Source organism: Taudactylus pleione, unplaced genomic scaffold (assembly GCF_031769625.1).
Source record: "Taudactylus pleione unplaced genomic scaffold, aTauple2 ptg000214l, whole genome shotgun sequence".
Lineage (NCBI taxonomy): Eukaryota > Metazoa > Chordata > Amphibia > Anura > Myobatrachidae > Taudactylus > Taudactylus pleione.
The window spans coordinates 10,148,885-10,293,063 of NW_028284616.1; the positions used below are offsets into that span (position 1 = coordinate 10,148,885).

Sequence of the window (144,179 nt, forward strand, 5' to 3'; positions counted from 1 at the left end):
GTGTCTAGCTAGATCACCTGGTGTCATCCTGGCAAGAGTCTGCTGTGCTATTCGTGAAATCTTATAATCTAAACCAGGCATTCCCAACCACAGTCCTCAAGGCACACTAACAGTCCTGGTTTTAAGGATAGCCATACTTTAGCACAGGTGACTTAGGGCCTGATTCAGAGCCGTTCGCTATTTGCGGTCGTTCGTTCAAAAACAAGGGGTGGCTATTCAAATGATCCGTTCGCAACTTGCAGTCTGTTCACACCTCTAAGTCTGAACGAGCGTGCAAAACATACGCTCGTTTATTTGTTAAAAACGCCCCCTGGCCACTCGCACCATACGTCATGTCCGCTATTTATTAGATTAATCGAGTACATCGACCAGCGTATGAACTGCTCGCTATTCTTGTGGTTGGTTTTTTCAACCGCTATTTTGCGAGCAGTTCTGAGTTTAAAAAAACCAAGTGACGTGGTCAATGACGCTGCTGTATTAATTATGCACTCCCTTAAAACGCCCGTTTTGACCTTTAAGCACGCCTGCGTTCGAATTCCACTCCCCCGTTTACAAGCACCTTCCCCTGTTACCACCCACATACGCCTCATTCTGTCACTCAAAATAGCAGGCACTCGCTATATAGCGTACAAACGATTTTCGGCCGCACTGACTGGTTCGCGCATGCGTACTAAAAACCGTACGCATGCGCAGATGTGCGAACATCGCTCGGAACGAGCGTACGGCCGCTAGCGAGCGGCTCTGAATGAGGGCCTTAATCAGTACCTCAGTTATTTTGATTGAACAATCTGTGCTTAAGCATGGCTATCACTAAAACCAGGACAGTTAGTGTGCCTTGAGGACCATGGTTGGGAATCACTGATCTAAACAGTATAGTATATTTAAAGCTATTTAAATAGAATGTGCATGAAAAAAGAGGATATGGTGTGAGTTGGAGGAAGAAAATGTGTGAGAAATGTATTTTACCTTCTGTTTTCAGTGGTGTTTAGCCAAAAACAAGAAACATCATTTATACTTTGCTGATGCTCTCAATAGCTCAATTCCCTATTTACTGTAATGGGATGTAGTTATGAGACGGCGGCCGCGATGCCGCCAGTCTCAATACCGACAGGGGAATCCTGACAAGGGACTTAAGATAGGCATCAAAATACAGACGCCTATGTTAATCCTGACGCTGGAACGCCGAAGGACACCAGCCCGAATGCGGTAAGTCCGGGACGCCCTTAGCATTAGCTGCGGGTTTAGGTTTAGGGAGCGTAGCGGGGTTAGGGTTAGGTTTTGGGTGGGTTAGGCACCACTGGGGGTGATTAGGATTAGGCAGGGGGGAGGGTTCGGTTTAGGCATGAAGGGGGAGACAGGTTTAGGCAATAATGGGGAGGGTTAGGCTACAAAAAGGGAGGGTTAGGGGGGAAGGGGAGAAGGTAAGTATACTTACCTGACCCCTGTTGGGATACCAACCATCAGGATGGCACTGTCGGTATTCTGACAGGAGGCATCCCTACAGCCGGCATTACATACCGATTCCACTGCAACAACCCTGTCAGTTTAAGAACAGAGGGACCATATATTGCAGCATTAGATCTAAAAATTTTGCCATGATTTAACCATATTTAAATGCAAATACCATGGCAAAAGGATAATAAAGCTTCTACTTGCCCGGGAAGCCCTTGTTCTTGCTTCTATATAAGCATGATTAATTAAATGTACACATGCCAGTAAATAAAAAATACATCTAGATATAAGGATCTCTTCAGCACTTGTGTATCAAAGGCTTTAATAATCAGAATAAGTATATAATTGGTGAGTTCTTACATAAGAATTCACTGACTATAAAGTTATTTTGCATAGAAATGTAAATTTAAAATGTATTATATAAGAATAAATATACATGTGCTAGATAAGAAAATATATTATGGACCATGAAAGAGTCAAACTCAAGGCAAATGGTGATTTTGGAAGAAATGAGTGAAATCGTATGTTTGTTGGGGTTTTTGTTATAACATGGTAGGGGTGGAGTGAAGGGAAGGGCTGATAGACAAAGGCAATGGGCTGAAAATAGAGAGATCAAAAACAAAATGTACAAATTTGTAAATATTTGTTTATATGTGAATTTATGTGAATTTAGGCATAATATCCCTCAATTAATGCTGCCAACCCACTAACATGAACTGTAATAATCCTATCAACTCACCAGGTGGTGGCACTGTTCTACTTTTATAGTGTTGTTTTTTGTTTTTAATAACATGCGTTATATTATATATAAAACATAATGACATCACTGTAAGCGGCAGTGCAGTGTGTTATTCTTTTCTTATTCATAAAAAATCTTGTGACACTGTAAGTGGTAACGGAGTCTAATATTCAACTTTTCACTTCTTTCTGCAATCGTGAATAAATGATTAGTCTACACGCCGACTACAAGACCACGACAAAGTGCTAAATAACATGCGTTACATATATATATATATATATAAAACATAATGACATCACTGTAAGTGGAAACACAGTGTGTTATTCTTTTCTTATTCATAAAAAATCTTGACTTATTCATAAAAAAATCTTGTAACACTTGGTTATTCTTTTCTTATTCAGAAAAATTCTTGTGACACTAAGTGGTATCGCAGTGTGTTATTCTTATTCATAAATAATCTTGTGACAGTAAGTGGCAACGCAGTGTGTTATTCTTTTCTTATTCATAAAACATCTTGTGACACTCAGAGGCATTTACAATTGGGTGCAAGGTTTAGCAAGGAAAAAACCTTGCGCCCCTCACGCCCAATTTAGGAATACCGTGGGTATGCGTGCTCCCGATACCCGTGGTATTAAACTAAAAAACAGTGGTTGCAGGGTTTTCAGCTCTAAAAACCGTGTCTGCGCAATGTAAAAAAAAAAATTCTTCACCTACCTGGCCGGGGGTCTCCAGTGGTCTACGCAGCTTCCAGTGGCTTCCTCTGTCTCTTCTTACTGGAGAGGGTACTGCTGGGAGGCTCCAGGGGCTGGTGGGATGGTCAAGGGCTGCTGGGAGATGTAGTTCTCCCAGTGCCCATTCCGGGGGGGGGGCACACATACACCGGGGGTCACACACACTCACAAAGTCATTCATACACACTTGCAAGCACCACACACACTACATATTCACCCTGCTGCAGAAGAGCCGGCTCCCGGCTTCGACAGCACTTCGGGAGGTAAGTAATTAAGGACTAATTAAGCTAATTGGAAACTTCCAATTGCTTAATTAGTCCTAAGGGGGGAGTGCCGCTGGGGTGCCAGAGCAAGTCCCACAGATTTTTCCTAAAATTAACGATTTTAGGAAAAATCACTCTTGCTCTGGAGGTGCGAGAATAAAAACCTCCCGGCGTGCAAAAAAAAACAACAACACGTACCTAATTGAATTGCAAAAAACCCTCACCTGCAGGAAAAACCTCGCAAGTGAATATGCCTCTAAGTGGTAGCGCAGTGTGTTATTCTTTTCTTATTCATAAATAATCTTGTGACACTTAGGCCCGTATTCAATTTGGAGCAAAAAGTCCATTGCTGGACCTTTCGCTGTCTTCGCCACTTTTCTTCGCAAAAAAGTATTGTGCGCATGCCCGCGTATCCCCGTATTCAATTCTAAATCGGCAAAAACGTGACACAGCGAATCTCAAACAGGCAAAAAGTCCTGTCGTTTTTGAGGAAATCAGCCTGACATCCCCCTAAAGATGCTCTGACATGGGGGACCCCCGAATAGCCCTGCTAAAGGTATTTGGGGTTTTTAAAGGGTCTCAATAGGTGCTATTTTGAGTCATTGAGCAAGTGATTTTTGCAACTTTTTTGGGGGAAAATAAGTATTCCCATCAAATTTAGGGTACATGAAAATGGGTGCAAGCATAGGAGCTCATTCAGAGCCGCTCATGAGCGCTTGCAAGTGGCCCGATGTTACAGCACTGCGCATGCGCCATGTCCGGCGTGCGCGAGCCCCGCTGAGCGACTGAAGTTCATTCGCTACGGGGCTCACAACAAGATGTGGCGGCTGTCAATGGTGAGTGACAGCTCGCCCCATTTTGTGGGCGGGTAGGGGGGGTGGCTGGACAAATGCAGGCGTTCCCTTAGGAACACTTGGTGTTTGTTGGGAGGCCTTACTGACATCACTACTGATGTCAGTAGTGGACTTCCTGCTCTCTTAGAGCAGGGAGTCCACTCGGCCTTGCAGCAGCCTAGACTCTACCGCAGGATCTCGTCGCAAGGCCGATGGTCGCGATTATCACGGTGGGAGACCACCCACAGCTTTTGTGAGCGGCCGGAGAGAAAAAATCTTGACTTATCTGCATCACCAGTGGGTCTTTTGGGAAAGTTTATTTTTTTTCTCGGCAGATGCACTTGCTGGAGAAACTGAAGGAGAAGCCATAGCTGTATTACGTACCACTTGAGCTGACAATTTGCTTACGAACAGCTCTTTGCATCTCTTCAGATCTGTGGGCCTGATTCAGAGCCGGACGCTCTGACCAGAGCGCTCGCTCTGAATCAGGGCCCTCCTACCTGAAAATGGAGCGGCCTCTTGGACGCTTGCATATCTGTGGGTGACCACCCACAGCTTATGCGAGTGTCCATGATGATGGTCGCATCGGACTTGCGACGAGACCCTGCGGTAGGGTCTCACTGCCGCAAGCCCAGGAGTGATGTCAGTGGGGCCGGACCCAGACGGTAGGCATTCCCATGGGAACGCCTCCGTCTGGCAACCACACCCCCGGCACGCCCACTAAAGGGGGCGTGCTGTCAGCCACCATCGACAGTACGCCCCCTTTAGTGCGAGACCCATAACGAAGGCTTGGCCGTCGTTATTCGGGTCTCGCGCATGCACACAACGGGGCTCCCTCCGTTGTGCGCTTGCGCATTTGGGTACCATCGACCCGCTTGCGAGCGTCCTGCGCTTGCGAGCGGATCTGAATGAGACCCTGTGTCTGTTGGGAAAAACATAACGTATGACTTACACCTTAGATATTAAATCTTGCATTTGCTTTGTTCAGCTTGTCCCCATATCTGTGGACAATGGGTGCAATAGCACAATACAAGTGGACAATGGGTGCAATAGCACTTTGGAGGCCACTAATTAAGTTTTTTTTAATGTCCCTGTACAGGTTGGGAACTGCTTTTCTAGCAAAGTAGAATCTTGATGGGATTTGGTAGCAGGCACAGAGGACCTCAATTAATTATCTAAAACCCACTTAATTATTGGCGGATATTGGATGCACATCTAATACCAGCATAGATGTTATGGCATCAGAGATCTGCTATCAACTGGGTGACTGCTATCATACTTGCTCCCACTTGCAAAGGATTGTTTAACAGTCAATTGTTTTTTAAAGTACTACTAGTAGTCTTCCTGGTCCCCTTTTGGGATGAAAATCCACTCCCAGCAGCAGCAGGCATAGCGCTCAAGGATTCTTCTTGTGCAAGGACTGATGTGAATAAGTAAAATATTTTTTGTAAATGCCTCCCCTCCTTCCTCATAAATTTGCTTCAGAATCTAAAAATTTTATTATATTTACTACTAATCAAATCTTCCTTTCCCTGCCTTCAACTACATACATACTCCAACTCCTTCAGGCCTCTTGAATAATAAAAACATTTGTTTCCTGATGTGCCATGTTGGAAGTTGAACTGCCACTGCTGCTGCAATCTTTGACATGCGGTTGCTGAATGCCAAAAATGTCCAGAAATGTTTATGGCCATAGACAGCATCTCCTGCATGCTCCTTTAATTTTAAAAAAAATATTCTGAACCACCAAGTTGATTTTGCGGGCAAAACATGGGGCATATTGTTCACCCATGCTCTCCCCTCCTCCCTCATAAATTGCTTCGGAATCAAACAATTAATTTAAATATAATACTAATCAACCCTTTCTGTTCCTACCTTCAACTACATACATACTCCAACTCCCTCAGGCCTCTTGATTAATGAAAACATATGTTTCCTTATTTGCCATGTTGGAAGTTGAACTGCCACGTGTTTGTGCTGCCTACTGCTGCCACTTAGCTTAGTCAGCCAGCTAGCTTGGTGCAAATTTTGGGCCTCAACCAGATGAAAACAATATTGTGAGCTGTGAGGTGGTCAAACTTGACTGGAAACAAGTGGAAATTAATGTTATTGAGGTTAATAATACTGTAGGAGCAAAAAAAAACAAATTATGTTATTTTAGCTGTTTTTATACATTTTTGAAAAAGACAAAGTCACGATAAAACAATGACATAGTACATGAGGGTGTCATTCATTTTCAATAGAAAACAAAAAACAAAACCAAAGATCAAAGTTTAATGAAAAAAAATAGTGACATTTATAGCGATAGACTTTCTTACATTCCCACGATACTTATTTATAGCGAAAATTAGACGAAAATCCTTTTTATCGCTTTTTTTTTCCAAAAAAAATCTGTTGGTCCATAAGGCGATAAAAAAAATGAAAAGATGGCGATAAATACACAGTGTCTGATGGAAAGAAACTGGATTTTTCTGCATTTTTTGATACATCAGCCCAACGGTATGCAGTCGGGATGCCGACGGTCTAAATCCTGACTGTTGGCATTCCGACTGTCTAATCCCGGCAAGGGTCTAATGACAAGCGTCGAAATCCTGATGCCTGTCATTTTACCTATGCCGGGATCCCGACGCCTGGCATCCCGATCGAAGGTAAGCCGGGTGCGGACAGCTGCTGGGGGGAAAGGTTAGGTTAGGGGCTCCCGGGGGGGACTTAGGGATAGGTAGCCCCCAGGAGGGTTAGGCTTGGGCAAGGGGAGGTTAGGGTTAGGCACCCCCCCGGGTCCCATAGTACATCATGTAGACCATGCTAAATTTAATGTAGCTGCTGACCGTGTTCTGTCTCAGTGCTGTGTACAACTCTATGCAGTTATGTGCTAAAACAGGAAATCCTGGTTTCAGAGTCACAACAATAGCAGCTGCTGGGACCTTACTGTGAAACTGTGGAACCTGACTGTGCATAGCTGAAGAGCTCAACACAATCCCAATTGGCCTTAAAATATGAATGACATGATCCAAGGGGAGAAATGTATGAGCAGAAACAGGGTATCACCTCTGACCATTTTCACCTCTTACCTGGAAGCTTTGTCAAAGAGCCATAATCTTGGCTCCGACTCATCCACTGGCTCCCACTTCCCCAGCTGCACTCCTGCTTCCATTGCTTGCACCAATACTAACACATTGAATATCCTCACCCAATGATGTCAGAGAGCAGTGGTAAAGTATTATGCTCATACAGGGCTTTTTCTGAGCTGGACACTGCAGCTGCTTTTAACTAAGGCCACAGCATTGTACTCATGGTAATGCGACTATCTACCAAAGTAGGGCGCAATTTGTGCATCTGAAAAGTGCAAGCCTATTCCACAGTTCTAGCATCCGCAGATGCAATCATCATTAGTATCAGCACTTGCACCAGTCCCATGCTATGTGCAAGAGATCCATCAGAAACATGCTTCCCTTCCCTGTATGCACGAAGCAATACATACACGCCCATCAGGAACAGCGGCTCCATGCGTCTTGATACTCACCACCCAGAAACTCATACTTCACATTAGTTTCTGTTCCCAAAAATAGCGGAACACATGCACCTACTTGCAACTTTGGACACTATGCTTTTCAGTTCAGACCCATTTACAGTAATTTTATTTATTGCAAGGAATCAAGGCTTTCTATAGCAGATGTGTGGCCACAATGATGCAATCATGACACCATGCCCCCTGCACCACCCACCTGGCTGTGCCATGCCCCACGCACTACCCACCTAGCTGTCCTCTCAGTGAAAGTGGCAAGTATAATTTCAGTTGAGAGATATATTAAGTGAGAAAAACTTACAGGTGTCATGACTAGAATCTGGATTTGTTCTGTCACCTCTGTCTAACGGGACACCGGTCTACACCAGGGAACCCCGCAAGGACATTTGAAATATGCTCCTTAGAGACTCCACAAGTCAAAATAATCCAACGTGGTGAGAGAGTCAGCACCTCACCACCCCCATCCATGTGCTTGGTTTCATAGCCATCATCACTATCGGTGCACACTTGCAAAAGCTCTATCCTTGGTGCAAGAGATCCATTTAAAAAACATTGTCTATATGTATACACAGCTTTGCATATGCGCAATTCTGTCAACATGCTCTCAACTTGCCATTGCTAAACTTTGCCCATGTGCGAAGACCTGTTACCACAATGTACGCCTCTTGAGTCGCTAGTGCAGACACAACTCAGCTCTCTATGGCTCAGCTTCATCCATACTTGGGTATGCTTGACTCTGGAGTATACACAGCGCAAAAACACTCAAGATCCATTTGCGAAATTGACTTGTGTTCAACTTTGTATCAGCAAATTGTTAGGGGTAGGATTAGGATACTTTCCGGCAGGTGTCGATATTCTAACCCTGTCGGGATTCTCGCCGCCGGGATCCTGTACCCAACCACCTTTTACTACATGGTCCACTGCAGGTCTCAATTCTATTAGACAGTTCATCAGTAACCAGACTTTGAAGCCTTTAACTTTTCTATAAGCTTCTCAGAACTACCCAGTGGTGCGACCATTTCTCTTAGCAAACTTGTACAGTAGGTCCAACACTATGCAACCATTATCTCCAGGGTACTCTTCCCAATTGATCGTAACAATCCATTGTACAACCTATTATTACTCTATACTTTTCTAAACACACCGTTGCAATATGACACTTTCAAAACTGGAGGGAGCACTTTCCTTCCCTGATTATGCACTTATTATTGCGCACACTTTGTCAATTTGCTCCCAGTGGCATCATATGTTGAGCTCTTTCTTTACATACTTCATAGGGCGTACTTATCTCCTCATCATAGATATCTGGTTGGGTAGGTGGTGGATAACTCCTGTTCCAAGTGTGGAACTCCAAGTGCAGACCTGGTACATTGTGTCAGGGTTCAGCCTAGGATCGGCCTCTCTCACCTCCTTGCCGGCTTCCCCTGACTTCCTTGCGGTCAGACGTCTGGTGCAGTGATGGATGTGGGCTGAGTATTCTTCCTTAGGTGCTTTTTGCGAGCTTCCATGGTCGGCTGTGTGTGCTGGGGATCGGAGTTCCCATCATCGGCGCCGCCATGACTGTTCCTCTCATGTGACAGTACTCCTAACCTATGGTAGCAAGATTACAGTCAGCTGATGCTGTGCTCCAGTAATCTGCTACCCCTGGGTATAAATCTGCCTCCAGAACTCCAGGAAGACGCTGTTCAACTTCGTTATTCCAAGTGCCTGTGTTACTCCCACTGTTGCTTCTGCCTGCTCACAGTTTCTCAGTTTCCTGTATTAGCTTCCATGCTAAACCTTAATCTGAGACTTTAGCTTTCTCACTAGTACTTCAGTGTTTCATGTCCCTTCCCTGTGTCTTTGTATATGTGCTGCTAATTCTATTGCAGCTTTCCTGTGGCTATTACCCTGTATCAATGAAGTGTCAGATTACCTGCTGGTATTAATTAGCTCACAGCTGGTCCTCCCAGCACATGTCTGTGTCTATCTGCTCTGTGCCTTGTCAGTGCAAATCTGCACTTGCAGTTAGCACTCTCCCAGTGTATGCCTATCTTCTCTATATGTCTTGTTTGTGCAATCTGCACCTGCATATATAATTATTCCCAGTATTTTGCCCAGTACCAGCATTTCTAGCTCTCCCAGTATTTGGCCTTTGTCCAGTACCACATTTCTAGCATTCCCAATATATTCCTTGAGTCCACTCTACTCTTGTATGTGCAATCCCCAGTATATGTTTGTGCTTTCCTGCATATTTAGCAAACTCCAGTACCTGCCTGTGTCCACATCTCCCTGAGCTGCTGAGCTAGTCAGCTCCTGGATTTCTTAGTGATTCTCAGTACTTTCTCAGTAATCTCATGCAAGCCGGTGACCAGGATTTCTAATTGTGTTCCAGTGTATCTCCAGTGTTCTAGCAATAACTTAATATAGTTTCCGGTCTTCTGCCATTCCCAGGTACCTGTCCAGAGGGCCGCGACCTGCTCACTTGGTGCAGCGGAAAACCATATCCCAATTGGAGGGATCACTGGAGAAAACCACCAAGTGAGTTAGACTCCGCGCCTCTGGGCAGGTCTAGACAAACCTGGGTTCGGCTGCAAATAGGAGACCTAGCCTCAGTCACTCCGATAGTCACCTGAACCCCCCGGATCACCGTCCTCCACAGAGGATCACTTTCACCGGATTGTGACACATTGTTTCTGGGCATGTCCTATGATACAAAGCTTTTGGGCCCAGGTGTGGAGTTATGTTAATCGTCATTTAGTTACTTATCTAACTCTTTCACCTGAATGGGCCATTTTGGGGATATTGCCAGAGGGAATGCAGGAGATTAGAAGGGCAAGAAAATTGTTAGTGAGGGTATCTGCAGCAGGCAAGTAGTGTATTTTACAATGATAGATACAGGCTACTCCCCCTTCCTTTTCAATCTTTTTATAGAACCTCTTTCATGTCTTAAGGATGAATTGGTTGTAGGCCTCCATGCAAAAAGAGTGTTTCCATTCAGTGTTTCTTTGAGACATGGATGAGCTTCATCGACACCCTTCCCTTCATACTCCGAGAACAATTATGGTAGTGTTTTCGGGGTACACTATGGTATGCGTGCTCAGGATCCGCCAATTCACCTCACAACTTCTCAGCCCCCTAACACATGATATTTTTCCATGAGTGTTGACTGTTCTACTCTTACAATTCAGAATTGGTCTATTTGGGCTGTGGTTTCCCCCCTTCTTGTTTGTATTGATTTGGATCCAGGTCTATCTTGTTTTTTTTTTTTTTTTTTTATTCTTATTTCACTTCTTACTTAATGTCCGTTATATTATGTTGCATTCAATACCTACTATTGTCTTATATTTATATCATATGTCCATCTCGCCATTGTATTAATTGCTTGTCTTGTATATTCATGCTTCAATAAAGAAAATGTTTCTTTAAAGATAAAATGTTGTGAGTATGAACGTAGCTCTTGCCTACATGAGACCTGATTCAAGTTGCAGTGGTCAGCTGGCTCTTTGTGGCTGCGCCGCCAACATACATCTGCTGGAAGAACAGCCATAATCACTATCAGTACACATTTATCCTGGAGCATCGTTTTGTGTTGCATTTTACAAAGTAAACTGGTTCTGTGGCTTGCCAGCACAGCATGATCGCATTTTCTCATACTGCTGGTCCTGCAGTGGTTTTTATGCCACTAGTGCCAAGTATACCCTGCAACTTGAAGCTGCTGGAGATGTAGTTTTCCCAGCAGCCAATCACAGGCAAACTGTTCCAGGTTCTTCAGTTGAATTGTCAGAATGCTCCACATAAAAAAAAAGCCTTACCTCAAAATGTTTCTGGAAAAGAGGAGTGGGCTGCACTGCACACCCTAATTTTAAACATAATAAGAGGTGCTACCATGCTGAGACTTTTAACATGCAGTATAAATAAGGTTCTTAGCACGTTTGATAAAAAATGCATGCCCACCTACCAGTTATGGTGAACCTCATCAGATAGGTCCTTAACATGCCTAATATTGATTAGCCAAGTCCCCTCCCCTTTTCCTCTGTATTTATGTATATGAAGTACACTTGAAGGTAGCGACTACTTCTGTCTGGAATAGCACCCCTCCCACCAGCCCTTAGGTGATTTTAATTAGTAAAGGGCCTTGCATTGCTGTCTTCATATTAGAATGGGCAAATTATAGGTAAGTCCTGGATAAATTATATAATGTGGCAGTATTATTAATTATGTAATTTTTGCTACATGCAGCCCTTAGGATACAGCTGGCTAATGTCATCTTCAGATGGCGTTAGCTGCAGGGGTCAAAATTAAGAATGCTTTGCATTACGGAGTTTAGTAAATCTGTCAGCTTTGCAGCACACATAGAAAAATTTGGGGGCTGTGCCTATTGTCAGAAATGCAGGGACTGGGTGTTTTTGGGGGAATATAATGTAAATAGCTATATATATATATATATATATATATATATATATCCATCAAATAAAGTCCCCAGTTTAGGGGGTCTGTCTGCTCATTAAGGCTAATCTCTTGAACCACGGGATGGATTTTGATGGGGTTTTCACTATTCTATACAGCATTAGTCAAGGTATGTTTAGGTGTATGAATCATTCATCTGTGATTGTTATGAATCCCAAAGCCCACTCCATGTGAACCCCCTAGAACCTAGGCTAGTGAGGTCTTCCGCCACTAATAGCCACCCGTTGTTCCCTAAGACCTGTAAATGATCACTGGTACTTAGGTGGCCGCCTGGTCTTAATACTCGGGGTAGTAGTGGTTCACACGAATGTACTATGGGATCCGATGGTGAGAGGAGCAGTAGGAATTGATAGTCAGTGTTTAGGCTTGGGAGCCGATGATGCGGATGAGAGCTGGGAGCAGAAGTTTCTGTACAAGTGGTGTGGTTTTATGATGTGGCTTAGAAGCCGCTGATGTGGCAAGAGCTGGAAAGCTGGAAATCTGTACAAGTGGTGCAGCTTTGAGAGACAATAATGCGACTTTGGAACCAATGGTGCAGCAGAAGCCATTGGCAGAAATAAGTGCAGCAATGCTGTGGCTTAAGAGTCAGTTAATCGCTTTGGAACCGATGGTTTGGCAGAAGTCAGTAGCAGAGGTTGATGCAACAATGGTGCGCCTAAAGAGCCAATGATGTGGCTTTGAAGCCGATGGTGCGACAGAAGCTGGTAGCAGAGGTTGTTGCAGCAATGGTGCTACTTAAGAGCTGATGATGCGTCTTTGGAGCCAATGGTGCGGCAGAAGCCAATACAGAAGTTGGTATTGTGATGGTCTGGCTTTGGGAGCCGATGATGCGGCTTTGGAGCCTTTGATGCAGCAGATGCCGGTGCAGAAGTTGGTGTTGTAATGGTGGAGGATTGGGAGCCAGTGATGTGGCTTAGGAGCCGAAGGTATGGCAAGAGCCAGTGGCAGTAATTGGTATGATGCAATGGTGCGGCTTTGTGAGCCAACGATGCAGCTAGGGGGCTGATGGTGCAGCAGAAGCCAGTGGCAGAAATTGATGTAGCAATGGTCCAGCTTAAGAGCCGATGATGCAGCTTTGGAGCCAATGGTGCTGCAGAAGCCGGTTCACAGAAGTTGGTGTTGTGATAGTGTGGCTTTGAGAGCCGATGCAGAGGCTGAAGATCCGGAGACCAGACGGAAGTTGCTGGGGTGGTTGGGAAGCCGATGGAAAGGCTTGAAAGCTGGTGGCAGCATGGAGGCTCTTGGTGCAGCTCGGGAGCCGATGGAGAGGCGTGGGAGCCGGTGGCAAGGCAATTCAGCTGGAGAACCAGAATACGATACCATGAGGAGATACAGAATGCTGACCATGCAGCTGAGCCGAGAGAACCTACAGGAATGCTATAGTTGGTGAGGCAGCAAAAGGCTAGAGTGCACAAATAGACAAAGAGACCAATCACACCGTGTTGTAGCAAAACACATAACATCCTGCAGCGTCTGGATTGCCTAGCAACCAATGGCGTTGGAACAACTGCATCAGTAGGAAGTTAAATGCTAGCGGGAGACAAGTTGTGACCGCAACTTGTAACAGTACCCCCCCTTGACGCGGGGTTGAAGAACCCCCAGAACCCAGTTTATCAGGAAAATACCGGAAGAAAGGTCTCCTCAGTCAAGGAGCATGTCGAGCACCTTCAGAAACCCAGGAGCGCTCCTCCAGACCATAGCCCTTCCAGTGGACCAAGAAATGCAACCGACTCCTGGAAATCTTAGAGTCCAAGATCTTTTCAACCATAAATTTGCATTGACCGTGGACCACAACCGAAGCAAGCCTGGATGGAAACTTGGGCTTAAACTTGACTGAACTGGAGACTAGTTTGAACAAGGAACAGTGGAAGGTGTTGTTGATACGGAGAGACTTGGGTAATTGAACCTTGAAAGCTACCAGATTCACCTGGGAAATCATGCGAAATGGGCCAATGAACCTCAGACCCAACTTCTGAGTAGGCTGGAAAAGCTTAATATTCTTTGTGTAGAGCCAAACCAAATCACCCTTCTTAAACAAACACGATCTCCGATGTCTGTCAGCAGATTTTTTGGAGTGGAGAGAGACGTTCCGAAGGCTTTGATGAACCTTGCACCAAATACGATGGAGCTGAGAGACAGAAGGCGAGACTGGTGAACTGAAGTTGAAAGAATTTGCTCTGGGATGTTGGCCCGTGACACAGAAGAATGGAGACACTGAAGATGCTAAATGGCACGAGTTGTTAAAAGCAAACTCAACAAGCGGCAGATGGGACACCCAGTCGTTATGACACTTGGAGATGAAACAGCGTAAATATTGCTCCAGACACTGGTTAACATGCTCAGTTTGCCCATTAGATGGCAGATGGTATCCTGAAGAAAGGCTGAGGTCAATGCCCAAGAAAGCACAGAAGGGTTTCCAGAACAGGATGTAGTCATGTGAAGGCAGCTGTCGGTCACAATCCCAACAGCGGAATGCCGGCTAGATAGTTATGATAGGTGTCAAAATACCGGTGCCTATCATAATCCTGACACCGGAACACTGAGGATGACATCCCGAATAAAGGTAAGTCCGGGGCACCCTTAGCGTTAGCCACAGGGAGGGAGGGATAGGATTAGTGAGTCTAGCATGGTTAGGGTTAGGATTGGGGGGAGATTAGGGTTAGGCACCCCTAGGGGGGCGGGATAGGGTTAGGCACCCCCAGAGAGAGGTTATGGTTAGTTATCCTTTGGGAGGGTTAGGCTTAGGGAGCGGTAAGGGGGAGGGTAGGCACCCCCAGAGGTAGGTTAGTGTTAGGCACTAGGGGGGAGGTTAGGGTTAGGCACCACCAAGGAAGACCTATAAATGACTGGGCCGAACGGACACTGAAGAAGATAGAAAGAAATAACTTCCGAATGTAGAACTTCAACTGTCATACGGAGAGAAGGTATTTTGATTTTAATGTGCCCACCAGAAATCAATCCTCCATCTAATCTGCAGATAGGAACTTCCTGACCTAAAGGAATGGCGGGAACACCCAGTGAGTGGAATAAAAAGAAAATCCATAAAATTGCCAGCCGCCTTGCTATCCAGGAATGCTGAAGTGGCCAGAGTGCAGTTAGCGAGTTGGGTGGCCATGGGGACTAAAACCAAATTCTTGGAGGAAATAGGGGCAAGGCCTACATACAATTCCCCCTGCACATTTAGGCCTTGCATTTTACTGGCTATGTGGACAATTACTCACTGTATGTCCCTTATCACCACAATACATACAGAGGCCTAGGGTACTTCTCCTGCATCTCTCTTTGGGTGATAACTTAGATGCACCAATTTGCTCCTCCAGATCAGAAGATGGAGCCCAAAAGGGGGAGCACAGCGACCTTGTAGGAAGATTTTGTTCCCATCTACGTTCCCAGAGACGTCGATCAATCCTGATGGCCTTCTGCATGAGGGTATCCAAAGACTCAGCACGGGGATCTTGAATGACAATGTCCTTGATGGCCTCAGAGAGTCCAATCCGATGTTGGCTGCGTAAGGCCGGATCATTCCAACCAGTCAGTAGCCCATCTGTGGAATTCAGAGGAGTAGTCTTCCGCTGCCTTCTGACTCTGCTTGAAGGAATGCAATTTGGACTCGGCCAAGACAGATCTATCAGGGTCATCGTACAATAAGCCCATGGCCATTAAAAAGGCATAATGGACTGCAGCGTGGCATGGGTCGTGGGCAACCCAAAGTCCCAAGTTTGTGAATCCCTCTGAAGAAGGGAAATTACCAGTCCCACTCATTGCGATTCTGTCCCTGAGGAGCTTGCAACTTTCGCAGAAGTTAAGGAACTATCGGCAATCCCCAGAAAATCGATCCTGCAAATAAATTTTTGGCTCCCTGGGAGGAACCGGAATAGCAGGAGACCGGCCTTCTTCAACATGCAGGGAGAGTTCTTGGACCTTTTGAGTGAGGACTTGGATTTGTGCAGCAAGCACCTGGGCAGGATTCTGTGCCTGTTCCATGACTGCGCTCCAATCTAATGTGGGCCGACTATAATGTTATGAATCTCAAAGCTCACTCTGTGTGAACCCACTAGAACCCAGGCTGGCGAGGTCTTCCGCCACTAACAACCACCCATTGTTCCCATAGACCTATAAACAGTCACTGGTACTTAGGTTGCCACCTGGTCTTAATACTTGAGGTAGTAGCGGTTCACACGAATGTACTGTGGGATCCCATGGTGAGAGGAGCAGTAGGAATTGGTACAGTCAGTGTTTCGGCTTGGGAGCCACTGATGTGGCTGGTGAGCCGATGAAGCGACTTGGGAGTCGATGGTGCGGTTAAGAGCTGGGAGAAGTTTGTGTACAAGTGGTGCGGCTTTGAGAGCTGATTATGTGGCTTAGAAGCCGATGATGTGGCAAGTGTCGGAAGCAGGAATTGTATATGAGTGATGCAGCTTTATGAGCCGATAATGCGGCTTTGGAACCGATGGTGCAGCAGAAGTTGGTAGCAGAGGTTGGTGCAGCGATGGTGTGGCTTAAGAGCCGGTGATGTAGCTTTGGAACTGATGGTGCGGCAGAAGCAGGTAGCAGAGGTTGGTGCAGCGGATTTGGTATGAATTACCACCGGACTTAAGCCTGGCGGATTAAATACTGACACTGGAAGGCCAGCACTTGAAGATTCTGACAGAGGTGAGTAAGATCTGTAACCCTACCCTCTCCCCCTAACCCTCCCTTAGGGGTGACTAACCCTAACCAACCCCTTAGTGCCTAACCTGCCCCCAGGGGTGCCTAAACCTAACCCTTCCTCCCAGCAACCAAAGCCTAACCCTCCCAGGGGATGCCTATGCCTAAACCTAACCTCCCACTGGGGGTGCCTGAAGCTAACCCCCCCTTCCCCTAACCTGACCCTAACCCTCCCAGGGGTAGCTAACCCTAAGACCCCCCAGGAGTCCCTATACCTAACTCTCCCCCCTGCTGCTATCACCTCCCAATGCCCAGCTTACATACATTCGGTATGCTGGGCATTAGGAATTTGGCATGGGGCTAATGATAGGCGTCGGTATTTAGACACACATCATTAGTCCCATGCCAAGATTTCACTGTCGGGAAGCCAGCGGTCGGCATTTTGACCGCCGGCTTATTGACTACATCCCGATGCAGCAATGGTGCGGCTTAAGACCCTATGTTGCGGCTTTGGAGCCAATGGTGCAGCAGAAGCCGGTAGCAGAGGTTGGTGCAGCAATGGTGCGGCTTAAGAGCCGATGATACAGCTTTGGAGCCGATGGTGCAGCAGTAGCCAGTACAGAAGTTGGAGCTGTGAGGGTGTGGCTTTGGGAGCCGATGGTGCGGTAGAAGCTGGTACAGAAGTTGGTGTTGTAATGGTGCAGCTTTGGGAGCCGATGATGCAGCTTAGGAGCTGAAGGTGCGGCAAAAGCTGGTGGCAGTAATTGGTATGATACAACAGCATGGCTTTGAGAGCTGATGATGTGGCTAGGGTGCTGATGGTGTGGCAGAAGCCAGTGGCAGAAGTTGATGTAGCAATGGTGCGGCTTAAAAGACGATGGTGCTGCAGAAGCTGGTACAGAAGTTGGTGTTGTGATGGTGTGGCTTTGGGAGCCGATGATGCAGCTTAGGAGCTGAAGTTGCGACAAGAGCCGGTGGCAGTAATTAGTGTGACGGTGGTGAGGGTTTGACAGCCAATGCAGAGGCTGGAGAGCCGGAGACCACACGGAAGTTGCTGGTGCAGCTGGGAAGCCAATGGAAAGGCCCGAAAGCTGGTAGCAGCACGGAGGCTGCTGGTGCAGCTAGGGAGCCAACGGAGAGGCTTGGGAGTCGGTGGCAAGGCAATTCAGCTGGAGAACAAAAATACGATACCACGAGGAGATACAGAATGCTGACCATGCAGCTGAGACAAGAGAACCTACAGGAACGCTATAGTCGGCGAGGTGACAAAAGGCTAGCATGCACAAATAGGCGAAGGGACCAATCACTCCATGTTGTGGGGAACACATAACATCCTGCTGCATCTGGATTACCTAGCAACCGATGGCACTGGAACAACTGTGTCAGTAGGAGGTAAAATGCTAGCTGGAGACAAGTCGTGACCGCGACTTGTAACAGTCACTAAAGGGAGCTGAGTAGTGATGATTTTAGTGAAGCAAGTGATAGAAAATAATCTTGCACCAAGCTGCTGTAGAGGAGCTGGCCAGGGTGCTGAAACAGCAAGAGAGCATCTGAATCTCAGGTTTGGAATGAAGCAAGTCACAGAAAAAAAAATTGTGCTATGTGAGTGATTAATTGCTACTGCTGCGGCAGAATTGAGGGCTGTGCTCTGATTGGCTCTCTGAGACAGTGAGATCCAATCAGTGATAGGAATGTGCCCTGTTGTTTAATAGCAGCCTAGAGAGAGCAGGGAATCGGACTGAACAGGGTCACATCTGAGGCAAACAGAGTGAGATCAGCCTCCAACAAACCCAGGTGCCCTGATGCAGACACAGTAGCCAGGAAGGAGCCAGGGGAGGCAAGCTATAAGGAATTAAAAAAAACAAACACATTGGAACACAATCAAATGATTTCCATTCGATGGTGGCAAATATCTGACCACGACCATCAAGTGCTAAAAACACTACCATTGGAACAAAAACATTGACGATTAGTAACTATCGGATTCCGATATCCATCCCCACATTGAACCTGCAGATGAACTCCGGCCACCACTCCTCCATCGTGAAGTGCTCCCTCCCCAGCGTGATGTTCCTGCTCAGCCACACGCCCCTGGTGAACAGAAGGCACCTCCCATAGAAGTCAGCGCTGTTCTCGGACAGGGGCACCACGGCGAGGAAGCTCAACAGGGAGCCCAGGAAATACAGAGTACATTGTGCAAAGAGGACGTTGTTCATGTTCGGCAGCAGGGGAAGGGTGCACATGGAGGCTGTGAAAATATGCACAGGTGCCCAGCCCCCGGAAACATGCTGCTGATATTGCTTACGGTAGCTGCAATAAGAATCATCCATAATTCTCCTGCCCATCCCAATGGCCAGGCCCCAGGTAGCTGCAGGAGGGGGAAGGGGGTTGTGGTGATACTGGTAAGATGCAGGGGGACAGGAGTGAGAAGCTGTAGGTTGTGGTGAGATTCAGGTGGCAGCGGTGAGATACAGGGGACTCTAGTCACATGACGTATGTTGTTATGAGATGCAGGGGGCTGTGACAGCGAGATGAAATTGCTCCCGTGGGAAGCCGGGGCGGGTCACTAGTTAGTTGTTTTATAAACTGGCCACATAGCCTCAGAAAAAAAAAGAGCAAGAATATTATAGTAATGGTATGATTATACCAACATCGTCCACCAGATGGCAGCAAATCAGAGCTTTGTACAGAATGTTAATAAGGGAGCAATATAGATGCATGTAATGGTATTGTTATACCAGCATCTTCCACCAGATGGCAGCAAATCAGTGCTTTCTACAGACTTAATAAGGGAGCAACATAGATGCAAACAAGATGCGCATCACTTCCGGTGAAGAGGGGGTCACATTCCTGTTTTGACTGCTTTCCTCTCCCTCAGCACATGCCCTAGACAGGTGATCAGACACATCCTGGCACTGGCTGACACAAGCCAGCCACACCTACCTGAAGTATTTACACAGAAGTAGATACTCTCAATGAGTAGTCTGGGAGCTACAACTTTAGTGTTTCACCACCCATTTTATATTATCATTGATATTGTAATAAATGGATACACAGCTTCCTCGTGTACAGAAGCAAAATAAACAAGTTCTGAGGCTGTGCCTGTAAAATTATAAGTGTCAAATTTCACTTCTGAATTAGCACACCAATGGGTTAAAAAGATTTTCTCCCTTTTTGCTGTTCATGACACAAATCTATGTATTACTTACACCCTGTTCCCATCAGCCATATTAACAAGAGGTGGCAGCAAAATAGAACCGCCTGGCATTTTCTGCAGAATAATTTAGCAAATAGCACTCACTTTTAGTGTGCTTCTGTTCATATGTGCTCTTGAAATTTAGGTTCTTTTGGAGGCACTTCAGTTATTTACGATGTCTCTGAGGAATATTGTGGGGACACTCATTGTGACTGCAACTTATTTATCAATTGCTTCTTGTGTTTGTGGCCAACTCAGAATAGATGGCAAAACTTTTTATTGTCGGATTTTATGCTTACACACATCTCTTGATAAAGGTCCATGGAGTTCAGAACAGTAGCATCACGGTTGCAAATAATTCCCCTTCAGTAGATGTACCCTGACATCATCAGTTACTATCCAACATTATCGGTTACTATCCACGTGGACATAGAGTAGTAATAGTAACCTGTGGCGAGTGAAGCACGCAAGGGTACAAATTTCTTCTTTTGATGGCCTTTAAGGGCACTTCCATCCTCACTCCACGTCACTTCCAGGTACATCTACAGAAGGGGAACTATACACAACTGTAGCATCACTGAGGTTGGTGTCACCCAGTGCACAAATAGAGTCCCAAAAATGTGACGTGGTCTTACAAGGAAGGGACTTTGTGGCATGCACCCATTTTGTTCCAGAAGTTGCTGGGCTTCACCCACCCATCACAGTCCAGTGCCCATCTCCCGGTCATTGAGGAGGACCTAACATTGTGGTGTCGCCCCCTCGGATGGTGACACTCAGTGCACAACCCCCTAATGATGCCACTGGTTCAGAAGTAGCTTTATGATACCAAACTTCATAAATCAGAGCAGGTTACTAGTTAAGAAACCCTGCTTCCACAGCTCTAGAGATAAAAATAATTGCAAAGGGCACCCACAAAACCTGTGCTTCAAAGACATCAACCTGACACATTTCATCCAGTAGAAATGTGTCAGCTTCTTAACTTAGCATTGACTTTCTGGCAGAAAATGATGGGCTCAGCTAATTAATTGTTATAAAACAAGCCTTTTGCATAAACTAATTGAAGCCAGGTTACGTTATGCTGACTGCTATGTTCTGTAGCAGGATTTTTTTTTCTCTTGGATAAAATGGGTCAGGTTGATATCTGTGGCGCTCAGTCCACTAGAAGCTAAGGAACACTTTTAATGTAGCCCCTTTCCACAGGTATATGTAATGTGGGTGCTTGTGTTCAGTGCATCTACCACCTAAGCAGTGTATCACCAGGCTAGATTGACCTCTCCACATCTCTGAGCTCTGTGGATTACCATGTGGAAATTGATACTACACATGCAAATTTAGAAACTGGGTTGACAAAAGAAATGCATCAATAAAATTCACAGTTGGAATGGGTAACACAATATATTTCAAGTAGGTGCATTGTGTTATTGAACAGCTTCGACACTTAAAAGTTGCAAGACTATCCACCTTATGTGTTAACAGGGTACCACAGGAGATATCTCTTATATCTGCTGCGTTCCTTCTATTTTCGGTTACCATAGCAGTCCTCATAATTTTCTATGGGGACTGCAATACTCCTGAATGTATCAAGCTTGGTAAAGCTTAGCTTTCTTGCCTTCTGATACCGAACGCTTTAATTTCCTTCCCGATTCCTCACCGGGAAATTGTTACTTGTCCATGTGATGGCCACGCATGCTCAGTTGTCCTGCCGGGTCTGAGCCGTGTAATAAAGTGATCGCTTAAGCCTGTGTCCCTGCATGGGACTTTGAGACAGCCCTGATAAATAATGTCTTACTGCTGAGATTTGTGGCGATATGAAATGATAATTATCGAGGCTAATAAGTGGCCAGTAATAAATATGCCTCTCACTCTTGTCCTTTACACTATACTCCATAACAGCTTTCCTAATCCCCCAACATCAGGTTATCACCACAGTATTTATTTGTCCCTTGTCCTTTTAGTTTCAAAAAGGGATATTATAAAGATTACAAATACTTGGGCTGTACTGTTATGCTCAAGCTCCCTGGCTTCACAGTCTTACTCACTGAATGTGGGAAGTGTTATAGCTTACTAATATGGTAGTGAACAGAAGTAAATTGATGGAGATTTTGCCCTCCAACTCGCCTGCTTTGGAGGGTGTAAACTTAAACTGCCGGCCCCTCCCTTTCTGTCAGTGCTATTCAGTACCAGGTCTGGTCTCGTAGAGAAGGTGGGGCGGGGGGAGTTGGCTCCTGGCGAATGAACGAGCAGCCCCCTTAGGTGAATTCTAGAGCACATGAGTAATGATAATTAAAATTATGCAATCTTATAAATAAATGTTATTTTACTTATATTAGATTTGAGAACAAAGTAGTATTCCCATGTAAAAGTAATATACAAGAGAAAAATGTAATCTAAATGAACCCAAATATAACAATGATAAAGCAAAGCATCACAGCAAAGCTCTGTTTTGGGGGAGGGTTGTGTTGGTCCGAAGCTGGCCATACACCAGACCAACTTTCCTCCAACTATCCAACTAGTTGGCTGGTTGGAATAAAAATCTGGTAATGTATGAGAACAAATAACAATCAGTCATTGGCTCCCAAAAGCAGGAAAATAGATGGAAACGGTCCTTTAGACAAGTTAGTTAAATCTTTGATTTAACCAACTTGTCTGAACAACAGTTTCTGTCTGTTTTCTGGTGTTTTGGAGCAAATTGTTGATTGTTATTTGCTCCATACATGACCAGATTTTCATTCCAACCAGCCAACTAGTTGAAAGTTGGTCTGATGTATGGCCAGCTCTACACAAAGCATTATGTTAAAAAGAAAAAGGAAACTTAAAAATTGATGCTCTCCTTAAGGAGGCAGTCTTGTGCTATTGGTATAAGAATAACCGCTCACTCAACAAAAAAAAACAAACAAACAATTTTTTATGCCCCCATTGAACCAGCATAGAGCTTAAAAAACAGTGTATAAAAAAACATTCCTGTCTCGGTGTCATTAGGCCCCATATGCCTTCATGCTTACTCCCAGGTGATTTCCTTCTTGTCCTCTGCCCTGAAAGCGCAGACAGATGCAGGGGAGTTGAGATATAGGCAGTAGGCCACCCAGGAGAGAGCATAGATCAATCTGTAGGCCACCCGAATATGAAGCTATGGCAGATCATTTGTTTACGGAGCATGATATTTTTCTATGGTCACTCCCAGATGATTGAAGCATATACATTTTATTTAAAGAAATACACAGTGCACAAGGCATTCCATGAAATTAGTTTATTCAGATTTCTCTAATCATCTGACGGTTAGTGTACAAGCTGCAACACGGTGGCCAATTTTAAAAAAAACCAGACATTCATGTAAAAAGAATAACTTCATGTATGTGGTTAGTGTAAAAAACAGCTCTTTTGGCTAATGTAACCATCCCAACCCAAGTGACTAGTGTAAAGCAAAACCCTAATTATTTTGACTAATGTAAGGCAGGGCCCCAGCACTGTTCACTAATGTAGAAAGCAGACTCCCAAACCTGGTGACAAATGTAAGGCAGACCCTCAATCCTGGTGACTACCGTAAATCAGAGCCCCAAACCTTGTGTGAAAAGACAAACACCCAATCCTGATGGTTAGTGTGGAATGCAGACACCCAATCCTGAGGCAAATTAAAAGCAGACCCAGAATTCTAGGAAGCACTGTAAAGCAGAGCCCCAAACTTGGTTCCTCAGTGAAAAGCAGACTACAATCCTGATATCTAGTGTGGGAAGTACACCACTAATTCTGGTGGCAAGTTTACCAGACCATCAATAATGGTAGCTAATATGAAAAGCATACCAAATACTCTTGGCTAATGTAGGAAGCAGTCCCACAATTCTGGGGCAGATTTAAAGTAGGCCCTGAATCCTAGTGACTACTAACCTCCATTCTTTGTGACTAGGTATGAAAGGTGATCCCCAAAAACTGGTGACCAATCCTGGTGGAATATGTAAAGCAGACCTTCAATCCTGGTGACTAATGTAAGCAAACTTTCTACCCTCTTGGCTAGTGTGAAAAACAGACCCAATTATAATTCTGGTTACTGTAGAAAGCAGACCCCATTCCCATTGGTCATTATTGTAAAATAGACATCAATTCCGACAGCTAATGTTTGAAACAGACCTCCAATCCTGGTGGTTATTTTGAAGCAGATACTCAATCCTGACAGCTAGTGTGAAAAGCCAACCCCAACTTCTGGGTGCTAGCATAGAAAGAAGATTCACAATCCTGTTGGCTTTTGTGTAAATCAGCACACAATCTTTATAGCTAGCATGGAAAGCAGACAATTCTGGTGTCTAGTCTAGAGAGATGATTTCTAATCATATTGGCTACTATAAAACAGACTACTATCCCAAAGGGCTAGTGGAGACGTTAGACCAACCATCTTGGTGGTTACACTAGAAGTCAGTCCCTGATCTAGACAAGGGATTTGGGGTCAAATGCTCCCTACAGTTATTGTGTAAATGATGTGTGTTATTGTGTTGTTTTCAATTGTTTTGATCATTTGTTTAAATCCACTTTAGCAATATAAAAAAATGCCCTTCCCTTGGCAACTAAATTGTGGGGGAACCTTTTCCTTTTTAATAAAAATTTGCCAGATAGACCAATTTGGAAAAAGAACACAGCAGAGTGCTTTGTTGATCTAATCTCTTGTTGCTTCCTCACACGACCAGCACATTGAAAGGGTGTTGTGCAAGTGGCCTGAAGCAATTTGAAGATGTGGAAAGAGCTGAGGTTACTACAGTACTCTGCGGTGGCCTACTTGCATATTGGACCCTCTTCCTGATTACATCAGGGACACTTAACAGTACAGTGAGAGATGGTATAAAGGGAGAAATCCCCACAATGCAGGTAAGAGAATTGGGCAATTCCTTCCAGGATTTACATGCACATACAAATGCATTTAATTGGGCCTACAAGTAATAGCCTCACACAGGCAATCCAGAAAAAGTGAACAGTTGAAAATATTACTAAAAAATCAAATCTGATGTTTTCATAGCATTACTTTGGTTTAATGCAGGGCTAATGTTATGTACACTTTAAACAATGGCTGTGTGTATACAACTGTGGCTTGTGCATTCAGCATGGGGTATTAGTACTTAGTTGTCAAAGCAGCCTCGATTGCAAAAAATATGCTAAATCAGATAATTGCTTTGCAATTAGAACCCCCCTTTCTGTATGTCATTTTGTTTCCTTAATTTAGATCACATACATGTACACTAGCCAAGCATTGCAAGAGTGCAGCACCAAAGTAGGATTGTGAATTAATTATTGAAACATTTATGTCAAAATACTGTATTTTATATATTTCCATTTATTTAAGAATGTAGCAATACAAATAAACAGTACAACATTACATTTGGGCATAAATAGTATATTTCCTAGAAATAAATACTTATAAGGAACTTATTTAAATAACTACAAATGTTTAATTCATCCAAATAACTTGTTCCCATTGACAAACACGGACACTATTATAAGGTTTTTATACCAGTTAAGTATTTTGGCTTTTCTACCAGTTAAGTATTTTGAATAATCTTTACATTAACTTTACAAATATGCGGGTTCTTTAAATTAAAGCCTGTAATTATATATGTTAGCACTGGTTGACAACAGACCTGGATATTATTTAATATCATTCAGTGCTACATTGATACAGATAGCAAATGTAGAGTGATATAATAGCAGGGAGAGTGCACAGAGAAAGGGTTAACAGTACAGGCACCCTTAGGATGTAATTAGAGGGACCTTGTTATAAAGAGGAGAGGGGGCAGAGGCCAAGAAAAAGGAAACAAAAGGGAAGAGAAAAAGGAAGGAAGGGGGTGAGAGAGGGGAGGTGGGAGAAGGGAGCTAGAATAAAGAGAAAGATGGGAGGGAGGGTCTCCATTGTATTAATCTTGTTTATCCTCCTGCAGGGTTAACCCCCGTCCCCATGAGCATTCCATGCAAACAAGAAGGTATGCAAGGGGAGGGGAGATGAGCAGATTCAGGAAAAGATGGATGAGGGAGGGGAGGGGGGCGCATAAAGGATTAAGGAGAAGAGCAATAAAGAGAACAGCCTCCCCCCTCTCCCCCCAGTTAGCAGTCTCAGGAGGAGAGAGGGGGAGCTGTGAGGTCTGGATACAGGAGATGCAGCAGCATCACCAGCACAGGGCCGGGTACCACACCGCCTCCCCTCCCCCCACTCCTCCTGATTGGACACCACACCCTGTCCTAGAATATTGGAGGACACCTAGCTCTATCCCTGCACATTATTCCCGCCACTAGCCAGGACCATTTAAAAACATACTTGTAAAGAAGTTACCAAATTAAAGTAATCTGATTAGCCAAGCCAGGAAAGACGCATACATATTGTACATATTGGCTGGTAGATAAAGTAGTATGTGAAATATTGATAATAGCACCTATTGTTATTGCTTGTGTTATACATAATAGTTTTAATGCTTTTCAGCAATAACAATAATATCCAATTCCGATCAAAACGTACGTGACTCACTTGCCGTCTGTGTGGGATCTCTCTGCAGGCACATAAAGTGCATAGCTTTGTGTTCTATGTGAAATGTCCATCCAGCAACATCTATGTTAATCATAGTGATGACACTAATGCTCCTCCGGCGTTTTGGCTCCTTGTTCCTGTAAATTCCCTCCCCCCATGGTATTTTGTATGTGTAAGTGTAATGCTGCTGCTGGAGTGGGGAAGACGGCGAGGGGTTAAATCCAGCAACCGCACAGCTAGCTCCGGGACGTCAGGGGTTAATAAGCCGCGAAGACACTCTTTGGTCTCTTTGATTGGCAGCACAGCGACCCTCAGCCAATGGGAGAGAAACAAATGCAGCCCACGTGGGGGAGGCGAGCTATGATTGGTTGGAAAGAGCTGGGGCAGCCTGCAGGAGCCTGGACCCACGTGGAGTTGGCGGCCGCTGATTGAGCCGGAGGGAGGGGCCGCACCGAGCACCGGGAGACTGGGCCCGAGCGGACACCGGCTCCTCCTACTTCGGGGCCCGGTGAGAAGGGGCATCCCTAAGGGAGGGGGCTTGGGCAGAGCGCCTGGCAGGGATACATGGGTAGAGAGAGGCCTGTGGTGGGCGAGGGATTGGCGGAGGGGAGGACGCAGTGAGGGGAAGGGATAGGGGTGGGGGGACATATGCGGGAGAGATGTGCCGGGGGTGTACGAGGCCTGGCTGGGGGGTGAGGGCACGGCGGAGCTAGAGTGAACTGTTGGCGGGGAGGGTGGGAGGCCCGGGTGCAGGAGAGGCCGAGTAGAGTTAGGAGTACCTGGATAGGTGAGGTAGGGACGACAGATCCAATGTTGTTGTTGTTGGGGGGTGATGCATGCTGAGGATATAATGTGGGAAACAGGAGAGGGAGCAGTTTAGGTAGCACCATAGCAGCAGAGTGATCCAGGTTTGCTTGTGAGACACAGGAAGCAATAATGGGGTTAATGTGGTGCAAACCATAGGGGAAAGGTAATGGCAGCCTAGCTTTCTCATATGCATATCTATATTTTCTTATAATACATAAGTAATGCTAATGTGTTTATAAACTCCTATTAATCAGAATATATTGTGATTTCTGACTTCACCCTCTTTAATTGGTGGGTTCTGATGTCATCAGTTCATTGTTCATTAGGAAAACTTGTGTATCATAAGGAATTAAAATGATTCAGCTTCCTTCTGTAAATCATTATGGATATTAGAAGTCACTGAAGATCTGTGACTTGTGTAAAAACATTTGGTCTGTGGCAACTTGCATTTGTAAGGTCGCTGAATTTCTGTGACTTCTATCCTTATTTACAGTAGGGAGTACATTATCCTATAATGCATATTGTTTTCACACCTACTGCGATTATTGATGTTATGTAAAGATGTTCTAGGAAAGTTCTTTATATATTGAAGTATTCTACAACCAAGCCATACGCTAAATGTTTTTCTCAATTGTATATGGTTACTGTTGTGTATACCCTGATGACAAAGAGCTTTGTGTAATTATGGGGCACTGTTATTGTTGTTAAATTGTATGTACATGTTTATTCATATAGTGCCACCTCCTATGTAGAGCCTTACAGCAAATATGAAAATCAAGATTGGGTAATATATCAAGTTCAGAAATCTAACTATTCAACAGGTTAAAGTCCCTGCCCTAAAGAGATATCAAAATAGATGATAGAGTTTGTTCTATTGTGGCCAGTCATAACTTCTAGTCCAGGCCTGTCCAATCTGTGGCTCTTCAGCTGTTGGAAAAATAGAAATTCCAGAATGCTTTGTCAGCTGGTGGGTGTGAGGCTATGCTGGGATTTGTAGTCAGCTGGAGAACCACAGGTTGGCAATACTTGCTATATTCTACGCTCTTTAGGTCTCTTTAGGTGCCATCCTTTCACTCTCCTGCAATACAACAGATTTAGAAAATCCCATCTGGAAGATCTTCAAACTCACAAAAGTCTGTCATGGTTTTCTCCCTGCCTCCAAGGCATATGCACCCCCTGTTTCTTTACATACCTCTGTGTGTACCTACACATGTACTGTATACTCCACCCCATCCTCTAGTGTTGGCAACCTACTGTATATCAGGCTAGCTGAGTGTCTACTGAAACTTTTTTTAAAATTTTTTTATATCTTGTTTCATGACAGATCCTTAATGCAACTTGAGACAAGGCACACTACCTCCCCTGAAAATGTTTCCACAAAACAGACCCCCAGTAAGTACATTGCTGTGAATACATACTTTGCTCATCTGGTGTTTGTTCATTAATGGATAGATGGTACAATTTGTGGTAGATGACATGTCATGTAAAGTAATCTGCCTTTGCTGGGAATATTTATTAATTATCATATATATATATATATATATATATATATATATATATATATATATATATATAGCACACTCATATTCTGCAAGGTTTTACAGAGAATATTTGGCCATTCGCATCAGTCCCTGCCCCAGTGGAGCTTAGTCTATATTCCCTAGCGCATATACACACTAGGGTTCATTTGTGTTGGGAGCCAATTCACCTACCTGTATATTTTTGGAATGTGGGAGGAAACCCATGCAAGCACAGGGAGAATATAAAAACTCCACACAGGGCTGTAGTGGTAATCGAACCCACAACCTCAGTGCTGTGAGACAGTAATCATTTGGCCCCATAATTTTGCACATTTTGCTAGTAGATTTTGGCCTTTGGTGTTTCATGTCGTACCCCAACCACATCGCACTGCTCAGCAGAATTAATTGTTTACAGTCATCTCCAGCTATAATCATAGGGGCCGATGCACAGTAGAAAAGTATGCTTGATTGTGGAGTGTATCATGCGTGCGTCAGAAATGAGCACACACAAGCAAGTGATCCAGTGTGATACACGGTATGAGCGCTTCTATGCCTGTGAGGAAGAAGTGTAACTGGTCTTTCTTTTTATCGATGTTGTGTTTTTGGGGCAAAATCACACATTTACTAACAGACATTGTTTTAATTGTTTTTTTTTTTTTTAATTGTTAGTAAATGACATTTATCCCCAGAAACACTAGATCTATTTAGAATAGTCCTTTAGTAAATTTACCCCTAGGAGGGGGAATGTTCGCTACCTGGGTATAGAGTTGCATTTTTGTTCTTTAATAGAGTTGTCAGTTTGAATTTTACTTCAGTTCCTGGTCAAGTCTCCTGCAGGACCAGTACAGATGTGTTTTTAGAAAGTAAAGGCTGATAGAACAGTGTTAAGTGGGCTTTGTATGTAGGAGTTTTAGCTTTAAAATAAAAAAATAAAAATATATATATATATATTATTATTATTATTATTTTTTTTTTTTTTTTGTGTGCGTGGTAAATCTCTTTCCTCCTTGCTCTATGCGCGCTGAAAATGACTAAATTTCTCCTATATCTGTCTCTCAAACGATTTTCCCTGGCAACACAAACTTGTGTACCCCTTCTGTTTGTTTTTAATGTATTTTTTTTAAGGGTAACTGCATACCCATACAGTCCATATTTTCTTATGTGTGCAATTCTAAGAAGTTTCTGCTCCATAGCCTTTATGTATGAACAAATTGGGAGGCAGTTATTAGACTGGTGACCTGAATGCCGCCGGTCTAAATACCGGCGCCTAAAGCCCGACACGGGACTTAAGATAGGCGTTGAAATACTGACTCCTATCTTAATCCCGACGCCGGACCGATCGAGGGAAGTCCGGCGCGTCTTAGCTGTTAGCCGCGGGGAGGAAGAGGGTTACATTTAGGCACCCCTGGGAGGACTTGGGGTTAGGCACCCCCTGGGAGGTTTAGGGTGTGGGAAGGGGGGGGGGGGGTTAGGATGAGGCATCCCTGGGGGAGGACTAGGGATTAGGCACCACCAAGGGAGGGTTGGGGGAGGGGGGGGAGGGGAGAAGAGAGGGGAGGGTTAGAATACTTACCAGCCCGAGTCGGGATATCCTCCCGTCGGGCTAGTGCAGTCGGGATTTCAATCCCATTCCGAACAAATTCCCTACTTCTATTTGCTGTATGTAAATCTGTATGTGCTAACCTCTGCACTGTATTAGTCTCTTGTTCTCTATGCTGGCTACAGTGTTTGGTATCTGCTTTCATGACAGCTGCTGAATTACTCTTCACCTGTTTGGTTTGCTTAGTGTGATTTCAGTAAGTTGTGCATCATGCTTATAATTTTATTGGAGGCCAGTATTTCAAGTACAATGGACGATTAGTCATGCCCAGTGCTTGTTTAGGGTCTTCATAACCTCTGATTAGTTTCTAGTGTAAACAGAGTATTCAGTATAATAATAAAACGTTTTACGTTTATCTTAAGCTTCTATTTTAATATTAATAATCTAAAGGCCCCCATACATCAGAGATGGATTGCAGCAATCGTGCAATTTGCAATCGATTGTGTCTAAAAATCTGCAATGTATGGGCTTCAGAGATCGCAGATTGCAACCAAAAAGTGATTGGAATTGTTTAATCAGATTGTCCAACATGTTGGATTTCACAGATCGATTGGGGCTGTAGTTTGCTAGTGTATGGACATGATCAGCAGATTTGCAGACCGTTTCTAGCAAAATGATGGGCCTTTCAAGATTGCCAGATCTATGTTTGCTGCAATCGATCTGCAAATCACTGAAAAAGATCTGTAGCGTATGGGTGCAGATTACTCGATTGGGAAATCCTAAGATCGGGCAATAAATCTTCAAATTGTTCAATTGTGGTTTTCAGATTGCTGATATATGGGGGCCTTTTGTTGATCTTCCAAATGCTATTAAAATATTGGCAAATATCCAGATGGAATATGCTTGAATATTACTTTCATCCCATTTTATTGAAAATTTTTCAGAATCGCTGTGGTGCTTATCCAATAAAATATATATATATATACAGTTCCGTAGTTGCAGGCACTCCTGTTCACAGGTAACTGGCCGTGGTGCTCTCAGTGAAGGATGAATAGAGAAGCAGGGCAATGTCATATATATATTTTGTCTACCCACAGGACCTTTTTAGAGACAATATTTTTCTATATGTTAACATAGCCAGTCCGTGCATTCCATTATTTATCTTTGTACAAATCCCCTTTATCAGCAATAACTTAAAGTAAACCTTTTCTGTATGAGTTTGGTCTCTGGCCTCGTATTGCTACTTATACCTTTCTAGGATTGATGGCTGGACTAGGCCATTCCAAATTCATGATTCTTTTCTTGTTCAGCCAATTAGTTGTAGATTGCTGGTGTGCTTTAGCCTCTTGTATAGTATACAATTGTTGACTGTGATTAAGTGTATAAATCTTGTGGCTGCAAAACAGCCACAAATCATCACCCATCCACCACCATCCTTGATGGCTTCTATGAGGTTTTCGTGGTAATACGCTGTTTGGTTTCGACAAACATGGCATTGATTTATTATTATTTTTTTGCACAAACTGTCCAGAGAACATTGGTGAGAAATAAGTTTGGCATGGTCTGCCGCATTCACTCCTACGCACCGGGCACTACTAGTTTTCCCTCGTACTCCATAGAAGCTTTGATGTCTGCAGAATGCAACGTGCCATTCCAGTACGGCACGGCACATTGTGTCGGTCTCTGGGATTAAATACCCCCTCCATTGTTTCACAGTTTTAGAAGCGTTGAGATGTAACTTTGCAGATATGTGCCTTTTTTTTTTCTGTATTGATTTGAGAGCTTTCTTCTCTCTACATTCCATGTGTGCCATACTTTGTCTTCAACTCATGAACTTCAACAATTTCCATGTTGTTAAAGCCCTGCTAATCCCTGGATATAGCTGCTGGCTTATTTGTGATTTATTGGTGAATCAAGCAGTTTAATATTCAGATGAACTTACAGATTTCATTTGCATTTTTTTTCTCCTTCCTCCATCTGGGGGGACACTCTTGACCTTCGGGTGTAGTAAGGGTTAGGAGCTAGCACTTAATAGGTTAACATTTTATGGTATGTAAGATTTTGCCTCTACCCCCCACTCTGGATTTTAATTTAAGTGCTGAAGGAGCAGGTCAGCCCTAGTTTAGCTGGTGGTCCTTTTCAAAGTAACTAACGTTACATATCTACTGTGCGTTACATGAACAATAATGCATAACTTCCAAATAGATGGAAGATATATAAAATGTAGTATTAAAAGTTAAGCCGAATTAAATGTGTTTTTATAAGAGTTATTTACTTTCATTGCTGAAAAACCTAGGTTGATAATTAAAAATTCTGGTCCAACCTGCTGTAACTTAAGTGCTGTAGCTACATGTAATGAAGGATTAAAAGTAATAGCCTTTGTTGCAAATTAAATTTCTGCTTCTCTATATAGTTGATGTAAATGGCATTTGTTTTCTTTAGTACAGCACTAAATTTGTTCATGTTGGTATATTTAAATGAAATGCCATGAGTTTTAACGGTGTTTAATATTTATAAAATAGATGTTCTTGTAACTAATGTTACACACATGTAACAAACATTACACAGAGAATATAATACAAATGAACTCAATTCTACTTGGAAAATCAGAGAAATAATGTTTCTACTTCAGGGTCCATAGGGTATCCACAGGATACCTTGGGTATAGGTGTGACGTCAGTCGCTGGGCACCATAGAGTTAAGCTTTTCAGCCTCCCAGGATGCACTAGGGTCCCCCTCCTATACCCCGCCCCCGAGCCAAGGCACCTCAGTTTTGGTGCCCGGCCGGAGTCGGGTGCACCTGTCGGAGTGGGGGCTAGAAGAGCCCCTGAAGCTTTCTTCAGTGCAGCTGTGGCTGCACATCTGGATGTACAGCATGGACAGTCAGTCCTGACGTCCATGCTGTCTTCCCTACACCCCCGCCGGTACCAGAACGCCGGTACCGATCCGGGGATGCTGGTGAGCATCTGGGGTCACAGCTAGCGGTGACCCCAGATGTTCCGGACCATGGCCGGATCCAAGGGGGACAAAGGTAAGCAGCGGGGTCCCGCGGTGGGTCCCCGCTGGTCACATGGTCCTAAGTCCCCAGGCAAAGGGCTCCCTGGGGACTGGCTGCAGCGTGGAGCCAGGCGACCAACCTGCGCTTTCCACTACCCCCTGGGACAGCGGACCGCAGCAGAGCGGTAGCGCTGCGACGTCCCAGGGGTTAAATGCATGCCAGGGGAGCGCGCCTTCCCTGTCTCACAGCCGGCGCCTCCCCCGCTGCACACAGCCCTCTCTGCACGCTGCCGACTGGTCCTGTGGCAGCGCTCCTCCCCCAGGCCAGCCTCCTCTCTGCTCCTCGGCGGCCATCTTCTCCAGAACGCATGGTGAACGCTGCTGGAAGCCTGGAAGGAAGCATCGTGGTCTGGGTCCCCCCGCATACCTCTCCTCCGCTGTGGTCAGGTCTGTGTATGCAGCGCTGTGTCCTACCAGGCCCTGTGTCTGCGTAGTTGAGTGATCAGCGCTGTTAGTGCAGGAATTGATTTTCTTTGCATTGTATGTGACTGTGCTAGCGCTGCTGCCTGTAACTTTTCTCTAAACTGTCAGCTTTATTACTGTCCCTGTTCTTTCTGCTAAGCCCTTGCGGTGCGGTGCTGCAGGGTGGTCTCTCGCCTATTTAAGATATAATTGGTGAGAGAGGTCACATACGTGGTGCCATCATGTCCGAAAGTGATTTTCCCCTCCGGCTACAGTGTACTACGTGTAAAGTACCGTTAGCGGAGGGGGAGGGTAGCACGGAGGGCCTTTGCCGGCTGTGTTTGTCCATGGCGCGGCCTCTTACGGTTACAGCACCGGTACAGGAGCCGCCCTGGGCTTGTTTCGCTCAGGCGCTTACAGCCTTAGTGGGCCAGTTAGCTCCGCAGCCCGCGTTTACACCGATGGGTTTATCCCAGCAGTCAGTGGTGTCGTCACCCATGCAGGGTTTCCCACGACAATTGGTGGTACCCCACAGTCTCCCTATTTGCCCTCTCCCGGTTTCTCAGGAGCCAGTGTGGGTTAACTCTCTGACGAGTTCTGTACAGCACTTGTCAGATGTGTTGCAAGGGGAGTCTGTGATGCGGCCGCATAAACGGCCGGTGGCGTCTGTCAGCTCCTTATGAGGATGTCGAGGGGACGTCTGATGATGGGGAGATTCTGGATCCTTACGATCAGGAACCTCTCCATACTAAGGACGCTGATGCTAAGTCCAAAGTATATATTCCTGGACTTATTCGGGCGGTCCGCACAGCCTTGGTGATTGAGGACGAAGTTCTCCCAGCGGCTAAATCTAAGTATGCCTTTTTCAAAGATGTGAAGGGCGATGCCACAGTCTTTCCTCTTTCGGGTCAGTTGGTGGACCATTTAGAGGAGGCGTGGAAACAGCCTGGCAAAAGATACCGGCCGCAGAGACGCCTGGCGGTGGCTTATCCGTTCGCGGATAATTATTTTGCAAAGTGGGAATCCCCTCCACAGGTGGATTCTCACGTGACCCTTCTTGTCCGTAGTGCCACATTGCCGATGCCATCTATGTCCTCCCTTAAGGATGCTGCGGACCGCAAGGTGGAGATCTGCCTGAAGTCCGCTTATTCCCTTGCGGGGGGGGGGGGGGGGGGCAGCACGGCCGGCTATGGCCATTTGCTGGGTTGCCAGAGCGATGGCGGAGTTGATTGGTAATCTCCGTGATTCGGCCACTTATATCAACGAGGCGGCCCTAGACATTAGTACTCTGGTGTCTAGAATTTCTTCAGCAGCGGTGGCTGCTCGTCGCACCTTGTGGCTGCGATCCTGGAAGGCGGACGCAGATTCCAAAAAGGGTCTGGAGGCGTTGCCGTTTACCGGAGAAGTTCTCTTCGGTCCGGATCTGGATAAGATTGTGGCCACGCTGGCGGCAGCCAAATCTGTTTGTCTCCCGTCGGCCGCTGCTCCTTCTGGTTCTGGACAATCGTCCTTTCGGTCATCTAGGGCCCAGGGCAGGCCCAAACCACAGTCGTTTCCTCGACAGGCTGGCCCTAAGAAATCGGCCAAGCCCCGGAAGCAGGCATGGAGTACCAGACGTCCGGCTCCCAAGCCAGATGACAAGCCTGCGGCCTGACGGTCCGGGCCTCCCTTTGGGGGATCCCAGGGTGGGAGGCCGCCTGCTGCAGTTCGCCCAGTGTTGGTCGGCCACTACGACAGACACTTGGGTTCTGGAGGTGGTTTCCCACGGATACGCCCTCTCCTTCCGGCACAGACCCCCGGCTCGATTCTTCACCACGGGTCTACCATCAGACCGGAACAAGGCTACGGAGCTGCGGAAGGTATTGCACACTATGCTCCAAGCTGGAGTTATAGTGCCTGTTCCATTCTCCCAGAGGGGCCAGGGTTTCTATTCAAATCTATTTTTGGTACAGAAACCCAATGGGTCGTATCGTCCGATTCTCAACCTCAAAGCACTCAACAAGTCTTTGCGGGTTCCGAAGTTTCGGATGGAGACCCTACGGTCCATCATTCTGGCGCTGGAACCTGGGGACTACATGGTGTCATTGGACATACAGGACGCTTGCCTGCATGTCCCTAGTCTTGTGCGCCATCAACAGTTCCTCAGGTTTGCAATCCGCAGCGACCACTTCCAGTTTCGGGCGTTACCTTTTGGCCTGGCGACAGCACCACGTGCTTTCACCAAGGTGATGGCGGTCATGGCGGCTTCTCTGCGGCTGCAGGGAGTCCGCATGTTGCCGTACTTGGACGACCTGTTATTGGTGGCAGGATCTCCAGAGCTCCTGTTACGCCACTTGGACCTGACCATTGCACTGCTGCAACGGCACGGCTGGCTAATCAACTGGCAGAAGTCCACTCTAATCCCGTCTCGGAGGATTCTGCGTCTTGGAGCCTTATTGGACTCGGGACAGCAAAGGATCTTCGTGACGGAGGACAAGATCTCTGCTTTACAGTCAAGGGTGCGCAGTTGTCTGCACAGCCGCCGGGTGTCCCTACACTCGGCGATGAGGTTACTGGGCTCCATGGTGTCGGTGTTCGACATGGTGGAATACGCCCAGTTTCACTCCAGACCTCTGCAGCACCTGATCCTGTCTAAGTGGAACGGGCTGCCTCAGTCTCTGAAGTCCCAGACGATTGTGATCACCCCGGAGGTTCGCCTGTCCCTTGCGTGGTGGTTACAGACGACTCACCTCAACAAGGGACGTCCGTTCTGGGTTCCAAATTGGGTCCTGTTGACAACGGACGCCAGTCTTCGGGGCTGGGGAGCAGTTTCGGGTCCACACTTGTTCCAGGGCAGGTGGTCGCCGACGGAAGCGGAGCTTCCAATAAATATCTTGGAACTCCGTGCGGTCTTCAATGCTCTCCAGCAGGCACATCGGTTTCTCCAGGGTCACCCGGTGCAGGTCCAGTCGGACAACGCTACCATCGTGGCCTACATAAACAGGCAAGGAGGAACTCGCAGTCGGGCGGCTCTCGTAGAGGTCTCTCGGATCCTGGTTTGGGCGGAGCGCAATCTTCCGGCCATATCAGCGGTCTTCATCCCGGGAGTGCTGAATTGGGAGGCGGACTTTCTAAGTCGCCAGGACGTTCATCCGGGGGAATGGTCCCTGCACCCGGACGTTTTTCAACTGCTGGTGGACAGGTGGGGTCTTCCAGTGATCGACCTCATGGCGTCCCGGCACAACAACAAGTTGCCGGTGTACGGGTCTCGCACAAGAGACGAAGGGGCGTCTCTGGTGGATGCTCTGTCCGTCCGGTGGACGTTCCGGTTCGCATACCTGTTCCCTCCGGTCTCCCTTTTTCCACGGGTAATCCGGAAATTCAAACAGGAAGGAGGGACGCTCCTGTTGATAGCTCCCGCGTGGCCCAGACGGCACTGGTTCTCAGACCTTCAGTGTCTGTCCGTGGACAGTCCTCTGCGGTTGCCGCTACGACCGGACCTTCTGTCTCAGGGTCCTTGCCTTCACCCGGACCTGACTCTGCTGTCTTTGACGGCGTGGCTGTTGAGACGGCCATGCTGAGGTCCCGGGGGTTTTCCAGCTCTGTGGTGCGTACCATGTTACGAGCTCGGAAACCGTCTTCCGCGAGGATATACCATCGCGTGTGGCATACGTTCTTCCAGTGGTGTCGACCAAGAGGTTATGCACCGCGGGAGTTTCGTGTGTCTCGGATTCTCGCCTACCTGCAAGCGGGACTAGATCATGGGCTTTGCCTTGCTTCTTTGAAGGTACAGGTTTCGGCCCTGTCTGTCTGGTTTCACCGTAGGATTGCTACAATCCCGGATGTGCACACCTTTATGCAGGGTGTTCTCCGCATTCAGCCGCCCTTTGTTCCACCTGTGGCGCCTTGGGATTTGGCTGTGGTCCTGAGGGCTCTCCAAGGACCGCCGTTTGAACCACTGGGCTCAGTGGATCTTAAATGGCTAACAGCTAAGACTGTTTTCCTTCTGGCCATTGCTTCGGCCAGACGTGTTTCTGAGTTAGGGGCTCTTTCTTGTAGACCCCCTTTCTTGGTTTTTCATGGGAACAGGGCAGTGCTCCGCACTCGGCCCGAGTTTCTTCCCAAAGTTGTTTCCCAGTTTCATGTTAACGAGGAAATAGTTGTTCCGGCCTTTAACTCACCGGGTCTTTCCGTGGGTGAGGCCTCTTTGGATGTTGTGCGGGCCTTAAGGACTTATGTTGACCGCACTTCTTCGTTTAGGAAGTCGGACGCTTTGTTTGTCCTCTATGGCTTCCGTAAAAAGGGTTGGCCTGCTTCAAAGCAAACTTTGGCAGCCTGGATCCGTATGGCTATTTCTGAAGCTTATCTTCATGAAGGCCTACCGGTCCCTCCTTCTCTGTAGGCTCATTCCACTAGGTCTGTGGGTCCTTCGTGGGCAGCTCGACGTGGTGCCTCGGCAGTTCAGATCTGCAAGGCTGCTACGTGGTCCTCTGTCCATACCTTCGTGAGGTATTACAGGTTTGACACCTTCGCCTCTCAGGATGCTTCCTTCGGGCGGCGGATTCTCCTTTCTGCACAGGAGCGTCCCCACCCTTAAAGGATACTGCTTTGGGACATCCCCAAGGTATCCTGTGGATACCCTATGGACCCTGAAGTAGAAAATATGAGATATGGTAAGAACTTACCCTTGTTATCTCTATTTCTACGAAGTCCATAGGGTTCCACAGGACTCCCGCCCTGTCGCACCTGTGCTGCAGATGGGCTTTGCTCTGGTCACCGGTTTTCCGTCTCCCTCTGGTGAGAATGTGATTCTTGTATGTGTCCAGATCTTTTTTCTCTCTCTTCCTTCTCCTCCTCCGGCCTATGGCTTGATAACTAACTGAGGTGCCTTGGCTCGGGGGCGGGGTATAGGAGGGGGACCCTAGTGCATCCTGGGAGGCTGAAAAGCTTAACTCTATGGTGCCCAGCGACTGACGTCACACCTATACCCAAGGTATCCTGTGGAACCCTATGGACTTCGTAGAAATAGAGATAACAAGGGTAAGTTCTTACCATATCTCATATTTTGCTGGGCATACACTCTACAATAATCTAGAATAGATATAGGTGGAAAGCACTGCACAAACACACAAGGAATCAAAAGAAGTTTAATAAATCACTATTTAATAAACAGTAATACACAATAATATACCTCCAGTCTACTAATACTAAAAGGTTAATGTCTGGAATAACATTGTACACTGCTAGCATAAATACACAATGTAACAATACCAATGGATACAATAAAAGATATCAAATATGTCATGGATAAAAATGACTGAATAGTCCCTCCTACATAAAAATAAAGTCACTAGTAGGACCGTAATGTTTGTCCGTGGAAAGAAGATATTTTTATATACTTAGGAGCCACACTCTAAATAAAGCAGTGGTGGCTTTGCTAGATGAATGAGGCAGGACAAATGATGGCTGTTGTTAGCTGACGAAATGTCCACATATATTGCACATACCCACAGCGTTTCCTCAGGTAGACAGATCTGTCCCTGCCGCAATGGATATATCCTCCGGCAGCACAGTGGGATCGCTGTTCCTACCAGCTGTATAATAGCCATGCGGTCAGTGCCAGGACCCGTCCCCTCCTGTGGATATGTCCGTGCCGCACCAGTGTGAGCTGCATCCTCACAGCCAAAGTCTGCTGTGTTGTAGAGAGGAAGTCCTACACCGCACAGGGCGAGTGGATCACATCAGGAATGTCAGCTAACCGACAATGCGGAGTAGCGGCGCCGGTGTGAGCGGCTCCACCGGACAGCCAGCCACAGCTCCAGAAATGTGGGAGTGCACAAATTGAACGGACGTGTTCCCTTTCTCTACAATAATCTGTCAGATATCTGTCCAGTCTGGCTGGTTGGAATGAAAACCTGGTAATGTACAGTATGGGAGCAAATGACAATCAACTATTTGCTCACAAGCACTGGGAAACAAACAAAAATTGTTGTTCAGACAAACTGGTTAAAACAAATGAATTTAACCAATTTGAATTGTTTTTGTTCGTTTTCTAGTGTTAAGACCTTCTGGTCGATTTGTCATTTGCTCCCATACATTACCAGGTTTTCATTTCAACCAGCCAGATTGGACAGATATCTGACAGATAATTGCATAGTGTATTCCCAGCTTTAGTGATAAATTGAGGAACTCCCATTTGCAATGTGGGAAATTCAAACATTAAATTGCATCCCTTATCAACATTTTCTTTTTTAGAATTGTTAACTTTACATAATATTCTCTCTACTTAATAATGTATATGCCAGCATTATATTTATGATTAATTTTGCTCCATCTATGACCTAATTTGTGGTACACAGAAAATGAATACCGAAATAATTCCATTCTTTACAATATTTGTTCCTTTTTGTTTGTGAAATGGACCTTGCATATTTTCTTTTTGCTATTTTTTTCTAACTGATGGCCGTTTTGACCACCCTCGGGACACACTGACTCGCTGGTGGAGACAGAACCTGCAGGCTATCTCAGCGGGGTGCCGCACTGGAGGGCAGGGTGCTTTCTGCCCTTCAAAAATAAATGAATATATATATATATATTTATTTATTTGTGCAAAAGATTTAGGCAGGTGTGGAAAAAATTCTGCAAAGTAAGAGCTTTCAAAAATAGAAGTGTTAATACTTTGCATTTTGTTTATTGATAAAAAAATAAAGTGAATGTATAGAAGAGAAATCTTAGTCAAATCAATATTTGGTGTGACCACCCTTTAATAACTTCTAAGCAAGCAAAATAGATATGCTTACCAATTGCACGATTAATGAAAGCATGGCTTGTTATGGGTAAGTTGTAGTTGAGCACTACTGATGGGGCTTGCCTGTTGGTTCTGGTAATGCTCTAGCCTTTGAGGCAACCAAGGATAGAGCGGACTACGTGGGAAATGTTAGCCTGTTACATCTGGGATCAGATCTGTTTGTTAGCATTTGGCTTGTCAACTGTGTTCTATGCATGCTCACCAGACATGTGGATGGCAGAATATAATAATAGGCTTCACATAGAGCAGCCCCCTTTCCCTAAAGCAAATTTAGCTTCGCAATAATCTGTTGCACAAAGACTAGTGTATCAGCCAGTATGGCCACCAGACGTGGGAAACCAAAGATAAAACAGAATCCTTAATTGTAAATGTCTAAGGTAGGTCAGTGTCAGACCAAGTTCTGCAAAAGTATAGCAGATGTTGCACCAAATTCCAAAGTGAACTTAAGGGAAAGTCATGATATGTTGCCTCACTTTGAAGGGTTTACAGCAGGGATGGGGAACCTCCTGCCTGGGGGCCCCTCTGCGTCATTTGGTCTGGCCCTCAGAGCTTTTTTCTGCTAACCTTATTTGGCTAGTAGGTGCCTAGAATGGCACACTGCTGCCAGAATCTATGCAGCAGTGCTACCTGGAGCTTAGGGTGCTTCAGACGGTCACACCGCTGCCCTTACAGCTCTCTGGAACATCCTCTGGATGCTCCGGGCATTGCTGTAATCACCGGCGATTGTGGCCCCACTACCATGTGACGTCACGTGGAGGTGGCATGGCCTAAACCAGGCCCGCAATAATGTTATATATATACCAAAATGGCCCTCGGCAGAAAAAAGGTTCCCCACCCCTGGTTTACAGAGTATTTTAAAACTAAGGCCCTCATTCAGAGGCGGTCGCAAGAAGCGATCGCGCTCCCTGAATGAGGGCTGCTTTTTTTTTTCTTTTCTTTTTTTTTTTGTGCGACCTCCTGGTCACTAGCTAAGCTGTGGTTTACCACCCACAGCTTAGTGACCGACCAGGGTGATGGTCGCGATGGTCAAGACTATCGCGACCATCAGGGCTTGCGACGAGACCCTAAGGTTGGGTCTCGGCAACCACAAGCCCCAGGGAGCTTCCTGCTCTGATCGAGCAGGAAGCTCCCCACTGACTTCACTGCTGATGTCAGTGCGGCCGCCCACTAAGCTGCAAGGGTTCTGTCAGGAACGCCTCCATTTGTATAGCTACCACCCCGCCCTGCCTACAAAACGGGCCGAGCTGTCGATCAACATCGACAGCCGGCCCTTTTGTAGTGAGCTCCGGAGCGCAAGAGTTTCTCGCTCTGGGGCTTGTGCACGTGTAGTGCAGCTGCTGCGCGCGCGCAGGACCAAAACATCGACCCGGTTGCGAGTGCGCATCGCATGCGACCGGGTCTGAATGAGGTCCTAAATCTGCAATAAAAAATATACAAGAATACTCATAATAAAGTTTAACCCCATGAAGATTTTATTTTACCTGGTTAAAACTGTACTACATGGTAAACACCACTTCTAATTTAGTGTTTGCCATTTCACCCATTGCAAGCAGTCATGCATCTCCATAGTCAAACATTAGTGGTAGTATGTGCCATACAGCAGAGCTCAGTTACTTTTAATGTTAGTTTATGAAATGTATGCCCTGCTAGAGATAACCGAGAACCCACAAAACACGACCACTAAGCGCTGAACTGCCCCGTGCATAAAACAGCCTGTTCGGAGTTGCAGATCTCACTACTGGGTTCCAAACTGCCTCTGGAAACCATTGTTAGCACAATAGTCTGTACTTTCATCTATTGGATTTCCATGGCCAAGCAGCCATATGTAATCCTCGGATCACCATGCCAAACATTGTCTGTAGTGGTGTAAAGCCCATAGCCATTGAACTCTGGAGCAGTGGAAATAGGTTCTCTGGAGTGACAAATTCTGCTTCATCATTTGGCAGCCTGACAGAAAAATCTGCATTTGGCCTATCCCAGGAGAACACTTTCTGCCTGAATGTTTACTGCCAACTATAAATGTTGTTGGAGAAGTAATAATATTCATGGTTGGCCTGCTACATTATTTAGTGACTTTCCAGAGACTTGTACTTCCAACTCAACCCCATCGAACACCTGTGAGAAGAATTTAAGTGCTGACTATAAGCCAGGCCTGACCTCGCTGACGCTCTTGTGGCTGAATGGATGGTAATCGCCACAGTCATGTTTCAAAATCCAGTGGAATCTGTCATGGCAATTAAAGGGGTCCATTCCATATTAGTGCCAATGGTTTTGGATGAGACGTTTAATAGGCACATATACGGGGGTGATGTTTGTGTGTCCACATGTTTGTGGGTCATGTAGTGTAAATAAGTTTGGGAAGGGATGCTGTCAATATCCCAACTGCAGGGATTCCGGCGCTCAGAATCCCGGCATCCCAACCGCCATAATCCCAAAGGTAAGTAGTAGGGTTAGGGTTAGGCTCTAAGGGGGCAGGTTTAGGTTGCGGGGAGGGGGTGGTTATGTTTAGGCACTAGGGAGGGTGGTTAGGTTCAGGCACTGGGGGAGGGTTAAAATACTGACTGGCAAGTGTCAGTATTCTAACCCTGCGCTCTGTAGACTTGTATACCCACATAAGTCATTATATATCCCACATGGAGGAACCAGTACATAAAACAATTGTAACTTTCTCCTTGTGCTGTACCATCAGTGGCTTTGTATTATTTTCTTCATAATTATGTGTATTTCTGACACTTTTTTTGTACTTTTTTTTTTTTTTTTTAAGGGCACACATTTTATTACATCTGTTGTGTTGTTGTGCACTTTAGTACATCATGTCTGCATCTTTTGGCTTGTTATAAATACAAGCCTTTTAATGTGCTTTTTCTCATCCATTTCTACCACTTTAACAGTGACTCTGTTCACGTCTACCGGGCACATGATCTACCTACTGGTCTCCTTTATTTCTAGCTGCTGCCTATCTAATGGCCTGGCTACACTACAGCAGAGTGCCTGCGGTCTATGGTGCAGTTGTGGGTGACCGATCTCAAGGCACTATCCCTTGTGTAGGCCTGCCAAACAGCTTGGCTGCCAGCCAGCAATCGTTACACATAAATTGTTGAAACATTTGGTGCACTCTTAAGACTGTTAACTCTTAGTGCTGCAGAGAAGCAGATGTATTTATTGGTTTCATCTATAGAGAAGCTGAAAAACTAGCAATTTTTCCAAAAATAATACATTTTGCTTACTGTTTAATGATGGCTACAGAAAGGTATTGTCATGGTCCGCGTAGTTCATGGAAATGTATATATTTTAATCCTATATGGAATAGTCTTAGATCTAATAACCACTTCTATTAAAATGTAGTATACTGTTAACTCCAGTTCAAAACCTATAGGTTGATGTGAGCATAACACCCTTTGTATTGTATTGGTTCTTAACCATTTGCGTTTACATGTGAAACTTCAGGTTTTTTTTTGGTTGCAACTTGCACTATTTCTCTTTATTCAATGCACCTGGCAGTAAGTTTAGGACAGTATCCTGTTTTTTTTTTTCTTCTTAAAATGCATTTGGCTAGTGGAAGGTGAAATCTTCCTGTTTTGTCAAGTTCTTCGTGTGTGTGTGTGTGTGTGTGTGTGTGTGTGTTTATCTTGTACAAAAAATGGCATTACATGTGAAGCTATGCTTTGTTCCAGTAGAGGTAGTGCAAACTCCATGCACAGAGCCCTTTTTATTTGTATTTTTTTAGATTTATTTTTTTTCTTGCCCTCTTTTATTGTTTGGCGAAGTTTATTATGGAATTTCATAAAATATCTTAAATGCATTAATGTAAGATCACATCGCAGTACTACTTTCCCTTTATATTTAAGTGTTTGTGCGTTTCTATATGCAGTGCCCAGCGACTTTGCTGCATTTTGCACTTACTGCTCCCAGTGCTGAGGGGATCAGGTGGGATTTGTAGGGCATATGTAGATTTGGCCGAACACCGCACTGGTCGAACAACCCTAGATGTATTTGTGCAACCAAAAATGTACACAGAAATGGAAAAAAGGGCTGAGGAAATGATGCCTTTCCCCCTGATGTATGCCTCTGATGCAGACCAGGAAGTGCAACAAAATGTAAAAAAAAAAAAAATTATAGGGGAGGGACTTTAAGTTCCTCTATCCCACCAATCCCTAGAAATATGTGGGACCTTTTAGGGAATGGGTATGATATACTGTCAGCGGCAGCCCGACAGGAGCAGTGTGCGAAGCAGCGGAAGCCCGACAGCGCTGGAAATCCCGATCGTGGATAGGTAAGTATACACTAACATAACCCCCCTAACCCTAACCCTCCTTAGGGGTGCCTAACCCTAACTCCCCCCCCCCCCCCCCCCAAGTGCCTAACCCTAACCACACCCTTCCCCGCTGCCTAAACCTAAGTCCCCCGGGGGGTGCCTAACCCTAACCCTCCCTCCCCCTAGCCTAACCCTAACCCTCCCGGGGGGGTGCCTAGCCCTGTCCCCCCCCGAACAAGGCTGCTTATTCGGGAGAGTTAGGCAGAGAAAAAACACTGCAATCTCAGGTGAGTAATCTCATCTAAACTCACAACTAGGGGGAGCAATCTCGATCTGCTTCACCATCGGCCAACTCACTCTCAGCTAAACTCACTTCTCGGTAAATTTGCGAGTTGAAAAACTGAAAACTCACCCCAAGTTTCGGCGAAGTAAAGAGCGCTCTTGAAGATATATAAAAATACAAAAATAATTAGAACAGATTTCCTAAAAATATTTTTTTAAAAAAGCATGTTTACTAAAAATGCAGACTTTTTTTTTTTTTTTCCTTTTAATATCCTATTGTTCCTGGTTAGAGTGCGCCCATACGCATTTTCACTTGCCGATTAGTGTGATCTGCAGCGGTTTTGGGGCAAAACGGGTCCGTGCAATCCTATCGGCGACAACTCCATTCCCATTCATTCCAGTAATTACTCCTCTGTGCCTCAAAATGACCGCACAGTATGTGCAACTGGTATAGTAGGTGGTACCTCTGCATGTGCCCGGCGTCTATTCTCCGGCGGTGACCCGGGTCACCGCACACTTCTCCACCCGCGGGACACTGCGACCCGCGGGTGAAGACGGCACCCGCAGGCTGTGAGGGCAGGGTGCTTTTTGCCCTCCTTCTGGAGGGCAGGGTGCTTTTTTCCTAGTGTGTAAAGCGGCAGGGATAGGCGCATCTAAGGGGGGTGGGGGTGGCGCTGAGCGCTTCCCGCATTCCACACACTCCGGTCACTGAAGAGACCGTCTGGGCCAGGGTATAGCGCGCTGCTGTTACCTGGTAGAGGTGCAGGCAGTAAGCGTGGTCCTGGATGGTGGTGGGCGCGATCTTGCCGGGGTTCTTGTCGGCGGCTCCTGTGGGGAGAGCGCCAACTGCAGGTGAGACCTACAGCAACACCACAGTGGACATGCTGATCTTGGAAGCTATGCAGTGTTGGGCCTGGTTAGTACTTGGATGGGAGACCACCTGGGAATACCAGGTGCTGTAGTTAAATGCGGGTCAGTCCAAGTGCTTTCCCCACCGAGGGGAGTAGCACTTGAGGGAGATGCCTTAGGGCTTGCTCAGTATAGCGGGGGGAGGGGCCATGTACCTTCGGCGCATCTCTCTCCAGTCTCATCAGGTAGTCCTAGGAGACGTCCGATTACGAGGTCATCATTCCTTGCACATTTGCTTCCAACGACTTAGGTACCCAGGTGGAAGCACATCCTACTGTTCTCGCTGCGACAGACTTTTCGCTCAATGCATGCAACAGTTTTTAGGGATCTACTAGCTAACCCTTGGAGGGTTGTCTCCTGTCTATTCTCATACGTTCGGGGGACATGACTCTGGCTTGGCGAGCCTTGACATAATTGGTGTCTACTACGGTCACTTCGGCTGACTAACTTGTTCAAAGAACTTAAAATAGTTCGCTTTCCCTACCGGTTGGGGGGGCAATTTCCGCGGGGCAGCACAGATGGTTTAGTGGTTGTCATTCCTGCCTCACAGCGCCGGGGCCATGGGTTCGGCTCCCACTTTGGTCTTGGCTGTGTGGAGTTTGTATGTTCTCCCTGTGGTATTTTGGTTTTCTCACACACTCCAAATATCACTTGTCTAGAGACTCTGGCCCTCATTCAGAGGCGGTCGCAAGAAGCGATCGCTCTCTCTGAATGAGGGCGACCGCTTCTTTTTTTTTTTCTAGTGCGGCCTCCTGGTCGCTAGCTAAGCTGTGGGTTACCACCCACAGCTTAGCGACCAACCAGGGCTTGCGACGAGACCCTAAGGTTGGGTCTCGGCAACCGCAAGCCCCAGGGAGCTTCCTGCTTTGATCGAGCAGGAAGCTCCCCACTGACATCACTGCTGATGTCAGTGCGGCCGCCCACAAAACGGCAAGCGTTCCATAAGGAACGCCTTCGTTTGTGTAGCCACCCCCGCCCCGCCTACAAAACGGGCCGAACTGTCGATCAACATCGACATCCGGTCCTTTCGTAGTGAGCTCCGGAGCGAGACAGTTTCTAGCTCCGGGGCTTGTGCACGTGCAGTGCGGCTGCAGGACCAAAACATCGACCCGGTTGCGAGTGCGCAGTGCTTGCGACCGGGTCCTTAATGAGGTCCTCTGTGTGGGAAGCCATGCAAGACAGATATCTGAGGGACTTCAGCTACGGCTGTCTGGGCTCGAAGGGCCATTTTGGCACTTATACCAGACTGTTCCTTACAATATTTTCTGTTTGGTGGGAACGTTCTTTCTGTGCCAGTACTGGTTGCCATGTTCCCCACAGGTTCAGAAAAATATTTTTCTTCCGGCAGCGGTCCCCTCCAGAGGGGTCTGTTTTTTTCCAAGAGCACGCCACTTTTTTTTTTTTTGTCTGCCACAGGATTTTCCGGTACCATCACCGTTTTGGAGTCAGGGTTCCAGGGTAGCCTTGTGCCTCATGAGGTATCTATTATACCCAGTACAGGTGCAAATGGAGATTTCAGCAACCATTGAGTGACGTCTTGAGGCATCTGGGTGCTAGGCATCGTGACTAGGGTGCCGCCATGAACCTCGGGGTCTGCTGCCAAGGCAGTACTTTTGATTTCTCAATGTCGCTCTTCCCCAGGTGCAGCATGGGGGCATTGACCGAGCCATCATTCCTGTCCCCTAGACCGGTGTTTTCGTTCCAGGCACAGAAACTAGTTTTCTGGTTCGATTGATGGACTTTTTTTTTTTTTTCCGGCCAACCTTGGATCATCGTGCCTCGAGCTCCACTCAGTGGGTTGTTCCATTTAGAGCCCACAGCATGGAGGCCAACTCATACCCGCTCTGTGTATGGAATGCATACCCTCACCATTTGGGCAGGTCGTCTTTCTTCCTCAGTCATTGATCGAATCTGCCCAGTCTGGGCTGGGCCCTACCGTTCAGTGGAGCCCAGGCTTCTTGGGGTTTGCATCAGACTACGGGCAGTGATACCACACATATTGCATTGACGCTATCACAACTAGGCTTTGGGTTTCAGTTTGTGACGGGGACTTGGGCGTCAGTTATGAACCTTCCTAGGTCGCTGGTTTCTAGATATTGCAGGGCCTCCCCTGTTTTCTTGTTGGCGACTTCAGCTCTGAAAGTGGTATTCAACATTTCTCTCCAGCTGGGTTTTGTCGCTTGGGGTGGCCAGTGCACGACCCTTACTGACCTTGGTCTCATCCGTTCTGTGGGTGCCTTGTCCGTCGCTCTTGCAGAGCATTTGCATTTTGGGCATGAGACTCTCCACTTAGCGACCATTCATTGGACTAGGGTCACTCACGGGAGTTCCATTGGGTACGTCTCCAGCCTTGTACAGGTTGCTCGGCATCCCTCTAGTCTAGGCTGCTGGTGCCGGCCGCACTTCTCACTCTAATTCGGTGACTATTTTCCGGTATTCTCCTCTAGGTCCATTCCTGGGTATGGGTTTGTGGTACCCACGGACATAAGTCTCCTGGACTATGGGGCCGTGACGTTGCCTTTATGACTCTAGGGCTGTTGGGTAGCCGTCCACAACGGCTCGAGCACTGAACCATTTTTTTCTGCCTCTCTTGGGGGTCGGCAAGTTTGCAGTTGGTCAAACAACTGCATAGTGGCAAATGTAAGTCATCCGGGGGGGCGGCGGTGCCCTAGAGCGCTGACACTCTCAGTGGTAATAATGCCTGTAATGTGATATGGGACAGCGGATTTCTTCTCGGGGGCAGCGGTCTCGATATGCAGTGGTCTCTCTGGCGTTTGTTGGTTAGGTCTTCAGCAAGAGGATCTTAGGGCCTCTCGGCACGACTTCACAGGGTTGTCTATGAACAGGGTATCTGCTGGTTCTGCAGAGAATGCCTTGACTGTTCCGTGCAGGTTTCGGCCAGTGAGTCGGTTCTGCCGTCCCCACTGTTACCTACGGCTCTCCAGGCGCGTAAAGCTTTCCCGTATACCGGTAATCCTGGAGGCTCCAGGCTGGCTTCACTGTCATGATGTGGGGCCATTCTCAGGCGGTCGGTATGTCCTGGATTGGGTCTTCCATTTCACTAGTACTGCTGCTACATGGTTTATTGTTTCTACACAGGGACCTTCCTCTGTTGGTTTTCCCGATCTGTCCTTTTGGTGACCAGGGGTTGGAAAGCTTATATCTCTCGTTTCCTCTGAATTGGGAAACTGTTTTTGCTAGGGGTGGATTACAAGTTTTCACCCAGGCCAGTTGACTACTACGTTTTGTGATTATACTGGCTTTGGCCCAGTCACTTTATTTAGGGCGACGTTTGGCCTTTCTTCCGAAGGTCCAATTCCTTGCTACTAGGTATGCTGCGTATTCAGACACTGTTTCATCCGCAGGTGGGGCCGTGGACTCTGGCTTTGGTCCTGTCGGCTCTCACAGGCTGCATAGGTGTTGGAGCGTTCAGCTGATCTTCGGTTAGTTGCTTCTGAGCTGGTCTTCCTTATGGCTATTGCATTCAGTTGGCATGGTTTAGTGTTGGCATTCCCAAGTCACCTTTTTTCTCCTCTTCCAGGAGGTTAATGCGGTGCTCTGTACAGTTTTTTTACACAAGCCGACTCTTGTTTCGGCCTTTCTTTCAACAGGAGGTTGTCTTTCTGATCTTTTGTCCTTTGGCGACTTCCTGGGACTAAGGTGAGATGGCTTTGCTAGCTGGGCTGTACGCCACACTGGACTCTGCGGCTGCTATTGTAGCGCATTAGGGGGTTGACCGGCTACTCAGCAGACCCCTGCGTATTGGATCCACTCGGGCATCACTCATGCATCTTCTGGAGCGGAGTGACTGCCACCAGACTGGGTGTCAGAACCTTTTGCCAGGGCGTCTGTTTTCTGACGGGCAGTGCGACCCAAGACCAGCAGCACAGTCCGTTGTACAGTTCTCTGGTCTCCTGCCCGCATGTTTACTCATTTTTCAGTGTTCAGGTTTCTTGCCTCTGGCGGCACCCTCTGGGGGTCATACAGTTCTCTGGTCAGGCAGCCTGAGCGTTCCCTCCCCTGGGTGCGGCCTTTGAACATCCCCATGGTCCAGTGTTCCCCAGCCCAGACGAAAGAGAAAAGAGGATTTTTGGGTACTTACCGTTGAATCCTTTTCTGAGTCAGGCTGGGGGACACAGCGTTCCCTCACTCATGCTCAGCTGGATTGAGTATGCGTTAGGATTTGGGTCGTATTTGACCATCAATTTCATTTTTATTTTTCGGTGTGACAGTGCCACTGAGTATTGCTTCTCCTTACCAGGCACTTTTGAAGTTGTACTGAAGTCAGGGGTTGCAGAGGGGAGGAGTTATAGATTTCAGTGTTAGTGCCAAATCCACACCTTCCCACCTACAACCCCATGGTCCAGTGTCCTCCAGCCTGACTCGGAGAAAAGGATTCAACGGTAAGTACCCCAAAATCCTCTTCTTTGAGGTTTTTAAAGAAATCGTGGCCTGGGCTTCTAGTGCAAAGCTGGGTCACGCATGTGCATAGGAAAACTGGACTTCCTGGCTGATGCTAGCCAGTATTGCCAGGGAGCTGAGCTTTGCCCAGCTGCCCTGCTAAATTTTTATTGATTAGCAAGAAAAAGATTTGCAAGACTTTTTTTTTTTTTTTTTTTTATAGGGGCATACTGATAAATGTATCCATTATTATCTATTTATCTATAGTTTTTTGTCTCCCCATTTGACCACATAAAGGACTGAATGTAATAGGTTTCCTTCTATTTCATCCCATTTACATGTGTATATACTAAGCTTACAAGCAGGAGGAACTGGATACCGATATCCCCTGCAGTGCCTTGGGACTGCCTTCTGATGTAGTCCTTGTGACGTCACTGGATTCCATAATCAAACTCCTCGTATTCAATTTGCACACTGTGCTGCATGTTGAAACCAAATGACTTTAGTTCTTTCTGCATCTCTCCTAGACGGCTGGGCTAGCAGTGTCTCGTTTCAGATGAGCACAAACACTATTCTCTGCCTGCTGTTTTTAGGACCACCTGTTATATGTGAAATACAAATTACAGCCCCCTTCCCTTTTTAACGTGAAGTGGTGATTGTGTTTTGAGATTGCACTATGGCAATAAATGATTGCCCTCACACAGCCTGTTGGCTAGAACAAAAAGAAAACCTTCACCTATACTGACCTAACAATAGATCAAACATTTATCTACTGTTTGGCACTGCTGTGTTCCATACAAATAATATTGATTGGCATTGATGATTATAAAGAGGTGAACCTGTAGATTTATCATCCAAAAATTATCTGAATTCTGCCCATCATCTTGGTGTTGTGATCCATTCATTTTCCAGATCTGCTTCCAGTCATTGATATTTCTTGTGTCATCTGCTTACTTCATGTTATGCTATATTTACATTGGTTTTAAAAAGGCATTCGCCTCAGTTTGGCGGTTTCTTCAGTCTTGCAAATTGAATTGCCATGATTTGCTGTAATACAATTAGGAGCATATTCAATTAGGTGCGAAAATGCGGTTTCTGCGGAAAAATATCGCTGGTGACGTAATTTTCGCCAGGCGAAAATTTATCCCCGTATTCAAATCCAAAGACTTTTTGCGGAAAGTCAATGCATTGGAATAGGCTAAAAAGATTTGCCTATGAAAGCTGTCGATAAAAAGTGCAGAATTTGGGTTTTGGCGTGCAAACTTGCGGGAATCACCCAGCACCTTTGGGAGAGCCCCCCAAAGGTAAACTCTGTCAGTTTAAAAAATACCTAACAGCCCAAAAATGTACTTTGAAAAAGGGGACAAAAAAGTACAAAGTTGGGGGACAAACTTAAAAACTAGCGAAATAGACACCAGGGGGGTCCCCAAGGATGCACCAGGTGTTTTTAAGTTTGCAGTTGCTTGCGGCAGGTGGATTTTTAAGGTTTTTTTTTAAATTCACTTTAGCAACTTTAAAATATGCTAGCATCCATTGTTGTGTACCCCAAATTTGCTAGGACTACTTATTTTCTGCAAAAAGAACTTCTAAATGCTATACTTCACCACTTTTGCAAAGATGCTAATTAGCAGCTATTGAGATCATTTAAGTACCCCATATATCTTCAGTAGGCCTATTCGGGGGTATCTAGAGTAATCCCCAATGTCAGTGCATCTTTTGGGGGGTCTCAGGCTGATTTCTCCAAATCTGACAGGACTTTTCGCCAGGTCCAAATTCGCCGGGTCCCGTTTTCACCGATTTCTAATTGAATACGGTGATAAGCAGGGAGGGACGAACATACTTTTCTGCATGGAAAACCAGCGATGTCGGTAAAGTCTGGGACTTTTCACTGTCCCTGCTGTGGGGATAGGGGATCGCCAGGCTGTAGCTGTCGATAGAGATCGCTACAGCGGGCGGAATGGTCAGGCGAACTGACCGTTCATACATAGCCCAGGCTATCGGCGCTTCTATCTTGTAGATAGCAGTGCCGATAATGACAGGTAGCGCCCCTGTCATTTACCGCCAAACCCCCCGACCATACATCGGGGAGAAGCAGTATTAGCGCACATAACGTTCGCTGATACAGCTTCGGCGCTTCTTAAACCCCCCCTATACAATCAGCTATACAATCATCGGCTGATTGTCCCGATGGTTGTATAGCTGAGTATGCAGGAGTGTTAACTGAAAAATGGCTTAAAATGCTCCTGCAACTGGTTGCATCTTATGCGTAGTTTAATATTAGAAATAGCTTGGTGTGCACGGGGGTCACACTGATCGGATAAACGCTATGTGGATCAGAGCGTGTGTATACCCAGCTATAATAATAATAATAATAATTAAAAAAAATAATAATATAATATTTATTATTATTCTTTATATGGTGCTACAAGAGTTCCTGCAGCGTCTTACAAAGTACATAAACAAACAAGTGAACAAGAAACAAGTGACTTACAGTACAATACAATCAAGGACATGGTTTATACACATAGCTGCATTAGTGATCATGACACTCAACATAAGCAGCAGGCCTGCTCTGTTTGGAAGAATCACCCATCAAAACTGTCACTGTCTTGTATGACTCTCCCAAAGTCTTTAGGTGGATTGGCTCTTCCCTATTTGCCTAAATATTTGGAGGATTGTCGTCTAGCTCAGTTGCAGGTTTGGTTCAGACAACCCACTGCTAATTGTTGGGTGCCCCTTGAACAATCTTGTTTTCCATGGTTTCCGCTGACCGATTCATTGTGGACACCTTCGTCCCTCCACTACTATATAGTTTTCCGTCTATTGGAATAAATTGGTTTCCTCTGTTGAGGAAGTGTCCCTCCCCTCCTCTGCCCTTTCCATTAGGGCTATTGCTAAATTAATCCTGAATCTTAATATTTCTTCTTCATGGTTTCATAGGGTCCACAGGATCTACCTTGGGTATGTAGTTGCAGTGATCGCGCTGAGCCAAACAAAATGTGAGTCTCAGGGATCCCTCACTTTAGAAAATTGGGGTCCTACCTGACTTTTTGTGTCCCATCTAAATGAAGGTTTTCTATAAATCTAACAATTTAGCTGCTACAGACCTTGAAACCTGTAGCACATGACATTGGCCCCAGTAGGAAAAAAATGTACATAATTGGCCCCTGCGTGAAGAAAACCACACACATTGGCCCTGGTAGCTGTCTCTGGACGTTCCTTGCTCACCTCACTGAGCTCCGCACAGCAACCGCACTGTAATGACAAGCAGCCAATCCTTCTGCTACGCTGCCTGTTGCACCACATTAAATGCTGCTGGGGCTGCAAGTATAGACAGCCACCCGGCACCTAACCCTCCCTGATGCAGACATAAGCAGGCCTCCCAAACACTCCGGTCCCCTTATATATGTACTGGGTGCGGGTTACACCACAGTAGAGCCCCTTTATACACATTATGCCATGGTACAGAGACTGCAGAAGATGAGTGGGCGGAGTGTACAGGGCAGGCAGTTGCAGTGCTGCCCGCTGTAATGTATTTTTAGCAGCGGCACCTCTGGCAGAGAAGGAGCTGGGCGCACCGCTACTTTTATGCATTGCAGCGGGCAGCAGGATCCCGCTCGCAGCACAGAAGATCCACAGGAAGCCCAGGGACCATCAAACAGCAGCAACCGAGTCTTCTCTACTCCGGGGCTCAATCAGAGAGTCAGGCTGCTAATGCTTCTCCTCCGTATGCCATGACTGCGCTCCTCTTCCCCTATCCAAATCTCACACTGTGCTCCTCTTTCCCTATTCACATTCCACACACTGTGCTCCTCTTCCCCTATCCACATTTCACACACTGCGCTCCTCTTCCCCTATCCACATTTCGCACACTGCGCTCCTCTTCCCCTATCCACATTTCGCACACTGCGCTCCTCTTCCCCTATCCACATTTCGCACACTGCGCTCCTCTTCCCCTATCCACATTTCGCACACTGCGCTCCTCTTCCCCTATCCACATTTCGCACACTGCGCTCCTCTTCCCCTATCCACATTTCGCACACTGCGCTCCTCTTCCCCTATCCACATTTCGCACACTGCGCTCCTCTTCCCCTATCCACATTTCGCACACTGCGCTCCTCTTCCCCTATCCACATTTCGCACACTGCGCTCCTCTTCCCCTATCCACATTTCGCACACTGCGCTCCTCTTCCCCTATCCACATTTCGCACACTGCGCTCCTCTTCCCCTATCCACATTTCGCACACTGCGCTCCTCTTCCCCCATCCACATTTCGCACACTGCGCTCCTCTTCCCCCATCCACAGTCTACACATGGCTTCCCTTCCTCCCCATCCACAGTCTACACATGGCTTCCCTTCCTCCCCATCCACAGTCTACACATGGCTTCCCTTCCTCCCCATCCACAGTCTACACATGGCTTCCCTTCCTCCCCATCCACAGTCTACACATGGCTTCCCTTCCTCCCCATCCACAGTCTACACATGGCTTCCCTTCCTCCCCATCCACAGTCTACACATGGCTTCCCTTCCTCCCCATCCACAGTCTACACATGGCTTCCCTTCCTCCCCATCCACAGTCTACACATGGCTTCCCTTCCTCCCCATCCACAGTCTACACATGGCTTCCCTTCCTCCCCATCCACAGTCTACACATGGCTTCCCTTCCTCCCCATCCACAGTCTACACATGGCTTCCCTTCCTCCCCATCCACAGTCTACACATGGCTTCCCTTCCTCCCCATCCACAGTCTACACATGGCTTCCCTTCCTCCCCATCCACAGTCTACACATGGCTTCCCTTCCTCCCCATCCACAGTCTACACATGGCTTCCCTTCCTCCCCATCCACAGTCTACACATGGCTTCCCTTCCTCCCCATCCACAGTCTACACATGGCTTCCCTTCCTCCTCCTAATACCACAGCCTACACATGGCTTCCCTTCCTCCTCCTAATACCACAGCATGAGCATGAAATTACCTAATCTCATATTTTCCGGCGGTTGCGGCTCCCCTCACTGCACTTCCATACTGAGCTCAGTGTAGACAAAAGGCCTGGCAGCAGCCACTTCAGATGCCTGGGTGGAAGAGCTGGTTTCTCAGGGTTATGCCATCACATTCCTAAGGCATCCCCCTTAGAGGTTTGTTGCTACAGAGCTTCGGCCTACCGGGAGTTTATTGGGGCACTCCTGAAGTCAGGAGTCATAGTCCTCGTTCCTGTGATGCAACAGGGAAGGGGTTATTACTCAAATTTATTTTTTTTCAAACACCCAATGGGTATCACTGCCCTATCCTGAATCTGAAGTCTCAACAGATCCATCCATGTGCTGAAATTCCGTATGGAAACTCTACGGTCAATTATGCTGGCAATGGATCGTGGAGAATTCATGGTCTCACTGGACATACAAGATGCATGTCCCGATTGCAAGATCCCACCAGGCCTTTCTCCAGGTTCGCGGTGGATCAGCAACATTACCAATTCCAGGCTCTCTACTCTTTGGTCTGGCCACAGCCTCTCTGGTATTTACCAAGGCAGTCATGACGGCTTGTCTCAGAAAACAAGGAGTCAGGATACTGTCATATCTAGACGGCCGTCTGATATTGGCACAATCTCAGGAGATGTTACAGTATCATCTACGGATGTCCATTGTCTGCCTACAGGAGTATGGCTGAGTAATCAATTGGAAAAAGTATTTTCTTTCTCCAACTCAGCAGATGGTGCACTTGGGGGCGCTGCTGGACTCTCTGGGACAGAGGATTCTTCCAGAGGACAAGATTGTAGCACTACAGTCCCGTGTGCACAATCTACTTTGCAAGCAAGCAGTGTCAGTTCACTTGGCTATGCAGATACTGGGCTCCATGGTAGCCACATTTGACATGGTGGCTTATGCCCAGTTCCACTCCAGGTCTCTACAGCTGTGGATCCTGGCCCAGTGGGATGGTCCACATCATCGGATAAAGCATCAGATTCACATCTCACCAGAGGTTCGGCTCTCCCTTGCTTGGTGGCTGAAGACAACTCATTTAGACAAAGGTCGTCCGTTCTGGATCCCGGAATGGGTACTACCCATCATGGTCGCAAGTTTGCGAGGTTGGGGAGCAGTGACTGGTCATCACACCTTTTAGGGAAGGTGGACGGACCAGGAAAGTCATCTACCAATAAATATATTGGAGCTTCTAACAGTGCACAAAGCACTCAATCTGGCGCAGGACCTTCTTCAGGGCAGGCATGTACAGGTTCAGTCCGACAATGCGGCAGCAGTGGCCTACATAAATCATCAAGGAGGCACTCCAAGTCCGGCCGCCATGAGGGAAGTGGCAAAGATACTGCTGTGGGCAGAGGGCCATCTTCCAGCAATCTCTGCAATATTATTTATCCCAGGTGTTCTCAACTGGGAGGCAGATTTCCTAAGTCACCAGGACATACACGCTGGAGAATGGGCTCTTCATCCGGAGGTGTTTCAACTCCTGGTGGACAGGTGGGGGTTACCGGACGTAGACCTCATGGCAACACGTCCCAACCACAAGGTCCCCAAGTACGGGTCCAGAACAAGGGACCCCTCAGCCGCCTTCGTGGATACTCTGGCGGTGAGATGGAACTTCAGGTTGGCATACCTGTTTCCTCCAATCTCCCTCCTCTCAAGAGTCGTCAGAAAATTCAAGCAGGAGGGAGGCAGGATGAAACTAATAGCCCCTGCCTGGCCCAGGAGTTAATTGTTCTCCGATATGACACGTCTATCTATAGACAGTCCACTTCCACTGCCTCTAAGACAGGATTTGCTAATGCAGGTTCCCTGTCTTTACCAGAATTTACCTTGGCTGGCTTTGACTGCATGGCTCTTGAGTCGTTCGTCTTAAAGGCCAGGGGTTTCTCTGCTTCTGTGAGTCAGACTATGCTGAGAGCAAGGAAGCCTGCTTCTGCTAGCATCTATCACAGAATTTGGCGATCGTTTTTTCTTTGGTGTTCCCACAGAAAATATGACCCTAAGGTTTTCAGGCTATCAAGAATACTGGGTTTTCTTCAGGCTGGATTAGACTTAAGTCTGTCTTCGCCTGGCTACCTTGAGTCCAAGTTTCGGCTTTGACAGTTTGCTTCCAGTGCTAGATTGCTCCCCTGCCGAATGTTAGTACATTCTTACAGGGGGTTTTGCGGCTGCAATCTCAATTTCTCCCACCAGTGGCATTTGTCTTTGGTTCTCAGGGCACTGCAGTCTCATCCCTTTGAACCCTTGGATAAGGTGGACTTGAGATGATTGTCTGCTAAGACACTTTTTTTTTTTTCTCTTCAACTCGCAGAGATTCTGACTTGGCAGCATTATCATGTCGTTCTCCATATTTGATCTTTCATTAAAATAGAGCGGCCTTCCGTACCAAGGCGTGCTACCTCCCAAAGGTGGTTTCCATATAAATGACGAAACTGTAGTCCCGGCCTTCATGTCTTCAGACCTGTCTACAGGTGAAACTTCCTTGGATGTGGTTCGAGCGCTTCGTATTTACGTGGATCGGACCAGTTCACAAGAGGTTGGCCAGCAATCAGACATTTGCTCGCTGGCTTTGTATGACTATTTCTCACGTCTATAAACAGGCTGGTCTCCCTGTCCCTAACAAGGTGACAGCACATTCCACTCGGTCTATTGGACCATCAAGGGCGGTAAGACATGGCGCCTCGGCTGAACTTCTTTGCAAGGCAGCCACTTGGTCTTCCGTTAATACGTTTATCAAATTCTATGCTTTTGATACGTTTGCCTCCCAGAATGCTTACTTTGGGCGGCGAATACTCCTCTCTGCACAGGAGCTTCCCCACCTGTAAGGGACCTGCTTTAGGAAGTCCCCAAGTTAGATCCTGTGTACCCTATGGAACCAGACGAAGAAATACAGAATTATGGTATAACATACCTTGGATAATTCTTTTTCTTCGAGGTCCATAAGGTCCACAGGGCACTCACCTGGCCTCAGTTGGGATCTGTTCTTCAACCTTTTTCATAGATTTCCTCTTCGTATGTTGAGTGCACAAGAAACATTTTTTTCTTTTACTTCCCCACTCTGTCTCTTGCCGTTAGGATTGGTTACAAACTGAATGGCTGGGGGCAGGGTATATAGGGAGGAGGACCAGTGCATGCTGGGATCTCCAAAGCTTTGCTGTTTGGTGCATTGGATGTGATCCAACTACTTACCCAAGGTAGATCCTGTGTACTGTATGGACCTCGAAGAGAAAGAATTATCCCAAGGTATGTTATACCATAATTCTGCATTTCTTTTTGGTGCTCCTGGGGTATCAATACCTTAAAGGATATTATGGAGAGTAGTACTTTAATACCATTTTCTGCTCTACAAAGCCGTTACTTCCTCCCTTCCACTGAATTGTTTCATTACGTCCCAGATTCAACACTGGTTTAGTATTGTGGTATGCTCTCTAGGGCCAATACGTCCGTCTCATAACGATATATGGTTTCAGCTTAACAGAGGGGGAGCTAGGGGAAGTATTTCCTTTTGGCATCAATTTCTTTAGGATTGTGTTCTGCCGTTAACTCTACTGATCAAATTGGTTGGCAATTGGAGTTAGGTCATCCCATTTCTGATACCCAATGGTCAATAATTTATACCATGTCTTTTAAAATGCCAAGATGTATGAATCTTGCAGAAATGCATGTTAAATTGTTAAATAGTTTGTACCTCACTTACTGACAAATTGCATACCTTTTGGCCATCCTGTTCTAAGTTTTGTTGGTGAAATTGTGGAGAAGTAGGCCATTTTTCCAATTTTATTTATTTTAAGGTGTTTCATAAAGTCCATTTCCTAATAGAGACGGAATATATACCCTATTCCTCTTCCCCCATCTTCTCCAATAATGCAGTGGATGGCGTGGCAGGAGTATGTGACTGACGGAGAGGCAGCACAGTTTATCAACAATCCATCTTTGTCTGATCCTCTACCGTTTAGCTAAATTAAACCAATTCTCCTGATTGATATGCTCTCTAGATTAGTGCTTTTGACTCATTCTCTCGCTATTGTGTTACACCTTGCATTATTCCTATTATTTGTTCAGTTTTGTTTAATCTACTCTCTGATGTTTATTTTATGGTGTGCATCCCTACTCTGTTTTTCCCCATCCCATTTTTTTTGTTCTGTATCTCCCCAAACCCCCCCCCCCCCCCCCCTTTCTCCCCTTTTTTTTTTTTTTTTTAAATTTCAATAAATACTATTGGTGCTATAAAAACAAATAAATAGCAGGGTGTGAGCAACCAAGTGTTAGGTGCCCTTCTGGGGAGGGACTAGATGAAAGTATAAGTAAGGAGAACCACATGAGGGAAGAGGGCCTTCCTCGTGAGAGCTTACATTCTAAATTATAACCTTACACTCCCTCCCCTATCTGTTTGCATTTACCATCTCTATTTAACAGTGATTTGAGGTAGACTCTAGCTGCAGTTTAATTTCAACATGAGTGGCTGCTGTCGGCATTTATCTACCAGTTACGGTAGAAGTTTCTGCTCACACCTACATGGCTGCAAACAGAATTTCGTTTTGCAGTTAACACATGCATGAATGGGACTGAGAGAGTTTCGCGCTTAATTGAATCTGCCTCTAAGGATCTGCATTGAAAGCGCAAAGGGAATAGCATATGTAGTGTGTAGCAACAACAGTAAGCCTGTATAAATACATTCCAGCAGTCACATTATGCTCCATTCATTCCACAAACTAATACTTTTGTGAATTAAGAGGAGAAATGGTTAATATTGTAAGAAAGGTATTTCCCCAAACCTATTTGTAGGAGATGGTGCATAATTATGATATATATGTTTTTCAGTTGTATGAATCATGGCTATTGCAATGTATTAGGTGAGATATTTGTGTGTTCTCAAAATATTTACAATGTGTGTAATTGTATTTGGATGTAAATTAAATGCGGGGAGCAAGGGACACTTCTGAATTAAGGTAGTGAAATTGTGGGGTTGGGTTTGTGATACCCCAACTGATAAAGAATGGAAATGGATTGAGAGAAGTGAACACTGAGAGTGATTTGATAAATAAGATGAGAACCAGTATAGGACAATGGGCCTGATTCAGAGCCGGACGCTATTTGCGCTCGCTCGTTCAGAAAAAGGGGCTGGCTATTTAGATTGAGCGCTCGCTCTTTGTGGTTTGACGCCTCTGTCTGAGCGAGCGTCCGAAACATGCGCACGCTATTTTGTAAAGACTCCCCCTTGGCCGCTCGCATCATACGTCATCTTCGCTATTTATTAGATTAATCGAGTACATCGAAAGGTGTCTGAACTGCTCACTATTCTTGTGGTAGCATTTTCCTACGGCAATCATGCGAGCAGTTCAGGCTAAAAGACAACCAAGTGACGTGGTCGATGACGCTGCTTTGTTAATTATGCACACCCTTAAAACGCCCGTTTTGACATTTTGGCATGCCTGCGTTCGGATCTCCACTCCCCGTTTTCAAGCACCTTTTCCTGTTACCACCCACAAACGCCTCATCCTATCACTCAAATTAGCAGGCACTCGCTATTTTGCGAGCACACTATTTCCGACCGCACTGACTGGTTGGCGCATGCGCATTACAACCCATACGCATGCGCAGATGTGCGAACATCGCTCGGAGCGAATGAGCGGCCGCTTACGAGCGTCTCTGAATCAGGCCCAATGTCCTGAAGTCCATTGTAGAATTCCCTTATCATACCAACATCACAGAGTGAAATGCAGCAGAGAGATCCAATAGCATTATAATTGCATAATGGCCTTTAGATATAGCAGTGATGAAGTCATTGACCACCTTAGTCAGTGCAGTCTTTGGAATTTTGTGAAGAAAAGCTTAGACTAAATCAGGCGATCGATTCCCCGATCCAATTGGAACTACCGGTCGGAAACGCCGATTGGCGGCCATCGATTATCACAGCTACATCGGGGTAATCTGGAAAATACTTCATGCTAAAAATCCCCGAACTCGATTTATATTTTGGTCGAGATCAGCTAAACGGAAAATCTAACATGTTGGATTTTGACGATGTCCGGGCATCAGTGAATTGCGACAATCAGTTACTGATTTATAGTGGGTCCTTTAGTGGGTTCAATATGTTAAGTGAGTTTTGTATAGGCAAACCTCTCACGATGCTTTGAACCTGAGAGATGATGGTAATTTGAGTGTTTAAATATTGATTGAAATATACCAATAGAGAGAGATTACATATTTTAATTAAGGTTGGGATGAGCACAGGAGACAGGGATCAACCGATTTGGGAGGATATAGAATTAAGAGGAGAGGTAGCAGATTAGGAAGATGAGAAAAGATACTTCATCTTCAGTGGTTGGTTAAAATGAAGATAAGGTTCCAATGGTTCATGGAAGGAACTGAGCCGTGTCATGTTGTATCTTATTTTGTTGCATGAAATAAGCAAGATCTTTGACATTGATAGGAGAGTGTGGGAGAAATGAAAAGATTTTAAAATTTTAAAATGTTTTGAGTTAGAAGTCTGAGTAGAGATGAGGCATGAAGTTTTGGCGCCATATAATGGATAATAAACATACAAACGGTCCGCAGCACCTTACCGAGTAGGTAAACAAACAGTATGAACAAAACAAGAAAAAAGTGGCTTGTAGTACAAAACCAGAACCTGAACAAGGTTTAGAATTATTGCTGCATCAGCAGTCATAATACCCATATGAGCTGTCAAACCTAAAGATTTGGTGCTCTTGATAGCAGTGGGAAGGAAAAGCACATGAGTGAAGAGGGCCATGCTTGTGAGCACTTGCATTCTAAAAGGGAGTAGCAGACAGAGGGGTGACCCAGAGGGGAAAGACAGTGATCATGGTGCGGTAGGTTAGGATGAGATCTGGAAAGCTTAGAAAAGAACTGAGTCTTGAGAGGCCCGTTTTAAGTTTTGTAGAGAGTTGGAGACTGATAGTGTGCCAGTGGTAGGGAGCAGCACAGGCAAAATCTTGGAGATGGGAGGAAGTAATCAATTGGGAGGAGAAGCCATGTTCATTTGTGGAGCGAAGTGGTGGTGGTGGCAATGCGATGGGTGATGAGATCCGAGATATCAATAGGAGAGGCTTGGGTGAGGGCTTTGAGTGTGAGGAGTTTGAATTGGGTTCTGAAGAGGAAGGGAGCCAGTGAAGGGAGGCCAAGGAACTTATGAGCTCACCTAAGGGGATGTATAAAGGAAGAATATAAGCGGTCCAAGAAAAGAGCTTTGAAGAACACCTACAGGTAATGGAAGTGGGGGGGGGGAGAGTAGAGTCATGAGATGAGACAGAAAGAATGGTCAGATGGGTAGGAGGACAGCCAGGAGAGAGCAGTATCATGCAGACTTAGGGAGTGTAGGATTTGTAGGGTGATAGGGTGGACAAAAGCCAGACTGGAAAGGGTCAAGCAGGGAGTAGGAAGAAATAAAGCGGCTGTGAGGCAATTGTACACAATCCACTTAAGGAGTTCAGAAGCAAAGGGGAGGAGATCAAGTTGGCGTTAGAGAAAGTGTAAGGATCGAGGGTGGGTTGTTTTAGAGTGGGGGATACAGGCTTGCTTGAATGCAGCTAGGACAGTACCTGAGGAGAGAAGGGGGTGGGATGTGGGGGGGGTAATTTGTATTACCTGCGTATTCACTTACGTAGGTTTCACTTTAGATGCTTGATGTATTTTGTCTCTTGTCAGACACACTTGCAGGCATCAGTGGCAGCTGCAGCAGCATCTGGCCCTCCTCAAAGCCTCAAACTGACCTACCCTGAAACCTTGGATCGTATTAAGGAGGAGTTTCAGTTCTTGCAAAGTCAATACCACAGGTGAGATAAAGTGAAATATTACTGCATGGATATTACTCTGAAACTTCATATGCCATGTGGAGAACAGAACAAACTTTAAATGATTAGTGTCCCCTGTCAAGTTTAATTGCTGATAAAGGGATTTGGAATGGTATTTACCTGAAGGAAGTATTTTAAATATTTTTCTAATTGGATACAATCAAATAATCACTTTTTTCTTTTTTTTTTTTTCTTGTGAGCGCAAAATTACAAACTTTGTCAATGACTTTGCTATTCTATTGTTTGAAGTTTAAAGATGGAGTGTGAGAAACTTGCTACAGAGAAAACCGAGATCCAGAGACACTATGTCATGGTGAGTTGATCTAACATGCAAAGAGGGTGAGCTCATGGGATTATGTGATGGCATGTAAGCTAATGGGCCATTGGCTCTCACTATTAGCTGTGAGTTTCTGAAGCATGACAGATGCCACCTCTAAAAATGTGATCAGCTGGATTTGAGCTGCCAAGATTAAGAAATCTAGGCATAGTAATATTTAAATATGGTATATTGTTTTATGTAAAACTAGGAAATATAACAAGCTGTGGCAGGTGATGTTAAAGGACAGCTGACCCCAAACATTTACTTTTTTATGAACATGTAAGAAAAACACACTCTGCATTGTTACCCTGAGTAGGGCTATGGATTTTGAAGTATTTCCACCTCCTCAATTTCACAGATGAAACCACATACCACAATTCTTTCAAAATGACAGAGAGCCTGCTGACTGAGGACAGAAAAATGTGTTTTCATTTTTTTTTTTAACCTAAGTGTTATTTTATTTTTGTCTTTTAACCTGGTTGCATACCGTTTATACCTAGTATTTAATCTAACTAGGAGACTGCAAGGCAACTTTTTTCAGTGTTTTGAACAGCGAGAGGCATGAAACAGCAGCTTTAGTGAAAATGTAAAACTTCAGCTCATATTTATTTAGTGATTAGATCACTAGTACACAGCTTGCATTTTAACGTACAATATTAGGATTTGTTTAGAGCCTTGGTATGGAATGTATTGTGCCCCTAGGGAATGTTGTAGTGGGAAAATTCAGTGAGGCATTCTTGAAAATCAGTTCTCATGTCATTGCAGTATTATGAAATGTCTTATGGACTGAATATTGAAATGCACAAACAGGTAAATCCATCTTCTTGACTTCTTATGCTTTTTTTTATTTCATTCCAGTCACTCTCCCCCCCCCCCCCCCCCCGACTGTCCTTTTAGGTATCCCCTCTCATAACTTGTTTCCCTGTATTTTTGCTGTACCCTCTCTTAAAACCACACCTGTTTGTTTTGTCCTTCCACACACTATTTTCCTCATCACAATCTCCCTCATTGTTACACTTTGCTAGCAGCTTACTTAGTCCTCACGCTGTGTGAGTTAAAGTAGCGATAAATTGCACATTAACGAGCTAGTCCCTCCTCCCTCTGTAAGGAGGTAAAATCCATCACAGCCCCATGAGCCAGCTTCTTCTCTGCCACGCTCGCTCAGTCCTGGCAGTCAGATTGGATGGAGAGTGGCATTCCAATTAGGAGAGCAGGGGGAAGACTTAGGCATTCATTTGGTCCTGTGTCCTCTCCTGTGTCCTTCACATCATACTTCTGTGTGTCTCGTTTTGTATTGCAACATTGTCTTCCTTTTTTTACTGTTACATGGCAGTTCTATGTTACCGATGAGATGATCAATGCTGTTTTAGATTGTGATTGGTGCCATGATGGAAAGAGGCATGTTGTGTTGGTGTAGGTGACTACATAGTGTGGATTACACATAACAGCTGGTGTGACTTTGAGCCTTATATTAATCTACTGTACATCTGAAATGTATACATTATGCAATATTTTCAGAATTTAATCATCCCCCCTCCATGGAATACATAATCTGTATAGATACTAAAACAAAAAAACACTTTTTTCTCCTCTTTTTTTTTTTTTAATAAATGGCAGTAATGTTGATGATGCCTGCTTATACACAAGCTGTCACATGCCAGGAGATTCTTCTCCCAATCAGATAATTAGTGGTGACACAGGCAGCTGGCTATTTATTATTATTTTTTCTCCCTGCTTCATAATTGGCTGAAACAATCATACTACCAAAACTTGTCCAATTTCTAGGCCCTTTGTAATCACTCCTCAATGTGCCATTTGTAAGTTGTTTACAAATTTACCTGAAACGTTTGAGGACTTTAGATTAGTGATTACTGTGCTTAAAACTGACCACATAGCATTTGTTCACTTCCTATACATACCAGGCTGCAGCCTTTCACACCAGATCTCTGCCTACTAACAACATCTAATTAAGATAAAATGTAATACGGGGCGACAATGCACGTGAAGTCATGTTGGAATTTACATGAGCTAAAGATCTGATTATTTGTTTTTGGGAACTTAGTGTCTTTTTGTGATTATATTTTTTTACATTCCTGGTGTGTCTCATGCTTATTCTCATTCATGTTAATGGATTTCAGTAGTGTCACATGCTACTGGTGCTAACCATTGCACCATACTGTAGTTTGTTTTTTTTCATTGAGCAGATTGTATTTTAGTTACAGATCTTTGTAGATCATGGTCAGTAGCACAAATAAGTTTTGGTTGATGTATTTTAGTTTCATGTGGAAGGCTGTTTGCCACAACAAGACTCCTGCATCAATTTCCCAGTAGTTCCACAACACTTCTATGATAGACGAAGCAGTATAACCCCACGTGCAAGCGGTCGGGCTTCCTGCTGAATTCCGTTCTCCTTGTCACATATTCTCATCTCATTTTCAATGTTGCACAAGATGAGTACACTTCTCAACTGAAATACTGCGCTTGTCTGAGCGTTCTGGTGATCTGGTTGGCTGCAGGTTGGTTTATCCTCGCCCATTCCAAACTGGGGACATCTGAAGGAACTGGAGATGAAGATGGCCGACATTACCCAATCACTGTACCTTTAAAGTTACATATTTCCAGAACAAAAAAGTCAGCCAGCGTCATCCAGGTTTAACTTTTACAGCTTTCACATCCTGTCATTCCTTTACCAGGCAACTTTCTATCTTGTAGTTTAGGATATTGTAATATATGACCCACTGCAAACCTATTGTGCTGTGTATCATAATTACAATTACATATTTGGCTCAAACTATCAGGCTATATGTGTATTTGAATATTTTTTTCGTTCCAGACGGAAATTGCCAAGCGTCTGAACGTAATCTGCGCCCAACTGGTCCCGTTTTTGTCTCAAGAGGTAACTGTGTGTTATTAAGCAGCTCCAGAATCCTTTTATTTTGAGTCATTGTTTTTTTGATATCCCTTCATTTCTGCCTGATTCTTGATACCCACCCAATTTCCTCCTTTTTGCTATGTTCTTCAAATTTACCTAAACCCTTAATTTGCAAACATAATTTCTTGCTTTCCTCCCTACTGATCCAGCACCAGCAGCAGGTGGTCCAGGCAGTTGAACGAGCTAAACAGGTGACCATGGCTGAGCTGAATGCAGCCATCGGGGTACGTTTCATCCCCCCTCAGCTGACTGTGGTGTGTACACTTCCCACTCCCTCCCTGTTACTACTTTCTAGTTTTATGTGTGAACAGAAAAAGGCGGTCATGAAACAGTGCTGTGGTTTTGCAGCACTCTGCTAGTGAAACGGAAATAATTTGCTTGGGAAGGGTTGGCTGACCAGTTTGTGCATTATATTATATTTGGTCTGTGTAATGTTGGGTTCTATTGAATATATCTACTTAATCCAGTTTAAGATCTTGTGGCACTTTTTTTTTGTTCTGCTTTTGTTTCTGTGGCTAGTGTATTTAAAAGCAAATTCCATCTTTATAGATATGGGGGGGAGGGGGGGGGGGAGAGAGTAAAAGACCACCTGCCTGATTTATGGGGGCCCTTTTTGGAGGATTCCCTCCTCTTTTGCAGTCAATGGTCTTGTCCGAATGCCACAAGATGGGCTTGTTGCACATATAGGGGGAAATGTAATTGCCTGCGATAAGCGAATATGAGCGCAATTCCAACAAGTCTGACAGCAATAATATAAAGGCAAAACAAGTTTGGTTTAAATTTATTGCTGCTTTAACAAAAAGTGTCAACTCGGCAGAATCACACCAATGCCTGCATCTCGCAGGCTGTTTCATTACCCCCGTAGGCCGTGAACCTAACACTCTGCCTCGCTCTCTGATCTTGTCATTGCACTGTCTGAGGCATACTACATTTGAGGTCCTAGTGCAGCATTTGGTATTGGGACTTCGGACTTGACCTTCCGCAACTAGCTTGATGAGAGCAGGATAATCTGTCACGATCTGATATACTCATGCAATCCAACAGCATAGGAGAAGGTCCCCCATGATTCTGGGAAAGTGAGCAAAGAGGGTGGGAGATGACATTTAAAGATTTCCACTACGGTAACTAACGGTAACATTACCCTTTTAATCTTATCTTGTTGACAGAAGAGTAGATTACTGGATAGTCATCTAGTGTTTCTTGCAACAAGAAAAACAGGAGAATTGTGATGTTGGAATTTTGGGTAATTTCTGGCAAATTATGCTTTGCTTGTATAAATGAAGTAACTCTTGCACAGGCTACAGGACTGGCTCATGTTTGCAAGTGGCCAGATTGATTACTTCTGGACCTTTTATACCAGACCAAGCATTTTAAGTCGATAGTGGTCGTCTGTCGCCAGAATTTTTACAGCACTAACTTATTTCTTTATGCATGTATTTTTGCTCCCTCTAACGTTACCCTTACTTATTGATGGCTAATTTCTGTTAAAGTGCTATAAAATCTATTTCCATATGGCATCCTCTTGATCATGCCAAAGATGCTCTAATGCCCATTTTGGCTTGTGTATTGAGATGACATGGAATTTAACTCAAATAGATTGAGCTATTCACAACTAGAATAGTCAGATCTACTAGATCTGCAAACGTTCCTGTACATTAGAATCTGCAAAGTGTAATCCTTTTAGCAAACCAAAATTTCTCTTTTACTAGTGATTAATCAGTCAGTGTCTGATGGCATTGTGTACAATGATACATAAGTGGCTAAGGCGTAGACCAATCTATTTTTTGGTGTTTTTGCCTTGCAGGTTTTGGGTACATCTTCTGTTAGCTTTCCCAGATGTGTAACGGATTGTTGACTTATTTATTGAGCAATAAAAATAAGACTGTTTGCCTACAGCTTTGTGGTAAGGTATACTTTGAATTCTGAAACGGTAAAATTAACCTGCTTTTTTTTTTTTTCCCCATTTCACCATGTCCTCTCCCTGCGCGCCCTCTTATGTGGTGGTGATACACCTTTTGCTCTTCAAACAACTACTGATCCTGAACCACAGCACCAGTTACAAGCTCAGCACCTATCTCATCATGCACCTCCTATTCCCCTTACACCTCACCCATCTAGTTTGCAGCCCCAAAGCTTGGCTGCTGCCACCAGTGCCTCCAGTCTGCTGGCCCTGTCTGGTGTCCTTGGTCTGCAAACACAACTGATGGCAAAAGAGGGGCTTACCGACTCAGAGCACAGAGGTATGTTTAGATTAATTGCTATTTCATGATTAAAACTGTGGCTGGCTTTTATATTTGGCCTTTTATGTTTGACTGCCATGTTTAGGTGGCTGTAATTTTGCGTTCTTTAAAAAAAATATATATGTATTTTTTTTTTTTTTTTTTCCTCCTTCTGCTTGAACTGACATTTGACTGACATATCAGCAGTTGTAATGTGTGAGTATGGGATCCTTCATCCAGATTGTTTGAACTTGTTTTCTGGATAAGGGTTATTTCCATAATTCTGAGCTGTATCCCGAAAATCAACTAAGATGCATTTAGAAATGACCCTTTGTGCACACTTCCCCCTGGTATTCCCCTCGTTGCCCTGCAGTATCGCTGGCTGGAACTACTGCTGATTATGTGTTTGTATGACCTTATATCTGAGCCGTTGACTCATCTGCACACTGAAAAGCAGTTACCATACTGTATGTTGGTACTTCCCCCTTTTTACGTATTCAAATGTTTTTTGTTGTTTTTTTTGCAATGCCCTTTTCTGTGTACAGTGGTATTATTAATCGGTGCATAATTCATCTATGTTCCTGTTTTATATTCAGGAGAATTGAATCTAAACGTTTTACAAAGCTATAATTTCAAATATTCAGTAACTTGGCCTGTAGGAACAATATAGAAGTCCCTTCCAAGGTTCTGTCCATGCTAATGTATGATGAGGCAATTGGCCTAATGCTTTAGACTAATCTAGCTTCAGCAGCTGACATCGCAGTGGTGGAGGTTCATAATAGAGCACATACCAGGCGCATAAAAGCACCCTATAAAACATATATTGTACTGGCCTTAGAGTTGCAATTCCGATAATATATCTGCTATAATGTGGACTAGGGGACATTATGAGAAGATAGCAGTTAGGTGCATTGCATTGGGAAAAAGACAATGTTAGTATTTGCGTTTAGGTGTGAAGCTGGTTGTAATGATCTTTGTAAGGGAGGAGATTTGCTGTGCTTTAGGTGAGTGGGGACATTTGTCTGCTAGAGAAATACTCTACATTTGTGAGAACCGGTGTGATTCTCAGTAGTAATGAGGGATAATAAATTAATAATCTTGACTAAAATTAACCAGATCTTTCCCTTTCTCACTGCTCATGTGTTTCCATGGAGACAGACAGAGACCCAGGGCCTGTGAGTATAACACTGTGTGGGTGCGTTGTGGTGGGTGACAATGTCCTCATTGGGTCTCAATTCGCCCCCCCCCAGGTTGTAAGGCTACCATAAAGGGGTGTGTGTGTGTATGCATATGTGCGTGTGTGTGTGTGTGTGTGTGTGTGTATGTATATGTGTGTATGTATATGTGTGTATGTATATGTGTGTATATATATACATACATACACAATATAATAAAAATTTAGTTTATTTTTTTTTCCCCCTTTGTTTTCTTGGAGGAAACAAATTCCACTTCACAATTGTGATAGCAACACTGTGGGCCGTATTTAATTAGCTGCGATAAGCCCGTTTCTGCGGAAAAGTTTAGCTGGTGACGTCATTTCGCTATGCGTAAAGTTTCCTCCGTTTTCAAATTCCAAAGACTTTTCACCGGTGCGGAAACTCAATGCAATGGGACCTGCGATAAATCTGAATAGGTGTCGAAAAAAAGTGCATAATAGAGGTTTTGGGGTGCAAAGCTGCAGGAACCCCCCTGCACCCTTGGGACAGTCCCCCAAAGGTAAACTGTGTTAAAAGTTTAAAAAGGTCCTTAGATCACCCCAAAAAAGTACTTTAGTTTTGGGGGGCGAAAAAGTCCAAAGTTGGGGACAAACTTAAAAACTAGCTAAATAGACTCCAGGGCGATCCCCCAAGAATGCCCCAGGTGTTTTTGAGTTTGCAGCTGCTTGCAGCAGGTGGATTTTTTAAGATTTTTAAAGCTTCACTTTAGCAACTTAAAAATATGCTTGCACCCATTTTCAGGTACCCCAAATTTGCTGGGACTACTTATTTTCTTCAAAAAAAATCCCTGTAAAATGCTATTCTTCACCACTTCAGCAAAAGTCCTAAATAGCAGCTATTGAGACCATTTAAGTACCCCAAATACCTTCAGCAGCCCTTTTAGGGGGTAACTAGCGTGAACCCCAATGACAGTGCATCTTTTGGGGGGTGTCAAGCTGATTTCCCCAAATCTGTACAGGACTTTTTGCGGCTAATTGAATACGGCCCTATATTTGCTTGATATCTAAAAGCTGAATGCTGACAGATTTTTGTCCAGTTTGCTACTGCCAGGCAAGACGTTTACTCTTCATATCTTCAGTTTTTCTTTCCTTTTGATGGGAAGACTTTAAAGTTCCATACATTCATTTTTTGGGGGGGAGGGGCAAAATGGGTTGACTCCTTCATGTTTATGGTATTTGAATCTATTTGCCTCTTCTCTACTTCTTAATAGAGCTGTGTTACTCTTCCAAATGGGGAGCGTGTTCGGACCTTGTCAGATTATTTAAACATCAACAAAAAGCGTAAAACAGAGGAGAAAGACTTTGGAACAGATTATGTGAGTGCATTGTGTAGTCATTGAATTATTAGTGTTCTGCATTGTTTTCCTAAACGCCACTTTCCAAATTTTTCTTTCTTGGTCCATATTCCTTTTCTTCTTTTGTTTTCCTGATTCCATAGTAAATTTCACCTTGCTATATTTTTCCTCTTTTACAGGGCAGTGATGCCGACCGAAGTGAAGACAATCTTGTGGTGGATGAGGTAAGTGATTTGCTTAAAATTAAAATGACTGTCATAGTGGGGAGAAATTTTTTATTTGACATCTAATGGAAATCATCATGGAGGTTCACAAAAAAACAAAAAACAAGAAAAAAACAAAGCAATAGTGAGTGTAATGTGTCTTCCCAGGATCCTGCTTCACCTCATAGTGTCCATTCCTACTCCTCTCGAGAAAATGGTGTGGATAAAACCAACCTACAGAGGAAGGATCCTCCTCCTGCTAGTCCAAACTCCATGACCTCATCTAGCAGTGTGTCCCCCTCAAGGAGCAAGGACCTTCCCACGGTAATAGCAATTTGACCCAGATTATGAGGGTGGCACGTGTTGGTCTGTCCTGTAGCAAGGGCATACAGACATTACAGCTCAAAGCAGCAATACATTCCAGTTCTCCTTAGTCAACCCCACTTTTGTCTGATTTATTTATATATTTTTTTTCACATTCATGTTTTGTAGATGGTATATGATCTTTTTTTCCCTTGTAGCAGGTGGAAAAGGCTGGGACACCTGGCTTAAAATCCAGCACTCCGAACTCTCAAAGTGATATGAGCACTCCTGGTCCCAGTGGGGCTAGTGTATCTCAGTTCCGACCTCTTTCCAACAAACCTGCCATCGACCCTCTAGGTAATTATGAGTTGTCGGAAAGAGTGTAGTCCCTGTTATCTGTGCTTTGCTTTTTGTCATTTTGATCACTTTATTTAACCTTTTCTTTTGTCCACAGCTCTGAGTCTACGGGCACCCTTGAGCGCACAGGGAGGCTATCCTGCAGCATTTAGTATTGCACACCCTTCTGTGAATGCTGAGGGAGCTGGTGCCTATGCTGGTCTTCACCTTATGTCTCCGCAGATTAATGGGGCAGCTGCTGCTGGAACCTATGGAAGATCCTCTTTGGTGAGTGTCGTCTGCCATCCTTACAGCTTTGTCGGAATGCTACATCCATATTTGTAATTAGTCCATATATTGTAATGCATTTTTTTTTCTTCTCCTTCCTCCGCCCTCTCTAGGTCGGGTATGACCCTCATGCACATATGCGGGGCTTGGGAGCTACTATTCCAGGAGCTGCGTCTGGAAAACCGTAAGTCTTTTTTTGGAGGGGATATATATTAAGTTTCATTAAACTGGATATATTTCAGAGTTGATATGTCAGTCTAAATGGGTTTACACTGGTACTTTGCTGCATTTTTACTACCATTCAAGAAACAGAAGTTCATGAATCCATGTCACACTAGCTCTTATACAATTGACAATCTGATCAAGTAATCTAAAGTCATTGTAATAGATTCTTGCATCATAATGTTTAAAGTTTATCAAATAACATGTATTAATTATAAAGTTGTTTGCATTTTTTAATTTACTATGTACTGCATGAGCTGGCTAATTATGAACTAACCATTTAAGAAGCGGAGGTGGGTGTGTACACGGGTTTTGTGAATCAAAATAAGGGAGAGCCTGTGGATAACAAGATATAGATAGATAGATAGATAGATATATATATAGATATATATAGATATATATATATAGATATATATATAATACACATTAATTAAATTGTACCGAAATGTTAACTGTACAACAAGGGTGGTTTTGGTTTAGGTAAACTGGGATCCAAATAGAGAAAAACCTGTCCGCTCTGCATGATTTTATCTAATTTTCGCCCAATCCGTGGTAAACCGGTGAGTGAGTCGAGGCTACATGAGTGAGGCTGGGAACATCTGTAACTGTCCACTGGGAGAGAACAGTTCTTTGTTTTTTTTGCAGTAGCAACCCTTGACAAGAGTTATAACAAATTCAGTACCCAATTCCTCCTGAATATAATCCTGAACAAGGTCCAAAATCCCTGCACCCTTTGACAGGAGCACATGCAATGAAAGAGTTCAGCCTCCAGCTGTGTGCATTTGAAACAAGCCGATGTGAATGAGGTGCCAATGAGGAAGTGCTGCAACCAATTGAGAATATAACTGAACATAGGACCATATTATGTCCTGTAGTGTAACATCTGGGAAGGCCATAACCCATTTAGCCATGCCCTCTTGTAAGTGTGTCCAGCTCTAAATGGTGCGGAGTGCGGTGCTATATATGTGAGGAGATCAGAGTTTGTGAGGAGCAGCGGCTCACCCATATAAATTTACTCATCGCTGCAATTAAGAGATTAAATATCATGTTAATGTAGAAGCATAGGTAGCATTTGGAGTGCGTACAGTGTGCGAGGGAAGCTTACCTGTTTTATTAAAATGGCAGCAACCCAAATAGCACAAGGGGTGCTGCTGCCAAATCTGAAAGTCCTTTAAGGTAGCCTGGACCAATGTGGGGAAGTTAACCGGATAAAGTTGAGAGGGGGTGTGATGGGAAATGCAAGACCAAATATTTTAGGGTATTAGCCATCCAGCAAAGTTGAAATGTGTGTCTTCACCCGTCGCAAGCGCTCCCAAAAAAGGCCCATGCTTGAGTTTTACTGGTGTTGACAAAAAAGCTAGAAATAGATTTTAAATCCCCAGAATCCATACTGTTGTTGGAACCGCCTCACGTGGGTTGAAGAAGTAGAGAAGTAGGTCACCTGCAAAGGTACCTTAAGTTCAACGGGAACCCACAGTGATGCCTTTCCAAGATGGTCAATTAATGAAGTGTCTTACGGGATCTAGAGAGAGGTTAAAAACTAGCGGAGAAAGCAGGTATCCTGGTTAGTCCCGCTCTGTAGTTGGAAGAGCGTAAACATAGAATTTGACAGCAGATAAGAACCACTTGGCCCATCTAGTCTGCCCCATTTTTAAACATATTGTTACCTCAACCCTTATTGATCCTATTGATATCCTATGTCTATCCCATGCATGTTTAAATTGCTCTACTGTCTTAGCCTCTACCACCTGATGGGAGGCTATTCCACTACCCTTTCTGTGAAGTATTTTTTCCTCAATTTTCCCCTGAACCTACCACCCTCCAGTTTCAGAACAAGTCCTCTTGTTCTAATACTTCTTTCTTTGAAGACTGTCTCCTTCCTTTACCTTGTTAAAACCCTTTATATATTTGAACGTTTCTATCATGTGCCCCCTTTCCCTTCTCTGCTCCAAACTATGCATATTAAGATCTTTTTAGTCTTTCCTGGTACGTTTTGTGGTGTAGACCTTGCACCATTTTAGTTACCCTCCTTTGTACAGTCTCTAATGTATTAATATCCTTCTGGAGATAGGGCCTCCAGAACTGAACACCGTATTCGAGATGAGGACGTACCAATGACCTATACAGTGGTATTATCACTTCTTTCTTTCTGCTACTGATTCCTCTCCCTATGCAACCAAGCATCTGACTTGCCTTCCTCATTGCTTTGTTACAATGTTTGCTTGCCTTTAAGTCACCTGAAATAGTGACTCCTAGTTCCCTTTCCTCTTCAGTAGTTTCCATTATAGTGCCATTAATACTTGCCCTTCAACTGCAATGAGTCCTAGTCCTAACCAATTGTCGGACATTATGCACTGATGTTCTTCCCTTGACAAATCTGTTTTGAGCAGGATGTAGCAAGGACTGCAACAAAGTCTGAAACCAAAGGACCATAAGTCTGTAAAATAAAATCTTCATTTTTGGTTTAGCAAAGATATAGGCCTGTAAAGCTGGCCACACATCTAAAGATTATCTGTCCAACCAGCCAACTAGTTGATTGGTTGGAATAAAAATCTGGTAACGTATGGGAGTAAATGATGATCAGCAATTTGCTCCTAAATGCCAGAAAACAGATGAAAATGGTCGTCAGACAAGTTTGTTAAATGTTTGATCTAAACAATTTGTTCAAACAGTTATTGTCCATTTTCTGGCGTTTGGGAGCAAATTGAAAAATTTTCATTTGCTTTCATACCGTACCAGATTTTCATTCCAACCAATCAACTAGTTGCCTGGTTGGACAGATAAATTGGCCACACATCTAAAGATTAAGACTGGACTAGAGTTGGATCTTTGCTAGGTTTGGGCAATACTATAAACCTAGCCATATTAAATTCATCTGGAGAGCCGTGGCCATCCAGAATAGTTATACAATGAAGTGAAATGAAACCGTAGGTGAGGAGAAAGTAACTTATAGAACTCGCCTGGCTCAGACGATATGTCTGTGAACGACGTCTTTCAGACATATCGCATTGGCTGTGCTGCACAACTGATGAACACAGATGTCTGCAGACATATCTGTCCATCAGCAAGTGTGTACGGGTGATCAGCCTATCGCCTGTACACAGGGCCGCCAAGAGGAGGGGGGGGGGGGGACTGGTACTAATTACCCGGGTTCAGCACCGCTCCCCCTCCCTCTTAGGTCACAGCAGTGTGCTGGGCTGCACTGGCAGACTCTCGGAGGCTGCTAAAGCAGCAGCAAGAGCAGTCTCCTATGCTAAAGGGGGGGAGGGATCATTGGCTGTGCGCCGGGCTGAGGGGGTGTGACCACGCCCTCCGCATTTAGTTTACGCCCCTACTTGCTCCCAGGCTGGCCCGACCCTCAGCAGCATGCAGATGATTGGTCGACCAGTGTGTATGAACGGCCATCTGCAGATCACTCGATCTGCAGATATATCGCTATAGTGTGTACCCACCTTTAGTCACAACAAACACTAAATTTTTTGCCTCAATTAAAATGAATAACCTATTGCACACATGCCTTGCATAAGACTCTTGTATTTCCCAGTTCTGTAGTCTCAGAGCCTCATCAGGAAATGCAGCACATCTCTACCAGCTTATTAACATATGCTACATTGGCTCGTGTGTTTAATGTACCACATTCTGGCTCTTATGCTAGGTACACATTGGTTTGCACAATCAGCCAAGTCTCAGCTGGTCGGTCCGATTATTGCACTGTTTGTAACACAGCACATGGAGCCTATTGTCGTTTATAAGCCTGACAGCTTGGCCTCTGTCGTCAGAAGTGCAGCACAACTTCTTTGGTCCTGACAAGCAGGTGTCGTGCTGCAAATGCAGTGTGTAAAGACTTAGAGCCGTATTCAATTAGCGGCGAAAACTGATGTTTTTTTTCACCATTGGCGTAAACAGTGGTTTTCGACGAAAAAACTGAGACCTTTTTGCCAAAAAACAGGCGAAAACAAAACTGGAGAAGAGTTTTCTCCTTCTCAGACAGGGAGAAAAAAATGAAAAATCCCTATTTTGGGCTAAAAATGTGGGGATTTCTTTCAGAACTCTTTGGACACCCCCCTAATGATAAATTATCAGAACAAAAATCGCAAGTTAGAGGGAGGATGACTTAGAGAATTCTTCTGTTGCACTTTTGAAAATACTTTTAAATTGTCCAGCTAGACTTATCGATCTGGTGACTACAGCAGTGCTGTCTTATGGTCCTTACACACGGGACGATCAGACATTGTTGTCTGCTGGATGTTCGATATCCAACATCCAGCAACATGCACCAACCACCCATCGACTATAAAGACCCGCGATTAACGATCGCGGGTCCCTATAGTAAACAGGCTAACCTAGTCAATATAGACCATCTGTGCCCGCGCATCAACCGTCGTTTTGAAGGGGCCTGAAACTGGTCGATTTGAACGATAACTATATATCGATATCATTATTGTTCAAATCGACCATGGAAATCTGACTCTGTGTATGCACCATTAGTTTGACATTGGGTTGCAATGCGAATATATGTAGTATAAATACTTGTAAGGCAGTTCTTTAATGACATCGGCTCAATGTAATAACCTGTGATATGCGTGCATTGTTGCCTTTTTCATCTATATAGCTGCTTGATTTAAAGTTTAAAGTATGTTTTTAAGGTCAAACAATCCTGGTTTTGTCTTAAAACTAATTGCTGCATTACATTTAGCGGCTACATTGCCGAAATTGTGCCAGTACCGGGAAAATGCAGATTAATACATTTGTGCCTAAATGTCAGGTTAGAGACTCTGGAGCAGGGGTGGGCAATACACTGCCCCACAGCTGTTGTAGAACTACACATCCCAGCATGCCCTGCCACAATTTTACTTTTTGGTATTGCCAAAACTTGTGTAGAGCATGCTGGGATATGTAGTTCTTGCAGCTGGAGAGCCTCTTATTGCCCACCCCGATTCTAGAGGTTCTGGCTGGTGGCCACAAAAACTGGTAAGCCTTATGTGTAATTACTCTGAATTGTGATGCAGTTATCAACACTTTTCCAGTTAAACAGGATTATTTCTTTCATAGGGCGTACTCTTTCCACGTCAGTGCAGATGGACAGATGCAACCTGTCCCGTTCCCCCCAGATGCTCTTATAGGCTCTGGGATCCCCCGACATGCCCGCCAACTCCATACGTTGAACCATGGTGAAGTGGTCTGTGCTGTGACCATAAGCAACTCCACACGTCATGTCTACACTGGAGGCAAGGGCTGTGTTAAGGTTTGGGATGTTGGGCAGCCTGGCACGAAGACACCTGTGGCACAGCTTGACTGCTTGGTAAGGAATTTTCTAATCTTTCTGGTTGCTATAAATGTTTACATTTAGGCCTTCACTGTTTTTGGTAACAGTTTTAGAATTTTTCCCATCGTATGTCTCTTCTCCTTTTCTGAATAATAACTGTGCTCTGAATTTTATGGTCCTCTGTCATAAATTTTCACCAACAACTTACGTTCTAATGCATGCGAAACAGAATGGTTTATCATTTAACTAGTTAATGAGGTGTGCACTGGAAAACTGCATCAGAACAGTATTGCTCACACTTGGGGCTATTTTGTACACATCTGGCAAATATTTATGTAAAGAAAAAAAAAAACTTATGGCGTTCTAGTATGTTTGCTTAAAGCTGGCCACACACATGGCGTTCTGCACACGATCAGCCGATGTGTACGATTTCCCTTGAAACTCTTCCCGGCAGCTCTGCACACGATCTGCACACAATTTGGTGTCCAATCTTCAAACGATCTCTCCTGCATCCAGACTTTCAGTGCATCGTGTCCTAGATTGTCAGATCTGCCCTAATGCACGGCAGATATGAAGATGCGATGTGCGACCAGCAGGGACCTGCATCGCATTTTAATCGTGAGTGGGGGACTCACGATTTACTCAGGATTTGGCCATATTTACACGATCTGTCGTTCCAATGTGTCGGAATCTGCCAGATCGGGTAAAATATCGCTATCTGTGTGGCCAGCTTAAGTGTATGAAGTGTAAATGCATGTTATCTGTTTTAAAATCTAGTTGTTACTTTTGTTTCACCTCTCTGTAATTGCAATTGATCTACAACCCCCTGCAGAACCGGGATAATTATATCCGCTCCTGCAAACTTCTTCCGGATGGCCGCAGCCTTATCGTTGGAGGAGAGGCCAGCACTTTGTCTATATGGGACCTAGCATCACCCACCCCAAGGATAAAGGCAGAACTAACCTCCTCTGCTCCTGCTTGCTACGCCCTTGCTATCAGCCCAGATGCTAAAGTCTGCTTCTCCTGCTGCTCTGATGGGAACATTGTTGTGTGGGATCTACAGAACCAGACACTTGTCAGGTGAGAAATGCTGTAAGCGACTGAATTGGAAAGGAATGTGGTAAAGTGCTGCTTTCTGTCTTACACAAAGAAGTAGCTCATGCACACTTATTTTAACAAATATTAAATACATTTAATTTTTTTTAGTTTCTTGATTCCATGAAATAGTGCCAGGGGCATTTCTGGAGAGGAGGGGTCCCGTGTGCAGTCTTCGACACGGGCCCCCTCCCCTCCTCTCCGTCCGGGGGCTGGCTGCGCACTGTGCGGCCAGAGCTCACTTATAGACTCTGGGCTCTAGAGTGTGCCCAGAGTCTATAGCGCATACACAGGTCACCGGGAAAATGGCCGCGGCGCCCATTTTCCCTGTACTGCGCAAACGATGGGAAAATGGCTGGCGGCCATTTTCCTGCCGTTTTTGCAGGCACTGTAGTCAACGTGGGACTCCGGAGAGGTAAGTTTTATGGGTGTGCAGTGCGGGCCCTCCCTGGACCCAAGGCCCCGTGTGCCCCGCACACCCTGCACCCATTATAAATACGCCCCTGAATAGTTCCTTGATGGTTGTTGGTTGTTTATAGATATCTAAACATATCTATCTTTTATATGAGGTAGGAATCAGATATTTTATCTACTAGTGACATCTAAAGGCATGACATCAAGGTGTCATGGATTTAGAGGGCAGGGAAGGCATAGAGATCTGATCCACCACTGGAGAGTACAACGGTGCCATGGGATCCCAGAACTGACTCCCTCCCCGGCTTAGAAATGCCCCCCACTGTTTGAAATGCAATTAGCAATTCATGAGACTCCTGTAAATGGCAGGGCGCATTTCTTAATTTAAAAAAACGGGCAGGATACGGCGCTCTGCTCAAACAGCCTAGCGGGAATGCTACTTTTACTCCATTAGCATTTGTGACACTGTTCGTTCTTGGTCTATTTGCTACCAATGGAACATCTCCTTCCATACTTCACATCTTCCCTCCATTCCCACTATCTTTTGGCAAGTCCTACAAGGTTATTTTCTCAGCTTTTCTCACTGTACATACACTATATGGACAAAAGTATTCAGATGCCTGACCAATACACCATCAGGGTTTGTAATGACATTGTATTCAAGGCTCGTTCAATTCAACGTGAACTGAATTGCATCGGGAAGGAGCTCCCAGAGCTTTTCAATTCAGCACGCTTTTATGTTGGAGAATGCTCATTCTCGTGCCTTTAAACATGGTGTTTAGTCGCGAGAACAGACATTCTCCAACTTAACTGCCTGGCCTTATGCTGTTTCTGCCACGCTAAGAGCAGAAAACTGCATCGCGTCAGTAGTTTTGTCGGATTTTTACCCGCATTCCATGAGTGGTGCGAGAAGAAATCCTTAGTTGGGATTAACAGAGCGCTGAATTGAATAGCTCCGGGAGCTCATTCACGGCGGTATTCAATTTGCGACTAATTGAATCTAGTCCAAATACATATACTTTAATATGGAGTTGGCCCCCCTTTTGCAGCTAGAATAGCTTCCACTCTTCTTGGAAGGCTTTACACAAGATTTTGTAGTGTTTCTGCAGGAATTTGTGCCCATTTGTTCTGTAGAGTATATATGAGGTCAGGCACTAATGTTGGGTTAGAAGGCCTGGCTCGCAATCTCTGTACCAGTTCATCCCAAAGGTGCTCGATGTGATTGAAGTTAGGGCTCTGTGTGGGCCAGTCAAGTTCTTCCACACCAAGCTCATCAAACTAGTCCTTGCTTTGTGCACTGGGACATAGTCATGTTGGAATAGAAAAGGGCCTTCCCCCAAACGGTCGCCACAAAGTTGGAAGCATAGCATTGTCCAGAATGTCTTGGTATGCTGAAGCATTAAGATTGCCCTTCACTGGAGATAAGGGGCCTAGCCCAAGCCCAAACCCAGAAAAATGGCAATGTATCACAAATGTTTGCATGCCTAGGTGCTTGATTTTATACACCTCTGGCAACAAGTTTGATTGAAACAACTCAATTCAGTAATTAACAAGTGTGGCCAAATACTTTGTCCATATAGTGTATCTCTTGGAACTATTTTGCTCTTTCAAACTCCAGTACCACCTTTACTCTGACACTCACCTCTCTCCCTTCTGTACTAGCTCATTAGTCAAATCTCTTTGCTCTCTCCACATGGATCTTCTAACCCCTACCTAAAGCTCAACATGACCAACATTCTTTCCTCCAGAATCGCCACCTTCCCTCAAATCTCCCTTGCCAGGATTTCCTCATTTTGCCAAGGCCGCTGCCTCTGTGTCACACTTGACTACACCCTCTACTGCATTCATCACCTCAAAGTCTCTCTTCCAGTCCTGTCACCTGCATCTTACAAATATTGCCAGAATACACCCTTGTATTACCCAAGATTCTACCAAACCTCTTAGACATTTGCTCATCAGCTCCTGTCTTGATTGCTGCAACTTCATCCTATCTGACATTCCCCACAACCACTTGTTGTCGTTACTGTCTTTCTTAAATGACCAGCAAAACTGCTGCTCCACATACATGGGTGGCCAAAATTGCGGACACATTTCGAAATTTTAAATGTTTTTCAACTTTGAATGCTTATAAAAACTTTTTCACTTCACGCAGTGCAATGATTCGTATATCAAATGAAAGGAAATTTACTGCTGAATTCAACAACATAAACAGAGGTCAAATATTTGCATTACAAGGGAAGTTAGGCTACTTTCAGTCAGACAAAGAAGCAGAGATGCGTGAGATTCAAGAAGCGGATTGTAGTAACGGCTACTACCAGCCAATTGGAATCGTCGTTCTGAGGACCAATTTGAGTACGTGCGAGGTCATGTTCAAAGGTGGGAAAGGTCAGTTTGGCTGTTTCATAAAGTTGGTTACTGAAGTGCAATTACGGTTGGATGTTTGTGTGTATTGTTTAGAGCTATTGACGGTGTAAACAATAAATACAACAATGTCGTCCAGGCAAAGTGGTGACTGGTCACCCAGGAAGAGATCCAGGATTTTGGTGTTACGTGAAAATGGTCTTTTGTATGCAGCAATTGCGAGAGAAGTTGGTGGGGATGTGACAACATCAAGAATATGAAAGTTTTGTTTCCGCTATCAGAAAACACAATCTATACAAAACAAAGAAGGGAAAGGCCGGAAAAAGTGCACAACAGCTGTTGATGATAGGAGAATAAAACTAATTTGTGTCAGGGACAGATGAATGTCATCTGCGGCCATTAGCAGTGACCTGAGTGCAACTAGTGTTTTTGTCAGTACAAGAACGGTACAGAGAAGACTAACTGAGGTTGGCCTAAAAGGTAGGATTACTTGAAAAAAGCCATTGCTGAATCAAAAGCAGTGGGCAAAAGAACACATTGCATGGACAGAAGGTCAGTGGAAACAAGTGATATGGAGTGACGAAACTAAGATATCGATATTTAGTAGTGATGTGAAAAAATTTGAGACGTCGCATCGGTGAAGAGGTACATCCAGATTGTATTCAAACTACAACAAAGAATCCTACAAGTGTTATGATCTGGGCATATATGACAGCAGATGCTGTAGGCCGCCTTTATGTCATAGATGGCACACTGAACAGCAGAAAGTACATTGACACCATCCTACAACCAAAACTTCTACCTTCTAACAGGGATCTTTTTCCAGATAATGCCCCATTTTTATTCCAGCAGGATTCAGCTCCCTGCCACACTGCACGGATATGCAAACAGTGGTTCATGGAGAATGACATATACAGGTGCTGGGATGGCCAGGAAACAGCCCAGACCTGAACCCCACAGAACATTTGTGGTTCCGTTTGAAAAAACTGGTAAATATGAGGCGTCCATCCAATAAAAGACAATTAATTGAGGCTATAATTGTCTCATGGCACCACATAATAAAGAAGGAAGAGCTCCAAACATTGGTTGGCTCAATGCCCTGTCGCTGTGCTGCTGTCTTGAAAAATAAAGGATACCCAACGAAATACTGAAAGGACAGTAACATCATAAGTACACAGGGATTTTCACCCTAAGTGTTGTTTTCACTAAATAGCTTCCCTTGTAATGGAAATAATGACCTCTGTTTATTCTGTAGAATTCAGCATTACATTTCCTTTCATTTGATATATAAATCATTGCACTGCATGAAGTGTAACAGTTTTTATAAGCATTCGAAGTTGAAAAACATTAAAAATTAAAGTGTCTGCAATTTTGGCCACCACTTTGCAAAATCCTTTACTGGCTTTCATTGTTTCCCATAATCCAGTTCATATTTCTCACCATTTTCTTCAACGCCCTCAACACCACCACCCCCTGACACATCTCAAATCTGATTGCACAATGCCCTTCCTCTCAGACCCATCTCTGTCCCCTTTGACTCTGGTATTGGTCTCTCTCCTGACTTCCAATGTACCACTTACACACTTATGACCTTTTCAACCACATCCAAAACCTCTCCACGCCTTTAAATCTTTAAATGCTTTTTTAAAAGCACACTAATACACCGTTGCAACTATCCCAATAATTGGCTTGAGTCAGACTCTCTTCTCCTATTTCAGCTATTTCCTCTCTTTCCCCACTGTCTGGCACTTTTGGAATAAGTGATGGTAATAGAACTTGTTACTTGAAAATGACTTTTCCATCATGTTAGAGGAATAATACACTGCCTTCCAGTTCACCAATTTGTTGTGAATTATATTCCTGCCAAGCAATAAGTTAATATGGTTTCAAAATGATCCTCTAATTGTTTTTAGGTGCTGAAACCCTCAAATGTTTTGAGAATTATTTTTTTGTACTACATTACGGTTTGTTGACGTTTTTCAGCCACTGTGGGGTAAACCTAGAAATCAATCTCATGTGATGTAACCTTTCTATGATTCTTATGGACATGTTGGGTTTTTTTGGCTCCCTTTTTAGGCAATTTCAAGGGCACACAGATGGTGCCAGCTGTATAGACATTTCTCATGATGGCACCAAGCTGTGGACTGGTGGCCTGGACAATACTGTTCGATGCTGGGACCTGAGAGAAGGAAGACAGCTTCAGCAACATGACTTCAACTCCCAGGTACTGGATGGGGCTGAGCAACTTAAGCAAATGGCAGCATTGTATTCCTGATTGTTGATCTTTGGCAGCCCTTGCTGACCTTTGTTCCATTGCCATAATCCTATAACAATAAGGTGGTTTAGATTAATGCACATGTGTAGTGGGGTTTTAAATTTCCTCTTTGCCTGCAGATCTTTTCACTGGGATACTGTCCAACAGGCGAGTGGCTGGCTGTTGGTATGGAGAGCAGTAATGTTGAAGTCTTACATGTTTCGAAACCTGATAAATACCAGCTACATCTTCATGAGAGTTGTGTCCTGTCCTTGCAGTTTGCTTCCTGTGGTAAGTAGTTGGCAAAACTTATTTTATGGTGGTGATAGTGAAATTTGAGTTGAATGGAGGTGGGACATTTTTAGAGAAACAGGGGGTCATGTAATAGGTTTCCATTTAACCGAACTGGCAGAATTTCCGCGAGATTACTGTTTATTTAAAGCTGCAATCCGTTATTAGTTTCTTGCCCAGATGTTTTGCACTTACGAATCCAAAAACCGAAAAAAGGGGAGTTTATGTGAAATGTGCCCATATTTGTCATATAGAAGGAGAAAAGGTTTGGAGGGACATGTCTTGTGGGTGTTGAAACCCTGATGCAAGTTGCTAGTTGATAAAGCAGTAGGCTGTGCCTGAATTGCCGAATTTTTCTAAGACACACCCAGATATGCAAATGTGATAAAGCTGCTGTGGCTGCATCATAATAGCAGAATTAGGGGCCCATTTATCAAAGGGAATTTGAGGTTTACCTCAAATACTAAGTATCCCCCAGATGTATGAAGGAGGGACCGCAGCAGGTATCTCCGATACTTGCTGCGATACCTCTATTGCCGCCGGCAGCCGCCTCCCCCATAGATTTCTATGGGGGATGCGATGCTGCAAAATGTATCAAAATCGGGAATGCGAAGCATTCCCGATATTGGCCCCAGCAGCTAACGCTAAGTAAAGATAGCGTTAGCCGCTGTAGCCTATGGGGACTTACCGCATATCAGCCGGCAGAGGGATTTGCCAGATCCCTCCGCCGGCAATGGGCGCCGCTCATGTGCAGTCCGCGGGACTGCGCATGCGCAGAAGCCCCGACTGCATGTCCCGGATAATACATCCGGCAGATAGGATCGCATTTTGCAATGCGATCAGGGGCGGTATTGCATGCCCTGATTGCATTGCAAAATGCGATCATTAATAAATGGGCTTCTTAGTCAATTGCCGACTTGAGTATTTTTTTTTTTTTTTTTTTAAAAGCATGTTTCCTGCCCTATTTGGGAAGTAGAAGGCTGCAGAGGTGTTCATTAGAGTGTGTTTTTCTTTTTTTTTTAATTTGCGTCTTCGATTTGCTTTTAACATGCTCCAAGGGACTTGGGTACTTACTTATGTATACTTTCTCCTTCATCCACTAGGGGACACTGGAGCTTCATGACAGTGGGGTATAGACGGTGGGTTGAGTTGAGCCTGGCACTTTAAAAATCTACAAGTGTGACTGGCTCCTCCCCCTCTATGCCCCATCAACCCCAGTTTTTAGAATGTGCCCGAGTAGAGCCGGTGCACAGGGGCTGTCTCCAGCCCTTATATTAATTTTATATAGAAAGAATCAAAGTCACAAGAGGACAGGCAGACTGTTAGCTGTGACAGTCTGCCTGCATCGTGGGAGCCGCCAGAGAGGGGACCACACGGCTACTGCAGCCTGTGTCCGGTCACCCTATGGAGGGGAGGCTGCTTTAGGCAGTTAGGAGTCATCAGACTCAGCGGGGCCCGCCACAGCTACCACTGGCTTGTGTCCGGGTCCCCGCTCTCCCCTCACTGCCCAGCGCTCTGGCCGCAGCAGCTCGGTGAGTAGCACACCTCTCCTGACTAGCAGGAGAGGTGAAAATAACTGCTGGGTCTGAAAACAGCGCGCGGCTGTCAGCCCCGCTGTCAGTTGCCACGCTGGTGTTGTGATAGAACACCGGCGCTGGCTGTTAGGTAGGCGCGCTCACAGCGGTCCTGCCTCTGCGTGCCGGTGCTTGTGTAAAAGGCACCGGCACGGTTATCACTGGGGCGGTCGTGCCGCTTGCCCCCGCTGTTAGTGCGGGGACAGAACGTCCCACTGTATAAGTGTATGCCGCGCGCATACAAAGCGGCGGCCATTAGGGGAGGAGCTTATGGGTCCCTCCTCCTCTTCCTCCTTCACTGCCTGGGCTAGTTTGGCGCGCTCTGAACGGGAGTGGCGCCTCAGACTGCAGGCACTGAGCGGAGGGGGAGAGGAGCAGATGAGAGCATCTACAGGGGGTCTGTAAATACAGAGGGTGGTTTTAACTACTTTCTGGTCCTATTGATTGCTCCTCCCTTATATGCCTGTCTGCCCCTGTTACTGAGTTGCATTTTCTTGAAATTCTGCTCTTATACTGCTCTGCATGCAATTTGAGTAGCATTATTATTGAAATTCTGCTCCTCCCTTATTGCTCTGTCTGCTCCCATACTTGAGTAGCATTATTATTGTAATTCTGCTTCTCCCTATACTCCTTCTGCATTCCTGAAATGTATGTGGTGCTTGTCTGTGAGTACATGATGACATCCAGGACAGAAAAAACTGCATCACAAAAGCTGTTTGCCTGCACTAAGTGCAGGAAGAAGTTTACCCATGCTCGCTCCGAAGGGTCTTCCCTGTGCGAGACATGTGAAGCAGACAGTGCTAACACGCAGTCTGTCACTCCCTCCTTCATAAATAGTTTGGCCGGGGTCATGGCGGACCTTTCTTCTGAATTAGCCGCTTCCCGTAGGGAACGGGAGTCTGCCAGAGATCTACCTGGCACATCTCACCCTTCTTTTCTAGCAGAACCAGCGTGGGCTCAGAATTTAGTCCGCTCGGTGAATAGCCTTGCTCAAGTGATGGGTTCTGCGTCTAAAGCTCCTGAAGCTACGGTAAGTCGCTCTTCTAAAAAGAGGGCTCTTCCGGCGGTTCTCCAGTCGGATGAGGATTCGGCAGCGGATCACTCGTCTCAGGAGGAAGGGGAGATGCTGGACGAATCAGACGTAGAGACTTACTCACAAGAACCTGAGGCATTGCAAGGTATTGACGCACTCATTCTAGCGGTAAGGGAAGTTCTTAAGATTTCTGGCCAGGAAGCTCCAGAATCGTTAGAAGACTCCTTATTTGCCAGGTCACAGAAGATGGCCGTCACATTCCCTGTTTCTCTCCAGTTGGATGAACAGATGACGGCAGCCTGGCAGAATCCGGACCGTAAATTCCAGATTCCTAAGCGTTTCTTCTCTCTTTACCCATTTCCTGCGGAAAATAGGAAGAGGTGGGAGACCCCGCCACCTGTGGATTCTTCGGTTTCTCGGTTGTCAAAGAAGACCACGTTACCTGTTCCAGGAGCTACTACATTGAAGGAAACCTCAGAGCGGAGATTAGAAACCACTTTGAAATCCATTATACGGCCGCAGGTGCACTTCTCCGCCCGGCCTTGGTAGGATCTTGGGTCAACAAGGCTGTGGAAAAGTGGGCGGAACAATTGACTGAGGGTCTTAGATCCAGCACTCCGCGAGCAGATCTGATTACCTTGGCAGAACATATTCAGGAGTCTGCTGTATACTTAGGAGACGCCTCCAGAGATATCGGCCAGGTAGGCGCTAGGATTTCTGCTTCGGCGATCTCTGCTCGCCGGGCACTTTGGCTTCGTGCCTGGCAAGCGGATGCGGAGTCAAAAAGAGCAGTGGAAGCTCTTCCTTTCACAGGCGATATTTTATTTGGTCCAGAGCTGGACAAATGGATTTCGCTGGCCACTGGAGGTAAGAGTACTTTTCTACCTTCATCAGCACCTCCTCCGCGTCGCTCGTTTAGGGGACCTTCCTTTCGTTCCTTTCGAGCATCGGCAAGATTTCAGGGACGATCGCGAGGTTCGTCTTCAGCGGGGCGAGGAGGCCGTACTAGAGGACGTCAAGCAAATATTGGCCGCCGTCCAGATCCCAAGCCAGCAGACAAGCCTGTGGCATGACGGGCTCCCATCCCATCTCGGAAATCCGAAGGTGGGGGCACGCCTCCAGCGTTTCTCGGAGGTTTGGAGACTGACTTCTCCAGACACTTGGGTTCGAAATCTGGTATCTCAGGGGTACAAGATCGAGTTCGCTTTCACTCCTCCTCGGCGTTATTTTACAACAGGTTTGCCCGTCGATCCCTTGAAGCAACTAATTTTGCGTCAAGCGATCGAGAAACTTTTGCTGGCCGAGGTCCTTGTGGCGGTTCCCACTGCACAAAGGCAACAAGGGTTTTACTCAAACCTTTTTGTGGTTCCGAAACCAGATGGGTCAGTCAGACCCATTTTGAATCTGAAATCATTGAACCAGTATCTTTCATTTCACAGGTTCAAGATGGAATCTCTCCATTCTGTCATTGCAGGACTAGAGGCAGAAGAGTTTCTGGTGTCGATAGATATCAAGGACGCCTATCTGCATGTCCCAATTTGGGTTCCTCACCAGGCTTTCCTCAGATTTGCCATCAGGGAAGCTAATTTCCAGTTTCAGGCCCTGCCATTCGGTCTCTCGTCAGCTCCCAGGGTATTCACCAAAGTGATGGCCGTCATGGTGTCTCACTTGCGCTCTCGGGGGGTGACGATAGTTCCGTACCTAGACGATTTACTCATCAAGGCTCCGACGGCAGAAGTCCTTTTACACCAAGTGTCCCTTACACATCAGATTCTCATTCAACATGGATGGATTGTGAACTTCCAGAAGTCTCAGTTGATGCCGTCCCAGAGACTTCAGTTCCTAGGAATGATTCTAGACACTGTTCTGCTTCGTATATTCTTGCCAAGGGACAAGGCCATAGCCATACAGGAGCTGGTTCGTCTAGTGCTCAGACCCAGGAAAGTATCTGTGCATCTTTGCATACGTCTCCTGGGGAAAATGGTGGCTTCCTTCGAGGCCATCCAATTCGGCAGATTTCACTCCAGAATATTTCAACTGGATCTTCTGTCTCAGTGGTCCGGGTCCCACCTACAGATGCATCGGCTGGTGCGTCTGTCTCCCCGGACCCGCATATCCTTGCTCTGGTGGCTTCGGACGGAGCATCTGTTAGCGGGTCGCCGCTTCGGAATTTGGAATTGGACCTTGGTCACCACGGACGCCAGCCTCCGCGGATGGGGAGCGGTGGTTCTGGACAATCACTTCCAGGGGCTTTGGTCGCAGCAGGAGTCCCTCTTACCAATCAATGTTCTCGAACTGCGGGCAGTCTACAGAGCTTTGATACAGGCTGCTCCTCTGTTACGAGGACTTCCGGTTCGGATACAATCAGACAACGCCACGGCAGTGGCATACATAAATCGCCAAGGGGGAACCCGCAGTCGGATGGCAATGAGAGAAGCCAGTCGCATCCTTCTGTGGGCAGAAAGACACGTAGAGGTCATTTCAGCAGTGTTTATTCCGGGGGTCGACAACTGGGAAGCGGACTACCTCAGTCGTCAGGATCTTCATCCCGGGGAGTGGTCCCTTCATCCCGAGGTCTTTCATCAACTGGTTTGCAGATGGGGGAAGCCACAGATAGACCTGATGGCATCTCGGATAAATCATCAACTACCCCTTTACTGCTCCAGGACCATGGATCCGGCAGCGGTGGGAGCGGATGCTTTACTGATCCCTTGGCCGTACAGCCTTGTGTACCTGTTCCCACCGTTTCCGCTCCTCCCTCGGATTCTCAAGCGGATCAAACGAGAGTCGTCCACCGTCATCCTAGTGGCTCCGGATTGGCCTCGTCGGGTTTGGTACTCCGATCTTTTATTCCTTCTGGCAGACGAACCTTGGCATCTTCCGCTACGATCGGACCTTCTACAACAGGGTCCATGTGTGTACCCGGATTTACGGCGGCTTCGTTTAACGGCGTGGCTATTGAAACCGCCATCCTAAGAAGCCATGGAGTTCCTAGGTCGGTCATTCCTACCATGCTTAGGGCTAGAAAACCGGTAACATCAGCGCATTATCATCGCATTTGGAGGGCTTATATCTCCTGGTGTGAAGGTCGTGGATCCTCCACTTCCTCTTTTCATTTACCACGTCTTCTTCTTTTTCTTCAAAAAGGCCTAGATGCGGGGTTACGCTTGGGATCGCTTAAAGTGCAGATTTCTGCTCTTTCTATTTTTTTCCAGCGTCGCCTAGCTCTGATTCCGGAGGTTCAGACCTTTTTTCAAGGGGTTCTTAGAATTCAGCCCCCCTTTGTGCCACCCACGGCTCCTTGGGACCTGAATCTTGTTTTATCTTTTCTTCAGTCATCCACCTTTGAGCCTTTGCAGGAGGTGGAATTGAAGTATTTGACTTGGAAGATGATCCTTTTATTGGCCCTGGCTTCGGCCAGACGTGTGTCGGAACTTGGAGCCTTGTCCTGCCGTTCCCCTTACTTGATTTTTCACGAAGATCGGGCGGAACTTCGTACCCGGCCTTCCTTTTTGCCCAAGGTGGTCTCGGGTTTTCATCTGAATCAGCCGATTGTAGTGCCAGCGTTGTCGGACTCTTCTGGGGATTCTCACTCCTTGGATGTGGTTCGGGCACTTCGCATTTATGTGTCCCGTACTGAGGGGCTACGTAAATCAGAGGCTCTATTCGTCCTTTATGATGCTAATCGGCGTGGCTGGCCGGCGTCTAAACAAACTTTGGCCAGGTGGATTCGTCTGACTATTCGTCAGGCATATGTTGCTTCTGCTCGACCACCGCCGGTATCCATTTCTGCGCATTCTACGCGCTCTGTGGGTACTTCTTGGGCGGCACGTAGAGGTGTCTCGGCTTCACAGCTTTGTAGGGCAGCGACGTGGTCTTCGGTTCATACTTTTGTACGTTTCTACAGATTTGACACTTTTGCGGCTTCTGCTTCAAATTTTGGTCGTAGTGTCTTGCAGGGCGTTCAGCACTCTCCCCCCCAGGAGGGTAGCTTTGGGACGTCCCCACTGTCATGAAGCTCCAGTGTCCCCTAGTGGATGAAGGAGAAAACAGGATTTTGGTACTTACCGTTAAATCCATTTCTCCGATTCCACAGGGGACACTGGACGCCCACCCAGTGCTTCTTGCCTGTTCTCAGTTGTTTGTTCTGCTTCAGTTCTGTTGCAGTTTTGTCTGTTTTATTGTGTGACTGTTTATCACTGCAGCCTGCTGTGTTCTTGCAGTGTGTCAGTATGTTGGATGTTTCTTTTCCTGTTCTCCTTCTCTGTTCTTCAGTCTGTTCTCCGTCTCCTCTCGGGCTCAGTTCTTTAAAACTGGGGTTGATGGGGCATAGAGGGGGAGGAGCCAGTCACACTTGTAGATTTTTAAAGTGCCAGGCTCAACTCAACCCACCGTCTATACCCCACTGTCATGAAGCTCCAGTGTCCCCTGTGGAATCGGAGAAATGGATTTAACGGTAAGTACCAAAATCCTGTTTTCCAGCATTTACTCTAATATGTATGAGTTTTGTACAGCTTTTTGAGTCTTTTGCAGAAGTACTAGTGAAGTCACACATCCTGTTGTATTCTTGGCGCATCTGCTCCTGTTTATTGCATAGAGAGGGAGAAGCATTTGATATCTATGCAGAGTTTGTCCCATCTCACATATTTTAGGGGAAGGGGACCTGGACTGCATACCCTAGCTCTTTATAATGGGATGTGCTACCTAGCTGATACTTAATACTATAACATAGAAAAAAAGAGACCAGATGCACCATACAACCATTAATAATTATACATAATATTCTAGGTTTTTGGCATAAATTTGGCCAAAATTATGAGCATACCCACCAGCGTCAAGTTAACCTCATCGGGTAAGTCCCTAACACTATGGGGGTTCAGGTCTGGGGCACCCCCAAACCATCCCAGCCAAACCACCCCAGGGCAGCACCACACAAAATGAAATAAAAAGATAGCAGTGAAGTGTTGTAAGTGAGAGTGGTTGGAAGTGGTTGGAGTGTTGGAAGTGTTAGAAAAATGAAAAATAAACGTGTGAAAATGTAACATAAACAGAGTGATATAAAGTGTTAAGTGGTGATGCCCCAAAGAGGTCCAGCCAGAGCAGTTTAAGGGCCCCCACGACCCAAAATTCACCCCATAACTGACTTGCCCATCTCACATGTTGCCAACACTACATAGGTAGCAATATAAAAAAATATATATTAGGCACATTTGCATTTGCGTAATCCTGTTTGGTAAGTATACAGTATAAATACAATACGTCCCTTGAAATATCCTCCTAAAGTTAATCAAACACTTCCCAAAGTAAATGTAGATAAAGATTAATGGGGATGCCCCCCACACATCACACTCACAGCCATCATCTTGTGTTCAAATGTATAGCAGTATCTTTAATGTGATGTTGTGGACCGCCACCTCATACTGTAAATAATTTGAGGTTGCCCCTATGTAGCTCACTCACTGGTTCCCTCTGGATATTGGGCACATCAAGGTGTCTTCAGTAACTGCACCAGACCACTCTTATTCCAAAGGACTTAGGGCCTGATTCAGACTTGGGAATAGAGAGAGATATCTCTCTCAACTGATCATCTTGGTGAAACCATGCTGCACTGCAGGTGGGGCAGATTTAAAATGTGCAGAGAGATTTAGATTTGGGAGGAGTATTTCCAAACTGACATCTAAATTGTAGAGTAATAATAAAGCTGTGCAGTATTTGTGGGCTACATGCAAAAGCAGCCAATATTTACCCTACATGTAAAAAAATGTATGTATTTTACACCCCTTGCATTGCAATATGGTTTGTTCAGGTTCACAGTTGAGAGCGATATCTCACTCTATTCCCAAGTCTGAATCAGGCCCTTAGTCCAACAATAGGTGGTTTTCCAAAGGACAGATGGATGATAGGGATCCCAAAATGTCCCTGTATAAAAACGTCCCTCCTTTCAGTAGGTAGGTACACCAAAATATAGCCAGGTATCTCCACCGACTCATTTTGAGCGTCTAAATGGGGTGGTCTGTCTTCAGGGTCCACAGGGATACCATGGGGGAAATGTGGTTGAAGTGATCCAGGCACCAAACAGTTAAGCTTTCAGCTCCCGGGATGCCTCGGGTCCTCCTCCACATAAACCCTGCCCCTAGCCACAGGCATTCAGTTTTTCGTTTGGTGCAGCAGGATTCAGACGCACCTTATAACAGGGGGACTGCTCAGGCAGTTTCAAGCTTTTATTATAGGTTTTATTTTGTTTTTTAATTTTACTACAGAGCAAGCAGTGCTAGGCAGACGCCTGTGCTGTTGCTCCTTCTACCCCCGCTGCAACACCAGTAACCCGACTGGTAATTTCGTCAGGCACCAGCGGAGCTTGGCTAGTGGGGATGCTGCAGCCGGAAGCACAGGGACGCAGGTAAGGTGGTTTCCTGTTCGTGGGGAACCAGGTGGCAGTCCATACCTCTGACGGTTGGAGACCTGCTGGAGGTTGCTTTAGTGGGGCAAGCGGTGCCCCACTAGAATACCGGAGCAAGTGAGTCTGGCGCCGGGGACAGTGGCGGCGGCCATGTTTATAAAGCCAGCGCACCCGCGGGGTTAATACAGCATAGGGGGAGGTAGGCTCTCCCCGGCAGCCCCTCCCCCACCCCTGACGCCGATCCAGCGGAGGTTTTCCCGCGTCTCGGTTGCTCCTCCTACCCTCCTCTGTATATGAGATGCCCAGTGACCACTGTCAGTGCTCTGCTGAAGTTGCTGGTCTCAGGAGGTTTTGGGTCTAGTCTTCATGTATACCTCTTCCCAGAGGCCAGGTTATACAGCGCTCAAATTCTACCAAACCTTGTGTTTTGAGCAGTTGATTCAGAGCCCATTGCAAGTATATTGTATATGCATTGTACGTGACTTTTGCTAGCTCTGCTGTATTGATAGTACAGAAAATAAAGGCCGTGTTATCAGTTGTAACTGTCACTGCTATTTCTCCTCAACCCTTTGCTACAGGTGTGTGGGGAATATTTTTTTTTCTTCTTTGGGTTTCATAGGGTCCACAGGAACTACCTTTGGGTATATAGTTGAAGTAATCCATTGCACCAAACAGCTACAGCTGTCAAGCTCCCAGCATGCACAGGACCTCCTCCCTATATACCCCAGCCACAGGCATTCAGTTTTTTTGTTTGGTGCTCGGCAAATATCCAGACGCACCTGTTATAACTGCTTAGGCAGTCCCAGGCATCTTATTTTTTCATTTACCTTAGTTTGTTATACTATTGAGTAGTACTAGGCGTCCAAATACGATGTATGTACTACGACTCCTACTACCTCCGCTGATGCCGAAACGCCAGCTCCTGCAACGGGCCCTGGGGATTTCGGTGGGTCACAGTGAAGCTTAGCTAGCAGCGACGCTGGGGCCCGGACTGCAATCGGATCCAAGGAGATGACAAGGTAAGGAGATGACAAGGTAAGGCGATTCCTTGTTGTCAGGGAATCGTGCGCTGCAGTCCTGGCTTCCGGTATAGGAGACTCATCGGAGGCTGCTGCTAGTGAGGGCCCGCGAGCCACGTCCTCACTAAGACTGTCGGGGCCTTATCGTCTGACGCCGGGGATGGGTAGTAGATGCGCACTAGCAGCGTCTACTACTGTGAGTCCAGCGTACCCATGCCGTTAACGCAGCTTAGTAGAGATGGGCGCTGGTAGTGAGACACTCACAGTCCACCCATGGTTCTCTGCTGAAAGCTGTTGGTTCTCAGAGGTGGGGGGTCAGTCTCCCTGTACGCCTCTCCCTTGGTCAGTTATACAGTGCTCTATATCCTACCAAGCCCCCGGGGGTTTGGTCAGTTGATTCAGAGAGGCAATTTGCATTTGAAAAGAAATAACAATTGGCTGCGCTTTCAACACCACTTAAAGTTCCACAGAATTGAATAATAGAGTATTATTTTATTTCTAAAAAAGACATAACATGTGGTTTTCTAGTTTTTGTAACACCAAATCCTTGTACAATGTAGCATGTTTTCTGATGTCTGTAAAGCGACTTTGGGGGGTGTTCAATTAGGCTGCGAAAAGTCGGAATAATTGAAATAGGCGAAAATTACGTCCTCGGCGATAAATTATCGCCGATGATGTCATTTTCGCCTATTTCAATTATCCCTGTATTCAATTTCAAAGACTTTTTGCAGGTTCGAAAAGTCTTTGGAAAAAAAGGGGATAACTTTTCATCATCTCTTACATGGCGAAAAAAAGTGGAGCATTGGGGTTTAAGTGTGCAGGCTTAAAAAAAAATAGCATGCATCCCTGGGAATGTCATTTAAAAGTAAACTGTCCAATAAAGTTTTTTAAAAAAAAAATAGGGACACCCCAAAAAAATAAAGTAAAATTTTGGGGTGAAAAAACAAAAAGGGAAAACAGTGTTTAAAAATAGGGCAATAGGTTCAGGGCCATTCTGGAAGTATGCGGCAGGTGTTTTCTAGAATAGGCTATTAGAGGCAGGTGCATTTTTGCTGAATTTTTAAAAAAATTACTTGAAAATATGCTAGCACCCATTTTCATGTACCCCAAATTTGATGGGACCACTTAAAAACAAAAAACAAAAACCTAAGTGCTCTTCTGCATCACTTGTCGGGGAAAAAACACCTGCCACGGCTAATTAAAAATGCAGAATACATTCTGCAAGGCTAAACGGGGGTACCCAGAGTGAAACCACATGTCTGGACATCTTTAGGGGGGTCCTAGGAACAAAACCCGAAAATTTCAGAATTTTTAGCGATACTTTCCTTTCCGCAGGCTCCCGTTTTCGATGCTTCCTAATTGAATACGGAGAGCGGGCGCGTGCCCGAAACTTTATCCAAGGAAAAGCTCCGATGTGGAGCGAAAAGTCCAGCACAGACTTTTCACTCCCAAATTGAATACGGCTCTTTGAGTCCTACGGGAGAAAAGCACTATATAAATTATTATTATACACATATATTTCACAAGGACACAGTATAAAATATATTTAAACAGAATATAAGTCCTATTGCAATCAGAGGCCTCTGTAGCCTAAACAAAAACCTGAGAGAACAGGTTTCTGTGCTGTCAGTTTGGTTCCAGCGAAGGATCGCTTCTCTGCCGGATGTTAGAACTCTTTTTTTTTTTTTTTTTCAGAGTGTTCTCCCAGTTCACCCACCCTTTGTCGCATCGGTGGCACCGTGGGATTAGTCTTTGGTTCTAAAGTGGCTACAGGCTCCCCCATTTGAACCTCTGGACTCGGTAGATTTGAAGTGGTTGACAGCGAAGACACTTTTTCTCCTGTCTTCTTTGCCTGCAGAGTCTCTGGCTTGGCAGCACTTTCTTGTCGCTCCCCCCTTCTTGATTTTTCACCAGGACAGAGCTGTCCTCCGTACACGGGCAGGTTACCTTCCTAAGGTAGTATCCCGTTATCATGCGAATTAAGAGATTGTGGTTCCAGCCTTCGAGTCTTCAGACCTTTCTGTAGGTGAAGGCCCTCTGGATGTGGTTCGTGCTCTCCATATCTGTGTGGATCGTACAAACTCTTTTAGGAAATCAGATGCTATTTTTGTGTTCTATGGTTTTCACAATCGAGGCTGGCCAGCTAACAAACTCTGGCTCGATGGCTGCGCATGACTATATCGCTCAGGCTGATCTCCCTGTTCCAGACATGAGGACAGCACATTCTACACAGTCTGTGGGACCATCTCGGGCTTTTCGACGTGGTGCCTCTGCTGAACGATTGTGCAAGGTAGCCACGTGGTCTTCTGTCCACACCTTTCTTAGGTTCTACGCCTTTGACACCTTTGCCTCTCGGGATGCTTCCTTTGGGCGACGGATTCTCCTTTCTGCTCAGGAGCATCCCCACCATTAGGAGAACTGCTTTAGAACATCCCTGTGGACCCCCTAAGGACCCTGAAGAAAAAAAAAAAGTTATGGTAGACTTACCTTAACTTTTTCTTTGAGGTCCATAGGGTCCACAGGGCACCCACACTGATGAACCTGGCTACATTGGGTAATTTTTCTCTGTCACGGATTCCCTCATCTTCTGAGAGAGTTTCTGGTGTACATTGTCCTTCCTTCTCCTTTTTCCCTCTCCTGCCTTGGGCTTTTTTACAAACAACAAAAGGCTTTTAGTGTTATACCCAAACTGTTCAATTTGTTTAAAATATCTTTTTTTTTTTTTTTTTTATTATCTAAATTGAGGTGATTTTACTTTGAGCATTTTCAGTGGATATAGAGATACTGTTTTAATGCATTATAGAAATTTGGATAAACAATGCCATTCACAAGCAGCGTTTAGGTGCTGAACGTTTATCATTCTCACGATTGGTGTCTGAGTTACCGGTCTCAGGTGATGAGCTGGATTCAACGGAGACCGGCATGACTGGAACCACAGATGACGTAAATAGCTCTATTGCAAGACTTATGTGGCAGAGAGAACTGCCTTTGATGATAAATGACAGGAACTTGGAAGCAGTAGGAAACTTGGAGGAACCGGACTGGGACTGGCAGGAAGACTTGCTGAGTTGAACTGGGGATCTTTGAACTTGACTCTGGACTGGAATAACGTGGATTGAACTGAAGAACTTGGGCTTTGACTCCGGACTGGAGTGACGTGGATTGAACTGAAGAACTTTGGCTTTGACTCGACTGGAGTGATGTGGCAATGGCTGAAGGGAAATCAGGAAATGCTGAGACGAGGGCTAAACAGGTTAATCTGGAAATGCTGTGACAAAGACTGGAACTCCGATGCAGGCTGGATTGGGTAATTGGGAACAACAGGTTCAGGAAGGAATAGGTAGGTTTGGGAATATAAGGTTCAGGTAGGTAGAAGGAGCAGGAGTTGATCCACAGCAGGAAGCAAGGCAGGGTAACACTGTGCAGGTTTGCAGGAAGCCAGGGACCAACCAGGAGTAGGGCAAGCAGCGGAGCACAAGGCTAAGGTCAGGGGCGCAGGAACTCACTTATAGCTGATGCTGAAACACACAAGTTGCACTGGCCTGGGAACTAGCAGGATTTCCGGATGCTCCAGGTATTGCTGTAAGCAGGACTTCTGGATGTGCCAGGTATTGCTGTAAGCAGGACTTCTGGATGTGCCAGGTATTGCTGTAAGCAGGACTTCTGGATGTGCCAGGTATTGCTGTAAGCAGGACTTCTGGATGTGCCAGGTATTGCTGTAAGCAGGACTTCTGGATGTGCCAGGTATTGCTGTAAGCAGGACTTCTGGATGTGCCAGGTATTGCTGTAAGCAGGACTTCTGGATGTGCCAGGTATTGCTGTAAGCAGGACTTCTGGATGTGCCAGGTATTGCTGTAAGCAGGACTTCTGGATGTGCCAGGTATTGCTGTAAGCAGGACTTCTGGATGTGCCAGGTATTGCTGTAAGCAGGACTTCTGGATGTGCCAGGTATTGCTGTAAGCAGGACTTTTGGATGTGCCAGGTATTGCTGTAAGCAGGACTTCCGGATGTGCCAGGTATTGCTGTAAGCAGGATTACCGGATGAACTGGTCTAGGAACCAGTAGGAGCAGGAGCCTGGGATACCCTTGTTCTCTGAAGTAGCACGAACTAACTCCACGGGAAGTAATGAGATGTTCAGGCCCAGAATGCTATCAGAGGAGGATGTTTTTACCCTGGGTCTGGCAGCAATTGGTGGATACAGACTGGTGGTCTGGTAGTAGCACTCTGACTGGTGGAGGGCACAACATGCAGAGGGAGAGATCTTCTCTGCAGTACTGAGAGTCAGAACCACACCTGCGATTCCAATCAAGGCTAGCAGTTCACAGACAGAGGAGACCCAGGTGAATAATCACTGTGGAAAGGAATGCATTCCCAGCATGATCAGAGCAGATCTCCCAGGCAAATTACACACAGATCCGTGAGACAGCTGGCAGATGTAAGTCTACAGGCAAAAAGGTGAAAACTAGACAGGGTCGTGACAGTCATTAGCTAAGTAGGTACTTGACCCCAGCCCCATTGAAAATAATGTATTTAGCAGCAAAGTAACATCATACAATTGTGGAATTCAGTAGTGCCACAAGTCCTGGCAGTGGCTTGCTGGGACTGGAAGTAGCACCTATTGCACATATGACTATTTTCTTTTTCCTCCATAGGGGGACACAGGGTTTACGCTGGGTATACGTTGGTGGAATGGAGCCTAGGCACCACACAGTTAATACATGAAACTCCTCAGCCCAGGTTCCCTCACAAGCCCCCATCCACAGGCATTTCAGTTTATGGTTGGTGCCTGCAGCTTGCGGAACACTGTTAAAGCTGTGCAGACAGCTTTATAGTTTATGCTGCTGCTCCATCACCTCAACGCCGTTGGCCGCAGGGACAGCTCTACACCCTTTTCTGATAATGAGTCAGACTCAGTTTTCTCTGATCGTGAAGAAACCGTGTCTATAGCCTCTGATGTTGAAGCCTCTTCTATTCCTGGGGGATTCTCAACCTCAAGTGAATGGTAGTTTCTTTGATTAGCAGTACGATTTAATCGCTTTAATCAAAGACGCTGAGCCGGACCCTCTGTCCAATGCTCCAGTATATAAGCGTCAAAAGAAAGTAGTTTCAGAGTTTCCTTTCTCTGCGCAGCTTGAGGACCTTTCGGCGGAGGTATGGTCCCACCCTAATAGGCGCTTCCAGGTTTCTAAGTGCATTACTTCCTTTTATCCTATGCCTGCTGCCAATCGGGCTAAATGGGAGTTTCCTTCCCCGGTTGATGCGCATGTTGCTCGCCTAGTCAAAAATACCACTCTTCCTAATACCGGCATCACTTAAGGATCCGATGGTTAGAAGCTGGAAACGTTTCTTGAATCTATTTATTCCAATGCAGGTGGGTTAGCTCGTCTGAACATGGCATCTGCTTGGGTTGCTAAGACCATCGGACGCTGGGCGTATGGCTTGGAAGATGGTCTCACTTCAAGTACTCACAGGAATGAGCTTTTGTCTCTCGTGGAGCATACCTTGGAGGCATCTTCCTATCTGGGGGAGGCAGCTATAGACACCTGTATTCTGACTTCCAAGGTATCGGCCCTCTGGCTTCGTTCCTGGTGCACTGATACGGACTTTAAGTAGGCCCTTGAAGCTCGCCACTTTTCAGGCAAAATTCTCTTTGTTCTGGAATTGGACAAGATGGTGGCTACGTTGGCAGCATCTAAGGCGGCTTGTCTTTTTTCTGGGGCAGCCCCTAGGCCGCGATCTTCAGATTTTCGTTCCTTTCGTCCGCAGGGAAAAGCCAAGGGCCTGTCATTCTCTAGGTCCCAAGGATCCTCCGCTAAAGGTTCTAAACCAGCAAGTAAGCAGCCCTGGTCTACCAGGCGCCCGGCTGCTAAGCCAGCCGACAAGCCTGCTGCATGTTAGGTTGAGCCTCCACCTGGGGAACACCAACGTGGAAAGCCGGCTTCTACTTTTTCCCGAAATTTGGAGGGCGACCATGACTGATGCCTGGGTAAGGGGGGTATGCTCTCTTCTGGCCTCCAAAGCCATAGTTCTGGTTCCTTTGTCTCAGCAGGGCACAGGTTTCTATGCCAACCTCTTCCTGGTGAGGAAGCCGAACGGTTCCTTCCTGCTGATTCTCAACCTAAAGCCACTCAACAGATACTTGAGAATTCCCAAGTTCCGCATGGAATCGCTTCACTCCATCCATACTAGCTATGGAACCATGGGACTTCATGGCCTCCTTAGACAAGTAGGTTGCCTATTTGCATGTTCCCTGCCATCTCCGTCACCAGCGGTTCCTTAGATTTGTGGTCGAGGTTGAGAATTTCCAGTCTTCTCTGACTCCGTCTCAGGAGATGTTGCATTTGGGGGGGCCTTGCTCGACTCCAGTACCATGGGTGTTTCTCCCATTGGACAATGTTCGAGGCCTACAGGCCAAAATTTGTCAGTGTCAATACACTCTTGCATGCAGATTATTGGCTCTCTGGTCTCCACCTTCAACATAGTGGAGTATGCATAATTTCATTCCCGTCCTCTCCAGTTAAAGAGTCTAGTCCAATGGAACAGATCCCATCTGCAGCTCAAGTCTCAGACGATTATCCTTTCTCAGGAAGTGCGTCATTCTCTTTTGTGGTGGCTCCAAGGGTCTCATCTGATCAGGTGTTGCCCCTTCTTTATTCAGGACTTGGTCCTTCTCACCACCGACTTAAGTAATCAAGGGTGGGGGGCGGTAACCTGTCATCAGACATTTCAGGGTCAATGGTCGCCCCAGGAGAGTCAGCTATCGATCAATTTTCTGGAGCTTTGAGCGGTTTATAGAGCGCTCTGTCTAGCTCTGCCTCTCTTCCAGCGTCGTCCGGTCCAGGTACAGTCCGACAATGTGATGGCGGTCGCCTACATAAACCATCAAGGTGGCACTCGCAGTCGGGGCAATGATTGAGGTCAGTCACATTCTCCTTTGGTCCTTGTCGGCAGTGTACATTCCTGGAGTGCAAAGTTGGGAAGCGGACTTCCTAAGCCTCCAGGATGTTCATTCGGGCGAATGGGCCCTACATCTGTACGTCTTTCAACTCCTGGTTCTTCGCTGGGGCCTGCCGGACATCGACATGATGGCATCTCGGCACGATAGCCAGGTTCCGAGGTACTGCTCACGCATCAGAGATCTGGAGGCATTTCTTGTGGATGCTTTGGCGGTTTGGTTGACTTTCCCACTTTTGTACATCTTTCCTCTAAACTCTCTGATTCCGTGTGTCCTTTGTAAGTTGAAGTTGGAGGCCGACACAGTGATCCTAATGGCTCCTGATTGGCCGCGAAGGGCTTGGTACGCAGATCTTCTGGGCCTCTCCATCGATGCTCCTCTGCGGAGACATCTTCTTTCTCAGGGCCCGTGTTTCCATCCGGATCTGGCCCATCTCACTTTGGCGGGTTGGCATCGGTCCTGAGAGCTAAGGGGTTTTCCAGGTCAGTCATTAACACTATGCTTGATGCCCATAAACCATCTTCGGCTAGGATTTACCATCGGTTTTGGAGGACTTACTTTGACTGGCGTTCAGCTAGGAAGTTTACCCCTAGGTCTTTCCGTCTCTCCCGTGTGCTTTCTTTTTTTTTTTTTGCAGGTGGGGCTGGATTTGGGCCTCCACTTTGCTTCTCTGAGGGTGCAGTTTTCAGCCCTTTCTGCTCTCTTTGAGACCGATTGCGCTGTTACCTGATGTACGTACTCTCCTACAGGGTGTCCTCCACGTACAACCTCCTTTTGTACCACCGGTGGTTCCTTTGGATTTGTCTCTAGTGCTTGGGGCCCTTCAGTCTTCATCTATTGAGCCTTTAGACACCGTAGACATTCGTTGGCTTACCTGGAAGACTGTTTTCCTTCTTGCCATAGCTTCTGCCCGGCGGGTGTCAGACATGAGCACATTGTCCTGTCGCTCCCCGTTTCTGATCTTTCACCAGGACAGGGCTGTCCTTCGAGCGCCTTTTGGCTACCTTCCTAAAGTTGTTTCCAGGTTCCACATAAATCAGTAGATTGTGGTCCCTTCTTTCCAGATTCTTCCCCGGAGGAGGCCTCCTTGGATGTTGTGCGGGCACTCCGGATTTATGTGAACAGGATAAAGGACTTGCGTAAGACACATGCTCATGACTTTCACAAACTGGGCTGGCCGGCTACTCAGCCGTCGCTGGCCAGATAGATTCATTTGACTATTCGCCACACTTATGCGGACGTTCCAGCACAGACCGTGGTGAGGGCTCATTCTATCCGGTCGGTGGGAACTTCGTGGGTTGTGCAACATGGTGCTTCAGCGGAGCAGCTGTGCAAAGCGGCCACGTAGTCCTCTGCCCATACGTTCCTGCAGTTCTATTCCTTTGACACCTTAGCCTCCCCTGAAGCGGCTTTTGGGCGAAGAATTCTCAGTGCAGCCCAGGATCGTCCCCTCCCTTAGGGGACTAGCTTTGGAACGTCCCAGCATAAAGCCTGCCCCCCGCTGTAGAGGAAAAAGAAAAGGAGATTTATGCTTATTTGTTAAATTATTTTCTTTGATTACATAGGGGACATGGGGTGCCCCCCCGATGCACCTGGTTTGTGGGGCTTTGCTCTGCTTCTGATTCTCCCTTCCACATCTGTTGTGTGTTTGGACCTGAGTGTTTACCGGTCTTCCTTTTCCTCCTCGTTCCTTGCTTTAGGCTTGTTAACTTAACTGAGATGGCTGGGGGAGGGGTATAGGAGGAGAGAGAACCTGGGCTGAGGAATTTCATGTATTAACTTTGTGGTGCCCAGGCTTCATCCCCACAACCTATACTCAGCATAAAGCCTGTGTCCCCTATGAAATCAAAGAAAAGGATTTAACAGGTAAGCACATAATTCTCCTTTTTTCTTTCGCAGTAAACAGCGTTTGCATTCTTGTGGGCTTTCTGTGTCCATTGAAGTGCATAATTCATGAATGAGAAATCTCACTCGTTTTGCAGCACTCTTACGTGTGATTATTTTTGGAGATTTTCATGGCCGCTTTTTAACTGATCCTCTACATTTCACAGTGCATACACCCATTTCTGTGACAAGTTTAGATTTAAATGGTGATTTTGCTTTAAAGTAAAAGAGGTGATTTGCCAATCTCCAAGTAAATTGCTAAGAAATAGATGCTAAAAAAAACCAACAGATTCATTTATGACTATTTTTTTTTATCATTTCATGATTGCCGCCCATTCCACAAATGGCAGCTGGTCAAGTTTCCATAACGAGTAGTCTGTATATAATATACAGTGTGCGACTGTGTGTGTTATGTATGCATGCATGCATGTGTGTGTGTGTGTGTGTGTGTGTATATATATATATATATATATATATATATATATATATATATATATATATATACTCTCTCACACATACTCTCCTTCCAAATTCCTTGACAACGTTGCTTCATGGCCTCCTCACTTTCTCTCTTCAGATCTTCCCTCTATTATCCTAGTTGACTTCAATTTCCCAACCGATGTCCCTACAGAGTCCTCTGTCTCCCCTTTAGAATGTAAGCTCTCACAAGCAGGGCCCTCTTCCCTAATGTGCTTCTCCTTCCCTTACTCATACGATCATCTACTCCTAACTCTCCACAATGGCACCTAACAATTGGTTGCTGACACCGTGATGCTTATTTGAGTGTTATCGCTATTGCAGCAATGTTTATAAACTACGTCTTTGTCCTGCATTGCTTTGTACTGTAAGTTGCTGTTTTCTTGTTTGCTCATTTGTTTGCAGTGAGTCGGAGGATCAACTGTCACACTGCACTTGCACTGACAGTTGCCAAATTCCTCCAAGCACATTTTCATATGCCATGCTCTCCAATGTTGGTCTGCAATGCAAAAAACTGAAGGCTTCAGATGTACTTCAAGGTCCGTTCTTCAACTCTGGCAGCAGCGGGTATGCTGGCTAATGCGGAAATATTTTCCTTCATACAGAATTTGCTCTAATAAATATTTCCTACAGGTTCTCCTGTGCACTGTGCATATATAATATGTTCCTGGATGGGAGCTCAGCTGCCACGGCTCTGACTTCTTCGAATGCATGCAGCAGCACAGCCAGTGCTCCTGCATACATCAGAGTCCCCTTATCAGCGCCACGTGACATATCACGTCCGTACCTTGACACTGATGAGGGGACTCGGGAGCAGAACTGCCAGCAGCCGGAATCATGAGGTAAGTATTCAGGGGTGGATATGGCGGTAGTAGGGCTCTGTGTGGCCTGGAGGGGGTTGGGGGTTCCGTGTTGCTTGAAGGTACCCACACAACTTAGTTGCCCTGAAGCCCCCACAAGCCTTAATCTGGCCGTGTATGTGTATATATTTCTCATACATGTATATCTCATACATATATTTCCAGTAAATCCACACTCTCTTCTTAATCCATAAAATGCAGAGGTAGCAATCTTAGTTTGAGCACGGCGGCTCCAATCCAAATACATCCAGAATAAGATGCACTTACCAGACCTTGCAGAGCAGAAAAACAGGACTTTAATCACAAAGTAGCCATCAAAAAGAGATCAATGTTTCAGTCCTCACCGGGACTTTTGTCAAGATACAGTGGTACATACAGTAAGGGTATTTGTGTGAGATAGAGAGATTATATATATATATATATATATATATATATATATATATATATAAAAAATATATATATATATGTTATGTTAGTGTATATGTATGTATTTATATGTACATGTGTGTCTATACAATATACAGAATGTATATTCCATATCTCTACATACAGAAAGCTGATAACTGTACTCATCTTACAATAGTGTCCTTAGTTCCTCAGCAATAAGTGAACGTGAGGAAATAATGCTAGAAGGAAACAAGGCAATATGGAGTCTAGATGGTTTATGTAACCATTATGATAAGGTTATCTCAGAATGCGTATCTGAAGAATATAAAAACAATGATCATCTTTCCTCCTTATCATAGGCTTCTCTATGATGAACATAGTATTCACAACTTTGTTAGATGCATTCATTTTGTATTTTTCACATTATTGGACCACTTTGATACAATGTTTGGTGCCCCTTGTCTCTTATATTGGCTTTTTATATTAGAAATATTTTATTTTAGATCCTGTAAAATAAAAGCACCTAAGGTAAGGACTAACACAGCAGAGCAGCCGTTGACAAATGGTTTTAATATAGCAGCTAATTAGATTTTAGGGGTGAATGTCTGGTTAGGGGAATAACAGTGTAGAGGGAACTACAGTAGTCGCTACCAGTGATAATGAGTGCCTAAAGTTTTTGTAGTATTTTGTGAGATACATTTTACAAAAAGCTAGAAGCTGATTGGTTACTAAGAGAATTTCCCCACCTGTCCTCTTTTGAAGGCTTGATACATCATATAGTGAGGCTCATTTACTGAGAACAGGCCGCGCGAGTTGATTAAGTCAGCTGAGCAGAACAATACAAGTGTCGAGAGGCTGATGGTGTAGAGTGCCTCAATGGTCTAAATTTGAACATAATTGGTAATCGTTGAGAAATCATACATACATTTACATTACAAATTTTAATTGTACTTGGGTATGTATCAAGCACAGATGCTGTAGACCATGGCTGTTCAACGGGTAGCCCTCCAGCTGCTGTGGGGCTACACATGCCAGCATGCCCTGCCATAGTATTGGCATGTCCTAATGGCAAAACTGTGGCAGGACATGCAGAGATGTGTAGTCCCACAGCAGCTGGAGGGCCACATGTTGAATAGCCCTACTGTAGACAGATTGCAGTTCATAAGAACAAGAAGCTTAATAAGACTGTGTTAAAAGAGAAACAAATATATATTTATAGTGAATGATGAGTATATTTAGGAGTGGCTTATGCCATGTACCCACTAGGATTGTGTGCACAATGTATGTGTTTAATGCTAGTAAATGCTAAGAAAAACATGGAATATGTAAGCATTTGACATGTTTGTTAGTGGCATCATCTACTTGTGTTTGGAGCTCACACATGGCGTCTCCAATGCTTTTACCTTTTTTTTTTAAAGAAATTCAATAAAACAAGATGCCTTCTGAAAACTGGAAGGCGGCAGTAGTGCGTATGCGGAGTAGTAGAAGCATTAGTTTCCATAATAAAGACAGTAATAAACGCTCAGTCAGTAGTAAACATTAGTTTCCAGTAAAAGCATGACAGAAAATCTAATTGGTAGGAGGCCTTAGACTCCTGTATTTGAAAATTCAAATATGTTCTATGTACTAAGTCTCAAAGAGAGATAAAGCTCCTGTCACATTACAGGCTGTGTTTGAATAATGGCAGGTAGGAGTTGATTGGTTGGTACTTTATCACAGTCCACTTTCTCTCTCGCTCTCTCTCCAAGGCTTAGTACATAGACCCCACAGTCCTAAAAGGGAGCATGTTTTTGAAAGAAGCAACTTGTGGTTAGTTAAAATGTTAAATATTTATTATTAGGTTGGCAAGTTTGTCAGTGCAGTTTCCCTAATGAGCAGACAAACTGCCCTGTGGAATGTGCACAATAGACTCCTACTCCCCACCTGCGCACTCTGCAGTTAGCTAAACCCAATGTTCCCATCTGCATTCCTGGCGCTGAACATGAAATCTTGTCAGCTACTATACTGCTGTCTTACTGTTTCCATTAAGAGAACTGATGCTTCACCAAAGCTGTGGGCAGCATCTTTCTCTAGCCTTCTGCTTGGACAGGTCATGGTTTTCTGCACTGTGCCAGCAGGTTGGATTGAGTGTTAGGAAAATAAGAGGCGGATTTAGAGAGGCCTAGCATCTAGAATATCATGCATGTTGTGCACAATACCCTTATGCATTTGTAATGTTGGATGTTGTCACATTAACCACAATGGGGAAATATTTATAGATGTGCTAGTAGTTTCTATCTGAAAGATGCATCCATAATAAACAAAGATGGAGCTCTCATTAAAAAAATAATTAAGATCTAAATACCTTTTCTAGTTTTAGATCATTCAATTACTAATCTGTCTAAAATAAGTGGAACAAAAGGAAATCTCCTTTTTAAAAATGTTACCATAATCACTGTGCAGTGGATTTCCTCAAATACTGTTGTTTGGCATCTGGAGCATTAAGTAGTGTCTGGGTGTTTTGCATTAAATGTATACCAAAAAATTCCTGACAAAGCTGATCTTTATGCAGCTGATACATTTGTTCTAAAGTAAAATGAAATGTAACCATGCTAAAGATAGACTAATATAATAACCAATATACTCTAGTGTTGCTGCAGCTGTCTTGCTGTACTGCAGGAGTTTGAGAACTCTGGGAGTCCTTGTGAAAAATTGGTGTCTGCTTCTCATTCTTGTGTGTGCGGGGTAAGCCTATATATAATTTCAGGGCTGGACAAATACCAGTTGTCATGACAACAAAATGCACCCTGACCCATGCATTCTACATCACATTGGCTTGCTGACGATGCAGTAAGCCATGTAATTCAATACACATCTTTAACATTCTGACAAATCCTGCTTCCAGCCACTGATTGACTTGTCATTCCAATTCTAACTATACTCTAATGGGCCACATGTTAAGTTAAATAGACTGCATATCCTAAATTTTATTGCAGCCACTTGTTTTTTATATAGTACAGTGTTGCGTTTTTTCTTTTCCCTTTCTTGTACACCAGTTTCATAAATGTTCCCTTGAATCCAGCACCATATGCGTGTGCAAGAAAAAAGTAACCGTAGGAGTAATCTACTGTATAGGACTAGCAATGTTTATTCCAAAGCTGTTTGACGTGGTTATGTTTTTTGCCACAAAATTTGTTTACATTCTAGAAGCCTACTTTACCAATGACTGGACATTAAATTCCGTTGACGATATTTTGCTATCGACTGAGCCCTTATGTATTTCAAACGGTAGTGAAGGGCATATAACTTTTTTTTTAAATGCTTCATTTTAGGCTGTAAATTGCTAGCAGAACACATGTCACACCTCTGGCAGGGTAGATGACAGATACTGTCTTGGTGTTACTGAAAAAAATTTAAACTGTGTTCAGGGAGCATATCCAGTTAGCCAAGTTAACATGGTCAGGCTTATTGGAATTCAATTCGCTGTGCAAATTTAGCCGTGTTGATTTTCAAAATGATTTAACACCAGAGCAGGTACAGTCGGGAAAATCCCTAATTTAAGTTACAAATGCCGGGACTTTGTTCAGAAACCCCGAGACCCTATACCCCCCCCTGCCCAAATGATTAAATAGGCAATTGGAAGTTTTTAAGGAATGTGTATAAAGTTCCAGCCTTTGAAACAGTCACATGGTCTGTGACGTAACGCGTATTGGGGACGCTATTCTGACACACTTGCAAGTTTGCATTGATCTATGATTCATCCACACTGATTCCGGTCACCGCTAAATGGATAAATGGATAGTGGATCCTCAGCTTCCAGCCAGACTTAGATACTCCGGATAACCAAACGGGACTCTGGTTCTACAAGTTAGGGGGCCCCCATAATGTCCTACCAGATTTCCGTGAGTACATAGCAGAATAACTGATGAAAGCAGTCCTATTATTGGAGAGGCACGTACTGAGTGAGGCTGAAGCGGTTTGTCTGTCTGACCGGCTATTTTAACATTTGGCACTGAGGACTGGTTTATTCATTATTGCTGCTGATCTAAGATATCTCAAAGCATTCTGATTAGTTGATATACACACTCACAAATAATGATCCAAGAGTGGCATTAACTTTGTATTACAGTAATGCCAGCATATGCGAATAACTCTTCTCTCTATATAGGAGGAAACCCGGCTATTCAAAAGTCAATAAGAGTACATTTACCTGGATATTGGCGACAAACATAACCAAATGTGAATGCCACTAATTCATATGTTGGCGTGACCCAATCGTTTCAAGTCTTTTCATTTGGGAAGGGTCTCTTGCATACAGTCAGGTCCATAAATATTGGGACATTGACTGAATTTTCATATTTTGGAATCTATTCACCACCACAATGGCTTTGAAATGAAACAAACAAGATGTGCTTTGACTGGAGACTTTCAGATTTAATTTGAGGGTAATTACATCCAAATCAGGTGAACGGTGTAGGAATTACAACGGTTTCTATATGTGCCTCCCACTTTTTAAGGGGCCAAAAGTAATGGGACTATCAACTCAAAAGCTATTTCATGGACAGGTGTGGGCTATTCCCTCGTTATTTCATTACCAATTAAGCAGGTAAATGGTCTGGAGTTGATTCTAGGTGTGACATTTGCATTTGGAATCAGTTGCTGTCGACTCTCAATATGAGATCCAAAGAGCTGTCACTATCAGTGAAGCAAGCCATCATTAGGCTGAAAAATCAAAACACACCCATCAGAGAGATAGCAAAAACATTAGGTGTGGCCAAATCAACTGTTTGGAACATTCTGTCAATGTCCCAATATTTATGGACCTGACTGTATATACACAATAATTCTTGCTGGACTCACTATGGTGAATACTATTATCCTGGGGATACTTAGAATATGGGCAAAGGAACTGCTTCTGTTGTTAATCTATGAATGGATTTGAGATCAGCGATATTACCAATTTTTTGTTATCAGCAACATTGTTTCATATTGATATTATACAGCTGAAACAGTATCTATTTCATGTTTATTGCTTATTTTTTTTATACGTGTTTAGTTGGGTAACGTAAGTGGGTTAAATACGTTTATTTTTTTTACCGTCCTTTTTCTTTTTAATTGTGGACCAGCTCCCATACAGCTCTTATACATTATATATAGTACAATTTATAGTAATTAATCATACCCATAAGGGTGATGTTGTGGTGGGATAATATTTAGTGGTAGCGCAGACTATGGTATATGTCAATTGCAGCTGAGATTACAAACCTACACAGGTTGTTTTATAGTTCATGCTGCAACCACTAATTAATTACCCCTACACAAGAGGATTGATATTAGGTACAGGCACCGGAATATAAGTTATTTATTCATATCCTGACGCCAGCAGCTCGAAGGGAGAGGATACTTTATCCCTACCCTCCCTTAGTGGTGCCTAACCCCCCACCCCACCCCCTCCTTACTGCATCCTAAATCTAACCCTGCAGGAGGGATGCCTAACCCTCCCCCAACGCTAAGGGCATCCAGACTTGCCTTGTTCGTTCCGGCTTCAAGATTAAAATAGGCGTCTGTATTTCGACGCCAATCTTAAAACCCTTGTCGGGATTTGGATGTCGGTATTGAGACTGCTACATCCCGTTTTTAATTAACCTAAATTGGGCAATAATTACATGTCACTTTTGTGGTGATATTATGCAAAGTGCAGAATAATGAGTTTAAGATGTGCGACAGGTATAGTTGTATGAATGGGACAGGTGTTTAAACATTGCTGGTGGGAGTTAGTTGTTTTTTAAGTGGCTTTAAATTACTCAGAGGGTAAAAAGACGACAGGTGCTAACAGTCGCACAGGATCTGGTGGTTAACCAACCAGGTGTCTCGCGTTACGTGGCCTTTGAGGCAAGTTGTATGAGGACATGTGTACCATTAGTGGACTTGTCATACTATGCTTTACCCACTTTTAAAATTTGTGTGATTTGCAGTTATAGAATTGCTGACCTCTAACATCTTTCCCTGGCTTCTAGCTCTCAGAAATATTACTGGTTCCTTTTTATATGTGTAGATGAAACAGCTTGCATTCTTTTAGTCATGAATGAAGTGTGAGCTTTTTGCATTTGTTCTAACATTGTATTTTTCTTTGTATTTTTCTCTCTTCAGGTAAATGGTTTGTCAGCACTGGAAAGGACAATTTGTTAAATGCCTGGCGGACGCCTTATGGGGCCAGCATTTTTCAGGTTAGTGAAGTGTTGTAACCAAATGTTCAATGGTTTAGAATGGATCAGGAGTCGTCAAAAGCTGCAGTTTTGTCCTAGGATAATGTGCTCTTCACCTTGGTTAATTCAGCAGCTGGTCTGTACCTTTTCTCTGGAACTAGTGTACCCTTGGTGTTTCTGCTCCAAAATATGTATAAAACTGACCCACATTTGAAATGCACATCTTTCTTGTATTACCTTCACATTGCAGTTTTGTGCACAAAACACTTGTACTTTACCCTTAAAGGGATTATCCCTTGTTGACAATTGGTAAAACGGCTTCCCCACGTATAGCTTATATAGAAAATTCCCACCTTGTAACCCTGTTACTTGAAGCAGAGTACTGGTTCCCTCCTAGAACTTTGGTTTAGCTGTATGAATGTCTGCCATAGCTCTGCAATAGAACCCCTTCCACAAACAAATATAAGAGGTATTAGTCCACAGTTCTAGGCTTTGAGCTGGTGCTCAGCCTCTTATTGTTAGATGACTCTTTACTATTGAGCTTCTCTATCTTCTCTGTATGCCCAACTATTATAGTAGTGTTCTAGCTAAAATGCATCTGCTCTTGGTACTACATACTGTATATTGGTCTGTGCATTGTGTCTCTCTTCACCAGGATGGTGAATTTTGTCTTCTGGCCCCTTTCACACAGGCCTCCATATTTACATAGTATCAAAATATGACTATATAAATGAACGCCGCCTTATCACAATGTTTTATACAAGACAAATTAACATTGTCCGTTTTCCTCTAATTCATGCATTCACCAGGTGTCTAAGTTGCAATTAAAACAAGAACTTCTGCATCAACTGAATGTAATCTATTACATGGTACCTTGTTGCAAGACTTTAATGTTTAGCCACAGTTTGAGCCAGCTATTGGGTATCCCTGGAACTATGTGGGTGCCATGTTTGAGTAAGCAGGAGATGCTCAAAGTGAACAACACCTTTAACATGAAGTAGCACTGAATGCCTGATCTCCTTACACAGGTAGTGGGTGTTCCCAAGTGGTATTCAAAGTTGTGGCAACGGCAATGATCTGTGCAGAACAGATGTCCTCGAGAAAATAGGCGCTGGTGCTATTTTCCCGGAGACCCGCGCATGCGCAGTAGATTCTGGCATGAAGCCAGAATCTACAGCGCTCAGTGTGCTGACAGAGAAGAGAGGGCCCAAACAGAGGCTGCACACAGGCTCCCTACTCTCTTAAAACGCCCCTGCATATGTGAGTATATCATGTAAACTTGGTACACACGGATGTGCCCTCACACCCCTTTCCTTTTTGCTTCATATAGCACGAGGTGCCTAGCACAGCTAAGACACTCCACCACGAGTAGCGATTGATTAAATTCCCAAAGTTGTTGTTTTTTTTTTTTTTTTTTTTTTACTGCAAAATAAATTGTATAAGTTAGCAGATTACAGTAGGAAATTTTAAAGAAAAATCACAAGGCACGGCTAAGTGGCAGAGTCCATGGCATACCATATAGATTTTAGGAAAGGTGTATGTGTGGACACCTCTGTAGTCACCAATAAGGTGCGGATATGGGTGCTTTCAATGCTTACATTAGGGTTTATTGATAATGTGTTTCTCATGGCTGAATGTGGAGTGGTGCTTGGACAAAAGGTAAAGCTGCTTGTGTGAATAAGGGCTTCTGTCCACTGCTCTGTTTGCCTGTATCAGATGGAAGTTTCACAGGAAAGAGGAGTAAGAATAGAAAAACATGAAGGAATCTGCTTTTAAGCAACATTTTTTTAGACCTGTGTAAAAAAATAAATAAATCTCTGGATTACCTGCGACTAGGATTGAAGGGACCTTTTTATAGTGCTGTGTTTGATAAAGATTGGCTCAGCATAATTCACAGCACAGCTGTACAAAATAATTATCTTTTTTAACATATCAAATTGATTTCAGCACCATATCTGGCTATGTTTGGCATTGCCTGTCTCTTCTGTAACAACCTTCCTTTTTTTTTTTTTTTTCCCAGTCAAAAGAATCTTCATCTGTTCTGAGCTGTGATGTTTCCACTGATGACCAGTTCATTGTCACGGGTTCTGGTGACAAGAAAGCCACAGTCTATGAGGTCATCTACTGAAGGCCTTTTTCTTTTACTTGGGTTCCCCTCCTACTGCACGGACCCACGAGGGGTGATAATCTGTCCTTTTTGGGTTAGTTCTGTTTTTAGGTGTATATTTTATCAGTATCGGCCAGCGTGTATTTAATAATAAAACTGGAGAAAAATTATAATTGTGTCCTGTCTGTTGCATATAGAAATTGAAATGTTTGGCTTTTATGATGGTTTTGGTGGAGGGATGGGCAATGGTATATAGCTTACTGGAGTTGGTTATGATATGCCGGTGCATTAGATGCCAGCGGTTCATATACCAACGCCGGAATCTTGATCGTGCAGAATCCTGACAGGGTCAGGTAAGTACCATAACCCTCCCCATCTCTCCAACACCCTCACCCTCCTTTGGTGGTGCCTAACCCTAACCTTTCCCAGGGGGTACCTAACCCACCTGGGGAGGTTCCTAAACCTAATCCCCCATCCCCGGGCTAAGTGTATTACTTACGTTCTGGATGCTGGACGTCTGTATCCTTGTGTTTGGCATGGCGGTGTCGGCGGCATTATGCCGGGAGTCCGTATATATGGATGTCCGGGATCCCGTCCGCCGGTATCTTAAACGTATTCCGCTTACTGGGTTGTAAACAGAACGTACTTGTCTGTTTAAATGTAAATGTCTGATTTTCTCTTTTTTTTTTTTTTTATTTTGTACACATGGTCCTTTTTGAAAAGTTCTATAAAGCAGAATGGAATTTAGTTTAAACACATTGAGGACAGCTATGTAGTGTTAACTCAGAGATTTGTTGGGCAGGTGCTGATCACTGTGGAGGGCACATTTTAATTTTGAAGGGCAAAATTTTGGCTGCGTTAAAGCTGATGTATACAGTTATTGATTATATTAATGTATAATGATACATTATATATATATATATATATATATATATATATATATATATATATATATATATTCATAATGCCACAAATTCACATTGTGCCACACAGTAATGCAAACAATTCACATTATGCCACATAATAGTGCTGTCAATTCAGATTGCCACACAGTAGTGCCCCAAATTCACTTTATGCCACATGGTAGCGCACTCAATTCATAATTTGCCATATAAAATGGTCTAAGGTATCACATGTCTTGAAGTTCCTTTTAACCACCTGATTTTATTTATTTTTTTCTCTAACGGAAGTGTCATGTTGGACAAATAAAAAAAAAAATTGGACTTAAACTGTACTAGGGTCACAAGTTAGTCTATCTAACACTATTTCCTGGACTTTTTGTAAAATAACTTGTTTAATATCTGTGAAACATGACTTATTTTCCATTTAAAAGAAAAAAAAAAAACTGACCTCTGTTTCCAAAGGCATCCATGGGTCTGCGACCATCACATCGCACACGGATGATGTCACCAAATTACTACGTGCAGTACTCCACAGGGGGAGTCTCTTCTTTCAACGTATGTGCCTGCTTAGAAATTGTCACCAGGCAATGACTAAATCACAAAAAAAATAATTTTACACAGATGGGCGGCTCTAATGCCCGGATCTCCCTTACAGAATGTTATGTCCAATAATGCAGTAGTTTTTCTAATTTAAAAAAAGAATAATTTATATGCCTTGTTGCTACCATCAAATGCCTATAAACTGTAACTGTTTAAACAAAGTGTGTGCAGTCACACTTATTGAAACACTTGGCTTGAATACTAGTGTGACCTAGCCCTGTCAGGGGTGGTTGTTTATATGATGGTGAAAATGGATTTAAAGTTGTTCATTTCTCTAGTGTAGAATGGCCTGTGAAAGGACCGAAGTCGACAGACAACGTGTGTAAGTATACTTTGAAAATCGTGATTAATATCTGTGCATGAATTTACTTCTATATATTTGGACGGTAAAGTGTGCTTTAACTGAGTGGTGATGAAAAATCCATATAAAGTTTGGTCTCCCCTCCCTCTCCCCTATATTTATTTATTTATTATTATTTTTTTCATTATTATTGAATTTGGAATTGAGTGAACCAAAATCAAAAGTACTTTTTTTTTTTTTTTTGGCCCATTGGTTACATTTTATTTATTTAGTTTGAATTGTCAGAAAATACAATGAATCTTTAACCCTTAAGTATTCTTTTCTTTTTTAAAAAGTATAAATTGTGTTATCGGTACTAGATAACAACAAAATGACTGAGATTGAGTTGGGAAGTGATAAGTGTGAACGGGGAAAAAATTGGCTCGGCGCAGGAGTGAGCCGTTTCTTATTTTTAAATCTGGGACAGAAACCCCTGGTGTTGATATAGCCAATAGCAGTTGCATGGAATGCTATAGTTAAGAGCGATGGTTCTCAACCTCCACACTCGTTTCCAGGGCATGTTTTAAGGATTTCCATCTTTGGAAGCAGGTGAGATACTTACCGACCCAGCATATTAGCTTAAATCACCTGTGCATGATTAAAGAATTCCCCAAAACATGGAATGTTGGTGGTACTTTAGGACTGGAGTTGAGATCCCCTTGTTTAGAGATTGGAATTTGTTTTCCACAAAAATTAAAATAATTTTGTATTGCTCTACAAACACGCACCCACCCATCCATCTTGGATGTTCTGATTTTACACTTTGATGAATAAATAGGAGGGAAGAGCAAACTGACTTAGCAAAATGAATACAACACGATAAATTGCAATTTGCTTGCATGTTTTTTTGTTTTTTATCATTGAATCTTTTTTTTTTAAATCTTTTTATTAAACTTTTGCAAATTGTTTACATCGGTTGATAGAGATATATATCTCTATTTATTTAAACAAAATCAATCTGTACAGCAATACACAAAATAATGGGGCCACCGGTTCCAACCACATTCGCAGAATCAGTTTCTTTGCCACCGTCAGTATAACAGTAAGAAAAGGAAACACCTCATATTTGTTATGGTTCTGTAGAAAAGGCACCCATATATCAAAATTGCAGAAGAGCATAGGTATAATATGCATAGGCAATCGCAGCTGCATTATTTCATTTATGTAGTTCAAAACTTTATTCCAAAAACGTCTAACTTTTCTACATCCCCAGAAGCAGTGGTAAAAGTTAGCTCTCTGTGTCTTGCATTTCAGGCATTCCCCCACTGCATCTGGGACAAATTGGCTGCTCTGTGTAAGAGATATATACGCTTTGTTAATGAATTTGATGCGAGTTTCCTGCAGGAAAGAGCTACTTAGATATTTCAACGTATTGGGATAGTATTTTAAGACATAATCAGATGGCCATGCTGCTTAGGTAGTAGACCACAATTTGGCTTGGTCAGTCTCTGAGCGATCAACATATAACAGTTTGATTCTGTATGGGTTAGTCTTAAGATATTGAAGTAACATTTCTATATCATCTGAAGGTGGCAAGTGATTAAGTGAAAGTGAGAGCGTAATGTCGAACTTGTAAATACATAAAGAAGTGTGCGTGGTATAGCATATTTATCTTGTATTTGTTGGAACAAATATAACACACCCCCTGGGTCAAATACGTCTTTTATCTGAGCTATTTCTGCTTCTCTCCACTCAAGAAAAATTGAGTTTTGAAGCCCTGGTTCAAAGTTTGCATTTCCCCAAATTGGAGTGTATCTGGTCGAGACACCCGAGCGACCTAGTTTTTTATTTATAGTCAGCCATGAGAGATACGCATCTTTATATCATTGAATCTTAATGTGTTTGCCCCTTTTTAAAATTATGCATCTGGATTTAAAAAAAATGTTTAAATGGGGTTTGACTGTAAAAGCCACTGATTTGTCTTTAGTTGCTTAGATGTACACTATAGCACAGGGGTTCCCAACCACGGCCCTCAAGGCACACTAACAGTCCAGGTTTTAAGGATAGCCATACTTGAGCACTTAATTACTGTTATTTTGATTTAACCATCTGCTTTAGCATGGATATAACTAAAACCAGTACTGTTAGTGTGCCTTGAGGACCGAGGTTGGGAAGCACTGCTATAGCAGGACGCATCTACGGTACCCATTTGCAAAGATGACCCTTTTGTGTCTTTTAATTATAAGGAAATTAACAAAAAATAATTGTCAACAAATCTATTATGGCCCATATGAGCAATGGTGTCAACAGCTTATGGACAACAAGCTTCTTAGTCTAGTGCACAGGTTCTCAAACTCTGTCCTCAGGACCCCAAACAGTGCATGTTTTGTAGGTCTCCTCATAGATTCATAAGTGAAATAATTAGCTCCACCTGTGGATCTTTCAAAATGTGTCTGTGAGTAATGACTACACCTTTGCACCTGCTAGGAGACCTACAAAATGCGAACTGTGTGGGGTCCTGAGGACAGAGTTTGAGAACCACTGGTCTTGTAGACTATGAATTAAACCAAATGAAAATATTACTGCTAACCTATCTCTTAATAGGTGGTCATGGTTAAGAACTCTGGTTAGTTGGGAAAAACCCTGCTTATACAACTAAAAAAACAAAACCTTCCTTTTTTTATATTGGTATGTTCTGACAAACAATATTTCCGTTTTCTGCACAATTATCCACCAAGCTTAGAAATAATAGCCAAACAGAATTCCTATAATCTGAAAAGAAAATAAATCAAAATAAGTACCAGCCGCAATAACCATTTGCACAAAAGCACTTAATCAAAAGCCTTCGATAAAATACCAGTAGCAATCCTAGACCTGATACAAACCATACCATTAAATAATGAAATTCAGCAATAATAGGGCCTCTCACATTATCAATCCTTTGATAATCCAGTCATTTATTACTTTTTATCCCTTTCTGGGATGTTCTTCACCAAGCTAACTTCCATGGCTGCACCTCCCATTACAGATTTCATCCAGTATTTGTACTGCGCCACTGTATTGGGCAGTGCTTTACATAAGCCCTCCAGTGGATCTTCTTTTTAAACATTTTGACAAAAGCAAGTTTAACCTTTCACTATGGGTGTGTTTGTTTTTTTGGATTTGGACTATGGACAGAAACTGAAGCGCGCACACACACAAACTTCACACCGATTGTGGCCTGGTTGGGTTTCAAACCATGGCCCTAGTCCTGATGTAGTACAGGTATTGTGAACTGCTGTGCCGCATTTTTATAAATACATTTTCCGGTATGATACTTTTTTTGGGACATCCGTTACTGTATCTGGTGCTGATGGAATTTACAGTATCTTTATTGTCAGTTTACTTATTAAACTTTATAGGGTGCCAAGAGGGGTCCACTGTGCCTTTAGAGTGCCACATGCAGTGCAAATATAACAGACAGTGTATAAAAATACAGTAAATAAAACACAGGTGGAATAAGAGGAGGTTGCAGTAGTCAGAGATGACCAGTGAGTGGATGAGGGTCCTCATTGCTTTCAAGATAAGAAAAGGTCTGATCCTGGAGATAATATAAAGGTGGAAGTGGGATGAATGAGAGGGTGAAGTTAAGGGCAACTCCTAGAAAGCACTTGTGGGATAAAAGAGATGGTGATATTAATTGGTAACAAAATGATGGAAGGATAGTGAGCTCAGACTTGTACATTAAGTTCCTCTGAAGTTACCAGGTATAACAAAATACATGAGGAATTTAGAATCCCCATTGAATTATTTACGTTTGTATGTACAACTTTTCCTGGGTTTCCATTGATCTAATCTGCTCCACCCATCCTCTTCACGTAGATCCCAAGGGCAAAGTTCGAGGTATTGTTACTGGACCATCATGCGGATATCTCCACAACGGACAGTAGGTGCCTGCAATGTTATCCATAGGCCCCATATGAACTCTTGGATTATTTAAATTGCAATAAGAGTCATCATATACTGGTCTAGATTTCAGATACCTTTATTTTCCACTGTGACCAATGTCTACTATTGCTGCAGTCCATATATTCTATTCATTGTTGGCATAGTGCTTAGCATTACTGCTGAACAGCCCTGAGGTTATGAATTAAATTCATGACCATTGCACAAACAGTGTGGTGTTTGCATGGATTTCCTTCCATATTCCCGGTTTCCTTACATACTCCAAAAACACAATGGCAGGTTAATTAGCCCCTCTCAAAAAATAAACCCTAATGTGTAAGTGTCTCATGTTATTTTAATACAATGAGCTTTCCATTTTCTATATGATATTTTCTTTATTAATAGGAGGTAATGTTCTACAGCAGTGGCTCAATTTTCTGTTTGTAGTTTATTTAAGGTCTGGGGGGGTAGTTCTGAGTATCATCGGCATAGCAATGATATTGGAGACCAATAGAACTGATGAGATCACCGAGGTAGTAAGTATACAATAAACAGAGAAGGCCAAGAACAACCTTGAGTGTCACCAACTGGTAGTGGAAAAGGGGGAGAGATGGAGTCATGAGAAGAGACTAAAAGTGGTCATTGAGGTAGATGGACAGCCAGGAGAGGACTATCCTACAGATCAAAGGAGTGAAAAATTTGCAGGAGAAGAGTGGTTCACAGTGTCAAAGGCTGAGGATAGATAAACGTGGTTGAATAAAGAGAGTATTGGCCCTTTAGATTTAGCAGTGAGAAGGTCATTACTGACTCCAAATTCAGTAGAGTGGAGAGGGCATATGCCATGCAGAAATGGGTCAAGGAGGGGTAGGGAAGAATGAAATGTGGTTAGGTGACAGTATAAAAACTACTCAAGAAGCTTGGGGGTCAAAGGAGAGTGTTAGGGTCAAGGATTTTTTATTTATTTTTTAAGGATGATCGAGTGAATGATTTGCTTGAGCACACTGTGGATGTTGTCTGATGAGGTGATGCCTGATTAATTAACTTTTTAGATTTGAAGTGGGGGGTGAAGACTTGGACAGAAAGTGGTGTGGACCAGGGAAGGCAGTTGAAGGTAGCAAATAGACAGGACTGGGAAGAGAGACTGGTCAGGATAGAAAACTGGCAGTGCTATAGATGCAGAGCATTAATTTGAATTTGAGAAAGTCTGCAAGGGAGCACAATTTCCTCCATTGACACTTGGTGGTTCAACACTTTTACAGGTATTTGGTGCATTTGGAATGCCAGGGTTGAAGCATGGCCCAGCAAAGGTATTTAGGGACGCCCCGAGCAACACTGTTCAGTGTAAATGTAAGGGTACTTTTGTAGAGAGAAACTACACACACAGCTCAAGAGGGTGGAAATATGGAAAATAAGTGAGTAGTAAGGAGAAAATATGGTTATTGTATTAAGGTTACACTTGGTGGTGGTAGCCATGGGAGGCAGAAGAAGTGAAAGAATAAAGTACAGGCTAAAAGAGTGAATATAGATTTTGTGAAATTGGAAATATCACATTAATAAGTAATGGCCAGATCAAGGGAGTGATCACTAGAATAGGAGGGTTAGGTTCATTGAAAATACCAAAAGATGACATGAGGGAGAGATGTTTAGAAGTAGAGGGTTCAGTGGGGACATCAATAGGCATATTGAAGTTGCCCAAGATGAAAACTGGAAGGTTGGAGAGTCAGTTACAAAGTTATTTAGGAATTTGGTGAAATAATTCCCCTTTTCCACTCCATTCCTGTGAACCACGAAGGAGAGGAATGGCTGTGGGGGGTATGTTAAGAGGGAACAGCAGGCAGATTGAAAGAGCCCCCACACCATCACTTTATTAAGTCCTTGGATAAGTGGCATGAAAGGCCACCAGAGGAGTGTGGTGGGAGATTCAGTGATGGCTAAGAGGTTCATGGAATAGTAAATGAGGTTATGGGTTGGCACCAGTTTGTTACAGACAGTATTGAGGGGGTTTGGAGCAAAAGGATGGGGTGAGCATTAGGATGAGGAAGGAACCTGGGCAATGGGGAGTGAGTTACTTTTATTTTTGGCATTTGGAGTGAATTACTTTTTTTTTTTTTGTTCATTATGCAGAACAGAAAAATAACACTCTAAAAAATATTGGCATTATATTTACAATTCTATTGTGACGACATCTGAGCAAATTACTGTAAATTTTTATTGAGTCTTCAACTACATTTAAGTATGCAATTTGTTATGCCAAAAATGACCAGGATTCTTGCCTTGACAGACACCTATGTCCTGCTGTCTGATATGTCATCACTGGGTTGTTTTTCTTACTCTAGCAAGACACTCTTGCCCTTAAAATCCAGAGCAATTCTGCCATAACATTTGAAATGTTTGCGAAAAGTATTAACAAACTCCTTAACATAATTTTGCTGTCCCTTACACAGAAAAAAACTAAAAAAATGCTTCATGACCGTCTCATGTAAATCTATCGACTTATCAGGTACACTTGGTATTCCTAGAATTGTAACTAGTTGTAGAATAAATTGTAAGTTCAGTTGTGTGTATTTTTTTGTTTGCCTCTTTCTGTCCTATAAATGTCCATGAATGAAACGGAATCGGTATAAAATACCTACGGAGGGAATACTGGCTGTCAGTACACTGACAGCGGCATCCCGATGGTTCAAATCCCGATAGGGGAACGGTGAGTACTGTTCCCTTGTCCGATTTTACTCGCTAGCCCTAGCCTTCCTTATTTGTACCCTGCACCCTAACCCTCCCGGTAAGTGCCTAAAGCTAACCCTCCCCCCCCCCCTTAGTGCCTAACCCTAAGTCCCCCTGGGGTGCCTAAACCGAACCCCCTTCCCCCACAGTGGATATTTACTTTGCCCCGGTCTCCTTACGATCTGGATTCCATCATCTGCATCCCCAGTCATGTTGGGATTCCAGCGGCAGTGTTTTTCCTACGTTTGGGATTCCGGCAGCCGGCATCCCGATCATAGGGATATTAACTAAATTCTGATTAAACTTAGATGGAGTAATAAATATTATCCCTGGCAAAACTGCACTAACAGTGAAAATCAGACTGGTGGCCTGAGAGACTATAATCGGATCAGACATGGCACATAAAAAGAATGGGATGCAGTCATAAGGTCAGAATTCACAATGTCCACAGTTAAGAAATGTTGACATCCTCAATATGTGAATATGTGCACAATGTCAACCTCTAAAATCCCAGAATTTCAGAATGTCGGCATTTGGGTTAGACACAAGGAGAGGAGTAGGGATAGGAGAATACTTACCAGAACCGCCACTCTGTCAGAGGGCTGCACCAACACTGCTCCACACAAGAAGGCCGGGACCTGGAAGCCTCTACTGATGTTGGGACCAGGCACGTCACTGCTAGACAACCAGTGATGGTTTGTAAACATTCTATCATGAAAACATTTTAGCATTGTCCACATGATGAATGTCGACCTTATATACCACACCCAAAAAGTGTTTGGAAGTTGTGAAAGCAACATGCATTTTTGTAGTTAAGGTGTATGTGTGAAACTTTCAAATGTGTATACTGTATATTACAGGTTATACTAAATAGTGTAGCAAGTGGGCTTTTTTTGTCTGCTTAAATTAGTCTTCAGCCAATGTGTGTTTTTTAGTCTCATGTAGTGTTCATTCAAACAATTTAAAAGTTTTTCAAGTCCACCACCATTGCCATACTGTGTGTTCTCTTAAGGATGCTCAAAGGATGGGGAGATTTGGTGTTGTTTCTTAAGGATGGCTCAGCTCAAAGGATGGAGCCTTCCTTTAGACCTACCATGAATTCTGCATGGGTGAACAAATGGACGGTTGACAACTCTGTGGGTCTGTAACTGACTCAAACAAGGACAGAGTTTCTCACTTTTGCTGCGTATACTCAGAGTGCTGGTCATGTAGGAGCCAAAATGTGAATATTTAGCAGTTTCTATGCACTAAATGCCATGGCTTAAATCTTGGGTTGCAGACAGTCTAAGAGACTCTGAATCTGTTTCATTCTCAGTTGGTGTCTTATGTGGTCCACTGCTAGATCAGATCATTTTGCAGGCCATTACGATCAAAAGCTCCTTAGTTAGAAACTTAAACCCTAGACCTTAGGGTTTACCTTTCTAACTAAGGTTATTATGGTGAAGGATACATAATATTGTGGATCTACTTTGCTACCTCTGGTACTGAAGACCTTCACTGTATTGAGGAAATCATGAAATCGGAGGATTAACAAGGTATTTTAGAGTGAAATGGCTACCCATTGTAAGAAAACTAGATTTGGGTCGAAGCTCATGTGTCGTCCTGCACAATAAACGCAAATCCAAAAGTACAAAAGATTGGTTGAAAAGGAAAAAAATGGACTGTTTTAAACTGAGCATATAGATGGCTACAAGAGACATTTGGAGACAGTCATTGTTGCCAAAAGGTGTGCAATCAAATATTCGTGACTGATGCCTTTTAATACTGTATAGGTCATATTTTTCTATATTGTCTTTAACATTACTACATGTAAGTGGAAAAGATTTTCTTTTCCTTTTGGTTCCTAACTTTGGACATCCTATTAAAGTTTTCTGATGATATGAAATTGGTACAATTCAATTTATTTCTGAAGATATTGTACAGGTTGTACTGAAGGTTCAAGGGTGCCAATAATGTTGACCAGGACTGTACTCCAATCTCTTTACTATTCCAAAACCAGCTGTTTTCTCATCCCATTCTGAACTTGAAGTCTTTGAAAACCAAGTCTGGGGGGCGGTTTCAAGATGGAGCCTCTGAGGTCTGTCATTCACAGCATAGAGAATACAGATTTTATGGTGTATATGGACATCAAGGACATGTATTTACACACTCCCATATGGGAGGGCTATCAGACCATTCTCCAGTTGGGGTTTAGGGCAGTTCTGTTTGGTCTGATGACAGTTCCACATGCATTCATGAAGATCATGGCTGTGATGAGCAGCTGTGTAGGGCCATTATCTATTTGTCTAGTCAAACACTCACCAGATTCTACAGATTTCATGTCTCTACATTCAGTGATGCCAGTATTGGAAAAAAGTTGCTTTAGCACTACTTCCACTGAGTATACCTACTGTACATAGAGGTTGATTTAGGATGTGCCCAATGTTAACATTCTCCCGCAACTAGAGTACTAACAAAGATTTTTGTATTTAGGCTTAAAGAAAAGCATTTAAACTATTGGGGCACAGTAGATGTTTGCACTTTATGCTCTTGCTCCTTGTTACTTTTGTTTACATTTTGGATCTACATTTTTGTTCCTCCTTTGTTTGTGCTTTTCTGTCCTCTCCTGTGGGACTTGGTTAAACATAAATAAATGCTCCTGGCATGCATGAGGATATAGGGAAGCAGGAGGATCATGGAAAAGGTTGGATTTAAAGTGCCCACACTCCTACTGCAACCACTATACCATAACTTTAACCCAGTAACCCCAAAGAATTTAACTTGAGGACAATTTTTTTTTTCGCAGAAACTAGGATTATACAAAATGCTGCAGACATCAGTGTTCACATTTTTTATTAGGATGCATTTATATTTTCTAATATACCATTTGTATTTCGGCAGCAAAACATGTTTAAGCCCCTGTAGATTGCTAGAGAATGCCACCTGTGTGAAAGAATTTAGTTGCTGTTCCTTCTTTACCACCAGTCCTCACTTACCTCTTCTTCTTTCCTTTTTTTTTTTTTTTTTTTTTTTAAAGCTGGCCACACATACTGTAACATTACTCAGGATATTTGACAGTTGGCCCAATATTGCAATGTGTGGTTTCAAAATAAGCTTACGATGTCCAGTTACCTGATATTGATCAGCTCATTATCATGCTTATGACCAGACCTTGATCAGCCTTGTACAGTAATTTTCCAACTGCATTAGCGAAGCTTGATTTGATCTCTTCCAATTCAATGTCCATTTATTTAAAGTATAGTAAATGTCATTAATTTCCTATTCTATCAAATTAGCTGAACGTATCAAGATTTTGGGAAGCAGAACCAAAGTCTACATACTAATTATTTCACTAGGTCACATTTATGAGGTTGATTCAAACTAAAGCTAGATAATAGACATTTCTAAGTTGCATATATTGACCATCTTTTCTATCCAGTAACATCATGTTATAAACAAGGCACTATGGTCTACAGAGTCTGTTATAAGCTTTTCTTTTCTGGGTCCCGTAGTCTGCCCCCTGCCGCCGCTTTAGCAGCCGCTCTTCCCAGCACACATGCTGCTGTCATGCTATGTGCTGGGCTAGGGAGAGAGCCTGCTGCAGCAGTAGTCAGCTCTCTCTCCCTGCGTTATAAGTGTGGGGGGGAGCGATTGTGCCCCCACCCATGGACACTGGTGCCCCCCTGTGTGTTGCACGGTAAGGAGGGGGGGTATGGCCACAACTTCCCGGTTGGCCACGCCCCCTCCCTGTACCTGGGCCCGGCAGAGCTGTCTGCATCCCTGGCTGGGACTTGCTGGCAGTTGGTGTGGTTCCCTTATTTGAATTTTGGACTGCACTCCTGGAGCTGCCACTGAGCAGAAAGGACTTTTTGTAGCTAGAGATTGGTTTAGGCTCTTGAACATTACAAACACTCCAAAGGTCAGCAGTGACTCCCTCAGCCACAATTTCCTTAGATATATCAATATTTTTTTCTAATAGGTAGAAAGCAGTGCTTAAAGTTGTCCTAGAGAAGTGGTGGAACTCGCGCCCCTCCCCCCACCATTTTCTCGAAGCTTCTTTAATAAAGGGACAGTATGCACTGAAAAGAGGGGCGTGGTCTCAAAAGAAAGAGGTCTGGTCACACAATAGTATTCCCAATTCAAATTACGCCACACAGTAGCACAATCTTATTCACATTACACTGCACATAGTGCCCCTACTTCACATTACACCACATACAGTGCCTTGCAAAAGTTTTCAACCCCCCCTTTGCATTTTTCATGTTTTGTTGGTTCACAACCTGGAATTAAAATGGATTGTTTGAAGATGTGCATCATTTCATTCACAGAACATGCCTCCAACTGTGAAGTTGTGTTTTTTTTTTTTTTATATTGTGAACCAAACAACATTTAGGACAACATAACAAAACTTCAGCGTGCATAACTATTCACCCTCCTAAAGTCAATACTTTGTTGAGCCACCTTTTGTGACAATTACAGCTGCAAGTCGCTTTGGATAAGTGTCTCTGAGCTTGCCACATCTTGCCCCTGGGATATTTGCCCATTCCTCAAGGCAAAACTGCTCCAGCTCCTTCATGTTGGATGGTTTCTGCTTGTGAACAGCATTCTTCAAGTCTGACCACAGATTGGACTGAGATCTAGGCTTTGACTAGGGCAGGCCATTCCAACACATTTAAGTGTTTCCCTTAAACCACTCGAGTGTTGTCCAGTCTCAAATCACAGGCAGACTGAAACAGGTTTTGCTCAACATTATTTTTGTATTTAGCACCATCCATCTTTTCCTCGACTCGAATCAGTTTCCCAGTCCTTGCTGCTGAAAAACATCTCCATAGCATGATGCTGCCACCACCATGTTTCACTGTGGGGATGGTATTCTTGGGGTGATGAGATGTTTTGGGTTTGCACCAGACATAGCGTTTTCCTTGGTGGCCGAAAAGTTAAATTTGTCTCATCTGACCAGAGCACCTTCCTCCATACATTTGGTGAGTCTCCCACATGTCTTTTGGCAAACTCAAATCATGTCGTCTTTTTTTTATCACTAAGTAATGGCTTTTTTCTGGCCACTCCTCCATAAAGCCCAGCCCTCTTTGCCCGGTCTGTGAGTTTTGGTGGGCGGCCCTCTCTTGGCAGGTTTGTTGTGGTACCATGTTCTTTCCATTTGATGGTGCTCTGGGGGATCATCAAAGATTTGGATATTTTTTTTTATAACCCAACCCAGAATTGTACTTCTCAATAACTTTGTCCCTGACTTGTTTGGAGAGCTCCTTGGTCTTTATGGTGTGTTGCCTCTTGCTTAGTGGTGTTGCAGCCTCTGGGGCCTTTCAGAAAAGGTGTGTTTATACTGACCGATCGTGTGACACTTAGATTTCACACAGGTGGACTTCATTTCACTAATTATGTGACTTCTGAAGGTAATTGGTTACGCCAGAACTTTTGAGGGACTTCACAGCAAACACTTCACAGCAAACGGGCTGATTACATATGCACATGCCAATTTTCAGAACTTTGTAAAGATTCATTCGTATATAAATTTTCTTCTTTGGGGTCCACAGCCATTACGTTGGGGTATGAATCCCGGTCACCAAACAGTTAATACAAACGAGCTCTCTGCTCCCAGGATGCACCGGATTTCCTCCTCATATACCCCACCTCCTGCCTCAGGTAGCCAGTTCTTCCTGTTTGATGTGCTCACCACATAGACAGTGGGACTGCTGGAGCAGTCCTGCAGACGAGTACAAAAAAAAAGTTTTTTACTCTCCATCTCAGCGGGTGGTCTGAGCTGTCCTGGAAGCAACCTCATGCCTGATTGGAGGCTTACCGGCCACGCGCTGCAACTACCTCCTCCGGCGCCGCACCGCTAGCCTCGGCATGTCCTTGGCAGGGGCTTTCTTGCCCTGGACCGCAACCGGATCAAGGGGATGGCAGGTAAGCAGGTGGTCGTGGCGGCCGCTGACGCCGGGACCACGTGGCGGTTCGGCCTCCGGCGGTGAGACTGGCCGGAGGCGTGCTGCAGTCAGGCATACGGCTTGTTCTCCTAGCCTAGACCGCCGGGATTTGATGTTCCTGACCAGCCGGGGCTTGTGGCGGCGGCCAGGTCAATTTACCGGGCAGGTCCAAGCAGCATAGGGGAGGTACGCTTCCCTGGCAGCCCTTCTCCCAATCCACACACTAGTTCAGTCCTCTGGCACAGTTGATTGTGGATTGTTCCTCCCAGCCTCCATATAGGGCAGCCAGAGTATATGTCAGTTGCTCTTTGAACGCGGCTCCTACAAGAGGGACGCTGGGCAGTCTCCCTGTATACCTTGCCTACTGCTGGTCTAGGTTTTTACAGGGCTCTATCCTACCTAAGCTGAGGCTGATTATGGTAGTGAGAGCTTATATGCATATGGCTCGCAGAGGATTTATGCATGACATGTGATTGTTGTTAATGGATACTGTTTCTTCTGTAAAAGAACTGTAATTCCTGAATACTGTCACTGTCTCTCCCCTTCCCTTGCTACAGGTGTGTGGGTTGAGAGTAGAAAGCAGCACATATACACTCAGAACCAGTGGCATAGTGTTATGTCTAAGGAGTCTGAGGGTCAGGTGGCGGGAGCCCCGTTGCTGATATCCTGTGTAGCCTGCAAGGCAGGTTTGTTCCCACCGGACTTTCTACAAAATGGGCTTTGTGGGAACTGTTTCAGACAGCCACCACACCAATTAAGTTTGCCTGTTTCAGGCCCTGAGCCTCCTTGGGCTTCATTTTCTCAGGTTATGGCTCAGGTACCACCGGTTTGGGGTTTGCCTCAGCAGATGCATCCTATGCCCATGATGTGGCTTGCTTGGATGGACCCTGGTGCTGGTAAGGTTATGGCATCATCCTCGGGGGGTTTTCAGCTTCAGGCTGTCAAGCCAAAGCAGCCTAAATCTAGGCGCCATGTACCGCCTTACATGGGTGAGTACTTGAGTGCCTCCTCTGAGGAGGAACAGGCACAGGACTTTTCGCAGGAGTCTAGCTCCGAGGAGGGTGATTATCATTTCCCAGTAGCCGATGTCCCTGTTCTGATAAGGGCTGTAAAATCGGTGTTAAATATTGAGGAAGGGGATCTTCCGCTTAGGAAAGCCCCCCTGTTCAAGCGCCAAAAAGTGGTTAAGGCAGAATTCCCAAAGTCTGAACATTTATCAGAAAAGAATGGCGCTTCTATATCCTTTTCCAGCAGAGGACTGTGCCAAGTGGGAGAATCCACCATCAGTTGATGCGCATGTGGCACAGCTGATTAAACGTACCACTTTGCTAATCCCAGCAGTTTAGCTGAAGGAAACCACGGATAGGAGACTGGAGTCTTGTCTCAAATCAATTTTTTCATTCAGGATCTAGGGTCCAGGAGAAACCAGTGGCCTGATGGGACAGGGCCTCCCCCTGGGGGATCCCAGGGTGGGGGGGTCTACTGCTTCGGTTCTCAGAGCCCTGGCACCTCACGACGGAGGATGCCTGGGTTCGGGGAGTTGTTTCCCGAGGGTACGCCCTGACGTTTTTGAGGACTCTTCCTCAAAGGTTCTTTTGTGTAAACCCACAGGTGGGTTCAGATAGAGCTTTGGTCCTTCAGAAGGCTATTCTTGCCTTACTAGCATCAGAAGTAGTGATTCCGGTGCCAGAGAACCAGTTCTGAGAGGGGTTTTACTGTTCTTGGTTCTGAAACCGAATGGGTCATACCGGCCTATTCTAAATCTGAGAGAGCTCAACAAATTTGTTCGAGCCCCCGGGTTCAGGATGGAAACATTGCGATCGATTGTGTTGGCAATGGAACAGGGGGACTATATGGTGTCCCTAGACATAGCCTACCTTCACATCCCAATCACACAGGCTCATCAAAAATTTCTTTGTTTTGCGGTAGGGGAGGAACATTTTCAGTTCCAGGCCCTGCCATTTGGCCTGTCCACAGCCCTTCGGGTATTCACCAAGGCGATGGCAGTGATGATGGCATGCCTCAGGCGCCAAGGCGTCAGGATTTTGCCTTACTTGGACGATGACCTGTTGTTGGGGCAGTCCCCACAGCAGTTACAGGATCATTTGAGGCTGACAGTATCATGTCTGTACAGTCACGGCTGGATCGTAAACTGGCAAAAGTAGTCACCCTGTCCGGTACAACAGATGTGTCATTTGGGAGCGAGATTGGACTCCGTGGTGCAGAGAATATATCTGCCGGAGGCGAAGATCCTTGCTCTACAATCGCGAATATGCAAGTTGCTTCGCAACAGGCAAATATCCGTTCTAGTAGCCATGCAGGTCCTGGGGTCGATGGTGGCCACCTTCAGGATGGTGGAATACGCTCAATTCCACTCCAGACCACTGTAGCAATTCATTCTGTCTCGCTGGAACAAGGATCATCGCACGATCAGGTCCCAGCTGCTGCATCTCTCTCCAGAGGTACGGTTGTCCCTGACCTGGTGGTTGCAAACAAAGCATCTCAGGCAGGGTTGCCCCTTTTGGGTGTCGGATTGGACATTAGTCAAAACCGACGCCAGTCTTCAAGGTTGGGGGGCGATGACGGGGTCACACACTTTCCAAGGAAAGTTTTCAGTGACGGAAAGCCAGCTACCGATAAATATCCTGGAACTAAGAGCTATATTCAAAGCTTTAGTGCAGGCTCAGGAAATCTTTAATGGCAGGTCGGTGCAGATACAGTCGGACAACGGACCGCAGTCGCCTACCTAAATCATCAAGGGGGCACGAGGAGTCGGGCCGCCTTGGCAGAGGTATCAAGAATCCTGGTATGGGCAGAGACTCATCTGCACACGATATCTGCCGTGTTCATTCCAGGAATCCTGAATTGGGAGGCCGATTTTCTCAGTCGGCAAGAGATAAATGCAGGGGAATGGGCCCTACATCCACAGGTTTTTTGGAACCTTGTGGACAGGTGGAGTCTACCAGAAATAGATCTGATGGTATCAAGAAGGAACAACAAGGTTCTCAAGTATGGATCCTGGACAAGAGATCCGAGAGCCGAGTTTGTAGACGCACTGACAGTAAAGTGGCGTTACAAGCTGGTATATCTGTTTCCCCCATTTGCTCTTCTGCCCAGAGTGGTCAGAAAGATCAAACAAGAGGGCAGCACCGTCATATTAATAGCTCCGGCATGGCCGAAACGGCACTGGTTCACAGATCTACGGTCTCTCTCCATAGACACTCCATGGCCTCTGCCATTGAGACCGGATCTGTTGCTACAGGGTCCCTGGTACCCGGATCTTCATCGGCTATCTTTGACGGCATGGCTCTTGAGGCCTCCGTCTTGAGGGAAAAGGGGTTTTCCGAGTCTGTCATACGGACGATGCTGAAGGCACGGAAGCCATCCTCAGCCCATATATATTATAGGGTTTGGCATACTTTCTTTCAGTGGTGTGAACTGAAAGGGTATGATCCACATAAATTCCTGATATCCAGAGTGCTGGATTTTCTTCAAAGCTGTCTGGAAAAAGAGCTACGCCTAGCCTCTTTAAGGGTACAGGTGTCGGCTCTTTCAGTCTGGTTCCAACATAAAATTGCTCTGAGACTGGATATAAAGACCTTTTTTCAGGGGGTGTTGAGGATTCAGCCTCCCTTCGTTTCCCCGGTTGTTACGTGGGACTTGACTCTAGTTCTGAAGGTTTTACAGGCTCCTCCGTTCGAGCCTTTAAATTCAATAGACATCAAGTGGCTAACAGCAAAGACAGTATTCCTCCTTGCTATGGCATCTGCACGTAGAGTGTCGGATTTAGCTGCGCTTTCCTTCCGGGAGCCGTTCTTGATATTTCATCAAGATAGAGCAGGACTACGTACTAGGGAGGGTTACCTTCCGAAAGTGGTGTCTAAATTTCATATTAATGAAGAAATAGTAGTTCCAGCATTTCAGGGCACAAGTCTCTCACAAGGTGAGGCTTTCCTGGATGTGGTCCGTGCATTGAGAATTTGTTAAACGCACGAGCAAATGGAGGAAGTCCGATTCACTTTTTGTGCTTTATGGTTGTCATAAGCATGGCTGGCCAGCCAATAAACAGACACTGGCCAGGTGGATTCGCATGGCAATTTCATTGGTTTATACACAGGCCGGTATGCGTGTGCCGGATTCAGTGACTGCACATTCTACTAGGGCGGTAGGTCCATCATGGGTGCCCCGCCGGGGTGCTTCTGCTGAGCAATTATGTAAAGCAGCCACATGGTCTAACATCCATACCTTTGTCAAAATTTTATGCCTTTGACACTTTTGCCTCTCAGGATGCCTCCTTAGGATTCTCCTCTCTTCCGAGAGTCAGGAGCGTCCCCGCCCGTAGGGTTAGTGCTTTGGGATATCCCCAACGTAATGGCTGTGGACCCCGAAGAAGAAAATAAGAGTTATGGTATAACATACCTTTGTTAATTATTTTTCTTCGAGGTCCATGGGGTCCACAGGACACCCACCCAGACACACCTGTAGTTCTGGGGGAGGTTTTCCGTAGTTTCTTCTCTTGAGAGTCTGGACTCGTAAGTATGGGTCTTTTCTTTCTCAACCTTTTGTCTCTGCCTGCTTGAGCTTGGTAACGAACTGGCTACCTGAGGCAGGAGGTAGGTTATATGAGGAGGAAACCCGGTGCATCCTGGGAGCAGAGAGCTTGTTTGTATTAACTGTTTGGTGACCGGGATTCGTACCCCAACGTAATGGCTGTGGACCCCATGGACCTCGAAGAAAAAGTTAACAAAGGTATGTTATACCATAACTCTTATTATTTTCTCATTTCACTTCACCAAATTAGACTGTTTTGTGCAGATCCATCACAAATTCAGATTTAAAAAAAAAAAAAAATTATTACAGGTTGTAATGTAACAAAAAGGTAAAATCCAAGGGGGGTGAATGCTTTTGCAAGGCATTGTAGCTCTATCCTGGTGAAAAATCAAGAAGGGGCGGGGGAAGGGCAACAAGAAAAAGTGTCTGCTGTCAATCACTTCAAATCTACGGAGTCCAGTGGTTCAAACAGGGGATCCTGTAGACCCTTAAGAACCAAAGACAAATCCCACGGTGCCACCGGTGGGACAAAGAAGAAAAGAACACCCTGAAAAAAAATTCTAACATCCGGCAGAGAAACGATCCGTTGCTGTAACCAAACTGACAGCACAGAAACCTGTACTCTCAGGGTGGCCAGGAAGAGACCAAGGTCTAAACCAGCCTAGAGAAAAGAAAGTACCCGGGAATACCTAAAAATCTTAGTGTCATACTTTCTGTGGGAACACCATTGCCCAGTGGAGTGCCAAACTCTGTAATAGATGCGGGCAGAGGAAGGCTTTTGTGCCCTAAGCATTGTCTGAATCACAGAGCTGGAGAAACTTTTGGCTCTGATGGCGTGGATCTTGCCTCTTCCATTTTAAAAGACAGATGAGGTAGGTCTGGATGCAAGAAGGGGACCCTGCGCTAACAAATCCGGCCATAGGGGAAGAGGAAACTAAGTATCTATGTATAGACTCCGTATGTCAGTGAACCAATGGTGCCTCGGCCAAGCAGGAGCTACCAGTACTACTGTGACACCTTCCTGCTTGAATTTCCTGAGGACCCTTGGGAGAAGGGAAATCAGAGGAAAGAGGTACACCAGCTTGAAGTCCCACCTCACTGCCAGCGAATCCACAAAGGCGGCTGAGGGATCTCTGGTCCTGGACCCATACCTTGGGACCTTGTGGTTGTGACATGAGGCCATGAGATCTACGTCTGGTAGGCCCCATTTGTTCACCAGTAGTTGTAGGACTCCCAGGTGGAGAGCCCACTCTCCAGCATGTATGTCCTGATGACTTAGGAAGTCCGCTTCCCAGTTGAGGACTCCTGGGATGAATATTGCTGATATAGCCGGAAGATGATGTTCTGCCCAGATCAGAATGTTTGCCACTTCCCTCATGGCTGCCTGACTTCGCATGCCTCCCTGATAATTGAGAGAGGCTACTGTTGTCGGACTGGATCTGGACCGGCCTGCCTTGGAGGAGGTCCTGTGCCAGGATGAGCACTTTTTATACTGCACGAAGCTCCAGAATGTTTTAGATTTGTCCATCTTCCCTGAAAGGTATGATGACTTGTCACTGGCGTCCGTGGTGAGGAGCACCTAATTTGGAATCCAGAATGGGTGACCCATGTCCAGATGAGCCTTGTCCACCACGAGAGAGCCAAACCTCCGGAGTGAGAAGGATCCTCTGGGACCGTATTAGATGATACTGCCTGTTCCACCAGGAGAGAATCCAATTGTAGCAGAGGCCTGGCGTGGAACTAAGCATATTCCACCATGTCGAAGGTGAATACCATTGACCCCAAGACCTGCATCGCTGATGGAATGGATATCCTTCGCTTGTGGAGCAATTTGAGCGCACTCAATAATAGGGCCGAAATCTTGTCCCCTGCCAGAAACACCCTTTGTGCCAGAGAATCCAGAAGTGCCCCCAGATGTGCCATCCACTGTATTGGAGAAAGGAATGACTTCTTCCAATTGATGATCCAGACGTGCATCTGTAGTCAGGCAATGGTCAGTTGGAGATGGTGTTGTAAAACAGGTGGAGACTGTGCCAATAGCAGGAGTTCATCTAAGTATGGTAGTATTCTGACTCCCTGATGCCTGAGGTGGGCTGTCATAACTGACATTATTTTTGTGAAGACCCGAGGGGCATTTGATAGACCAAAGGGCAGTGTCTGAAATTGGTAATGTTGTTGTCGAAGCTGGAATATTGGCTGAGACCAGATCAGTTTAAAATTGAATCGCAGCGACACCATCTTGCAACTGGCCGCAAGACACCATCTTGGAAATGAGATCACAAGACGCCATTTTGCAAATGGCCGCTTAAGCGCCAGTTTAGATAAACTCACACTTTAGTACATGTGGCGATATTACCATTAGCATCATGCGATTGCATCTGTGACCGTCGCCATAAGTTACGTCGATTCATCAAAAGCCCATTTCATGACTACGTAGTTTGGGTGCTCTGGATAAAGTGTGTATTATTATAATTCCCCTAAAGGATATATTTCAGAAATTGCTGTACAGAATGTCAAAATTGGATTGCATTAGCAACAACAGAGCAGATGGCCACGTGACAACTAGCCTGTGTAGACAAGCTTCCTGGACATAACGTCTGCTCTCACTCCAGGTGGCCCTGCTCGAATACAGTAAGAGGTTCGTTTGTAGCACCTTACATTAGCAGGCTTCCTACAATAAAATACTTTCAAAGCCAAGAGTGTTATCTGAGGTTTGGGTCTTGTAGCTGTGCTAATTTGCATTTACACAAGAACCTGGGAGAACAAAGGACTACTTTTTAGCCTGGGAAGGGTGGGGGCTGCTGAGAGAGGGGGGCGTGTGGAACTATAATGCTCAGCATTCCACACTGCTAGGTGTTCACTTAGTTTAAGTGAGATTTAAGTGCACCATTTCTCATACACACATTAATACGCACAATTGCATATTAGCGAATGCATAAGATCCTGTATGAGAATGCTGTTTATTAGCTTCATGCGCACGCATCTGCCCCAAGTTAACTAGCGTCTTTACATCGCACCCCGCATACTTACACATTACATATTCACATAAAAGGTTTAATAAGCTTTAAAGTATAAGATTTAAGTTTGTTCATTTAGCATAAATTCTGTGAAATAAAGTTTATTTGGTAACTAAAGTTTTATACATGATAAGTAAGCCATGATTGGTATTGTACTGATGCATACTCTTTCAACAGTATTCCAGTACCATCGGTGTGGAGATCGCATCATGCATTCTCAACTTATGGACCGCATAGACTTCAAGCAACAAAATGTACATAATATGAACAACTGTTAGGATGTTGCATGGGGCAGGAAACCAGAGACCCCCAGTTGTTAGAGGCTGGGTTGAGTCTATTTGAAGCAACCTGTTAAATGACTTGTAACATATGCCCTCTCCTTTAGGACCAATGGTATTCGCAACAAACTTCTCTATTGTGTTGTTTATTTCTGGGGGGTATAGATATGTGTGCTGACCCTGGGTTCCTAGTCTTTGTGCTGAATGTTGATTGACAAGGGGTTTTTGGCTGATGCCTAACATCTGGACCAGAGAGCGCTGCGTATGTATAATTGTACTTGGGTCTGTTTAATCTCTTTGCGCTAAGATTATATGAGGATCATAGCGTGTAACTGCTGTACTTTACTTGAATAATACTTTGTGCTTTGGAACCACATGTTCTAAGTCTGGAGTCTTTATTTACTGGATGACTGCGTACGCAAATTAGCGTCATCATTAGAGGTTTATAGGAAGGATATTAGAAGGTATAGGCAGGGGTATATAGAGGTTCAAAGGCAGTATCCTTATTGTTGGACAGCAAACCATAGAAATTGGTGGGATGGCGTAATGGGCCCATGCAGATACGCATCCTTAATGTTCAGGGAAGCCATAAAATCCCCAGGTTCTATTGCCAGGATAATTGACCGAAGAGTTTCCATACGGAACTTTGGTATATGGATAAACTTGTTGAGGTTTTTCAGACTTAAAATAGGGCGATGAGACCCATTTGGTTTCTGAACCAAAAACAGATTGGAATAATATCCCCTTCCTTGTTGAACCACAGGAACCAGTATTATCAGCCCTGCCTGCAACAGGGAGTAAATGGTCTCCTGCAGGGCTAAAAAAAAATTCTGTGGAGGATGCCTCCGGAAGGTCAGGGCATACCCCTGAGAGACCACTTCTCAAACTCAGGCGTCTGTTTTGATGCCAGGAGTCCACAAAATGAAGAAGTTGGCCTCCCACCCTGGGATCCCCCAGGAGGAGGCCCCATCCCATCAGGTGGAGGGTTTGTTGCCCGGCATGGAAGCTGGACGTCTGACCGCCAAAAGACCTCTTAGTTTGCGGCTTGGTGGTCCTACAAGAACTAGACTGTCTGGAGCAAGTCTGTCCTTTTGCTCTTCCCTGAGAACTAAAGGACCAAAAAAGGACTGCCTAGGCTTGTAGCTGTTGATGGCAGACCTGCAGATCTTAAGCCTCCCAGAGTAGCCACTCTCTTATCCAATTCTGCTCCAAATAGTATGTTTTCATAAAAAGGCAGGGATTCCTGAGCCTTTTTGGATCCCACATCTGCTTTCCAGTACCTTAACCAAAGGGCTCTATGAGCAACAACCGAAGCTGTCGATGCTTTAGAAGCCAGGAGTCCAGCATCTATTGCAGCTTCTCCCAAATAGAAGGCCGCTTCTCTTATGTAGGAGATATGTCAACTGTTCTCTGGTAGCACTTGGTAGAGTGTCTCCTAATGCCCCCGTCCATTCTTCAACTGCCTTGGATACCCAGGCCGCAGCCATAGCCGGCCGGGTAACTGCTCCAGACAATGAAACACTGAAGACAAGTTTCACGTTTTCTATCAATCTGTGGGATCCTTAAGGGAATATGTGGACGGTATAGGCAATGTAGTACTCTGGCCTAAAGGCATCTCATGAGCATCCACAGTAGGAGGTACTTCCCACTTAGTACATTCGGTAGGTGGGAAAGGATACAAAGATGCCAATCTTTTTGTAACATGGAACCATTTATCAGGAGTACTCCATGCTTCTCACATAAGTTCAGTGAGCTACTCAGACTTGGGAAACGTAGCTTTTACCATCTTCTGGTGTTTAAATACTGGAGCCTTAGGTCTAGGAGCTGGCTCGTCATCCTCTATATTTAGGATTAATTTGACCACCCTCACCAAAGAAAGGATATCCACTGTAGAAGGATGGCCCTCCTCTCCTGAGATAGATCTTGGAGAAGAACCCGGCGCATCATCTGAGATGCGTCAGAATCTACAAGCTGAGTGGACTGACAAGATGATACCGTCCACTTGGGCGCTTTAATGGCTACTGGTCTGTTTGCAGCAGCTGACTAAGCCGCACTGTTTTGAGTGAGCATAAGCATCCATCCAGGAAGGATATATAGGGGTGGGGAGCAAACATAGCAGGATGGAACTGCTGTGGGTATCCCTTATGGGAGGCAGTGTGGGAGAAGGCAAACTGTCCACTAGCTGCCTCATAACCTGAGACAAGGAGGACACCTAAGATGGATCCTGTACAGGGGCTGATAGACTGGACTGGTGAGGTGGTTCTTTATAACAAATAGCACACAAACCATCCTGTATAAAATCCTGAGGGTACAAGCCCACAAAACAGCTTTTTTACAAAAGCTTTTACATGAAACCTCAGCCTCCTGTTTACACTTACTTTTAGACACAATATAAGCCCATACACTGTGCGATAAAGCAGCTGATCAGATGAATTTGTATGATTTGGCTGCTCTGTTGTACCGTGTATGGGCATGATATCGTACAGAGCATGCACCAGTGAGGTCGTACATTGCCCCCAGATCTTACTGCAGGTCTATCTGGGGATGCGATGTGCAATCCCATGCAGCGCTATGCGAGTAGGGGAAGGGGAGCCAGCATATTGGGCGGTCCTCCACTCGATTGCACCATGTGTGGGGACCACCCTATATGTTGGATCCCCCATCGCATCGCATGGCGCATATCGCACCGTGTATGGCCAGCTTAATTGTAAATGTGACTGACTGCCTTGACAAGTATCAATGAAATGTGAAGTATAATTGAGAGACAAAAAAAAGAAAAATCCCCACAAACCTGTAGGAAAGGGTTGAGGAGAAATAGCAGTGATGGTTAGTTATACCTGACAATACAGAAAATAAAGGCAGTTACAACACAGCAGAGCTAGCATAAATCACATACAGTGCATATACAATATACTTGCAATGGTCTCTGAATCAACACTTAAAGCACAAAGTTTGGTAGGATTTCAGCACTTAAACTAACACACTAGTTAACAGGGCGCTAATACTTAAAATAATGTATTCCAATATATTTGGTGCACAAATTAATTTTATAAAACTGCAAACCCACCGATCGAAGGGATGCCGGTCGCCGTGAGCGGACAGCCGTGGGGGGGAGAGTTAGGTTTAGGGCACTCGGGGTGGACTTAGGGTTAGGCACCCCCCCCCGGGAGGGTTAGGCTAGGGGAAGGGGGGTTAGGGTTAGGCACCCCCCCCCCGGGGGACTTAGGTTTAGGCAGCGGGGAAGGGGGGTGTTAGGTTTAGGCACTTAGATGGGGGATTAGGATTAGGCACCCGTTAGGGGGGTTAGGTTAGTTTGTACTTACCTAGGGATGAATTGGTTTTCCAGCGCTGTCGGGATCTCTGCATCTGTCGGACTGATGCTGCCGGGAATTGAACTGCCGGCCATGCATCAGCCGGTATTTCATACCGATTCCGCTCCTCGGAACTATAGAAGAGACGTCATGATGTCTCTCCAATAGTGCACACTGCAGAAGCCGAAGCTAAGTAGTGAGCTCCAGCTGCGGGGAAGGATCCAGGCGCCCACTGGTAACAAAATTGCAGCGGGCGCCCAGCAAATGGAGCCTCCCTGTGGTGCCGGGCTGAGGTGGGAAGGAGAAGACTGAACTGGTTCTGTCTCCAAATAGAAGTGACGGAACGCAGTTCTGCCCCGTTCCGGCCCACTTTAACCCCTGGCATAAAGTGGCCCATTGAGAGGGAGGGAGTGTGGGGAAAGGTGGCTGGATTGGAGCGTCCTGGAGAGAGAGGGGGGGCTGGAGTAGCACATGAGGGTCTACTGGAGTGACAAATGGGGAGCTGGAGTGACACGTGGATTGCTGGAGTGAGACACGGGCTGCTGTTGTGACACACGAGGGTCTGCTGAAGTGACAAATGAAAGGCTGGAGTGCTACATGGGGGGAGTTACTGGAGTAACATATGGAGGGGCTGGAGTGTCATGGGGGGATTGTATTATTTGAATCTGTCCCCTTTTTTTTTCAATATTTTTTGTGGATGTGGCTTTTTCAGTGTATTTTATGTGGATCTGGCTTGTTTCAATGTATTTTGTGATTCTGTTTTTTGTCAATGTTTTTTATATTGTTCTGGCTTTTTCTTTCCCTTTAATAGTTGCCTCCATGGTGATTTGTACATGTGCTTTTACATCCTCTTACAAAAATCATACCAGGGGCGTGGCCTGGCTGGCTGGCACAAGGCCAAACCCCTTTTTGCATATGCGCCTTCAGCGAGCGCATGATCTCAGCTCTTTGACATACCTACAAATACACTGCACAACAATGAAAATGTTTCCGATGTGAAAATAGTTACTTCCAATTGATTTCAGCATGCAAAGAATGAATATGACATTTAATACTCTGTTAGCTCTGAGTTCTGAGATATAGCCCATTTATGACGATGTAGGGGTATTCCTAGTGAAGTGGGCAGAATGGAGAGAATCTTACCAGCAATCTGCGTTCCGCACAGAGGAGGTGGGGCCTAATGACCCAATTAAATGAATAAGTTATTTTTCCCCTCTCCCCTATTCAAATATATGCGATTCACGGGATTACCCAAACAAGATAACTGTGGTGCACTGAGTGACAAGCATAGTGAGCGATTCCACCAAGACATTTCAGCAATGGAACAAAGATATCAGGGTAGGTGAATCACTACTGTTGGACAGTGACAAGAGATGCCCCAGAAGAGGAGTACAAGCGACAAGCAAAGAGAAAGCACCCCCATCAATAGGCCACTATATTAGATAGTACTTTCATATGCTGTATGTTTGTTTCGTTTCTTATTTGTGATTGATTGATTGATTGAATTAAAACAATTGTTAATTTATATTTTCTTGATAGAAAATAAATATTTTAAAATAGCTTTTCCCTATGACTACATTACATAGTACATAGAGTATAGTGCAAGTAGTGTAGCTCAAAAAATAGAGCTAGTAAAAATCATTTTAGTTATTCTTTACCTCAAATTAGTAATGTATGACTATTTTTAGAAAGGAAACAAATTAAAAGTATTTGTTGTACAGTGATATTTTTGGGCTCTTTGACTATGACTGGTTGGCCACCCCTGTACTAGACTATCTTCCTACCTCAACATGCTATTTTGTATGTTACAAGTAATATCAGTAACATACTTTGCACGCAACAAATATTGCTACATTGGCTTTATTGAAAACACACTGAGACTATAACAGATTGAGTTGTTTTTTAGATAACATCTTGTAAATAACTTTTGAATAAGTATTTCTGGACATACAAAAAAGTGCAAAGGAGTAAGTTTTTCTATTTAAATGACTGGGGGCTGCCATTTTTAAAAGCACTCCAGTATGCCTGCTTCTATGAATATATTTCTTCATAACACCATTGCATAAATATGTGCTACTTTTAACCCTGCATTTAAATTTTGCGGCTTGGATCCATTTCAAATATGGATATATATATATATATATATATATATATATATATATAAAATATGGCCAAAGCCGTTTGGGTTGAGTGCCAGATCATATGGGGCCTGTTGGTAAGATAAAGGTATGATGTTATCAGACTCTGGCATCATGCTCATTTTGTGATGGCCTCAATTTGTTGAGCCAACAGAACCATTTTCCAAACTGGCTATACATATGGAAAACTGAACAACTTTCTATTCAATGCTGAAGTTGAGGGCTGGGATCACACGGAAACCTGTTAGTGCAGTTGGAAAATGACTACTGTACCCATAGGACAAGAGCAGCTATCTGTCAACTGTATTTTGGGCATTGGCGCTTATGAATGTTGCTGGCAGATAAGTAATAGTCATCTAGTACGTGATTGACATAAAGCAGTGTATGTATATGTAGCATGTGCATGGCCAGATTACTGCAAGGTATGATTGGATGTAAATTGGGTGAAATCAAGCAGTTTACAGCACCGGCTGAGCAGCCATATGATTTTGGTCTGCACTGGCTCCTGGTAATATATTCAGAAGTCACACAAGCTTATAAAGGTTATCTTCCAAGCTATTAATAGTTGTTGGGTTTTTTTTTTTTTTTTTCGATTCAGGATTTTTTTTTTATTCTTTTGTTTTACAACAGGTCTCAGCCATGTAACCCAAAAAAAAGCTGTCACACATTAAGGTACATCAAAGCGAATAATAACATACAGGATTACTAGAGCAATATATGTTATGTTTTTAAAAATTAAAGATATTACATCAAATAAACATGTACTAAAGCATCTATAACCAGGGGCGGATTGGGATGGAAAACCAGCCTGGGAAATTTCTGGGAGCAGCCCTAATGGGGGCAGGTCTGTTGAGGCGGTGGGTCTGTTGAGTGGGTGGGGTCTGTGGAAGAGGGCAGTATACTCCCTCCTCTTAGGGCCTGGAGGGGCTTTTGCAAGCCACTGAGGGGAGCAGGGTCGGCAACATAAATTTTGGTGAACGATGCACTTTTTTGGGGGTCCCCATCCCTCTGGATTAGGTACAGGCAGGGATGGACAGACCTGATTACCGATGGGAAGCTGCACATTTTTCGTGCGCCTCCCTCCACCTTCCCTTTCCCCTCCCTCTCCAAAGACAGAGCTAAGGCGGACGGGTGGGATTTTATACTCGAGTTTGCACCATTCAGGGTGCCTGGTGCCCTACATGCCCGTGTAGCATGCTTAATGGTCAGACCAGCCCTGGCTACAGGCCAGTCAGTTTTAAAGTGTTTTCTTACCTATATGGTGGAACCTCTGAAGAATTTGAGCCTCACTGCACAGCGTCTTCAGCCGGTATTCACTATTCATGTAGGAGATCACACTGTCTGGTTATATTTCTACGTAAACAGGCATCTTCCAATGTCACCATTATAAGCAGATAATGTTTAGTAACAGAAATTTTTGTGCAGGGCAAAATGTGAATTTCCCTGATTAAACAATTTCTGACTCTCTCCAGGTCCCCTTGTGTTACTCCAGAACCCCCTATGTCTCCATCCCCAGGCCCCCCTGTGCTTCTCCAGGCCCACAGTGGCTCTCCAGGCTACCTGTGACCCTGTTATGTTTATCTCCATACCCAGGGTCCCCCTGCGTCTCTACATCCCCAGGCCCAGTGTGTCTCAGTCCCATTCCCCCATCCCCAGTGTGGCAGTCTCAGCCACATTCCCCATCCCCAGTGTGGCAGTCTAAGCCACATTTCCCAGTTCCAGTGTGTGGCATCCCCCTCCCCAGCCCTGTGTCGTCGGGTCCCCCAAGCCCTGTGTTAACAGCTCCAGCACCAGGTCCAACCTGCCCCCAGCCCTGTGTTGTAAAGTCTAACCTCCCAGCCCCCCTCCCTCCTGCCGCTGGCAACACCACTTACCTGCTGCTCCTCCTCCTCCGGCTACCCGCGGCGCTGAATCTGTGGGCTGTGGCTGGCGTCACCGTGCAGCTGCCTACTGTTGCAGCATGCACGGAGAAGAGGGGCCGAGCAGCGGAGGGGCTGGAGGTGGAGCAGTCAGTAGTGACTGACAGGATCCGCAAAGGTTTGTGGGAGGAGCTGCAGCTCCCCCCGTTAGCCATTTTTTTTTGTAAGGTACTGCACATGCGCAGAAAATGTACAGCTTTCTGAGCGGAGCTAACATCCGATCATGGCGGAAGTTGAGGGTGGGCATGATTCGGCCGCTCCCGGCGGCCATTGTATGGACCGGCCCAGCGGGACCCAGCACTGTGTCCCGGCGGCCCAATCCGCCCCTGTCTATAACCATTACCCAGCCAATCCATATCCAGTTCTATATAAAGAATAAGCAGAAGTGGATACTGAAGGACTTCCGCTTTCCGGCTTGATGGAGTGAGGAAGCTCCGTCTGAAGGCTCAGTTACCCAGCTCAGAAATCCACATTTCACGGCTTCTCAAGCCACTATTACCACCCAGACTCCCTTCCTTAAAGCCCAGAAAGAGCTCATGGACTGCTACCTTTCGGCGGCAACTCATCCCCCGCCGCAAACCACCCGCCAGGAGAAATGCTGCGCCTCTCCCAATATGGCGCCAGACGCCGATCCCATAGCAGCATCCCCGGCCTCTAAGAAACCAGCAGCTGATGTGGATGACTTTTCTCCTACCCAGGTATGCCGTTCTCTAGATGCTCCAGCCACTTAAGACCACTATGGCTCCGCTTGTTACACAAGCAGTTGCTGACATTACAGCCCAGTTAGGCAGCCTGATGCAGAGAGTAACTGAATCAGAACATAAAATGGGGGCAGCTTTCCATGAGATTTCAGATGTAAAACACTCCATGGATGCTCTTTATACAGAAAACCACCAACTCTGGAATAAAGTGGACCTGGAGAACAGGTCTCGTAGAATCAGTGAAGGGTCCTGCCCTCGCCCATTTTGTTTGCAACACTCTACCCGCTATTTTAGGCTTTGAAGCTGAGTGTCGGGACCTGACAATAGACAGGGTCCACAGAATAGGCCCAGTCCCTGCGCAGACAAAACCCCGCCCTAGGGTTACCTTGTTCAGGTGCCTCAATTACCTCCACAAGGTAGCATTTTGGTCAGCATCACACAGGATCAAAACGATTGTGTGAGAGGATCACCAATTATATATCTTCCAGGACTATTCTGTTGAACTGACTAGGGCCCGCAAAGCCTTCTCTCCAATCCGCTCAAAATTAATAACAGAAGTGTGAAAATTCGGCCTTCTATACCCAGCCAGGACTGCGTATATACGATAGAAATCATACAAAGATTTCACCACCTCGGATGATGCTTCTGAATATTTCCGTGAACTCTCAGATTCCACCTCATCTAACATAGCTGACCAATCTTCTAGCCATGGTTGACCTGCTGGGAATGGACTTCCATTTTAGCAAAGCTCATCACTCACACACACATAGTTCCTGTTCTAGTTACTGGAAGAATATTCCTGATCCATTACTGTGAAGCACTGTGAGCAGTGAACTCTTCAATCAACAAATCGCTATTGTTGTTTTACCTGTTATTCTTATTTGAATCTAACAGAAAAAAAGAGGGGATTACTATAATAGTAGATATACA

The 144,179-nt window shown here is 44.9% G+C and overlaps 1 protein-coding gene across 7 annotated transcripts; it reads left to right on the top strand.

The window, feature by feature from the left end:
* Positions 1-24,615: 24,615 nt before the first annotated feature.
* LOC148517590 (transducin-like enhancer protein 1) lies at positions 24,616-113,156 on the top strand. Of its 7 annotated transcripts, none has more exons than XM_088478444.1 (21): positions 24,616-24,687; positions 28,464-28,531; positions 62,942-63,069; positions 63,337-63,400; positions 64,172-64,216; positions 66,240-66,302; positions 66,488-66,592; positions 68,389-68,578; positions 69,716-69,732; positions 70,985-71,089; positions 71,248-71,292; positions 71,440-71,595; positions 71,793-71,931; positions 72,029-72,198; positions 72,312-72,382; positions 77,473-77,722; positions 78,519-78,766; positions 83,633-83,780; positions 83,951-84,101; positions 110,821-110,897; positions 112,897-113,156. In XM_088478444.1, the coding sequence occupies exons 2-21, from the start codon at positions 28,508-28,510 to the stop codon at positions 113,002-113,004; spliced, it is 2,304 nt and encodes a 767-aa protein (XP_088334570.1). In that variant the 5' UTR covers positions 24,616-24,687; positions 28,464-28,507; the 3' UTR covers positions 113,005-113,156. The 7 variants fall into 7 exon arrangements, with proteins under 7 accessions (XP_088334570.1, XP_088334574.1, XP_088334573.1 ...); XM_088478448.1 differs by lacking the exon at positions 24,616-24,687 and adding an exon at positions 26,678-26,840 and having other exon boundaries at positions 66,488-66,562; positions 71,796-71,931; XM_088478442.1 differs by lacking the exon at positions 24,616-24,687 and adding an exon at positions 26,679-26,840.
* The last annotated feature ends 31,023 nt before the right edge of the window (positions 113,157-144,179 follow it).

Excerpts from the sequence above, each read along its gene's own strand:
- LOC148517590 (XM_088478444.1), top strand. The coding sequence starts at position 28,508 with ATGTTTCCACAAAACAGACCCCCA. Across the intron at positions 71,932-72,028 it reads ACCTGCCATCGACCCTCTAG|CTCTGAGTCTACGGGCACCC; the intron begins GTAATTATGAGT and ends TTTTGTCCACAG. Across the intron at positions 83,781-83,950 it reads AACATGACTTCAACTCCCAG|ATCTTTTCACTGGGATACTG; the intron begins GTACTGGATGGG and ends CTTTGCCTGCAG.